The sequence below is a fragment of the Patagioenas fasciata genome, chromosome 7 (genome assembly GCF_037038585.1).
Source record: "Patagioenas fasciata isolate bPatFas1 chromosome 7, bPatFas1.hap1, whole genome shotgun sequence".
NCBI classification, from domain to species: Eukaryota; Metazoa; Chordata; class Aves; order Columbiformes; family Columbidae; genus Patagioenas; species Patagioenas fasciata.
In genome coordinates this window covers 24,434,968-24,573,086 of record NC_092526.1, presented here as the reverse complement: position 1 = coordinate 24,573,086, position 138,119 = coordinate 24,434,968, and the positions used below count along the sequence as shown (strand labels likewise).

The following is a 138,119-nucleotide window of genomic DNA, read 5'->3' as shown; positions in this document are numbered from 1 at the left end:
GTACAGATGAAAGCGAAGTTTTGTTACAAACCTGTTTTCAACATACAGTGAGAAATGTCCATTGTACAAAACTTAGTGACTGACCTACAGTTCATCTAAGTTTATCCCAGCAATGCAAATACAACTCAGAACAGCTCAATTGTATAAGATTTTCCAACAGTACTATGGTGAGAGACTGAGTTTTTAAGAAGTAGTTTGACTTACATTGTCTCTTGATCAAGCCTACATTTGTACTTAAGTATTTGCTGGTTACGAGTCTGTTACGCACTGGATCCTTCAGCACAGTGAAGTACTGCCGATGTCCTCTCAACTGCCTCCCACAGCTTTCCTTCGACAAGAGCTTGGGCTGAGCAGCTGCTGCGGGAAACACTGTTGTCAGCCTTTGTTCTCCTTGCAGGGGGTGCTGTAGAAAGAAACATCCAACAGTACCCAACACTGAAGACACTGTCAGCTGTGTTACCTTGGAAAAGCAAACCTGGAAAAGCAAATTTGCATTTCCTGGTTGGTAACCCAGTGGGCACAAAGTATGTTGTTTAAGAGAATTGTAAGTGAAAAATCCATAAACATTAACAGTGCTGTTTACACTTTATTGGGGGAAGGAGTAAGGGGGTGGCAAAAAACAATACGAGTAGTTTCTCAAGTTTAGTCTATGTTATATTTGATTACTGGGATATCAATACAATGAAAGTGGAGGAATTTCACCAGTAATTTTGAAGGAGTTTTAGTACATCACATTGTGTGGGGCTTTATAAAAGATTTTTGTTTCCAAAGATGTTATTGGGGTCCAGATATTCTTTAACAGATCTCAGCATTCCCAGGCCAACATCAGAGATGCTCTCCTTCATCCACCGCTTCCGCAATTTGCCTACTGGAAAAACAAAAACAAAGTGTTTCAATATACGGCAGGATTCTAGGAGCCAATCAATCTTGTGACCATGAATGAATAAACACTGTGTGATAAATGCTTTTATTCAAAAATGAGAAATGTTTTGCTTTATTTGATTTATTGAGCCCACCAGACTATCAAGCTCATTAAGCTCAGCATACTCCCAGAGGAAGATTGTGTTCCACACTGTCTACTTTCTTCAGAAATGATGAAATTCAGATTAAGCTTAGGTTGAAATTACATGTTCTATTAAAATAAGGAATCGGTAGTAGGTTTTAAAAAGGCCAAGCTCATTTTAAGTAGGAAACTGAAAGGGAGATTACTAAAAACCAGAACTCCACACATCTTGATTGCTTTAAGGTGAAGACATAATAATCAAGCAAACTTAAAGCAGTATTGGTTTAAATAGCAGAAAACAAAAAAATTAAGGGAAAGGCTTAAATCCTAGTTTTAAATCAACAAAACACCTTGTTCCATTCAAAAACTTTAACATGGGCTGGTAATTGCTCATACCATTACCCAAGAGTTTAGTTTCCCATGTAAAACAGAGCAAAGCTGAAACACCAACCAGTTAAGAACTCATTTCACTAAAGTCTCACAATAGTCCTGTTAAATGGCCAAGTGCTCACATGCTAATTAACCAAGTCATCAACCCTGATTTAACAGATCATTCAAAATAAAGGACATTTTTTCATTAAACACACTATAGCATTTAACTTGTCAGCCTGACACACAATCCATTTGTCAGTAAGATGTGATATAATAAAGGTTTGGGAGACAGATGCTTTAAGAGTATCTGAAGCTAAATTCAAGCCATCTTTTGTACTCTGTTCTCAGAGTAACCATCAAACTGTCATCAGAATAATAAATTACAGGGATACCTCTAGAGAACAGAGTATATTTGTTTATACCTTGAGGAATATGAGCTAGTCACAATGCCAACTAAAAAAGCAAATATTGTGAGAAAGGATGAAATTTGCAGTTTGCTAGAAAACAACTATTAGTAGCACGCATGTCAAAAGCAAAACTCAACTGAAGGACAAAAGAATTTTTTACATGGTAATAACTGTGGTTGTATTTTCCAGTCCAACTCAATGAAAAAAATTCCAATCTGTAAATATACCATCACTACAATTTGACTGTCCAAGCAAGTTGATGTAGTTGAATTTTATCTGAGGATACTTTAATACTGCCTACCTAAAAAAAAAAATAAAAATCATGGATGTGGTTTGACCGTCACCTCAAGTGACTCCCACTGGCTCTTCCCCAAGCAGCTGAAGAACAGTCATTACCATTCTCAACTGTTATCTGTAATATAGTTTCAGTGAATGTGTCCTGTGGTTATGGATGTAATTGTCCTGAAAAGACTGCAAACAACTGCTCCAACAAGATGGAGCACATTAGAATCACAGCAGGATGCCCAACAGCTAGCATGCCTGCCTCTTTTACACCTCCAGTAATAATGCAATTCCACAAGGAACTGAACTACTGTCTGAGCAGCACCAAACAGTCGTTGCATATTTAATGAAGTCGCTCACCAAGTGCTGGAAAACAGAAGGTGCTGGGAGTGCATCATTAGTTCTGTCAAAGTGATAATTTACACATCTATCTTGTCAAATTTTCTATGGTTTATACTTTTGCAATAATAAATCTAACATACATTTGATTAGTGAACTGGAAAGAAAAAAAAGCTGTACTACAGTTACCAGTAGTCCTTCACAAACACATTCAATGAAAAGATTTTAACCCCTTGTTAACAGTAGGTTGAGCCCCTGCTCCTGTTTTGTTTGCATCTACCACTTACAGGCTCTCAGGTCCACTATACTTTTCTCAATTAAAAACTGAGCTCAAATTCATCTGATTCTATACACTACACCATAACATTATTAAGGTTCTCAAATCAGTGTAACCTTGTACAGTCAATTTGTAGTAGCTTAACAAGTTGCTACTTGTTAATTCAGCTATACACACCATTACACACATGATCTTTGTTGCTGCAACTGGAAACAAATACAGCCCTTCCCTCTTGCATCTTCCTCCTCTGAATACACCTAATCTTGCATCTTAGATAATTAAGATGAAATCCAGCAGAATTATTTTTCAAGTTTTACAAACAGCAAGTGCACTGTTCCCAAGATGTGCTGAGCAGTCTAATGCCTTAAAACACTCGCTGCCTGGAAGTCAGGAGTCTTCAGTCTGAAGCCCAGCCTATTACACAGTGTTCAAACAACCCAGTGTGACACAGCATCTACTTCACATGAAGTCCTTCAGACCAGACAGCCCAGAAGCTTCTTGACTAGCAACTCTCAAATTCAGTCCAACATTAATTTTTGCTGCATTTTCAAGTTTTATCATTATAGTCCATGTACAGAAGAAAAACATGTGAGCTGGATAAGTAGTTTTTGTTCCTAGTTCTGATACATGGTGGTTCCAGTGTCCTTTTAATCTGCTAGGCAATAAAATACTCTGTATTGCTCACATAGAATACACCCTTTGAAAAAAATATAAAGCACCAAGCAAACATGAGCTAACATATTCACTGCCAAAAGTGACAATAGTTTCCCATGTGCACGGTTTTTCAAAGAGAAGTGCCATTAGATGGACAGCCCATACCTGCTGACCACAAAGAATATAAAGTGGGAGTATAGCTCCCCTGGCTCATAAAGGCTACACTTGTTCATCTTTGAAAATGCATTTGGATGGCAGCAAACAGGTTCTCTCATTTCCAGAATATGAAGTAATTGGGCACATGTGAACAGCCTTGTAGGAACGTTTTAGTGTAGCTGACAGATTCCAGGAATAACTCTACACCCATGCAGAACAGATTCATAGCAGCACGTGGTAGCAGTGGAAACAGGCTCTAGTGGTACTGCACATGGCCAGAGGCTTCCTCTGCTCCAGCCCTTTCAACTTGAAGATGCAGTTATTGCAGAACGGTAGCTCTGCAAAAGGAGAAGCAGTGAGGGGTCATAAGGACTGCGCTCTTCCAGCTGTTGCATGCTTTTCCTGAAGCTGGTTGTTTCTACAGAAAGCATCTCTTTGCTCTTCAGAATTGCTTAACAGGTTATTACTCTTCCAGAGAGAACTCTGCAATACTGAAAAAGATCAGTGCATTAATCTAATGCTGTGGCAGTGCTGGAGTATATTGGACCAGTGTACCTGAAGTCCACTACATAACTAACACCTACCATCACCGTAACATCTTGCACATTTTCACTTGATATCTGAATAACTTAAGTACTTTCAGGCTCTGTGTTGATGAATCAGAAAGTCCTTCCCATTTATTTAGTAGAAGAGGCACTGAAGGTAACTTTCTGTTAAGACATTCAACTGACCAAGGAAGAAAATACAAATGCATTATTACTTAATGTTACCCCTATGTCTGACAAACACCATGGTTTAAACTCATTCTAACCAGCATAGCAAGCTCTAGTGTTAAGATTAAAGTATGATCAAGTCTCCAGCGCTTAAATGTAAGAAGATACATTTCCTGTGTAAAGGAAAAAAATAATATGTTAAACTCTTCCCACAAGGGAATTTTATAATTCCAGATTTTGTAGTTTGTGGGGGTCAATTACTGCAGTGCATAGCTTAAGCCACAGCCTCTTAATGATGCCAAAGTCTTGCAATGAATTGCAATGTCAAACATGCAAGTGAACAGTTGAATGCATATAAGGTGTTTTGTGGGTATTTTTTAGAGTTTTCCTACATAAACTGCCAGGGAATCGATACTATACCCAAACCTGAGAATCCTAGGCTACATTAACCTTTACTCCGGTCAATCTGTCTAGAAAGTTGAAGAAAATTAGTTCTATTATGGTAAATGGCTAAATGGGGATATTTTCCTCAAACCCCCAAGCTGATAATTGCTTCCTTAAGTAAGGAGTTTTAGTTAGAACATTCCCTGTAAAAGAAACAGTCATTTTTACACTGTTCCTTAGTTTTACATGGGTATTTATACACTAATTGTACCTATTGATACTTTTTCAGCACACAGTATTTTATATATACAAAAAAGCTTATATTTGATGAAACAGGAATTCAAGAATGCAAGGTATGACATCGTATGTGTGGTTTTAGGGTTTGCCCTAAATGACTAGCAGAATTATTTAACTAAAACTTATCTACATGAAATTGTCACTCCCAATGCTGCTTTTTAAGTGCTAAGTTTCTAGAAGATAACTGTGGCTCTAGCAACCCTCACTATAACTCTCAAATCTAAAGATACTGAGTGGCCAGAAGAGCAGAGGGATCAAAGCTACTCCTTGCTTAGTGTGGGACACAGTCAAAGCAAAGTGAAAACTACAATCAAAACTGTAAAATCTCAATGTAGGAAATGAAGACAAGGAATGCTACGAATAGAATATGTAATTACTGAATACCTTTCCAAAACTTTTACTAATCCACAAATTATATCATAGCATTAGTTAAAAGGGACAAAGAAGGCATGAGAAAGCACTTCAAAGTCACACATTGAAAACTACTTTAAAACAGCTAAGCAGCTTTGCAGTAGTTTGTTTGCAACAAATTTAGGGAGAAACAGACTTACCACATTTAGACAAAAGTGTCAGGATCATAAAAAAATCTGATTGATCCTTATAGAGGAGGTTATTTTGGACACACTGGAGAATGGTTGAATTCCCCTGCATAAGAAGTGCCTATCTGATCAGCTATGTATTTTGGGTGTATATTTTTACGGCAACTTACATGCCTCAGATTCTTCCTAAATGTAAATTCTGTTTGTTACATAATCCAGAAACGTTATCAAGCATTAAAAACTGACATTAAAGTAGGAAAACCATTCCTGACACTTGCCAATTAGACCTACATGTTTGAAAGTCAAGCATAAGACTTCAAAGAAAAGGACAATTTGATTAAAAGGACAAAATAATTTAAGTTGCAGTATCACAGAAATTATATCCAGATTTACAAAAACACAAATCCATATTCTGCCACAAAATACAAGTAATTGTTACACTGAAACGTTAAATTAGTTACAGAGATGTGCATGTCTGGTTTTGGTACAGCTTCTTGTATCCATGAGATGTGTGCTGCACAAAGCTAGTGTTGATACACGTATGCAATTTCTTTACAGGAATGTTGTTTTTCTTACATCTTGCCAGATCTTTAATGTAATGCACTAACAAATAAAACATATGCTTCTTACAAGTTTTAAATCTCAAAAGTCATCAGGGGTGATCTTCTCACAGTACTGCTACCTGTAGTGAGTCTTGCCTATAAATTACAATATTTTCCATTAGCCTGGTAGGAGGGCAAGAGAAAGATACCGAGATTAAAATACAATCCAAAGTAAAGTCTTTCTGAATTTACTCTTCATAAAACTGAAAGTATCATGATTTCAGTTCTCACTGTAGCTATATGTCTACCTGCAGTTAATACTTCACTACATGTAAAGTAATTTAGAGCTTTACATATCTCAAACTGTCATATATGACCACTCAATGACTGTATGAAGATTGACTTAAGCAGGCTTTGTATTTCCTATAGCCTCAAGTCCCAGACTACATCTGTTTTCTTTGATACACAAAACCAGAGTTAAAATAGCTCCATTTATCACAGTGTGATTGTAGGCAGACAAACCAGCCTGTCTGTTTCCAGATAGTGAAAACAACTGTTATTAATCACAATTACAAGACAAATATTAGAAGAAACTGCACCAGTATTTTCTTTTACCCCACACAATAGAGCAGTATTAGCAGTGCTAAGAGTAACAAGGCCTGAAGATCAGTAAATAAAACTGACACTATCGAGTTAATTCTCAGCAGCACATCTACTAAGCACTTGAGAAATGGATCTTGAATGTCACACACAATGAACTGCCAGACAAAAAAAACACTCAAAGCAGAAAATGTTTATCAGTGTAAGAGGCAATCATGCATGCAACAAGCACATAAGCAGTCTAACAGAAAGCAAGTTTTCCATATCTGTGAAGTCAGAAAGTTCAAGTGTGCAAAGGTTTGAAAACGCTACAAAGTTTTTCTTGTTCAACATATGCTGTAAGCAAGGTTTCATATGGTGAGGGCAAATACATCCAAGTATGTGACAAGCTCCAGCTGCACACGAATTAATGGATGAAACGCTAGTCACAGTAAAATACAGCTGCCACAGCAGGGGAGAGCACACTGGTATATCGAGGGGGTAATTCCACATCCCATGTGTGAGAACTGACCAGCCCACTCTACTGGCACATTAAAGATTTAATCAGAGAATGATAAGACCATATTAAACAAAAAAACACTGAAACTTTTCATATATTAGCTACACATCCTTCAATATCCTGATACAGCTAAAGCAGAGTCCATTCCAGTTTCTATCACAAAGCTAGAGGCCTGAAAAACACCCATAGCTGATCTATAACAATGATGAGGGGTTTCAAGTCCAAGAAGTCACCAACATGTTTTAAAGTGTAGCTTCTGCCCTTCAGTCTTCCCCACACAGAGTTTTCTTAGAAAGACAAAGTTTTAATCTGGTTTTAAACTACGAGACTTCTTCCTCTTTTCCCTTATTTCTGTGGCCAGACAATACCCCAAAAGAGAAGAGAAGAGAAGAAATGCATTAAATTCACCAGTTTAAAGATGGCCAGCTACACAAATCAAACTGAGTTCACAGCAAGTCTTCCTGACATCTGAGTCTACAACTTTATATAGGACACATGCAATCAAATTAGCCTGAATATCTGGGAAAATCATATGTAAAGTATCAGGTATGTGAAGGATCACTCACATGTGACATTGGCCCTTAACAAAAAGCATGAACTAGCTTGCAAAGAGGCTAGTAACTTAGGACAAGTAATTCCCAAACTCCAAGAAAGGAAACTGAATAATCAGAAGTTAGCAGACAGCAAGCCAGTAATATTGACATTTACCTAACACCAATTATGCAACAAATGGTAGATTGCAACACAGCCCAGTTGAAAGTCACTAGCTCTCTTACACAGATACTTTCACTAAGTGCTCTGGAACTGGGGCTAATAGCCCACCAGGGACACTAAACTGCCTTTCAACTGTGAAACTCCCATTTGAGGTCTTTGTAACTGAATATACCCCTGCACAAAGTTCAGTAGTAGTTGCTTAAGACAAACTTACCAACTACACTCTCGGATTCTCAGACAGCTTGTAGACTTCCTGTCAAAGGTTTTAAGCTGGTGGTGCTCATAAACACACCACATTGTGTGACTTGATGTCAAGCAAACCAGGTCTAGGGACACTTCCCCTGAAAGCCTGGCAAAGATGTGAGAAGTTTCTGGAAAGAATGCCAGGAGATCATACCCCCAGCCCCCAGTAATTTCAGTGAATGCCTGGGAAATATTTTTCAAAGTTCTATTACAAACTATTTTATATGCTCATTAATATTTAGCAATATCAAATAGATTAATATTAGACTGAAAACATTACCTCCGTGGTGATGTGACAGACTTCCTCCATTGGCAAGTATTTCTTCTCTAGCAGCCCTCTAAATGGGAAAGATCAGATATTTATTCAACAGCAAATGCACAAGAGGTTTGTTTGCAGTAAAATGCCTGCCATTGTACTCATTTACACAGATGCATGAAAATTTCAGAAGTAATTAGGGTACACAATACAGGTGAACATTTTCCTTTGAGTCTGCAAATAAATTTAAGTGGGGATTTTCCAAACATACATTATCAAAGCCAAGACATTTAAAATGTCATCTGTTACAACAGATACATTATACCAGATTGGAATATTCTGGATTACTTCACCTTACCAAAACTAAAATAGTGTAATGGCTGTGATGCTCATCTGGAAGATGGTTAAGTGCCTACTGAAAAGGAAATTGCAACAAAGTAGTTTAAAAACAGGCTCCCCAGAGTGATTTGAGATCCTTATTCAGACCATAATTTAGACTCAGATCTCCAAGACCCTAGTTGATGAAACAAGGTATTTTACAACTGACAACTCTGTCATGGGTAACATTTGTGGCAGAAAACAAAATTTATATTTTTATGTTAAGAAATATTTGAACACTTTCAACTCCAGAATCTTCTCTCTCATCCAGGTCTGATTATTAATAGTTAAGACAGTTTAGAAGGTTGTAACAAAGAAAGCTCTCCTAAGCACAAGCCCTATTTTTTCCTTTTTAAATAGTGTACTTTTTCAGAATAATGTATACAACCATACCTATACAGTTCAAGATTTTTTTCAGTTTGCCAAGAGTACATATACTTGGTTGGCAAACTCACTCTGTTAGGTTTGATTTAGTCACCTACAGTGAAACACATGCATCCAGGTGACCAAACTGCTAACTCATTTCAATAAACGGTAATGTTTAAGTATTAAAAAAGCTTCATTAAATAAGCACTCAAGTGTTACATTCTCTAATAGCCTAGATTCAACAGCACAGAAGCCTCAGAACATGTAAATAAAATTTCACATCTGCTTGCCAAGTTCAATACAAATTTCTAAAGAATAAGCATGAGAAGAATGATATCCCAGTTCCAAATATACTATTTCTCCACAGTCCTATTAGCAATTTTCTGGTGCTGAAGCTTTAGCATGCGAAGCAAAAGGTGGGATGAAATGAAATTGGGCTAAAGTTCTTCTGTGCCTAAGTATAACATCTTCAAGGTAACAAGGATATTGGTTTCCTCTAACTAGGAAAGTACAGTGTTTTACCAGCCAAAGTGTTAAAGCAGAGAGTTATTCTGGAGGTTTTTGGTAAATGTTGAAGCAGTTTACAACTGTTCTAATACAGCAGATCTAAACCAGTACTTACATAGGCCTACACAGAAACAACCACAGCAGTTAATTTTCTGAAACAGCATGAGAGACACCCTCACATTCATTATTGTCTACATGCAGCACTATTAATAATGTATGGTCTTGACAGTTTTACCATGTATTTTAAAGACTAATTGAGTATTAAGTGAAAGAAGTAGCTTTGTAAATAATGGAACTACAGAAGTCTTCCCATAGATTTGGTTCTTGTGGTTGACCAGTTTCTATGATCCAAGAACAAACTCCAGCTCAAGCTTTCCTGGAGTGTAGTCATAACCGGTAATTTATTGATGTCTAAAATAGTCACCTTGTGGTCTTTCCTCCACTTGGTGCACTATTAGTGTGAACTTCTTTCCCAAGCTACTAGTGGTCAAAGCTTTACAAACAGACTTCTGAGATCTTTCCTGCAGAATTCAGTTAGCTTGGCCGACGGGTTCACTATATATTATCACAGGACTTGAGCCTCTCCCTCTTCCCCTCCCCCTTAACCATTGCTCTTATAGACATTACCTCAATTTGTTCATAGACATGAACAGGATCACTAATTCCTCTGTAGTTAAAAGCAAAGTAGAAGTAGACACATGCACCTGCATCATAAGTCTGTGTCACCCTGTTGAAGAGAACTGCATTACAAACAAAGCTCTACAGTATTAAGTCAGTCACTATGTGACATTACTCAATTCATAAGGTTACTTATATTATTTAAAGGGGTAGCATCTTTTTTCAATAACTTTGTATGCTTTTTGCTCATACTTCATGAGCAACTCAATGTTATGACTGAGTTGAAGTTGTTACACTCAACTCTTGTGCATATAAGCAAAAGTGTCAAGACTAGTCAAGTGCTACTAATCCCTTGAATTACTCACTCCTAATTCACTTGCAGGTTAAGAGGAAGATCAACATCACTAGTGTTTGAAATATCATTAATAGATAAACTTTACCTACTAGCTAGCAAGCTCAATGACCTCTTCCTTAGTTCTCTTACTAATCAAAGATTGAAGAAAAATGACTAAGTTGTTGCATGGCTTACCTGCAGGTGCAAAGAGGAGCAAACTGAACACCCTTTTCTTTGCATTCTCTTAGTATCCTTTCCTTTACATTCCTACACAGGTCCAAAACCCTGTAACAGAAAACACATGAAAATGTAAAATCTTAACATATGTTTTTATATACATTCTTAAACATAACTTCAGCTTCAGTAACCTTTTTCAAAAAAGCATAATCTAATAAAACATCATCAAGACGTCATTAGTATTGCTTTTTCTTACTGCTCCTGAATAGAAAGTTTACTCTGAAGCAGAGTACATAATTAAAGTTCTTTTCTATAACGAGTAGGAATAAAGAGTGTTCAACAGAAAATGGAGGCTACCCAGTTCTATATGTCTTCATTTTGTCAGCAGAACAGCCTCAGATTTTTTCCAGAGTAGCTAACAAATACAGCTCACAGTAGAAAGCCTGAGAACTCTAAGGTCTTGTATACTCTGCTAACACCATACCCTGGGTACGCTGCAAGGCCAAAACTGGAAATACTCCAGCCATGTACTAGTTTGCCAGCTTGAAATATTGTATCGATAGTTCTAATATGGCAACGAGTTATTAAAATTTCTCATAAGCCACATGTTCCACTTCACATTCAATACTGTAAAGCTGTGATTCAAATTACTTTAGATCCCACATAAGAGGCTTCTGGCTTATCAAATGGACAGAAGCATCCAAAATTATTTCATATTTTAAACAAGTGTTTCTCAACTATAGTTAACATACGATAAGCTTAGGAAGAAGATTTATCTTGGGCAAAAGTTATCTTTTCTGTTCTTTCATTTCCCTGCATTACTGGGGAAAGAAAAGAAAGATATTTCCTTTATGTTTCTGTTGAAATACACTGTTAATCCCACACACATGGCTGCTGATCCCACAATACAGTTATCGTCACCATTGTCCAGCTTCCTAAACTGGGCAATTTCAAGTCCTGAATTTGTTGCTGTAAGCTAACATAAGTAGAAACTTTACTGAATGCTTGCCTATATTGCATCTACAAAATCCTGATATGTAATTTACTAGCAACTTGAGCAACAGGTGCAACACTTGAGGCACATCAGGGAGCCTCCAATACACATAAGGCCTAAATTAAATTAAGTTTCCCCATGAGCAAGCATGAGTTAGGAATAATTTGAATGAAATCAAGCACAAGTTTTAAGCAATTCTAAAGAATAATCACTGTTTACCTATCCCAAGGAACAGATGTCTCAAATGATTCTCCTATTACATAGTAATCGAGGCCCAGGTCCTAATAAAGAGGAAGGAAATTATCAGTAACATTCAGCATCAACATCTGGGATTCCAGTGTATGCTACACAGCTAACAGTCAAGCAACTTTAGTTTGGATGAGAAAAACAGAAAGCAAAAATACCCACCTGTCTCAGTGATGTTAGTTTGTAATAATGGAAATAGGGTAAATCTTCAAAGACACAGATGACAAACATTTTGATGTCACAGCTACAGTTAGGTAACTTCTCAGAGTAATCAAATATTTGTACCACTATGGCATCAAGCCATGAGCTCCACTGTGCTAACCAATATAATACCTAGTAGAAATATTTATGCAGAATGTAATTCCTACCTAGGTAGAATGAAGACAAACATTTTTCCCATTTTACATATAGCCTGCTGAAATAAAGTGAAATTCAGTGATTTATCTCTGGCTATAAAAGCCAAATAAAATCTAGCACTCCAGATGTACTCTTAAACAGTCAGACTAAAATTTGCAAGAACAGCTGCAGCAGTACAGACTAAAGGTCAATTTGTCCTGTATTTCTGACTCAAACCACAACCATAAGCAGGTGTCCAAAGAAGAGTAAGAGCTGAGTGAGCACATGAGTATTTCAAGTACTCTCCCAGCCTCTGTTACAAACTGTAGATTTATTAGTCTGGTCTGGTTTATTTAGCCACTACTTGTGGATACTTCAATCTAATTTTTTCTACCCTTTATTAGCAGCTATTTTCTTTAAAAGAGAATAATGTTTTTATGGTGTTTTGCAGATGAAGTTCCCTGACTGAATGTTAAGTCAGAAATGGAAGAGACACCATCTCTGGGAGAAGTCTGAGATATCAACCGAGGCAACCTGTATTTAGATTTCAGATAAAGCATCTTCAAAAAGTCACATGTTTCATTACATTAATAAAAAGAAGTTTCAGCAGGCAGACAAACAGTGACCTACCCGAAGGTAAGCGATGACAAATGTCAGCATATATCCCCTCTGTCCATTATCTTCTCCTGCTGCCAAGCCACTGCAATTAACAAGAATTTATTTAACTTTCCAGAACAGTAGTCACCAGTTTCCAAAATATTTTTAAAAATACTTTGATTATATACATGTGCAAGTATAGCTATCTCTAAGCTGTGTTACAATAGCAGCAAAAAAAGAAATTACTTCAGACCAGACCTCTAATTTTTTGTATTTCTCTTTTCATTTCATAATCTGAATAGACAAACAACAACAAAATATTTGATGTGATCTTAAAGTATCACCCTTCAAACATCACAAAAGAATAGGGGCAACAGAACTAGATACAGTATATCTTTGCTGTACATTTACAGAAATATGTTTAACTACATTTAAGCATGTTAGATTTGTGCACTTGTGTGCCCATAGGTGATGAGAACAAGACTGACTTGACATCCTGGTGTGAATGGATAAGACAACACAGCACTAAAGGAAGCCTTGCCTTCACTAAACTATCAAGTTAGGTCAAAGACCTCATGCTCCTATTGGTTTCTGAGAACAAGAAAGTGCTATTTATCTGTAACCTGTCTCCCTAGAAGCTCCCCTAAGTCTGAGGGTGGGGGGAAAGCATCAGACATCCTGAAGAAAGACAGAATTAAAGCATTTTAGACCATTAAACAGTTTAGAGTTTCAGACCAGGTAATAGCCTTAACTGAGCAGCACAGACAGCACCATCTTCTAACAGGGAAGTCTCCCCCTTATCAATAAACCATCTTGAAATACCAAAACCCAAAGGTTTCACAGTTGAAGCCTCTTCATGCATATACCATTAAAATAACTAAAATACTCTAAGATCAAGAGCAATGTTATTCTTATCACCAAATGCTAGCAAGCTGCTCAAGTGAAATTTCACTTTTAGAAGCTATGTTAAGTGCTAAAATGAAAGCACAATCAAAACACAAATTTCAGGAAGGACAGCCTTGAAATGGATAAAACAATACTTACATATATTTGAATAGTTGAGACTAATACTAGCAATAACTTTATTAAAAAGAAAAAAGTATATTCTTGACAAATCACACTTTTAATGACGATTTTCCTCAATCATGCTTAATCAAAGCAGGAGGACAAACTACCTAAGCATTACTTAGTATGCCACTCCAAGGAATGTTTTCTGTTCCTTTGTAAGAATAGAACACAGTCTGGGACAGAAATGCACTGAATTCCTTTAACTGAACACAAACTCCTGTTTTAAACAAGCTTCTTGTATTCATATGCTCACATCAATTCTGTCAAGATTTAATACTACCCTTATGATTTTGTCTTCCCCTTCTGTAGTTAAAATGTAGACCACAGTATCTCAAAATAGGCAGCCTCCATGCCCATAAGCAACTACAAGGACTGATTCCATTTTAGTAACATCAATTCTATATTTAGTCATACACTTATTTTTCTGCAATACACAGACAGGTGACATTTTTTACTAAGGTTACCAATTAAGAGATAGCACAAGCCATATTTATCAAAGGGAACATTCAGTAGCTAATTGATTCTTGCCACTAGTAAATTGAGAACATATCCATACAGTAATCACTATAGAAATACAGTAACCCTATTTTTTTCCCAGCTTCATATGGAAAAAGTTCTTTCAAAAGCATATTAAAAGCATACCCAAACTTGGTGGCAATATCATAGACTTGCTTTTCATGCTGAAGAACCTTCTCTCTGTCACCCTCAAAGAGCAAGGTAGCTACACATAGTACGTTGGGATCAAATCCTTTAAACTGCAGAGAGAAAACTTTGTATTATGTCATAGCCTGTGTGGCAGAATACAAGCAACAACTTTTTACTTTTCAAATATACAGCATGTGCTCTGGTTCCTAAGTGTTGTTGCAACTAAGATGAAAGACTATGAAAACAATCTTCCAAAAACTTACTCCCAGAACAATCAAGTTTTTCCTTGACAGGGCGAGCATTTATAAACCCACTCAAATAACAGATTCTCTGTCATTTTTTCCCCTGTTAAAAAGCAGGATAGACATAACAGCTGTCCACCTATGCTGAAGAAAGAACAGATCTTAAATGCTTTGAGCAAGACGTACACATATTCTATCAGCTATTCCACATTACAGCAGGAAGATGACTGATGACCATACACATCACTGCTCAAAATTGTGGGCACACTGCTGATACAACTAAAGTCTCTATGCTGTGAAAATCACTATAAAAGGAAAATAGCTTCTAGATTTGTGGCAGGGAGCATATCCCAGTGGAAATGTGGAGAAAACTATTAAAGGTTTAATAGTAATGCAGTCAGGCTGTCTGTATGGCTTTGTTTCAGGAGTAAGTCAAGAGTTACATTTTCACAACTGGTCCAAAAAGGAAGAGTGACTTATTTTCTACATTACCTTTATTTTTTTTCATTAATTAGCTCCAGTGAAGTACCACTACTAAGCAAGATTCAGAAGGAATGGAGATTAAAGTTGCAACAAAGTTTAATGACTTTTTCCAGGTAAAAAGAGTAAAAATTTAGAACAATGTATTCTTAATATGTATATTGACCAGCAATTTTTTTTTAAAACCTTTCCCCTTCCAGTGGCAATCATTTCTTCCAGTCTCTACTCTGCTTGTGGTAACTTGTTACTTATGCACCAAGTAAGATTATATGAAGTTACATTAATAGTCAAGAGATTGAAATTCATCCTTTATGCAAAAGAGCTATGCTACAAAAATCCCAGTTAGTTGCTATTCCTTTTATTATTCTCTTAAGCAAACAGAATAACTCTACTGGAAATTAACTCAAGGTACCAGGAAGATTAAAAAAAAGCAGCAAGGAGTCAAAATATTTTGTGGTGGCTCAGTGCTCTAACTAATGAGCTCAAATCTGTACGGTAAGCCACTGTCAGACATCCAAATTCTTATTTCTGAAAAGGTTATTGCATCCTGCCACCCCTACAAGACACCACCATGAAAACCACAGTGAAACAGAATATACCTCCCCAGAGAAAGGATCTGTCTTATCAGTTAGTCCTACAAGAACAGCATAGCTAACAAAAGAAAGAAGTGTTGTTAGCATAGTGATAAACATTTAGGAAATTAAACCCATTTACAGACATGACCAGTAAGAACAGTTCTCATGGAGTAACTCCTCAAACTGATAGTATCACTTTGGACTAAACCACCTTGAGAATCTCAAGTTAATTGACACGACAATGTAGGATCTGTTACACCCAAACTCCATTGCATTAGAGACAGTATACGAAAAAGACTGTTGAATTTCGAGTAGCATGCAAAGCTCCAAACAGTATTAAACCCCAAAAGTTACCTTTGTGATGTAGAATTTTTTCAGTCCATCCAAAAATGACGTAAAAATAGATGCAACTTGTGGTTTGAGAGCATGACCTTTGGCAAAAAGTGGAAAAAGGTGTGTTAAGGCAAACAGTGCTCTTAAAATTCCTACCTTCAATGTGCAAATACAAAAAATAGCTTGATAGTCAAAGTTGCAAGAATCACTTAGAGCACTTCGATTATCATAATTAAAGAGACTTCTCTCTACCCATTTAGAATATGATTTAGGAATTTTTAAAGCATACAACTGTGCACAAATATTTCATTTGACACTTTAAGGCTACACTAGTTTAGATCTTCACAAGTATATGATTATGGCACATGGAAAATTTTAAAAGAGCACTTCATTAGTTTTTTACACCTAGACTAAACAAAATCTGTGACCTTTTTTAAAGTTATGCCAAACCCACTGAAACCAATAGCCAAAAGTGGTGCAATTTAGGAGTCACGCAGTTTTTTCCTTAACGGTTATGTCACTTGTGCAAAATTTTCTACATAAACCCAGTAATTGCTTCCTTAATCACATACAGGGAACTAAAATTACCAGGATATATAAATGGTGTCTTGGAGTCTGTTAAATTAACATCTCTGCCTCAGGACTGGGTTTAATTGAGATGAAAGTCTTTTACTGTTTGTTCCATTGTTTGCAGTCACAAGCAACTTCTGAACTCCCATTACTGCTTCACTTTAACAGTCTTGCATCTGGCCTACATGCTGTGAGCCCAATTCATAAAAAAAGTTATGCACCATTTCCATAATACTTTCTTCTAAAATACTTCAGAGTATTTCCTCCTGGAAAAAAAAAGCGTGAGCTTCAGCAATTGATCTGTCTCCTTCACTCTTCAGTAAAAAGGGACTCTCCCTGGAGATATAAAAGAACCTCAAGACATACACCTCAAGTGCACAGAAAAGCACCAGATAACAGAAGAACATGAACCTATTTAATCACAATTCGTAAAAGTTATTGGATTTAAGCATACTTAATGACTGCAAGAAAAAAAAAAATCCATGTTGCCACACCTGAAATTATGTTTTGCAGGTGACCATACATGTTGCAACCTCAGATCAAAGCTTAAAGAGTAGAAGAATTATTTATTCTATAAAGCTTGTAATTGGTCAAACTTCTTAGCAATCAAAAAGAAAGAAAAATGCATCTAGCTTCTGTTACAGTGTTTTTTTCAGACACATACAACTCAAAGGAGTGACCAAAGCAACCAGCAAAGTTTGCTGGGCTCTCAGGTCTTAAAGATCCTGATTGCCTTGGTTTGAAAAACCAAGTTCAACTTTTTCAACATCATCGTGTTAATGCCATTTGAAGTCAAGATTAATCACTGAGGCTTCTATGCAAAAGATGTTTCAGAAATTCTGACTTATTCGAGTGGTATTAAAATGAGGTTTTCAAGGTCAATCACACCTCACATTTTTGTCTTTGGGATTCAATCAAAATAGCACCATCTCAGCAAGACCTTCAAATTCTGTAAACTATTAGCTTTTCAGTAGTGGAACTTCAGGTTCTCCTCAAGACTGTCTTGAGCCAGAACACATCTTTTGCCAAATCTCCTACAGCTTTCCCTATGAAGTGCTAAACATGATTGCTCTGTATGTCTGACACTGTGCTATTTAGGTATTTGAGGCAGTTGAAATCTCAAATGACTTTCTACACTTAAAGCCTATAGCTTAGTTCTGTTAGCATACAGTTATGCATTCACTACATCTGAGCTGCTTTTAATAATAAAACAGCTTGCTTTCAACAAGTATGTCATTGCCTCTCTCCCACTCAATCACTGACACATTAGAATATTTTCAAAACCCCTGCTACTTCTGAGGAATCTGTATATCACTTGTGATGCTCTTATGAAATTTAGAGGAATCAACCAACTTACCTTCAAAGTAAGGTATATGCATCCCATTTTTTTTTTATACCCAACTTCTCACTAGTACTCTCAGCAAGAAAATCTTTCAAGTACTACATTGCAAATCTATCATTTCTGCTCTTTACAGCAAAACAGAGGAAGTACTCCCATAATTTCAAACTCTCCAGTAGACTATATGCCAAGAATGGAAAGATAGCCAAATAAAATCTTATGTATTTATATGAAGACCATGGCTCTTTAGTGACTGTTGTAGTTGATACTGTTTTCCCAGAGAAAGTCTTCTGTTTCTGAAAGTACACATTATGGCACTATCTGGAGTATGTACTTCAGGTTCATTAGTTTCTTTGTCTAGTTTTGAGCAAAGGAATTACTGCCTAAACTAGGCTTAAGCTACTAAAAATCAAAACCCCTGGAAAGAGATTTGTTCCTGAAGGTCAATATACTTACCAAACTGAAACTGTGCATTGTCAACAAGGCGAATTGATGCAGGAGCACACCTCTTGGAGGCAAAGTTATAGGAATCAGATGGAGGGAGAATAAAAAGATTATGTACATAGTTTTGCTGAAATTCATGTCATTCAAATTTTCATTTAAAAACAGCATAAAAGAAAGCACGCTTTGATATCAGAGACCTATGGCCATCACCATCACTGAAAAGGGGTGACCCTTTGTTTTCCCTTGAGTAGCAACATCTATTCAGTATATCTAGATATGATCATAGAATCATTTTGGTTGGAAGAGAGCCTCAGAATCGAGTCCAACCATAACTTAACTCTGGCACCAAGCCATGCCCCCAAGAACCTCATCTATACATCTTTTAAACACCTCCAGGGATGGTGACTCAACCACTTCCCTGGTTGCTTCACAACCCCTTCTGTGATGAAATCTTTCCTAATATCCAATCTAAACCTCCCTTGGTGCAACTTGAGGCCATTTCATCTTGTCCTAAAATACTCCCTAACAAAAAGGGCTACTCCAGCTCCTTGGTTGTCCCTTCTGAAGAGTTTATAGCCATCCAATGCAACACTCCAGTTGGTGGAGTCATCAACACATTGAGAATTTTCAGTTTAGCCTCAAGGTAGTACAGGAACAGTCCAAATATCTTGACCTTTGAGTACTAAGTGTGTTTCTAAATTGCCATATGCATGAAAGATACCATACCTGATTAGAATATCAAGCTTATGTTGCTATCTAATCAGAGACATACATGCATTACGAAACCCATTAAAGTCTAATTGTTGTGCATTAACCCTGGCAGGCAGCTAAGTACAACACGGCTGCTCGCTCACTCCCCCTGCAGTGGGACAGGGAGAAAGTCAGATGGCCAAAAGCGGGAAGGCTCATGGGTTGAGATGAAGACAGTTTAAGCAAAGTGAGGAAAAAAAACACCACCAAAAAGTGATGCAAAAGCAATCATTATCACCAGCTGACTGATATCCACCCTGTCCTCAAGCAACAGCAACCCCTGGAAAACTCTCCCCTCCAGTTTTATTTCTGACCATGATCTTATATGATACGGTATATACCTTTGGTCAATTTGGGTCAGCTGTCCCAACTGTGTTCCCTTCCAGCCTCTTGTCCACTCCCAACCTACTTGCTGGTGGGAAAAGAGTAAGAAATAGAGAACCCCTTGACACCGTCCACTCACTGGTCAGCAATGGCCAAAACACTGGTGTGTTAACGCTGTTTTGGTCACAAAACGTAGCACCACACAGGCTGCTATGAAGAAAGTTAACTCCATTCCAGCCATACCCAGTACACTAATTTTCTGCCAGACTGTAATTAAAATCCATATCTGGGTCCCATCTAGATTCTGTACTGTACAGAAATCCAAAAATCAGTAAGAATACCTGTCTTCAGTTAGGCAAGTTTCTGGTCACAGCTAAGCCTACATCATGTAATCTGTGATGGCTATGTGCAGTCACGCTAAAATTTATGGTCAGAGGAATGACAAAGCTTGAATCTTAGGTTAGTCTTCATCTAATCACATGGATATGGAAGTACACCTCCATCACCTAATTTGACATGTTCACCCTCCATCATATCATTAATATATATTTGGTCACACAGTAGGAAGAAAGAGCATAAGGAAGAACTAAGGTAGCTCACCAGGTAGGCCAACAGAACAAGGTTGGATGAGTGGTTTTAAGAGACCAACCCACTCACAACCTACAGCTTGGTTATGCTTACATTAATGTACACCAGTACAGACAAGAAACAGCTTTTTGGACAGCTGTCACTGTAATTACTACCAAGATTGATGTAAAGGGCAACAGAAGAAAGGAAGTAGTAGTTCAGGCTCAAGAAGCTGTGAAACAGTAACAGAAGCTTAGACATGGATCAACACTAAGTGGCTAATAGTGCCTTTTTTCTACTTTTAAGTGCATAGCAAGGGAAAAGAGACTAGTTCCTTTAATTGACTTAAAATCTTGACCAGCCATGTGATTCAAGCATTCCCAGTCTGCCTGGGTACCTTTAACAGCAAAAAAAAGCACTAGCAGTAGAAGCATGACAGAAGAACCAGCAAGTGCTGCTGACTCACATATACATGTCATTCACATACCAGTTTGAACATCTGGCTTGGAACATTAAGTCATTAATTTAGACCAATCACTGGAAAAAATGTAAATCTGTGTTTAGCTTGGCCTTAATTAAAACATTTCTGAAACTACTTCCCTAATTCAGGGTACATGCCACCATTCATAGAAACTATGTGATGTGTTTTGCACAATATAAGATCATGAAGAAAGAGGATAGCCAGTGTAAGATTTGATTGGAAGCATAGCCACACGAAAAACGTTACACAATTTCAATACCCATGTCTGAGTTGTACTACATGAAGCCATCTGACCACACTATTCAGAAGGCTCTACTTTAATACTACAGTGTAAGCACAATTCCACCTCAAAATACCCAGCTCAACATGTCACTTTGCCTCAAAAAGCGTTTTCTAAACACAGCCTATATCGTTCCATTGCATGAATTTTGTTCCTTTGTTACTTCAGAGCCATAAATTCAACTGCCTTTTAGTTGCATCCTGCAACTTAATTCCTCTAAATCAGGGGTGTCAAACTCATTTTCACCAGGGGCCACGTCAGCCTTGCAGTCACCTTCAAAGGGCCAAATATAACTTTAGGACTGTAGGAGTAGTTACATTTATACACACCAAAAATTACATTTGGCCCTTTGAAGACAACCGTGAGGCTGATGTGGCCACTGGAGAAATGGAGTTTGACACCCCTGCTTTAAATACTGGTTCCTTTTACACAGTCCTGAACTAATCTAAGGATAAAGCTCTCTGTTGAAGGAGATGCAAAGCCAAATTTGCATATCTCAGCACAGAAAACTCCCACTGAAAAAAATAAGCTGTCAAAGGGTGCAGCCATAATTTGACCCAGAAAAATCAAGCAAATTCAGAACATGCTCAATCCTCAATTGTATAGTTTCCAGCTGTCTCACGGACCATACATACTTATGAGGTTCACATTATTTCAAATCCTTGGTTATCAATTGCCAAAACTACTAGAGCATCAGCACACCCCTAGTGCTAAAATCTGTGTTCCTGAGTGAAGTCAGCCAGCTTTTCTTTACCTGCTTTGCCACCTCCCTTAGGCAGGCTACCCCTTGCTCAAAGTTGGGGAAGACCACAGAGCCATACTTCTGGTATTCAGGGACTGGGCGAATCTTTATTGTAACTTCAGTAACCACTCCAAGAGTTCCTTCAGGACAAAAGAAAAAAATTAGTGGGGTGTTGCAAGATGTACTTCTTACAAGTTGTCCTACTTAACAACTGGTTCCTGGGATGTTGTAAGGTAACAAATTGGAAAACCCAAAAATTCAGTATTGCAGTAGTAGGCAATTTATTCCTATTTATGTGGCAAATTCTTACAAGTTATCCTCTAAATCCTTAGAAGTTATCCTCTAAATCATGATGTTTGTTACCTTCACAGATCTGTTTTAAGCACTGCTCAGAACTGCTGAACTTCACAGTCCTAATTAAGGTATCAATGTATTACCCTAACAAAAGAAATTAATGCCCACATACTGCAATGCACAGACACAATGGAAGCCACAGCATTAAAGATGCTCATCAAGCCATTACAGAAGCTGAATTAAGATGCAGTTACATGAAATGACTGAAATACCTTCAGATCCCATAATGAAGTGATGGATATCAGGTCCTGTTGACATGCGAGGTACTTGACAGTTTTTTTCTACTATTCCTCTAGGAGTTACCATTTTTATATGAATCACCTGTTTAAATAAAAGGCAATGACTATAAATACCAGTACTAAGGACAGAGGGGTTTTTGTACGATATTTATTTTCTTCAAAATACATTTTAAGCTTGATACAGTTCAGCTTTGTAGACTTCAGACATTCTGTAGTCAGCCCCAGGAACTTTTGGGATAACCTGAGGACTGTTACCAGCCTTTATTTCTAACACAGCATGGTTTGCACACTCAGATTGTTTCTTGTTCCATGTCAAATGAAATCAAATGTTAGCTACATGCAGACAGTACCAGTTAAAATAGTTTTGTTTCTCAGCATAGATAGCACTTTATGAATACCAGGATTTTAATCCAGGATTTATACATAGTACTTCAGAGGAAGAAGTGAGGTTTTAAATTTTGCGTTAGAACTGCTGCTTGATAAACCTAGAATAACTCAGTCATCAGTTGCTATAGAAATACTTCTCTCTAGGAAGAAAGACAGAAGTAAGCTCTGTGAAATAGATTATCTATATTAAACCTGCCATAAGACTGATAGATATGCAAGGTTATAGGGTTGATTTTTTCAAAATATTTTTCAATGTTATTGCTTGCAGCTTTATTCAGCCACATGCAGTAGAGCCCAGATTTTTCTAATCCTTAATTCAATTATTTTATATCAAGGAAGGGTGGGGTTTGGGTTTTAGTGAAACCTTTAAATGAGGAAAAACTACTGAATTTCAAGTAATGACTTTAAAACTTTTAAGCACCGGTAGCTAAGTAACTTCCAACATACTCAGAGTTGTTCGTGAATTCCATTATATGCATTTTACAAACTGTTGATTCTGCAAGAAGTGGATCTTAGGTGGCTTATAACACACCATTTCTACATGTAAAGTTTCCTCAGAAGGTAAATGCTTCCCTGAAAGTTTCTCACTGTGGCATTTTGAACTGGTCCAAATCAATTTTCAACCCTACTTCCTCCTAATGAAAATTTCAGAAGCTGTTTTAACCTGAAGTTACGCTTCCATGATAGTAAAGCCTTCTGCTGCACATCTCAAAGGACACGCAAAACTATCATTCAGCACCACTGAGGCAGTAGGGGATTATTGCACTGGAGTAATAGTGCAAAATGGTGGAAGGCACCAGAGCCAGTACAAGGTAATGCTATTCCTCAACATAGCCAGTGAATACTGAAATGAAACTGACTTTTAGATCAGCAATAAAATTGTTAGTACTAATACCAAAAGCAAGCAAACAAGTATTTCAGACAAGACTTGATGCCAAAACTGTATCACTTGTTAAGAGGCCCACACTTTACTGGCCCTTTTCCCTCTCATTGCAAGCCATTATTGAAGTTAAGCCTTGAATTAGAATAATTGATTAGAGAAAATATTAGAAAGATTTACCAGATCTTCGATGTTTCCATAGATGTTTTTTTTCATGCCTGATGCTCGTGTTGCTACCCATCCTCCTAGTGAGCTGAACTCCATGGAGTCTGGTTCATGGCCTGTACAGAAGCCACTTTCAGCAAGCTAAAAAAAGGAAAAAATTCTACAGAGCCTGCATTGCTTAGTACTCTAGATCTCTATATTCTACAGTTTGTTTTTTAACACAAACATCCTGAGCACACACCCATTTATTCAGGCACAAGTTTTGTCTTTGATATGTAAAAGAAAAAAATTGATTCTGCTTCTACTGTGCATATGCTCTGCTACATATCAACCTATAATACTCTTCCCTCACATTTTAAAACTAAGGCCTCTATTGTTTCTAAGAGGCTGCAAATACAGAAAAAAATTATAAGTAACTGCCAACTTTGCACAAATGCTGTCAATAAATAAGGCACTTCATCTCTTCTTTCTATCCTAATGTGATATGCAGCAGGTCTGCAGAAAATGTGAGCAAATTGCCTGTACTTAATTCTCTCAAGGAGTGATGTGTTATAATATACAACCATCTGGTTGGGCTTCCTGTGTGCAATGCTGTCAACTATTTGTGATGCAGATCATGCATTCCTGTACATTAAGTAGTCACTTGTTTCTCATTCTTCTGCATTAGCTTGGCTTTGCCATCTGCACAGCACCTGAGGTTGATTGGATGCCTCAGAATCACAACACCAAAGCTGTTGGACAGGAAGAATTAAAGACACAGCAGTCTCACATTAAGCAATAACTGTGTTAGTACATTTGAGACGACCAATTTGCACTGACCAACTGATAACAACCCAGTTGGACATCAGTATTTAAATATACCACACAATGTGGCTCATTAACTACATTCTGTTGTATAAAGTGGTTCTAACTTAAAAAATTGGAAGTTGCTTCTATATAACATCTACAGTGACCCATCTAGGTCACAGTCCTCTCACACCACAGGAGCTTGCGACTTTAGATGCTCACTGGTCATGTATTAGGGAAGCATTAGAGCCCACACCATCTTTGTTCTCCAAGAGGACAAGAAGTTTGCTTCAGTTACAATTTACCAATTTCTACAAGTTGTATAAACACAGATACAGCAGAAGACCATGCACTTGGAAACTCGTAACTGGCTGTGCACATATATAGCACTTGGTCTAAACTCCTTGAATGCTGTTGGATGAACAGCACATGCTAAGAGTACTTACAGAACAGGATTCTGCTATGCACATTGCAGTTGCAAGAAACAGCCCCATCCAGAAAATGAGCATGTACTAGCTATTCCTACAGAATCACAGACTGATTGATAATGCTTCTTACAAAAAATGATATCAAATATTGTTCTACCTTCATTATCCATTTGTCACCCTTAGTCTTCAACTATCAGCTATTATTCCATATTCTGTTCTGACAAAAACAAGTAACTTGAGGCTCATCTATAGAACCCACTAATATCTGGGGTTCTCATCCCACAGAAAACAGTGTCACATTCACACTAGAGTCACTAGCTAAGATAGACAAATGTGTGAAGTGTACACTGATTTTGAATCCCCCATTACAACACTTACAGCCTAACTTTTGACAAGTATCAGGTTTTCCAGATCTTATTTGTGTAGAATTCAGTGCTTGATTTTAGTTACTGTTATAGGGCTCATGTCATCTGTAAATGAGATAGCCTACTAATAACTCCAGCACCCAGGAAATTAGGAACACAGTAAGAAGCAAACCTCTTCACTGCAACATAATTCCTAGATAATGCTGATAAAATCTGTTATGAAAACAGAAGTTGGATTAGTCTCCAATCCAAAGCTTAATACTAGCAAGCTGCAAATCAACCAAGAAAACCCCTTTTCAAATAGTTCCCTCTTTGCACAGTCCAAATTTATCTCTGCATTCTACCTGTACTCCAGTGGAAGTCTGCATTGGCAGTATACTAAAGTCAGTTATGCTCAGATTGTACTATACAAACAAGCACAACTTGGAGTCATAGTTTTAATCACATCTTATTTGCTAGTAATGCTGGAATTCCAGTATAAGTTTTTAAAACATATACATATATACACAAAGTAGATTATCTGATTTTGTATTCTTTGCATGTTGAAGAAATTGCATGTAAGTCCTCACATGCTCAGAGTCACTCCATGTATCAAACCCTTTGTATGAATACTAGTTTATACTCAATATTGAACAAATTGACAGCCAGTACTCTCTTCATAGTCCAATACCTGACTGAAAAAAGTTTTTTGATCAAAAATATTCAAAAATAACTACAACAGTAGTATTTCAGTTCATAAGGGCTATAAGCAGCAATGGAATTTTGGCCTTACTCTCAGTGAAAGGAAGAGTAGTGGTGTTTAAAGCATAGGATAGTAGTGAAATATCAAACTGCTACCCTAGAAAAAATGTCATTTAAGTGCAGAAAATATACTCTTTGCATGTTAATTCCAATCTTGAGACAAACAGATCTGGAAGGGTTAACATACTACATCAAATGATAAAAAGGAAAAGAAGAGGCAAGAAGGGCTCTCATCAGAAACAGCTCTGCTAATCAAGTATGACAAATTTTCTTCTAAAAAGTGGTGTAAAAAAGTTCAAAAACCCTTCAAATTTCTGTATATTTGTAAAAAGGCACTAAAAAGTTTAGACAACATTTCGCTATGAAACAAGTCCTACAATACATATTTTTAGATAAGCAGAACTGCACATCTTGAAGAATAGTAACAAACATCCACAACTTGCACTGAGAAAGACCCTAAAAAGGGTGATGCGGCTCATCCGATAAACTGCAATTAAAAGCCACTAGAGGTCACTTAGAAATGAAGGTGATCTCATCTTCCACTGGACTCTTGTTTTGGGCAACTCTCCATCCTTTCTGCTTCTCTTCTGCTCCTGGCCTTAGGAAGCAGCAACAGCAGCAAATCTGTTCTACGTTCTAACCTGAGGAAACTATCTCTGGCCAAAATGACTAAAACATGCATCACAAAATGACAATTTGCACCTTTCCTGGTAATTGGTACCAGGTGTCATGCCTTGCAATCACAAGATTTATTCTAAGGTCTGGAACAGGAAGCACAGCTTACTACTGTAATGCCATTTTGTGGCTAGAGCAAGAAAAAGGGTGTTCAAATACAGCATTTGGTTCACAGCCATGCACATAATGCTTACCACACAAGTGTGCCTGAAAACACAAAAACTAAGCTAGAATTCAACTATTTCGGCAAGACACAAGGAACAGCTAAGAGTAATATGGAGAAATACTAGTGCTTGACAAGGTAAAAATACCTGTTTTTCCAGATCTTGTCCAACAATGCCAGCTTCCACACAAGCTGTTAAATTTTTCTCATCTATCCAGAGAATCCGATTCTGTTGAAAAGCCAAAACTAAGAATCAGTGTTAAATATTTTTGTTTATTTCCTTCCCTAATGCTATAGGATCAACATCCTTGGTCACAGAGTTTATTATTAATACAACTCCAGTTATCACAGCTGTGGAAGCTGAGCCCTTAGCTCCCTCAAACAGCTACACAACACGTTACAATTTATGAAGTCATCACTGTAAGAGAGTGATATACTTATTAGTCAATTTATAGTAGGAATGTTCACAGAAATAATATAGAAAAGACAGAAAAAAATTAAGTCAAAGCTTTTACAGAAGTTAAGCAATACAAGCATTTTCCCAATTAACATGTCTGGATTCAGGCACCTTCAGTCCTCAAGTTACAGCAAGAAAAGTATTCCTAAACATACTCAATGGGTTAAATAGGCCATATTAAGTTATTCCAATTCAGCTCTTGGATTTTGACAGAGCAAGCAAAAATCACGATATTACTACAGGATATCAGAGTACATACATACTTTCAAAACTGAAGATATTTGGAAGGATTACATCATTGTCTGTTGAGACACTCACTGTCCCATTAGTATATTCTACTAAACAGGAAAAATAGTAAACACTGCAAGTTACATGGCACACTAGCCATGACTGTCAATGAGGACAATCCATCTGAAGGAGAAACTTAACGAATATGGGTTTAGCTTTGTTTATATAAGGACAACACAGAAGCTTCAGCTTCCACTCCATTTTTATTAATTACACTGCTGGTGTACTTCTATAATTTTGTGTATTAATTTTGTATAGAAGAACAGCTTGAATTTCCTTTTGCCTTGACTTTTCAAATAACGAATATGGACATCTTGTAGTCCAACTAAACTCTGCTTTTAAGCAATTGTCTCCCCTCACAACATCTGAGCTAATCAATTATTCAAAGCCAGCTATTTCAGCTCCTTTCAGACACCTTTAGTTACAACATAAATGGCTTAACTGATCTAAGATGCTTATGTAAATCAAATTTTTTGCAATATAGACCCTACACATAAGACAAAAATGCCCATTAAGTGTCTATTAAAATACTAAAGCTTAGCCAATCATCTTAATTGCTTTGAGACATCCAGGTTTTAACTCTGACAATGCTTCTTTTTCATCTTAATTTCTTTATTTCCCTCCTCATTAATGACTAAAAGAATTGGCTTGCAGAGACCATGAAAATGGTCTCTCTTCTGATTTGGTGTTTACTTACATATCCAGCTGACACAAAAGCATGACGAGTTAACCACATTCCCTTCCCACCCCCAGTCAAAGCCATGGGCTATGAATCAATGCGTTCAAATGAAGACCTGGCTCAGCATCGCACTCCTCACATTTCACACCAGACAGACACCCAAAGAGCTTCCTTCAATACACAGCTACTGCCTTTGCAGAAGAAATCGCTTTGCAGCCAGACATGCTGAGAAATAAGTAACTGAAGCACCACTGAGTAGAGAAAATGGAGCCAAACCCCAGGTCTTACCTTCAAGGTTACAGGAGTTAATAAGCTCAGCAGGTGCTCAGGCAGCAGAGCCTTACATCAAAGATAGAGCTCTTTCTGAGGCATCTCATTACCATGTAGTCGTAAAACTATCATTTTAAAAGTATGAAGCTCCTTCATAATAGAAATATGAAAACCAGCACTAAATTTTAAAGAACTCCATTTCTAGACTGCCATAAAGCTACGAACTTCACATTCTCTAGATGCTATCTACACTAAAATCTAGATTTTTGCCTTTAAAGTTGATCCTTCATGTTGATTTATAGATATTAGGTCACCTTGCCAACCTTTGCTTTAAGTATTTTTTACAGTCTGTAAAAAATAGTGAAATTTGTAATAACAAATAACTACCTCCTGGCCTTTCATTTAACCTCAGATACAAGTTCCAATATAGAACAGCAGCTTCCTCCAATTCTCTCTTAAAGCTGCCATAAGGAGGCTTAACAGTGATTTTTCTCTTACTAAATACATACAGGTCCTATGAAGTACTACAGGCTAATATCAGCAAAATATTGATACACCTTCAGTTTAACTGATTTAATCATACATGGTACAGATTAATACTTCCATCCCTACTTTATTCTTGTAAAGAAAACTCAATCACTGGTTATCACCAAAGTAAACAAAGGATAATTTTAAAGAAATGGAACATTGAGAGTGACATACCATTTGTGATGTATCCAGTGAGACAATTGTTCTTTTTTCTTCTTCAGGACATTCAAGGGCACTAGAGACACTCGTCCCTCCTGCAAATATGGGAGTGACACTGATCACAAAATTCCTAAGTAGCTTTTCTTCTCATACCATCCCTCTCCCACTCCCTCCCTTCTGATATTGAACTTAATAAAGTAAGATCACTGAAGTTAACTGTTTGAGGCTGGTGATTAGCCTTTTAAGGCTGTCCATTCTCCCAAACCAGGTTTCACAGAAATCAATGCAGCACTGGAGCTGACAGTGCTTTAACAGCACTCAACAAACAACCATGAAGTTCTGTTACCATCTCAGCTGCTTCTTTTAAGTCCAAACTAGTTTTAAAACAGGGAAGGATTAAAAAAAATAAAGCCATCTAAGAGAGCTATGATTTCTGTATATACTTTTGAGATCACTATGGAAGCCATTACACTTCCACCTAGAAAACTTGCTTAAAAGTCTGCCTAATAGAGGAATGCAATACTTATCTGAAAGCGTGAAAGAAACAAAGGGTATAATTATATATAAAAAAATATAGATAAAACCAAATGTCAGACTTCTCTGGAGCTTTCTAATGTATTTTTATAGGATGTCCCAGAACAGCCTCTAAGAAGCCTTTGGCTTCTGAAAGGCTGCAAAAGCCCTAGGAAAAGAGATTAGGAAGCTAAGAGATACACAGTGAAAACCAATGGCAAGTACAGAGACAGTGTCAACTAACACAACAGCCTCCAAGAACAGTAAAGCCTGTCAACTTTGTTTCCAATGATAGGAAATGTGGCATTTTCCTCAAATACCAACTCCTACAGTAGCAACTCCAGAAGCTAACAATAGTTCAGTACAAACAGACTTGGCAAACAATCTAAAGATCTTTCTCTATCCTGCTCAGTGAACAAAAGATAGTCAGTATTGCTGCTTTCAGCTGTACCAATTTATTGTTTCCAAAGGTGACCTGCAGCAGCCTTGCAACTCTCCAGACCTAGCAAGAGTGACAGTGTTGGAGGGAAAAACAGCTCCTTTGGTTTGGTGTTGCCTTCAAGTGCCATGCTGATCTTCTGAAATAGTAAATGTCCTTCCTGCAGGGGCTACACTCCTACAGCATAAGCAAGTACCAAGTAAAACACACAGATCTATCCCACAGAATTAAGAGTTCTTGACCAAAAAGCTTATCACAGAATGAACTCATGAAAGCCAACATCCCAAGTTCCCTGAGCTGAGTCAAAACAAAGCAGCTCATGACTCTACTTCAGCAGCCTTAGAGGAAAAAGCATCCACAACTAAAAACCTGAAGTTCTTTAGAAGTTCTTCAGGCTGAGAAAGACACAGATTATAGATGCCTTTACCTGTGCTCTGCACCTGGAACACTTCCTGAAAACCTTTTGTCATAGGAACCTCTACTCTAACTCTCAAACTGAACAATGTCTAAAAGAAAATTAGAATTATCCTTAATGCTTTTGCACTACAGCACGTGACCACAATCCTCATGGGACCTATGAGATTCAACAGTACAAAAAACCCTAATTTACATAGGTTTCTCGGAACAGAGCCTGAGTAATCCATCCAAAACCATGATCTCTCTAACACAGACATTTGAATTTCTTGACGTATTTCCTAGAAGACTTCCAAGGCACAGAGGTAGATTTCAGCTTCATTCAATCATTCCTCTTGCAATTTCAATATTCAAGATGTTGACATACTTTTAATGACCTCCACTAAATTGAATATAGCAGCTTTTAATACTGCAAGATCACAAAAAAATTAAGACCACTCTTGAGATACTATTGAACTATTATTAAAAAAATATCACTACGATCACATATTTAAATCAAATTCAAGTATATTGCACTAGCAATGTTAAACAGATTTGAGATTCCATAACACTTACCACCAAACGGTATTATGCAGAGATTGTGTTTGCAGGCTAATTCCACAATTTTAACTACATCTTCATGGCAAACTAAAAAAGTCCAAACAATCAAAAACCAGGAGTTATGCATAGTACCATTATTAGTGCTTAGTACTAAATAGGGTTTTCTGAATAAGCAGTAGCTCCTTTTCTGACACCAGCAAGGATGACATTTCAAAGGGTTAAGCAGTAAATAAGAGCTGGGCTCAGAAGTATCAGAGTTCCAGAGCAAAGTTTAAACCTGAAACAATTCTACATTTGAAGAACTAACTATAGCCTTCGTCTCCCACTCTACTCACAAATTGAAACATGCAAATTCTCAGGGCAAGGTGGGCTACCAAACAGTTAACAATTAATCTAGGTGTCTGGGAAAACAAAATTTAAAGCTTTTGTTGAAAATAAATGGTCCAATTTAAGTGAGAAAGAAGTCTCTTCTGAGAGCTGAACACCACATTTTTCCTCCTGGCTAACATTCAGTTTCAGAAGCAGAGCTGCTGGTGAAACCTACTTTTTCACAATGTATTCTGTATCTGGCCAAAGAAGGAAGCAGAAATCCTTGTGCACAGGCAAGGAAAAAGATCAAATACAGCATGTACCTGAGCTTATGCAAACAGCAGAGAATGAGCAGGACTGAATAAACATGCTTATTAACTCTGGCTACATTGCTCTTGCCACACAGAGCAGCTTTCAACAGTGGTAAGTCAATCACTTTATTGATTTTGGAGCTGCACAAAAAGCTGTGGCAAGTGCTGTTCATAGTCATCACTGCTGTCATGTCAATACCTGTACTCAAGTAATGAGATGCACTTACAGCACCTCTTTTTATGCCTCCCGTATGAGATCTTTTTTCCCCCTAAATAAAGGAAGTAAACTTGAGCTAAGACTAAGTTCTTACCAGAAACTTTGGGCTGTTTAATGCAGTGCAGCTAAAGTATCAGAAAGTTACAAAAGGTAAGGAAGGAGTTGGATTTGTACAGCTGAACAGAAATTGGCAGCTACTGAGATCAACTGACTTTTCAGTTAGCTACTGGAAGTAGTTCCTAGGGATCAGAGAATTATGACTCAAATAGAAAATTCACACAAGTGCACAAATAAAGTCATATCAGCTTTAAGTATTTGTATCCTTCTACTAGAAAGAAGCAAGCATATTTTCTGCTAGAGATTATGTACAACAGCATTAGTTATTAGTCTGTTTAAAGTAGGCCTAGCCTGCACTCAAATTGCACTGCTCTTTCTTCAAGTCAATGATCCTTTGTAAAGTGTTCCAATAGGAGTTACAGGTGCTGTACCTTTTTTTAAAGTACAACATGTTATAAACCAAAGGTCTTTAATACAAACATTTCACTACCCTTCTACTGTTATGTACTCCTTTCAAAAACAAGACTGAGACTGCAGTTTAGACAACTATTCTTGGTGAACATACAAGTTCAAATTATGCTGTGGTTACTTAAGTCACAAATTCAGCTGTCAACAGAAACTTCAGCAATATTTAATAAATTTGACTTCCCCACAAAATGATGGGATTTCACAAGCACAATCTACAATCCAGATATTAAACAATCATGGTTACCATTCATGAGAGAATTCCTTCAATTGCTATAAAGATGAGTTACATCAGTGAACCAAGAGACAGCTTCCCCCATAACAAGAAAGCACAAGAGTTTAGTAAATAACAGCCTCCAAGATCAGGAGGGAGAGTAAGACAATTAAAGCTTACCAGGCCATACAACTATATCAGGAATTCGCTTAAACATTCCTTCCCTGAGTACAAATATTTCATGTAGGCAGTGACCTGAAACACAAACAATAAGTTAACAAGTTCAAACAAGGAAGCATCAAAAGCAGCACAGTTACATAAATGAAGTTCTCTCACCATGAGCTCTGAATACCCGATCTTCTGCATCTTGTGAATATGAGATTTTAGTGGCTCTAAGATCCTGAAGAAATTCTTCATTTACAATGGATGGAGGTACATCATTAACATTTAAGGATGCCTAAAATATAAGAAAGTGGGTTCAGTAAAGGTAGGTTCACTGTTACAGCATTTCTGTACAATAGAAACAATAAAAACAGGTTAACACTAACTGATACCCAAAACACAACTATTTCAGATCAGAAATACAGGAGTTCTCTTCCTCATCTTCAATCGCTGATCCCACCTGTCCTACCTGGTACTCAGCTGACCAGATGCACACAAAGTTTTATTCCAATAACACATTCTTATCCTTTTCCCTCCCCAGAAATTTGGAGAAATGTACCACCTTATGAGTGCAGACCAAACAAAATACCTTTTTAAAGACTTCCCAAGATCCAACAAAAACAGCTGCTTGAACGGAACTACAGACTCTCTTGTTGATAAATGGGTAGAATGGAAAGTCAGAATCCCTTTTTGAATATAAATCCCTCCTCCAATACAGAGGAATACATACTAAAGCAGCTAACCACTCTGCAAATCTTCTACTTACACTTCTGTTTCTACCAACTCACTTCCCCTTCTCCTGTCATGTAGTGGAAGTTAAATCCATTTTGGACCAAAGCCTAATCATAAGTCCAAAGCCAGGCAAAACTAAGTTTGACTTGAACTAACACCACCAGTATACTTTGAGTAGACCTCACACATCAGAAAGACTTGATAAAAATCCCTGCTCAACCACTAACATGCATGTGTTTCCAGAAAGCCTCCAGCTACAAGTCCTAATCAACACCTTGGAAAAAAATTCTTTCAAAGAAGGTACACTGGACATTTTGGCTTACCAACTGGGGTTGAATCAAGGTTCTGCAGATCCAGAGGGAGAATCCCTGCTTAAGGTTTTCTAACAACCTGTTCTTCCAGGTCCTTACAACAGATGTCATATAGTATTCTAAGGGCTTCTCAGAATGCAGACCTAGACACTTAATTCCCTTTTCTAGAGTATACTTCAGATATCAGGCACATAAAAACAGTTCATGTGCTTATTTTTTAAACCCACTTAGAGAATGAGGATTCTTTACAGAATCCAGTTCCAAAAAAATAAGATCTTTGTGGACATTAAGTGTAATGTTTTTAATGTTTTTTGATGGTTCCAAAACCATGGTGGTTTTTTCTTTTCTTTCTCTTTAAAAATGGAGCCAATAAATTGATGTATACTTTTCTACAGGTAGCCTCCCTAAAGCACTATGTTTTCTACTACAAATGGCCTCAAATCAAGCAGTTTAAAATTAGATGTAAGGCTTGTCTTCTAACTAACTTCTGGACTTCAAATCCTATTGCAAAAGAAAATTATGGTCAAGAATCTTATTTCTAGTTATAAAAATCCCTCAAGTTCAAGAAGAGGAGAACTGAAAATTTTTTACTATGCCATCTTTTGTTTTAAATACACTCCTAAAAATAAGGAGTTGCACAAAAATTAGTTAGAACACAGTCCAGTGCTTTTAAATTTCTATTATGAAAACCTTACTGACAAATTCACAGAAGTCATCTTCAACTCAAATAGAAGAACATTCTTGCAATGTTGTTATAAAGCCATTAGGAAAGACTACAGGCTGCCTAATGATGCCAGAACAAGGTTGCTTACAGCAAAAAGTATTTTGTATAGTGTTTCACATAGTCAAAAAACATTTATTTGACCAGCCTAGCCTATGCTTCTTGGAAATTATAGAGAGCAAACAGCAATACTGAATTCATTTTTCTTTCACCTTCTGAAGTTTCAGTCTTCTACCAAAAAAAAAAAGTTATATACCCACCCATTCAGCTTTTCTTTCCCAGAACAGAGTTTTGCCTATCTTTGCTCTTAATAACCTCCAGAACAGTTAATACTTTTTGCCAACATGCATCTTAAGATACAAGCTTAGAGGATAGCACCAGTTACAAACTAACAGCAAGGAAAATAGAGATTAATAGTCTCCCATCTGCCACCACAGCAGCAGCCTATTCTGAATGGGTTTGATTCTCAAAGTAATAAGAGCCAAAGAAGGGAAGTTTTAACTTTCAACAGTAAGGTTTTCAGGCATTTAAAACACCCATGGGGTTGGAACAGGCCTGCCTGTCCACCCTACAAGAAATTATGTAAGGTTATATAGAAATTAAGAGTACTTACATGAATAATTCAGAAAGCAATATCTGCATGGGATGTTCATGACTGATAGCTAACAACATTTAGAGGTTCAAAAGGATAGCCAAGTGTTTGTTTTGAAGTTTTCATGTGAGAGACATGGCCTAGTAAAAATACAGTTTCAACAATGATTTGACTTCTAGAAGAGGATAAGTGCTGTTCTGACTTGCTTTAAGGATAACATAAGTGTTGCTTAGGTGAGGGGTACACTGCTGCTGAGACCATGATTGTAGGGGTCAGTCACAACAAGCACAGAGGAACTCAGGTCCTGGACTGCTGCTCTCAGCTCTTACTATTCTGCTATTAATACACATTCACACAGTCTTGTTTGCTAACCCAAATAGCAGAGCTCTGACAGAAATCGAGAAACATGAGAAACAAAGAACCAGCTACCAAATAATATCTTTAAGCCACTTTAAAAAAATCCCTGTTAGCTGTGCTTACATTTTCTATTTTAAACTTCGGTTTCCTCATGGATTTCCACAGACAGAACAACCATTTCAAGTTGAACATCAAGTGCCTGAAGATCTTTGTCCATAAGAGGTACACAAAGTACTATGACAATTCCTTCCAGGTGGCTTTAAGTATCTTGATTTTTACCTCTCTTCTATAAGCATTTTAATCCTTTTGTTTTCATCTTTGAAAACAAAAGGCTGAAGAGTTAATATTGTCCATATAAATCCTACATACAACGCCAAGCAAAAATATACCTTTATTTATTCTTACGGTATTGTAATATTTTAAGATTTGTGCACTGAAAGGCTAGACAGTAAGCCCATGTAAACTAGGTCTAGACTTATCTTTGGGGATTCTTGTCTGAAAAAGTGAAAACACACCAGGCCTTGAGCTTCACAGAAGCAGGTACATTTACTGTTGCTAATTATAGCAGGAAAAAAACCAACCACACGAAAACACATGGAACAGGGAATCCTCCAGTCTTATAGAACAGAAGCAGCAAAAGATGAAAGACACATGGTCCAGGAGATCTTTCTCCTACTGCCATTCCAATACTCAAGTTCCTTCATGCTCAGATGATAGAAGGTGAAGGACCAGTATAGCGTAACAGCCTGAAAGATAACTAGGAACCATCAGAGAGACATGAAAATGGGAGACCTACAGTAGTAGTTGAGAATAGCTACGAGAAGTTCAGATACACACTGGAGGCTGCAAAGAGTCCTATTCTGTGTCAAGGCAGTCAGCCTGTTTCAGATTGCAACAAGAATGTCAAAACCAAAGGGGCACAACACAACAGGAAAGCATTCAACATTGCTGGCAGGTATCCTTAAAACCTGTTTTGCAAGACATGTTGCGAAACCAAGACACCATTCAAGAAGCCACCCTCATCCTGACTCTTAGTTCTATTATTTCCTCTACATGTAGAAAGGGAACAATGTCTCAAGATCTCTGGTCGCAGCAAATTAAAGCAGCTGACAGTTAAGAGTAATCCTGGTCAAGGAAAACACATCAAGATCAGTTTTTTCCAAAATATCTTGGCAGATGTAGACTGTGCAACTCATAGCAGATTAAAGTATGTCTTGACTAGAAGACTGAAGAAACATTGGGCTTTGGGTATCATTAAATACACTGAAAATACAGCACAGTTTAACTTCACTGAACCTTCTGTCTTTGTTATCATGAACAGTGCTCAAGTTGCATAAACAATTCCCTCTAGGCTAACAGTTTCTGCATCTTGAAAAGCAACCTACAAACAAAGACAAAAACACCTCCTGGTATTGGAGACTTCAATTCCAACAAAAGCACTACCAGTTAACCTGGAACCACAGTCATGCTAAGTCAAACATTTCATGTGGAACAATTTTTTCAAAAACTGTATTAATATTAATACAGTATATTTCAATAACATGCAAGGTGACTTTCAGGACAACAGCTGAATCATCTTTAACAATGTGGTCTTGATTACCACCAAGACTAATGTTCAAAGGAACTGGTTCAGCTATTTACTTACTCTAGAGGTAGTTCTGTGTTCCAGACTTGCTCCAAAGGTTTTTTCTATCCATTCCTTAAAAGTTGGTAATACCATACCACCTAATCTGTACCTGAAAAGTCAATATTACACAGGGTCATTTTAAATTAACAGACTGTATGTTAGATACACTTTTGATTTTATGTATGCACAAATACTTAAATTTTAAATCAAATTCTTTACCTACAAGCCTGCAAAGATTCTGCAGATTTAGTTTTTACGCAGCTGCACATTTCATTATATTTTATTGTTATGTACTCCACACAAAATCAGTTGTCAATATCTTGGGTATTATTTACCTTCATGATCTTTGGGAATTGTGGCATAAGGCTTTTCAGATATCCCACCCCCTGAATCTTTACTTCTAAGAAAGGTCTCTCATTTTCAGTAGGACAGAAACCAGTGTCACAGTTTATATGCCAGTTACAGGTAGAGGACAAGTGTGTAAGGACACGATGCAATGTGAACAGAAACAGTCTCAGACACAGAGACTCAGCTCAATACACCTTACATGTTAAGAGGAAACACAGTGTTGAAGGTTCTGCCCTCATCAGAATCCATCAGACAACATGAATTTATTTCTATTGCACACTTTGGCAAGAGTTTAGCCATGTGACAGATGAAGACTTACAGACAAAGGAGCTGTTGGTGAATATGTGTACCACGTGTGAAAACAAATAGGGCTGAGGACACAAAGCAGGGATAATCTATTAAGTGTATACGTATACACATCTTGTGTATGTTTATGTATGCACAAGTATTCTCCAAAGAAAACAGAAAAAGGACCTTTCTTTGGTATTAAGAACTTTCAGCAGCTGAGAATCCTTACTATAGTTTGTACCTGGGTCACTGCATTAAACTTCATGGGTCTTCCTTCTGAGATTATTCAGTCACTGTTAATTCAATTATGACCCCGTCCTCAGAGCTGTTGCAACCACCTCTACAACTAAGTCACCCATTACACAGAAAGATCAATTCCTTTTGTTTCCTCACGTCAACCACCTCCCAGTTCTCCTATGGCAAACAAACCCTACACTACTGCTACAGATAAAAGGCCATAACCCTATCTCAACTCAAGCTAGACTCTTCAGCTTGAAATACAGCATTCAGTTCTTCCTTGTGACAGCTGTTATTGTTTCATCATGTCCACATGAAACAGTTAAGTGAATTCTACAAAAAGGAAAGTGCAATAAGCCATGAAAGTTTAATGCATTTGCAAAGGTACAGAGAGACTCAAGTCAGCCTGGTGTGCTCTCTTTTCTAGACTAGCAAGAATCATCCATCCCTGGTGAGATGGTAGAGTCTATAACAAAGATCACTTGATATGTGGAAAAGCATGGTCTCTTGGGAAAGTCAACATGACTTTCAAAATGGGAAATCCTGTTTAACCAACCCTTGGAATTCTATCAATGTGTAAAAACTGTCAGTGAATAAAGGAGATATAAGTAACACTAAATTTCACACTCCCTAATACCTCTGCAGCTATATGCAACTCCAAAAGCTATTTGGGATAATACATTTGTATAGTACTAAAGAAAAGGTTCTCTAAAGTACTAAAGAAAAGGCTGAAGGATAAGAAAGTCAAGAAGCAAAGGGCAAGGTTTCTTGATCACTGTCCAAGACAGACTCAGGAGTGCAACTTGCCACATACTGGTGCTGTTTGACATCAAGTTTTCATCAGTGATCTGGATGGTCTCTCCAACCAGGTGAATAATATTAAGCTCTTTTGGGTAGACAGATACTACACTGATGGGATGGAACTCAGTACCTTAAACCCAAGCAGACAAAGAAGGAAGATGTAGATAATTCCAAGAGTGAAAAAAATTACTTGCATACTTTGCAGAATCAGACTGGTAGTTAGTATAGGAAAAATCATGGCGTCTTCATTGACAACATACAACAGCAGCCAGTGTTATGCATCAACCAGGTAGGCATACAAAAGAAGACAGTTCAACTCTTCGCTGCTCTGTGGAAACCCGGGGTACCAACACTTTGAGTGTTACACACTGGTTTTGTCCCTGTATCTCCAGAAAGATGTAGTGGAGCTAGAGAGGGTTCACAGAACAGCAACTATAAAGACCAAGGGGCCTGACAGAGACTAAAGAGCCCGGGATTCCCCAGCATGGAGAGAAAGGAGAAGAGAGGACATGATTGCATCTTGTATAATCAATAAAGCAGTAGATGGGCTTAAGAACTGTCATTAACCGAACCCCGCAACACAGTAAGGTATACTTGGTTTAAAAACACAAGTACTTGACACAAGAGCAACCTGCAACTTGTGTCAGAGGATGCTATAGAGGAAGACAGACTTGAAACCTATTAGACAAATTTATCAACAGATCTTTAAGTAGATACTAAAAGGACAAGGTATTTACCATGTCTTTGCAGATGCCTATTCTCCTATTTTCACTTTACTCTCCTTTGCTACTGTGACAGAGTGTTCCATAGAAACTACACTGGTGTTGCCCAACAGGACGTTTCTAATATTATCCAGGAGTTAGAGAGAGAGAATGCCAATGGAAATGGAAAACACACCATTCTCTCCCATTCTAGAACAGCAACTGCTACTCAAACAGCAGCCTTAATATGCTTTCTCCTGAAAAAATATAATCCAAGTCCAGCCCTTAAACATCAAAGCACACTGCATATATTTTCTGTGCAGCATAACCTACCCCAGATAAACTAAAAATATCAGATGAAAGAATGAGCAAAGCGACAAGAGTCAGAATCCTAGCAGAAGGAGAGACATCAAGATCTCCCTAAATATTATACAGTGAACCCAAGGGCATAAGACCAGGCTTTGCATTTTAATCTGGGTCTGAAAATTAAGAAATCAAGGATTAAAGTGTTCAACATAAGTTAGGTTTTTGAAACTTTGACTCAAACTAGCTCGTGCTAGTTTATACAAAGACCAAGAAGGAATTTTTATTAAGGACAGTATTATTTCTAACTTACTTCTCTTCTCCATTCTTTTTCTCTACTCTTACAAGAAGTGTACTTTTTTTAAAACCAGTGAAGATACTGCAAGACTACTTTCCACTGAGGCAGAAAAAAACCCAGTAAGATGTCAAGTGACAGGCTTAAATCTCACTGGAAAAAAGTTAGAGATCCCCAAGTAGACTTAGTTTTAATGCCTTTTCCTCAAAAAAAAACATTTATCAGAAAAGCAAGCTTGCTGTACAGAGCTAGCAGCTAATAAATCAGAAGTGTTGCTACTACAGAACAAAACTGAAGAGTAGTTTTTATTTTTAAGCTCAGAGAACAAAGTATATCCATGCACAACTGTTAAGAAATCTAGAACACAAATTGGAAGTTTAATAAAGCAATTTGTTGATGCTCAAGAGATTCTCAAAACTGGCAAAACTGTGTTGGCCTGCTCAATGTTATCTAAAGCTTTAGAACATGGTGCAGATTCTCAGCCCAATTCCTTTCTCCAAGGGAAGTTTAATGCAGAGAGCATACCTGGTTACAGAAAACACTTGAATTAATTTGTCTTTGTAATACTTTTAATAAACTATCCAATAAGCCACACAGTCTGTTTTACCACATTAGATTACTGTGTATAAAATTCAGTAAACCTGTTAAACGCAGAACAACAAACAACCTATTTTATGAGATAAAGCAAGGGTTTTTGTTGTCTTTGGATTAACTCTTTAAAAAAAAAAAAAAAAACACAACACACAAACACACTTCAGGTATATAAATTTTCAACTTACCTTTTTCCTGTGAATTCTGCTTGACCCTTCTTATTGAAGATGAATTTGGAGTCATTATATCCCCAGCCATTCCACTTCAGAAGTTCTTGCCTTAAAGGGAGAAAAATATGTGAGAATGTTAGCATATTGTGAGCCTAGAATGATCTGTAGTTACATGGCTTTGGGGAAAAAAAGTCTTATCAGACAGCAATTCAAGAAATCAAGTACATATCAACAGTGCATATCTTAGAGCTAAAAGTCATTCTGCAACCAGTCATGTCTCCTTCAGATCACATCCTAAGACTTGAAAGACAAGATACTTTAGAAAAACAACCATCTTAAGTCAATGCACATTGCATGGTGATATGCTGAAATTAGCAAGGACGATGTTTGAAAGATGATGTTTTTTAAATCTACACAAATATTAATACACAAATAAGAAATAGCTAAATATTTTCAGAATGAAAGACATTTAGAATTTTTTTCCTCTGTCAAAAGGATAATTTCAAAATTTTAGTAGTTTGACATTACTACTGTAATCCCACTGCATTCTTAATAATATTCCCTTCATGAGGCACTCACAAAGACATCTGTATTGAAAATATATTTCAGAAAGTAAAAAACCCCAAGAACTGCAGGAATAACATACCAAATACAACCTGAATGTGCTCTCAAAGCATGCCATCATAAGAATAGGAATATTAAAAAAAAGAGAAACCAAACAAACCACAACCACCAAAATACCACAATAAAATTGAAATACCTTAAGCACAACCATACCAAAACATAGGATCTCTTAGTTATGATGAAGTAAGAAATCTAACAGTATAAACGTATTTAACACTGATACAGAAAGTAATTACACATTAATCTAACTTTGCTTAAAAGTTTGCTATTTATTTACATTAGAAATTCAGTACTAACCAAAAAAATCTGAATTTTAGTTCCGAAAAAGACATCTTAAAGTCTGTAAATAGATGATTTACCTCACTCCACTATATTCAGTGAATGTCGCTCTTACTCTTTGACTGTATTAGCTAAGGGTAAGATGATCGGGTGACTATTTCAGAAAGACCTTGCAACTAAGAGAAAACACTGCCTCAAGTCAGTTATAAATCCAGCGTTATATACAAGATAACTGGGTGATAACTGATTACCAAAGGCTTTCATTATGAAGATAATATTAACATAGGCTGCTAACAGACTATCAATGTTGTAATGAAATAGACTTGGCTTAATCAAAATTCATTTTCCTTCAAACTGCCTGTACACAAGGTTTTAATCAAATGGGGAAAAAAAACACAAGCACAGACATATATTTCATTACAATTGTTTGAATCGGACATTTCAACAAGCCTTTAACAAATTTAGCACTTCAAGCACACTTTCTAGAGCAGTTTGAGTACTCCAGTAATTACTACAGTTTTGTGAAACAGCCAGCCTATGTTGTTTTTCCACACTGAGGAACACTTTCTAAAATTTCAGCCAAAATTAAACTTTTTGATCAGACAGCTGTCCGGACCCAGAAGCCTCTCTGGCTGCCGCCTCACTCCATGGACTCAGCCTTCACACATGTAGTGTTCACTCAAAGTGCGAGTATGGACTCCTGTTAAACAGCATAGGAATGACTTGTGCTATTCCACTGACACGATAGATTATGAAAAAGCGTCCTCAATGCATGTTATGCACTCTTGCCTGTTTTCACATGTATTCCTATATTCTACACATGTATATTTATAAATATTGTGTGTATTTATAAGAAACTCCACAAAGACACTAAGTTACACGCAGTCAAGCTGTTCCCAGCTGAGAACAGGCTGATACAGGACTGGCCAACTCAAGTGACATTTCTCTCATTTTTTGAACTAAACGTTCCCCTCAAATCCCCACGGTTGTGTCCTCCTCAAGGTAAGACTTCTCCCTCTGCTGACTAAACATAGTATTTCTACATACCTGACCCTCTATAGTTTGTCAAATCCTGTAAAATCTGAAAAGGTTCGATATTAATAAGTGATTTTTTTCCAATCTGCTTCCCCCCTAGAGAGGTAAGTCCCCTTGCAAGGCAGTGCCGCAATGCACACGCCAAGTGTGATACATGGAATGGGCTCCAGAAACGAGCTGCAAAGCTGGAGACACTCAGACAAAGACAAAAGACCAGCTCTAAAGGAACCCATGACATGAGATTAACTGATAAAGCACAGCTTTGAAAGTATCATTAGTACATATAGATCCTTCCCACAAAATCCAGGGGTGGTGCGACTAATTAAGGCATTGAACAAAGGCCCAGATACAAGGCCTTTCTCCTAAACTGACTGCATTCCCAGTGTTTGTCTCTTCTCAGGGCCTGCTTTCCTAGGGCGGTGTTAAACTACCTGCTGATTTCGTTAGGCTTTAAGATACAGACTAGAGGTTAAGAGTTTAAATTCTTCAGGGTTTACTCTCAGATTGAAATGTTCCTGAACAAAACAAGTACACAGAGGTTTATTCTGCCAGACGACATAGTTCTTGTTATTGTTGTGATAATAAATAAAATCGAATATAACAGTTCCCACATTCGTGGAACAGCTGGTTCTAAAACATCTCAGCTACCTCATAAAAGGTGATTTCCCCCATCCTCACATAATGGGCAGTATTACATCTTGTGACAGGTAAACCCCCCAACAAAATGTAAACATTTAATTTTTAGATTCAAAACTACACTGAGGATGTGAGAGGATTCAGTTTGGAGAGAGGAAGGGCTGTTTTTGTAGAACATCATCTTACATTTATTCTTTCTTTTGTTCCACCATACCACAATTCTGACAGTTTGAGCACTGCTGTTTGATTTCCTTACTGTAGTTCCTAGCACTTCACGCCTCCACACTAAGAACAAGTCAGCGGAAATACTACACGTGGCTCCCTAAAAAAGAAGCCAAAAAAGACCAGATTTTGAAAGACTGATTAGTCAGTTCTGATCTGTATAATAGACATCGCCTGCAGTGAAGACCAAGTTGCTTAGATCTTTTCACACACTATCTGAAAAGTTTGCTCTCCTTGAACAGGAGCTGGCAAACCTCAAGACTCAAGATAATTACTTTTAGTCCAGAGGAGATCTGCAAGTTTCCTAGACTGAGGCACTGTCAGTATCATACTGATATAATTCAAAGACCGTAGCAGAACTTTTTGGAAGAGCGTTACACATTAGTTGACTTTTTTTGGAATATGTACAAGCAGCTCTGCCAGCCAGAGGCCGGGCAGCACACTGTTCATGACCAACTCTGCCTCACACAAAGGAAATACACAGCATGTGCCTGCTCTGCATTTCCTCTTCTTTCCAGCTCACGTTCAGAAATTGAATCTGTAATTTGACAGCATATTAAGAAACAAAAGGCAAACATGAAAGAGTCTTTTTCTAATTGTAAGTGTTGTCACAGTATTCCTCCATCTTCATTTTCACACCTCTCTTTTGCAGTGTTATTTATACAGTCACCATTCCTTAGAAAAAGCCCTTCAGAGCCCAGCCTAGCTCCCCCTGCAATGCCCCACTGTAGCAGGCAGAGCTGCTGCCAGAGCAGCATCACATTTTCCTTGGCCCTTCCAGAACAATACAAGCTGTGACTGAGCAACTAATGGAGCCTTCTACACTTCCCAAGGTTTTAATTCCTAAAATCTCAGTGTTAAACTCATCTTCCAGGAGAGTATAAAAATCAGAAAGAATTGCTGAGCATCCACAGATCTAAGCGCACATTAAAAGCTCCCTCCGCATGAGTACACAACATATCCGATCCTGGCTCTGAAAGCAAGGGACTCAAACTACACATTGATCTGCAACTTAATATGTACCATCATCATACCTACCTATACTTTTACAAATTATGTATCCTATAACGCTTCAGTATTTTCTACCACCTGAAACAAAACTTCCCTTGCTGTAAGTTTCTATCCTCATTCTTCAGAACTTCAAGAATATGATTGCTAAACAGTAAAACAACAACAAAAATAACCTGTATATCGCATATAATATCCGAATACCCTGAGTAGCACCCAAATATCTCAAAACATGTTAAAAAGTTTCATGCCTTATCCTGAAAAAAACATGATCCATTTGGTCTAGTCAACTGACACGTTCATGGCACAGCTGTTCTACATGTAGCAAGACATAATTTACACACATCTCTATATTTCTTACCAATCCCCTCTCCAGGTCTCTGTGTGTGTGTATATATATATATAAAAACCAGACTCATCAACATTTAATATTATTCTTGCTTTAAAGACAATGTTACTCAGCTCTGTATTGTATCTGAACTGTTTCACTTAAAGACAACACCTTTCCTATTCATTGGCTTCAACAAAGTATCAAGTCCACTACCTCTACTTTCATCTTTGGCAGAAATAATGGAATATTTTAGCCAGGAGAAGTGTGAATTGACTATATTTTTTCTTGCCTCCTAACTTAGAAGTCATAAATTCACTACTGAAATGTATGAAACACTACAAAGCAAAGATTGCTTAACTTTTTTGAATATATTTATATTTTTATATAGACACACACATTTTATTGCCTTGATGCAATAAGGATTTTTTTTCTGCAAAATATTTGTTCAATAACTCAAGCATGTTCTGCTTTTATCTAGAAAACTGGCTGTGTAATAATTGAGGAGACAGTGGTCAGGAGGCTGTTCAGGTCACAGCCCCTGAAGGACCGTTAAGGTGCCTACAAACTGGACAGAGGCTCACAAGGTGGCAGCACGCCCAGCCAGGGGGGTGGCCCCACACACCCAGCTGAACTAAAGTTCCCAAGGCATTCAGACACTCAGCTGGGCAGGGAGAGGCCTCTGGACCTGTGCTATTTCAACAAAACCCTACCTGCCAGCACTCTCCAAATCTGATGTTTCAGTGAGAAGCACGGTGACCATTGGCTGAAAAAGTTCTGGCTCTCCCTAGAAAACTGAAGAACAAGGACAGGGTCTCCCCCAGGTATCCAGGCTCAGCATCGGAAGTTCAACCCACATGGAAATTATACCATGGATAACACTTTCCAGTAGTTTCAAATTCACACCACAAGTGTGTATCAGACATCTATACACACCATACGTACAGCTGCCAGTTGAAAGTTTTATACTGCAAAACAAAACGTATCACAAACAGTTAGATCCTTTTATAATATCAACATGCTCTAGACCTTGGAGAATAACACCAGAAGTAAACACAAAGCTTCTTCATTTATGATGAAGTTACGAGATTATGTTCAGTGAAATATCAGAACCAAGTAATCAATGAACTCCAAACACTAGCATCATGTGACTTAAAGAACAGAATTGCTTCATTACACAAACATATCATCTAAGCACATAAATATCAACCTAACTTCCTCCTCCTCCAAAATAACCTGAAGATCTGGTACTTCATACACAAAACTTGACATAGGCTAATTTACCCAAAGCACAAATGACAGTTTCATGTATTCAGAGATGATGAAAGTGCACTTCAACCCAGACAGAATCAATGTGAGTCAGGTGGAGCAAAGCCAACATGCTCACATCGATTTCCTAGCAACCACCTGCATTTTCAATTCAATCACCAGCTGATGCTCAACATTGAAACAAAACATACATAAAATACTCACAGACACTCCTGTTCTACAATCCAAGAACCAGCACATTCATGGAAGTTATTTAAAATAGCAGTTTTAAGGGCTACCACATGGGCTAAAGCACCACTATTTGCCTAATGTAACAATGCAAAAAAGCCTCACAGGTTGCAAAGTTCTTGTAAAACTCAGCACATGGGTGCAGTACAACTGAGGCAGTATTATGGTGCTAAGGCATTACAAGACACTATGCAAACAGGAACTCTTCACCACCCACCTCAGCTGGATTTTTGGCTACCATCTCAGAGCACCAGCAGGAAATCCAGAACCCTTTCTGCAGGCAATACCAGAGGGTCACTCTCCCTCTCATCTGGAGCAGCCTGCTCTGCTTGGGTTTACAATCACACTTTTCTACCAAGTAAGCACAACATGCCAGAGTGTTTTTGAAGCCAGTAGTAGATTAGTTTCAGGTGCCTGGAAATTAGGAAACAGAATGTAGCCCAAGGAATCACCTCAAGACCTGTTTTGTGAAAGCATCATTTATCTGGATAAGAACACCATGCTGCAGGCAGGAAGTATCTGCTGTGTTTGTCATTCTTATAATTCTTCCCTCCAGCAGACAAATATAATCTCAAGTCTGAAGTCCCATAACATCTATTTTATAACCTTAGACACATACAGGTTCTGTAGCCCACACCTTCAGCTAAGCCCCTGCAGCTGCACATAGACCTGATTCAGTTGATATTCTGTCTGCTGAATATCTGATATGGCAACACAAACCTGGGCTCATGTTTACAGTTTAAGTCTACAGCAAGCAGCAATTGCAGAACCAAGATTTTATACATAAGACTTCAAGGGTCTAGGTACTCAAAAGCACAGTGTACCTTTTTTTTTAACATGCTATGTAATAAATACATCAGGTAACTGCCAAACAAAAGTTTATGGCCTATATCAAACCTGAAGACTTGCACACAACAGCTCTATTTTTGATATAACAACACTACAAAGGTATTATGCTTGTCCATGACATTCAGCCTACAATTGATTTTTAACACTTCACATTATTTGTTCTCTACTAAGAGGTATAGTAGCATTTAAAGAAAGTCTAGTGGGCTGCAACCTGTTACACTGCAGATGTTCTTACTTCACTCCAGCTCAAAGTAGCATCTAGAAAGCCCAAGTAATTTGTCTATTGCATCAGCAGTTTATTCAGTCTAAATAAACAAATCAAAAATAAATAAATAGTTATATATACACACATTCATTTTCCTGTACATAACAGTTCAGATCTCAAGAAGTCAATCTACAAAATTCAGTCAGTTTTCGCTGTAAGCTGCTACTTTCTTTAATATAATAATCCATATTGTACTTTACATATTAAACATATTTCACACCTCTACCTTGCATCTGGGATTTTTCCTAATAAAATTTAATCAATTAATATATCCAGTTCAGTTTACTTAGTATCAAATAATCTAACAAGACATACTCTCCCACTTAAATTCTTACATTTAATCTCCCTGACATTCAACTGTTTGGAAAGAGATGACAGATAGGAATTGCTGTTGCATATGAAGTCACATTTGCCTTCAGATGATGACATCTCCTTTTATCAAGATAATGTTTCCATATGAGAATCTTCTTACTTTATCTGTTTCTCCACTTCAAGAATTAGCCTTGATTAGTAATTAAATGCTTTGATACAATCATAAAGCCACCTGTGAACTGCCACACCTTCCTCAATACAACAGGCTCTTACTCTTCTGTTCAGACTCCCCAGTGGCACCAGCCCTTTCTTTCTTTGCCCCGTTTCCACCACCTTAAGCTCAGAAGTCAGCTATACCAGGATTCAGCTTAGTGCCAACTGTTGCTTTAGACACGGTTGTCTAAAGAGTTAAGTGTTTCTTATAAAATATTGTTCTGAGTATTGGTGGGAAGATACAAAGCCTCTTTGATATTACTTGTTAAATTCAAATAGTATCAACTCTTTAAGGAGTTAATTCATGTTGCTGCTTGTGTGCACAAGCACAGGCACGTCGCAAGAAGAGCCAGAGGCCACCAATGTAATTGCAAAGAGCAAGTTTATTTTGGTTACCTCTCTACTGGGGGATCTCCGTAGCTACACCTGAGCTCCCAGGCAGAGGCGGCATAAGCGGGGACGCAGGCGCTGGTCAGTTCAGCCCTGCTGGAAGATCGCTGGGCCTGCTGAGCTCGCCTGTATTTCACGGCTTCAGGCAGGCGCAGCCTCCTGCTCTTCCTCACAACAAAGCAGGAATCTCAGACACAGTGATAAGGTGTCCAGAGTTTCTCCCAGGCCTGTGTTATCTAACACAGGGGTTCTACTTGTCAAGCACACAAGGTCAGTAAAACAATTAGTGTGATGTATGTGTTTTCTTTATACCCCAGCTGCGGGTCACTTGAGCGTGTTTAGCTTTCTCCTCCTCGCCAATCTTCCGCAATTCCCATACACTGCTTAATAAAATCCTAATTGTTATCAGCAACCACAGCAAGAACTGCAAGAGTCTGTATGAAGTTAAGGAGATATTAACACATCACCCTGAGCAACCTGGGTGTGAACTTGACACAAAGCAGGTGGCTGCCTATACACTCATACCCTGGAGAACAGTGTGCCCACAGTAATTAAAAGATCCACAAGCCTCTCTTCATCTCACAGGAAAGAAGCTTCTCCACAAAAAAAAGGAAATCCTGTGCTGCTTTCTCTTGCTCCATGACAAAAAATTTTAAGCCTACAAGCTACTGAGTCAACATTTAGTTACACTCAATATTCCCTTTTAACAAGGACCAAACTGTTTATGGTTTGATTTAAATAAGTTATAATACAAGCTATTATGGTAAGATTAACATCAGTGCACATTCCACCTCTGAGGCACTCTCACTTCCCAGCAGACAGAACAGTTACTCTGGTACAGCTGCGTCCTGGGGAGTTGTAGAATCCTACTGTTTTCAAAGCAGTACAAGTTGAACACTTCATCCTCAAAATACCCACTCATAAGTTTTTAACTCAAATCTCACCACCAAACTGAGCTTACTAATAATAAGCAGTCAACAGCATAACTTAGAAGTTCAGGAAAAAGTAATTTCAAGGAGTTAATCTTCCTCCTAAATTTTTTAGTAAGTTTTTCAGCACACCTGTAATCTTGTTAAGGCTCCAACACACATTGTGCAACTATGATCCCCATATTCCACTGCAACACTGCATTAAAATACAAAATTCAAGCCAGGAATGTCACCAAGATATAAAATCTCTCCACTCTTATAGCACCTGAGATTTCCCTCAACAAGATACTCAGATAAGTATAGAGTTGGTTGTCTTTTTATAGACATTTTCCCATCTCCATAATACTAATTTTAAAAAAGTAGGAAGCATATTACAATCTTCAAACACATCAATTTCCAATTACATTGTTTAGCCTCCAGAGGCATTTTTATTTGGAAACAGAAACATTTAGATAAGCACCCACAGACTATGAGTCAATACCACATACTCTCCTTCCTCCCCTCACTGGTGATGGATGTCTGGATAAGATCCTTAACAGTCTGGTCTCTGAACTATCAAGAAAGCCATGTTTCTGCAGGTCACTCTCTAGTGACTTTTGGATAAACAGCAGAAAAAAAAAATCTGTGATCAAAGATATACATCTAAAGCACCACAAATGTGTTTTGGTTTGTTTGGGTTTTTTTGCCATAGGAAGTCTACTTTGCAGAAGAAATGCATCATCAGGAGAGCGCACCTAAATCTGACACAATAGCATCTGCAGCTTTGACACCATTTCAAGCACCACAGGGAAGATGCAACAGGCATGATGAATGAAAATTTTGTTTAAAGTAGTTTTGGTTGCAGCTTTGCCAGGAAAAATTAACCTTATAGTTCAAAAGAGGCAGAAAATCTGAATCATCATAAAGAAGGCTGCAAGAAAAAAGCACCTTGGTTTGAATTGTCCTAATATTGCTGATAAAAAGCCATACAGTACCAATGTACCCACCAACATGCCAGTTATTTTCTACCAGATTTTTCAATGAGCCTTCTAGGTCTCATAAATAGATCAAGCAGCTCCAGATTAACTGGAAGTCACTTGAGCAGGACTCAAAAGTTCATGAATTGCTGCCTGCAAATCAGCACAGGCAGAAGAACTGTCTTCCTCTCCCATCACTCACTCCAAGACTTGGGTATTATCATCAAACACAAACTCTACCTAGATCCTCATATCCAAGCTATATTTCAGTATCAGCACTTTCACGTGCAACATTGCAAACATGTTTCAAACACATCTAAGGTGATCAGAGGGAACCTTAAGACAGAGATACAGCTTTCTTTTTTTGTTTTTGTTGTTCCTACACAAACAAAATGGGTGGGCTCTATATACATCGAGACAGTTGTACCTGCAGTGTGCATTAAGCTTTCCAGCAGCTCCCTTACACTCCTAAAGCCAAGTATCCAGCAGTTTTACCATAAACTCTTCAAAACAATCTTCTGGATTAAGAATAAAAATTATTTGGAGCAAAAATAGAAATCCATTCTGGTCCTCTGATCCTGTAGCAAACCCCAGTGTGCTGGTTGGACTGAAAATGGGTTCATTTTCTTCATGCAGTTAGAAACCTTTCTTTGCCATGGCTAGCACGGTCATTATTTGGACTTAGTTTAAAAACAAGAGATAACACCCCAGCACAGAGCTAATGTTTTTAATTGGTCTGGTCTGAGAGCCAAGGACACTCAGAGTGCTCTGCCCACAGGCGTGAGGCATTGAGGAAGGGGGGCAGAGATAGGGCAAAGCTTGGCTGACATCCAGACTGATCAGTAAGAGTATTCCACCCCATTAGCATCATGCTAATTATTTAAGAAGAGTCTGGACCTCCCGGGTGGCTCTTCCACACTCTCTCTCTCTCTCTGGGGCACCAGTGGGGAAATTTCAGTCAGGACATTTAGTTCATCCTTTTGCCATTTTGCAGAGTCCTCTAGGCTTTTCTGCATTTTTCCTCTCTTTCGGATCAGCTGTTCAGGACTGGGGTATCACTTCCTGGGACTGGCTGCTCAGTGTGGACAGAGTTTGCAGGGAATTGCCTTAAGTATCTTTTATTTCTATCTTATACATATATTTACTAGTAGTGTGTTAGTATTTTGTTATTTTATTAATCTGTGTTGATCTCAACCCAAGTTTCTCCCTTCCCTTTTGATTCTCTTCCCCGATGTGGGGGGAGGGGGTGAGTGAGCAGCTATCGTGGTTGTATTGCTAGCTCTGGTTAAACCACAACAGAGAGCAATGTCAATAACTTGTAAAAATACAGGTGTCAAGTTTGCCATGCCTGCGTTTCCATGGAGAAGGTTATCCTTCATGTCACGTGCATCTTCACAAAAGCCTGTTTTTCCTGCTCTTCAAAGATGAAATAAGTGGCTGCAGAAATTAAGCAATAATCAATTTAAAATAAATCCCTGAAAGCTAGCTAAACTGGTATTTTTTTTTTGAGGAACAGCTATGTCTTCATATATTCAAACCAAAGAAAATCTCAATATGGAAGGCAACAACTTTTGAAAGACCCAGTTGTTTCAGTGAGCAGCACTGTTTGACAGATCTCCTGCAAGAGCATCAAATCCCTCTCACTGATAAGAACTAAAGGCTTTCAGAGTTGCTAACATTTGACTACATGCCCATGACATCCTAGTCCTCCTAAAGCAGGCAAGCTCAGCTCATGGCCTTGGGCCACAAATGTCCTGTTAGAATAATTCAGACAGTCCCTCGCTTTCTTCTTAAAAGAGTTGAGAGCAAACCATGGGCTGGAGCGATTTTCCTCAAAGGAACAACAACTCTCTTATCCACTGCCTGCCCTATCTGCCACTTTACTGCCTCCACACACAAACACACTAGTCCCTGCACACAACTTGATGGAGAGCAGCAGGTTGTCTACAACTTAAAACTGTAAATGTTCCTACAGGATATCAAGCCAATGCACATGTAGAAAATCCACACTCAAGAAAGGAGAAATCACAAAACAAATACAAGTCAACCCCGTATCATGGTATTATAACTGTGGCATTTAAAATCAACTACTGGAATAAGTCCGATAGCCAGTGAAACAACTTTGAACTAGACAACTTAACTACTTGTCTTCCCGTGGTCTCACAAGACTCGAGATTCCTTACTACTACATAAGGTAAGAAAAAGAAAAGGTAGTTGACATGGTTAAAAATATTAACTTCTCTGACACTTGAGTTAGAGCCTAATCTACACATAGATTTTTGACAGCATTCACATAAGCTGAAGGTTGTTTCTGACACGTGTAGCCTCAAAGCATTTCACAAACACTGAACCTCTGCTCCAGTTGTTAAGGTGACTGCAAGCGACTTCCCATTTTAACATAACCTCACTACAGACACAAGTAAGACGCTAAAAACCACGTTCCTTCGGTTCCATCCGGCCCCTACAGCGGCGAACCGCTTCAGCACTGTACCCGCCTTTGGGCTCTACCGCCTCCTGCCCTGCCCGCCCCGCTGCCCCCGCTGGGCCTCCCCCGGCCCCGCCAGCCCATGCTCGCACCGGGCGGCAGCGACACCGCTATCCGCGGCTCAGGCTGCCCCGCGCAGACCCGCACCGGCAGCCGGCCGCTCAGGGAGCCTGCCCAGCCTGGCACGGACCCTCCGCCACAGCCCGGGGCCCGCCGCCCCGCGGGGACCCCCGCCCGCACCCACCGCTTTTTCGGGATAGAGCCGGAAGCCGGCGCGGCGGAGCCGCCCTGCGCCTTGCAGGGGCTCGGGGAGAGCGCTTCCCGCCCCGGGGCCCGCGGCGAGCCCCGCAGGTGCCCCGAGATGATGCGCAGCCGCCGCCGGGCAGAAGACGGGGAACCGCCGCCGCTTCCCGCTGCCTCCTCCGCCGAGGCCGCCATCGCACTTCCGTGTTGTGCCGCTGATCGCCGCCGGGTGAGAGGTCGGGCAGGCGGATGGCGCCTCCCGGCGCTCCCCTCATATGGGCTGTCCCGGCGTGCACCGCCTCCCGCCCCGCCCCGGGGCAGCGGACGGGAGCGCGGCAGCGGGAGGGAGCCGGGCAGGGCAGCGCACCCAGGCCCGGCCGGTGCGGGACCCGGCCCGTGCGGGACCCGGCCCGTCCTCACCGGCAGCGGGCGGCAGTCGCCGGCGCTCCGAAGCCGTGGCCTGTTTTCCATGAGCGGTCGTGCTGCCCGCCGGAACAGCCGCCTGCCCCAGCGGTTCCGTGCTTACGTGACAAAACGGGAGACAGAAAAGGGTTTATTGGAAATTTCTCACGTCTTGTGGTGTAATTATCGCCTCTCTACATCTCGAAACAGATTTGAGAGAACACAAAGGTGCATATTCTTTACAGCTGAGGGTTGCCTAAGCGAATGATGAAATGCTAATTAATGGCAATAACGTACGCGGCTTACTTAAGACACAGATTGGTGAGGTGACAATCCTACAGGACTTACAGATTTTGTCATTGTTGACAGGGACACTGGACCCTGGTGAGTGAAGGGCCGCGGATCCAGCTGCCTCTACCTGAGAGACTTGGCTGCTTGTCCCACACCACACGTTACTGGAAGAGGCTCCAGCCTCCCCATCACCCGCACACCCCAGCAAACCCACACCATGATGTGACAACCGACTGGTGGGAATGTGTCCCCTTCTGTACCCAAGACAGCCATCACTGGGTACAGAGCTGTCAATCCTGGCTGTGTTTGAGCCCTGCAGGAACACCTGGAATTCATCCTGTAGCATCACTTTGCAGAGGGGGAAGACCTGGGATTTAAGGGGAGACACAGATGAGATGGCAACACCAGGTGCTTTCTGCGTCTAGGAATTTACCATTATGCACCAGAGTGCTTTGGTCAGCTTTGAGTTTTCACTCACAAAAATACGTGGAAACTGGAAAGATTTTAAAGGAGAAGAGATAAGGTGTTTGTTTTTTCGTCAGAGAATGAAAAAAAGGCTGAACAAACTGAGCCCAGACTGCAGTGAAGTGAAAGGGGGCAGTCAATCTGTCCTTCAAGTCTTTGCTATGCTGGTGAGAAGTAACGAGCTCAAACGGGGAGATATAACTTCAGTACTAGCATTAGGCCACTTTCTAATGACAGTGAAAATGAAAAACTGTTGTGGTCTGCCTAAGCAGAGAACGAAGTCGCTTCATTAGACAGCGTTAAGAACAGACAACACACATCTATCAGAGATGATATGGTTGTACTCACGCTGTTGAAGCCTACTCGGTTGTCACACAGGACGTACTTTCATGATCAGCTTTCGCAGTTGGATGGCACTGACCAGCCGTTTCTAAGTTTTGTAGTGGAATGTTAATGTCTATATGGTTACTAATAAACACATGAAAATTCATAGAACTCTTACCCTCTTCAGGGACCTATTTCGCCCATGATACTTCAACACAATACCTTTCCATTAGGTAAGCAACAAGCAGCAGGTTCTCCAGGGAGCAGTATGTGGTGCACAAGCAGTGAGTCTTCGGTTCGATTCCCTGCTTCACGTGCAATATTTGTTCTTCTTTGAGTCATAGCTCCCCATATATAAACCAGAGATAACAGTATCTCCCTAGAGAGACTGAGTTGAAGACAAATACACTAAGGACAGTGTGACAATCAAGGATCAAGCTCTGCAAGACCTACTGGTGAAAAGCAGTACATTAAAGCCACCTAGGTATTATTACTATTTATTTTGCTTTCACTCTCACCGTTGTTAATTGATTTTATGCCTTTCGTGTACTTTGACTATAAAATAGTCTGTAATTTTCCTGGGGCAGGAGTTGCACTAGTTGCAATGGGGTCTCCGCTTTAGGATAGTTTTCCGGTATTATTGCAACATAAACAGCTGTTCCGGCAGTTTGATGGTTTGGTTATGGAGTTAAATTTCCCCCCTGTGAACGATTTGTATACTGCTTTCTGGATTAACTCATGCATATCCTCATTTATCTGTGTGGTACTGTGGAGGCAGTCTGTGGGGAGCAAACACAGGTCTCTCAACTGAGTTTCCATTCACATTGTTTACTGAAGTTCTGGATATAACTGGGGCGGGGGGGAGGAGACTTTAAGCCACAGTTATCTAAATTTTTCCACATTGCTAAGTACTGGCAAAGAGATAACTAGATTCATTGCAGCAGGCTTCAGATTTTCCTAGAATGTTTCTTTGTCTCACAGTCACTTGTAAGGAACAACAGCAAGCCCATTGTTCATTTATTTGATCCTAATCATAGAGGTTCCCAGTAAAAAAAAAAATCAACTAATATCTGATAAGCAATATTTGTCACACCCTCAGAACATAATTCTCCAAAAAGTTCCAAATTAATTGTCATGTGTGTGTGTGTCCAGAGATTTAACTGGGGGTGGTAGAGGCATGGTGGTATGGTTTGGAAACCAGGGAGAGCCCTTGCCTTATGCAGAGCGAAGGTACAGCTAAGCAACACCTCATTTTTGTGTAAGAGGGGTAAGAAAGCTGAATTCGTGCCAGTGCTCTGCATGCAATCCCCAGCTCCCTTGGAAGGACAGCAGTCTTCATAAAAAGAAGCAGCAACATAATAACAGATCATGAGGTCACTGTTTCTTGTCATTTGCCTGAAGTGAACCACTGGCATGTTTTCAAAAAATATGTCTAATTGCTTCAAATAAAGTCTATCTGATAAGTAGAAGTGTTGAAAATAAAACTTAGGGAACACAATTAATTTTGGAAGTAATAGGGTTGTGACATCAAAGAGAACTGATTTCAGTAAAAATGCCAGCAGATCTACAGTGTGGTAGTTTTAAGGATGCTGATCGTTGCCAAGCCAAAGCAGCAGCATTTGCCATTCCGTGAGCTGTCCTTCCCACATACCGGTGTGCATCTGCAAGTGTGAGATGCCAGCTCAACGTCATCGTGTCATCAAAGACCTGCATTTCCAGAATTGTGCACATTGGCATTTCCAAGAAAAATAGTTTTAGAGAGAGTTTACAGTGTAATACAAAATAAAGTAGCCAAAATACTTCAAACTTTCAGAGAGGTCTTCATAACAAGGTGTCTTGGAGCTCTTATTTTGCAGTAGTCCTGTGGGAAGGCTCAGGGGAACATGCTGCTCAGGACAAAGGCTACACTCTTGTGCAACCCATACACAGGCTGTGAAAATAAAAGACTCCTTGATAAATTTTCTTGCTTTGAATGAAGTTCTTCAACCAACTGTTGAAAATCACCTAATGTAGCATGGGAACCCTTGAGATGTATGTATCAGATGTGGAAAATTAATTGATGGTACACACATCCAGACTTAGAAGCTTCAGCAACTTTACACACAACTAGAAGAGAAGGTAGAGTACTATATTCAACTTAAACTGTAAAAAGAATTTTGAAAAATTTCCAAGAAGTTTTACTGAAACCTGTGAAAGTTGCTGACCCCAGCCAAAACTAGCAGGAATTGCTAGTGTTGTAGTACATGCCTGTGCTGTTCCTTTACTAAGTAGTAGAAAAAGGTTGTGGGACTTTTTATTTATTTTTCACTTTTAAAGTGACACAGCTTTGAGTTATGGGATAATTCACCTCAGTGCTTCTGACAGCAACACAAGAACATTATCATAATAGTAGCTAATGAGAAAATGAACCTAAAGAATCCTTTGCTTTCTTGAAAGATGGGAAATTAGAAACTAACTTTTTCAAGAGTCTTCGTTTCAAGACGCTACTTGCAAGATTTAAACAGAAGGAAACGCCTACTTGAATAAGGTGTGTTTTAGATGTTCTTGCTTTCTCCAGTTCAACTATTGTTCAGATGTGATTGACACTAATATATAAGAACACCTTTTTAGTTGCACTCCTGTACAAAAAGCTGCCGCCTACAGAAGAGGTGGGGTTTTGGCTGCCCTAGGTAAAGGATGGGTGTGGGACATCCGCAACTGAGTCATGGGCTCAGAAGAAGCTGATGAGGCAATAAAAGGGGAAAAAGGGCATAAGCCCTTGAGATCATGTCTCAATTAGACATTTTTTCACCAAAGGAAAAAAAAAATAAAAGAAAGAAGCTTACACCCATTCATGAACATGTCATTCAACACCAAGTTATTCATGCTCTGAGAGGAGTTTTGTTGATATATTCGAATGGACCGAGAAGTTTTTCTGAAAGGAACGGATTTGACTAAGACGTACTTAGGCTTTGTGCCATTTTTGTAGAGTCAGCAAAGACCCTGGGGGAAAGGCACCTCATCCATCCATCCATCCATCCATCCATCCATCCATCCATCCATCCGTTACCAGCTTACGGCAATATGGGACTCAGCTTGCACACCTCAGTGTCACAGAACAAGAAAGGCTCAGGCCTCAGAGCTTACAACTAGGGAGAAGCCTGCAGGACCTCAAGCTGTTGCCAAGGGTCAGTCTGGATTTGGAAAGGCTACACAAGGACGGGAGGAGCTGAAACTAAGAAAAAAGTGTTAAAAGCCTGCAGAATATGGGCCATGAATGGAACCTCCTCTCTAGGAATATGACCTTTTTTATATGGAAAAGGTTAATGGGCAGCATGCTCTCTCTTTAAACATACAAAAATACAGATTTTTTGTATATGGTGGTCAACTCTCCTGTAAAGAGGGAAAGTGTCAAAGATAATCAACTATTTCAGCTTTCAGTCAACAAGATGATCTGAACAGCTTAGAAATGCTAGAGCTTAGAAGTAAGTCTGTATCTGAACAAGAGCTGATCACTGAGAAGCAAGTGCTAAATCCTTGTCCCTAATATATTAATAAAATGCATATCAACTCCTCTTTGAGCTGCTGTAACTTCAGTAAGCCTTCCACTGGTGCCCCAAGGCAGAGTTATTAGTAATACGTTATTATTATAATCTGTGTACTAGTAGTAACTCCAGGTCTGGCTTTTCTGTATATCACATTTTGCATGAAGGAAAAGTACTTGCTAAATTGTTAACTATATGCACAGATGAGTTTGTGCATCAATCAAGTCAAGGTTGACCTTTGCAAACGGAATAAGACACATTTCTATTTGTTTATTCTGTTTACTTCTGGCAGTAAAACCAGTTAAACTCTATCACTGGTAGCAATAGTGGCAGATATGTTTATCAAAGAACCTGCTGTGCAGGTTCCAAATGAACTCATTTCACCTGCATTCTACTGTAGCAACAGTCCTGCTGCATCCAGATAAGTGAAGGGAAGAAAGGCAAGCTTCCTAGGAAACTCTGTGTAGAGATGTATAGCTCTGCACAGCTGCAACTCTTCCACAATGCATGTCAAAAGCCTGTCAAGAGAAAAAGCTTTAATATTTATTTATTGAGGCAGTAAAACCAAACATAGTTACTACATGTGGCTTCCCATGGCTCTGTCAGCGAAAGCAAGCACAATTTGACATTAGAGACAATTAGTTTTGAAGTTGCTTATCCCAAGGAGCTCAAGTGTGGTTTGCAGACTCTTCTTTGCTGCCCCAAGACTTTCTCTCCTTCCCCTTTTTTTAAGAGAGTTGTCGAAGCAAAATGTAACTGCCCAGCATGACAAGGGAGCTTCTGTGGAAACTATTTGCCCACTCAACACTTCCTTGGCTGTTGCAATTCCTGTACACCTGCATCTTATCTCGGTGACTTCATCTCATAACTATTGTCTATTCTCTTTATTTACCTTTAGAAGCTCCATTTTTCATTCCAGCTTTATGCCATCCTGTGGAAGAGTCTGGCAGGAAGTGTTGCAACTCTGAAAATCTCCTTTTGAGAAGTAGCATGACCCTTCTCAACCCAGTTTATTAATTTCTCCTGAATATAGTTGGTAGTTTCCTTTTGAGAGATGTAATTCGTATAATTATGACACTCTCCTCATTTAAATAGTTATGTATGTTTGGTAAAGAAAGATTACCTTTATATTTTCTCAAAATATGTTGCTTTGATAGCCAGCAGACAGCACAGAAACATTCAATGGGGAATTGAGGCAGGAGAAGCTGGATGCAGTAAGCACTAATCATGTTCAAAAATTTGTCCCAATAATCCTGCATCCTGGCACCCCCCTGTGTTTTAATGTGTACTGAGTGCGAGATGGGCTCAGGATACTGTTGGGATCTCTGTGTACATCTGATCCTTCGGGGAGCTACTGGAACCTAAAATGTATTATAGCATTTTCTTAAATAATCTATTTTAAGTATGTAGTTTGATGCACTAAAGTTCTTGCACTAGAATTCTCTCAATCTGCCACAATTTCTGAGAATTTAGAGGAGGAAGAAGAAATTACCTACTAACGGCATTTGCTTAATTCTCCATTCCCCTTACTTATGTCCCTGGACATATTATTGCTTCTAATAACCACTGTTTTACTCCTAAGGGTATATAACGTATAAACTGTTTTGTGGAAGAGAATGTTGCTTCGGTTTTAATTTAATTCACAATCCCTGTGAATAGTTTTGAGAATACTGGAGGTATGACAAAAGCTCTACAACTTCTAGGTGACAAATAGCATCTCAGAAGGAGGAGAAATACAAGGGTATGGAGAGGGCTGATGGGGGTTGAATGCAGTTTAGGTCTGTTGGATTTTTACTTGCTTAATTAAAATATGAATAAGGTGCTGATGAAAAGCCTAGTGTATTCATGCAGTTCTTGACTGAATCTTATTACAGAATTCTTTACTGCTGGAAGATAGACTAAGCAGAAATGTTTGACATATTTCAGTTAAAGCTGTAACACTTAACTGTTGTGGCTAAAAAAATCCAGACGTTTCCTAGATCAGATAGCAAGGCAGCTTAGCAAACAAATCAGCTATTGCAAATCCTTCCTTGGAGCTTAATGGGAAGGAACAATTTCTTCTAGTGTCTATTACATTTTAAGACAATTACCTGAGTGTGCTCTAGGGAATACCAAGGTCTGCAGCATCAGACACACAATTAAGCAATGTAATTGCATAAACACTGTATTTGGGACAGGCAAAGTGTTTGAACAGACCGTGCGAAAACTATTCCCAAAGGGAGGCTAACAAATAATAATGTGATTCTTTAAAATGAACAAAACAGTCTTTAAATGTGAGTTGTGTTTGACTGAAGTGTTTGATTCTACTTTTAGGGTTCCCTTCAAGTAATGCCATTGTTGTGGTCACTTTTCATGCACAATTGACTTTTTTTTCTTTTGCTTGAAATGATACATTTTTCAATGATCTCAAGGGAATAGATGTCAAAGCAGAATGAAACATCTACAGCTTAGATTAAAGCTGTTAACGCTGTCTCAATAATACTTATATTATTCTCCTATGATCTTATATTACTCCATAATTATCTCCCACACAATAGTACAATTGCCATGTAAAGGTAGCTACTAATGGAAAGTTAAGATTTTATAACTAACAAGGGAGAATTTTATTAAACACCTAAATTTCCCAGTGCATGATAAGTGCTTTGTGGAAATGGTAGACAGAATACGACTCCGAAGCCCCTGCGTTTGTTCTGATATATGCGGGCACCCCGTATCCTTCTATAATTCAAATGCACAGTCTTTCAACACACAGCTAAGTGTGAATACCATGGCTGCCACGGAGTCTGCTGGGGATGCGGATTCAGCTGTGTCCTCATGTCCTGCACCAGACTGGCAGTTTATGTGCTGAGGGTGACAGAGCACTGGCACAGGCTGCCCAGGGAGGTTGTGGTGTGTGGTCTCCTTCCCTGGAGACATTCAAAGCCCGCCTGGACATGTTCCTGTGCTACATCACCTAGGCGTTCCTGCTCCAGCAGGGGGATTGGACTAGATGATCTTTTGAGGTCCCTTCCAATCCCAAACATACTGTGATACTGTGAGCTACATGCACTTGTATCCAAACAGCCACCATTCTCCCAATCCACTATATCGGTATCTTTGTTTAGCCCTCAGGGATATCCACTTCCCTCTGACTCTGTTCCCCCAAATTTTCCTGCAATGCAACATTATTCTTTCTAGTCTGGCCCAGCTTCCCTCTGCGTTGCCAAATCAGAGGTGCCTTCTGACAAATCAGAGATGCTTTCCTTGTCTGCGCTGACAAGATATAGGGGACTGATACAATTCACCTTCGTTTTTAGAGGCATGCTGCAGGATGGTAAGTTTAGAAAGACATTCAAGAACAAATGCAAAGATGATGAGAAGAAATGAGATAAGAGTTGGGCAGAGCGTAGACAGAAACAGGTGGTGTTATTAGGCATTGAGTGGTCTCTTTTCATGTGCTGTGCCAAGAGTGGATCAAGCACTGTAAGCAATTGTATGGCAAGATAGTGGAGGCAAACTGAGCATCCAGCAAGGGCTTTTTACGGGCTTGTGCCACAGAAAGCTTCAGCAGGAGACTGCTAATGCCATGAGCACAAGATCTTCTGTGTCCTTGACCCAGGTTTCTTTTGTATCTCTGCTGTTCCTCAAGGAATGGAGCAATGGGAAGGAGGAGTCACAGTCAGCGAAAGAGGAACCGGAGGCACAGAGCTGTGAACACGGAACTTAACCACAGGCTGGTGAGCACCATCCACCACACAGTGTTGCACTTGTGGCTAACCACAGCAGAAAGGGAGTGATTTCCTGGTTTACATCAGCTGAATTGTCATTATGCCAGTACCACCCCATTTGCGTTTTGTTTGGGGCAGAAGCCTGCATCTCCCAGAGCTCATTTTAATTCCCCGTTTCCTGGACCTGGATCGAAGCTCTTCAGTTTTGCCCCATCTGAGAAACAAAAACCAGAAGGAGGAGACAGGCTGAAGTAATAATAATGAGATCAAGTAGTAAATCAAGGAAGTTTGAACAAATGTGGCTAATTGTGTCATTTTGTGAAACAAAACAAATGTTGATTTAACTATAATTTAGGCTAGGGAGTCAAAGGCAGCTGAATAGCATATTTGTATGAGTAAAAGCAACATTTCTGCTCAGATGCAAATCTGCTGCAGTTTTTAAAATACAGATTTAACATCAGAGATGCTAGTAAAAAAATGATGTTTTTCAGGATTTTGCAAATTACAGCACAGTATATTAAGAGGAATGAATGGCAATTTATCTGAATATGCAAGGCTATAAACTGGCGCAGTTCAGCAGCTGCTCCACAGGCAGCTAAACTGTCTTTGTGATGAGAGCAAGAGGCTCTTGGAGAAGGGCAGAGTGGACAGTCATGGGTAGGTCATTACCTGTAAGTAAGCAAGCACTGCTAGAGTGGGCTGAATTGTGGGAGTCACTCGCAGGCAGCCTGGCAGGCTGTCTCCCCTTCATTTTTTTAATTATTGGTTATTTGTTGATTTTAACTTTGGAAAATTTTGTTTCCTTCCTGATGATGATGTGATTTGAATTCATCTGCATATTTGATTATTGTATTGTAGAAGCTTAAACAAGTATATAAAATGAAAGCATAGCTTCAGTCCATTCTGAGGAATCGGTGCCAGCAGGACACCTTAAATGCTCCCAGTGCTGCTGCCCTGCCAGACCTGAGGACTCCAGTCTCGGGAGCTGTCGGGGCAGTGCTGTTCACCAGGGCTTTGTTTCCACAGAGAAATGTGGTGCATACAAGGGATAACAAAGGCAGCTCCTTTTTTGAAGAACACCAAATAGATTAAGCTGGTCTCAGCTGAAAAGGATGCCATCAATTTAGACAGCAGCCTGCTCTTTCAGCTGAAAACATGGGAAATGGAGCAGCACAAATGGGTGAACTGATTGATTCTCCAAAATATTTGTGAGATAATTAATCTCTACTGCTTGCTTTGTTTGATAGGGGACCAGCTTACTGCTCCATTACATGCAATGATATTGCTGAAGAAGGTAGGCATTTTCAAATGAGAGAAAAACAGAATTTATTTTCTCTTTAACACAACATTCTTTGTGTGTTGAGAAGTAAAAAAACAAACTGTCCTTGTGTTCACAGCTCCTCAGCACTGCAACACTGGAAGTTTAGGGGCAAAGGAACAGTTGTAAACCAGAAAGTAGGGGCAAAGAAAGCAGTGCCAAACTTTGAGGGAGAAAGTACTACTGTAAATATACCAAATGACTCGCCGTAAAAAGAAGTACTGAGTGATTCCTCATGCTCTTGTGAACTGAAAGCAGCTTGGTGAGAAACCTCAGGGCAATCATTCCCAAGCTTGCTGAAACAGCAGGACTCTAGGATAATAGAGTTGGCTGCCCTGCCAGAGCACTCCCTCCTGGCCAATGTAAGGATTAGTTAAGGATAATATCCCGTTTCCTCGAAAATAAGACAGGGTCTTATTTTAATTTTTGCTCCAAAACCTATTACTTTTTTACATGTGTAGCTGCCTGGACACTATTTAAAATCACTTTTTTGATGAACTGTAACTAGGGCTTATTTTTGGAGTAGGGCTTATATTTCGAGCATCCTCAAAAAATCCCAAAAAATCGTGCTAGGGCTTATTTTTGGGGTAGGTATTATTTTCAGGAGTACAACCTTGTGACTGAAGGAAGAATAAAACCATTATAATAAATTCTGCAGAGGAAGAGTTGGAAAACTGAAATATCTATCAGGATGAATGTCTTGCTGTTACAATAGTGGTACTTAGCCTGGACATCTTGGTACAAAGCAGCTTGAGCCAAGAGCATTAAAACTGCCTTAACCCTATTTAAATACCAAATTTCAGCTGGAATGGAGAGGGTGAGGCTTCTGGTAGACAGAAAAGAACAGGCATTTCAGCTCTGTCTTCTGTGTTTCAATTTTCCCTCAAATGGCTAGAGATAATTTCTGTCTTATTCCTCCAATAAGATCTTAAAATTTCTCATTTACCGCTCAGTACATCACTCAGACTCTCCAGCTCTCAGATCAGAACGCACTGCTTTTGGGTCTTCAGTGAAGGGTTCTCTGCTTTTGGAACAGGAAATCGGAGACATAGCACATTACTTCTGCAGAGAGCTTTTTAGCAATTCTTTTGTAGTCAACTGAAGCATGTATTTGTTTCTCAGCAAAGTATTTTCTAGAAACTTTTATTGTTGTGTCTAAATAGATTGTATTTGAGCTTCTAACCAGTTTGTAAACACCATTAAGAAATTAAAAAGGAGAAATTATTTGCCTCAGATTTCTTTTCCTGGTGATACCGTGTATCCCAGAATTGCCAAATGTTTCTGCCTTCTGTAGCTCTTACTTTACTTGTACGGCATTGTTGGCTGTGTTAAAACAGACTTGATGCTTTTGCCATGTCCATCTTACTTGAGATTTCAGTCAGTTACATTTTGGCTGGATTTAACTGAAAAAGCTCGTGTTCTGGAACATAGAGGCCGAAGTTGTACCCCAAAATCTGGGGACATCTTTTCATTTGTCCTAACACATCTGGTGACAGCAAGAGTCTTACATAGACAGCAACTTTATGTGAAAGCCATTTGAAATGACACAATACTGAATTCTGATCTAATGAGGTCTGGTAAGCTGAGCAGGGTGGGTTAACAAGACATTTTCTGGTCAGACACAGCCTAAACATGTCATTGGCAAAGGACTGGGGTGTGCTTTGGCTTCCAAATGCAACATCCCAGCTTTCCTTTTACCCAGCAGATGGCCAACTGCTCTTGGAAACAGAGAATAAAACTCAGCAGAGGCTTCCTCTGTGCCATTTATAGCCCTGCAGATGGACACTCTAAAGGAAAGGCAGCTTTGGTAAAAAAAACAAAAACAAAAAACAATAACTTTAAATTCAAGGCCTGATTATTTTGTGCTCTGTGGTGGATCTCCTTTCTTTCCAGACAGCTCTCCTTGGGCAGTAAAATTCATGCAAGGCCTCTGGGAAGTGTAGCATGTGCTCCAGGAATGTGTGGTGGTTTGCTTCTACCAGGAGTGCAAAAGGCTGCAATAACAGAAATGGTAGGCTTTGTATCCCTGGAAAAGGTTAGTTACAGGAGAAAATATAAATAAATATTTTGAATTTTTGTTCAATTAATCTCCATCTGCCATTCTCTGATCTTGTTCTTTCTCTGAAAGTTCATTGCTGTTCCCAAGGGCACTGCAGGTTTAGCTGGACCCAGCTGCTCCCAGTGGTTGCAATTCTGCCTGATGCCTGTGACTTTAGGTGGTCAGAGAGCGCTTCTAGATGAGAACGTGAAAATCTAAACTTGAGCTAGTATTTCCTCCAAAGTCCACATTCAGGATTAACCCAGCAGCTCAGACATGGTTCTGCAGTGTACAGTTACTCGTCTGGAGGGGACAGGTTCAACTCACATACTTAGAATTATCCCTAACGTTTTGTCTCCCACCATTAACTTCTAAACAGTAGGTAGGCACGGGCAGGCGGATGGACAGACAAATGTTTTCTAGCATCAGTAAAGGTCTCACAATTGCAAAATGAAATGGAAAACAAACTAGAAATGGAAACAACAAACTTTCCCCCATTGCTAGGACATTATGCAGTCAACTGCAGTGTGGCAACCATTGATGGACACTCAAAAGCTGGAGCATGAGGTGCTTAAGAGCCTTAGACTGACCAACCACAGGCTTTGTCAACCCACATCTCCAGAACTGAGGACAGTAGACATCAGTTGTCCTCCCAGACATGCTGTGTTTGCAGTAGTTTTCCCCCTTCTGCTTTTCCCATAACTGTTACAGCCAGCGCTGCTCAATTGCCAGGGAGGAATATGTACACCCCGTCAGAGATTGCTGTAGCGCAGACATTACAGAAAGCTATTTCCCACTTTATTTGGTATAATTTCTAGCACAATTTGAGCTACTGTTTTATTATTCCTCATATGTAGCCAATTAGCATTTTCTGTCTGAAAATCTCTCAGATGGCAACACAGCAAAGAATATGAATTAAGAAAGTATGACTCTGTGCTAGAAAACAAAGAAAACTGGCAGGAATCTTATAGGCAGATAAAGCAAATAAAACAGCATTAACAATCTCAGCAAAGCATTCCAGATTTTGAATTGACAAAGTCCTTTTCAATAAGCTTTTTGCATTACTTAAACACTGGCTGCAATGTGCCGTGCAAACAGTTTTAATGTTCTCCTCTTACTGAAACAGGAGGTTGTGCAACCAGACCGCAATACACATGTTGCCTTTTGAAGAGAAGTTTAAAGAGCAGTAAAGTATTGTAAAAGTATTGTTATAGGAGCAAAAGCTCTTTTGAATCATTCTAACTGCTCATTTCACAAGAGAGGGAGGTTGTTTAAACTCTGTGCCATGGTATATTATGCATGTAAGCCATAAAAAGTAACCTTGGGAGACAGAAGCATTGCCTGCACCAGTCAAAGAATGGGTGCCACAGGCATGTGCCTTTCAGAGGTGGCAAATAATACTGTAAGTTCACATACAAAACCGTGTGCAAATGGGCTAAGAAATGCCAAACAGGTGGAATGGAAGGTTTCTAACATGGAAAGCAACTAACCTGAGGGGAACTTTTGAGCAAGTAAGGTGGAGCATGCTTCCCTCCCCTGCTAATGATCTCTGCCATTCTGCCCTTTACCTTGCTTCTGTTACCTTGATGTGCTTTTACTATTTCCTGCCCTGCCCCAGTTATCTCTAAGCTTAGTATTTGATTTTTGGCACCCTTTTCCCTGTCTTGCTTATGTTTGTTTCAGGCAACAGCAGCTGCCTGGAATAAATCCTTTGGGTCTTATAGAGCCATTGTTCAAAGCTGTGTTTAAGAGTCCTCCTACATGTTTGCAATAGTAAACAACTATAGAAAGAAGCTGGAATGAATTAAAATGTAATAAAAAGGCAGAGCTAAATACTCTAATACAGTGAAAGCAGTTGGAAGTATGCTTGTACAAAAAGACTTCTTTGATTAGCACATTATGAAGAATGATCATTTTTAGAGTACTTATTTCATCCACCAAGATGTGTCATTGGTTTTGTGTTTTGAATCCGGTTTTCAATAAACACAATGAGGCAGAGATGTTAGATTCACTGTCTTCATTTTGTAAGTAAATGTCACTTTAGGTCCTCTTTCTACCAAGTGACCAGTACTGCAGTGTATACTGGAACAGCCTCAGGGATGATCTAGTTATGCTTAGAGTACAGTTGTTCCAAAGGGAGATTCTAGCTAAAAATACAAGTCTTTCCTCTTTCCCATCATACCCCCTTTCTGCAGAAGAGAAGCATTTGGCACACAGCTCCTCTGGCAACTCCGCACCAGCTCAGAGGCTGCCTCGCCACAGAGCTGTTCCTTAGAGTCCATACCGGATCGTGTTGCTGGAAAAAGGGAATGGCTTGGCTATAGGACAATTTTTTCTGTAGTGGTGGTTTGTTTTTTTTTTAACTGGGTTATCCACAAATCACTAATTAAAAGGAATGGATACTTAGAACAGATGAATTCAGAGTTACCAGTGAGACTTACTATTTTGATTATTTTACATTTTACAAGAAAGAAAACAAAATGACAGTAAACAACTTTTGCTAACCCTGTGTATGCCATTCATGTAGCCAACTCCTATTTTGAAAACCTGTATGTACAGTGTGCATTTTTGTATTATCTAGTACTTCAGAACACAAGATGGCAGTGTACGTTGTAGTGATTTCAGGCTTCAAGCTGCTCCTGCTACTCAAACAGAGCATATAACATTTTATTCTGTCCTATATTAATCCGATCATGTACTTGCAATATTAGAAATAAAGCTAAAAGTATTTGTCAACAGCAGAAACATGCAATTTGCCAATAAATGAATATTGCATGAACAAGCGTTAGGTAAAGCTTAATTCAAGATTTTATCGTACATAACAACACTCTGGAGACATTAAAAGCCTTTTATGGAACTCCTCAATTGCAATAACAAGAGGGTATCCCTTTATGAAGGAGTGGTAGTTGGCTCAGTCATAAGAGCTTCAGAGCAAAATTGGCTGCTGGGGAACAGCACAGAAGAGCTGGCGGGCTGAAATACGTGCTTAGCTCAGGGCTCTCAGAGGAGCAGCGCAGACCGCTGAAGTGGAACAGGCTGAACAGTATCTAAAATTGAACAGGTGCCTTTCTGTAAAAAAAAAAAAAAACAACAAAGTGGACAACTGTTTGGCATGACAATTCAGAGAATAAAAAAATCCACCGAGAGGCATCAAATTAGAGGATAGATCTCTGGCTGAGGACAAAATTGTTTAAAGGGCTATAAAGAGTCAGGCATTTCTGTGTGTAACTTCAGAGTCTCTCTGGGTACCAGTGGGCAAAGAGAAATGCAGTAACAAATTTTCTAGGCAACTACCCCCTAGTCTCTTTTCTTGGGTTGAACTGAATATCGGAATTAGTAGGTGTAACTAAAAAGTTGTCTTGGCTGCCTTTCTGAGCTGAACTCCTAGTATTTGGTTATGCAAACATGGCCTCATTAGAAAGGCGTGCTACAGAGTAAAAAAGCCCTAAGAAAAATAGTAATATTTCAGAGTATAAAATAATCCTGGAAACTGTTATCCCTGTGGGATGTGTAACACTGATAAAATTCTGGGCAGCCCTGCTTTCTCCTCAGGGGATGCTCAGGGGACATTGCCTCCCTGCACCTGAACTCGTGGCACTGACAGGAAAGTCAGGCTGACCCAGAAGATCAACACTCAACAGCAAGGTTCATCTTTTCTGGATACAGCTTTTAATTGAACATAGACTTTGATCATCAAAATATATATCTTTCTCTCTGACGGGGGTGATATAACTATTTTCTGTTTCCATCGTCCGTTGTGCTGAGCAATGGAGAACCTCACGGCAGTGCGTGTGGAGCATGGCATACAGAGCCAGACCAGCGTTTTCGATAGAAGGTGGAACTGGGAATGCTGGTCCCCAAGTCTACTTTTCTTGTGGTCATTATCCATGTGTGAAAATACCGCCCTGTTCCCAGTCATTCAGTCACAGCAGCTCCAGTGAAACGTTTTCAGATTTTTCATGGTAGTCCACTCCTGTCATTACAATTGAATCAATTGCTGCTTGTTATTGCCTTATGTTCCCATGCATAAATCACTGGGTTTATTCCAAGATTTCCCTCCCTCCCCCCTACTTTCTGAGTTTGCATAAGGTTGAATTAGGCATTGATTCAAATCAAATAATTCAAATGTCATTTTTTCCTGGTATTTAAACTAATGCTGGATGTGTGTTTGTGACTAAAATAAAGTGTCTGCCTAGCAGTTTTGGTCATTTGCTCTGTTAGTTACAGTAGATTACAGAAAGTGTGGCATGTACAGAATTATGCATGCACTTTTCAGCCATCTAAAATGGAGGATAAATTGAACATGTCATAGTTCTAGGGCAGTAATTTATATTGAGTACAAGCTGGGGAGGGACCAGAGCCAAAACCTCAGATCTAAATTACCTTGAGTTCCAGGGAAATTTTAATCCAAATAAAAACTTCACAGCAGTTCATTATATGATTAAGTGAAGCAACAAGAGACCATGTATCAGCACTCCCAAACTAAAGAATTTACACCAAAATTGAGCCTCTGTAGCTAAGTCCACAGATGCCCTGATCACCAAAGTTCTCTATATGCAGTTATTGACTCTTGACTTCTGCTGTCTGTTGTAACCACTCCATGTGTCTCTGTTAGGTTTACATATATCCCCATTTGCTGTAAATGAAATTTTTCAGCCCAATAATATTTCTTCACTGAAAGTGTGTTATGAGGATTCACAATCTCAAGATTTTTTCATATATGGACTATTAAAGTCAGTCTCGTGGTCTTCTTTTCATTACAGGTGCTTATTCAAGGTTTGATTTGCCAGGGTGCCTCTTCCCTTTGGCAGCCCTGGGAATTGCCTGCCTTTCAAATTTCTGTGAATGCAGATACCGCCAGTAATGTCCAGGTTTGAGAGGAGAAAGGGAAACACCATCTTTTCTTACTTCTTCTGCACGGTCTTCCTTACAGTGTGTCCCATCTTCTTTTGCTTCCAGTCAAAACCTGACTAGTTTTTTTATGACAGTAGTCAGCCCACATTGCCATACAATGAAATTCCTTCTTTAGGTAAAATAGTTCTTACTTTTCTGTTCCGAATCATTCCTAATCCAATCTTTTTTTACCAGGTATAACCAATGTCCTCATAATCATGAATAATCTACCCTCCTCCCAAAATAAAATGCAGCTATAATAGCCTACCCCAAGATTAATCCCCCCCTCACCAGTATGTCACAAAAGCACCTCTTTGACCCAACGCAACCCAAATCAAAATTAACTTATTTCCCATAGTCCAAAACAACCTCTCCCCCAAATAAACTCTTCCCTTGACATTAAATTGGAATGACACTTGCAAATTCAGGAAGTCACACAGAATCGCAGAATGTCAGGGATTAGAAGGGACCTCGAAAGATCATCCAGTCCAATCCCCCTGCCGGAGCAGGAACACCCAGATGAGGTTACACAGGAAGATGTCCAGGTGGGTCATGGTGCAGCAGAATGATAATAGCCCTAGAAACCTTTCATTTCCTGCAAGCATCATCCCTCTGCCTTTCACCCACCTGTCATGTAAAAGGCAAAATCTGGGCTAGGAGGAGATGGAGCAGAGAATGTCAGCAGGTCAGGGGTGCTCCAGCCGGGGCTTCGAACACGTTCAGGGCAGGGAGTGACTGGGGAAATAGGTACTGGGGTTATTGCTACCACTGATCTAAACACTGATTGTAATAATGAAAGTAAAAGGCAATATATTTAAAATTGGCAAAAGTAATATGCCTGTGAAACATGCTGGCAAATGGTATCGAGGCCAAGTGCTTAGCAGGATTCAGTAAAAGGTTATACATACATATTCATACATTTATGTAGGGAATTAGATTGGACCTGATAAAAATTCATAATGGATATAAATGTTCACAGTTCAGGGCATAAATCAGCCACCAGCCTGAGGTTAGAAAATAACTTCCCTGTTAGTCAGGTTCTTACATAATTATCCATTATACTTGCGGAGGGGGGAAAAGAGGTTGAAGAATAGGGCAATTTCCTCAGAGACATCTGGGAATTACTATTGGCAGACAACTAATTTAGATTTGATCTGGTATGCAAGTTCTTATTACATCAAATAATGTAATTTAGAATTAAAGCATATGATTTATTTTGTATTGCTTACTCTTCGTGTAATCAAGTTCATGCCTGAGGGGAACCGCAATCTTTCCCTTATAAGCTGGCCAAAGGTAGTGAAATCCACTGTGCTGCGTTTTCTCACAGAGCGTCCTTAAAAACGGTTTCAAATTTTCCAAGGAAGTCAGGCAGAGTCCCAGGAATTTAGTTTGTTGAAAACCTAGCCAACTAATATAGCCAACTTACTGTCTGTATTACCAGAGAAAAAATTGTGTGCGTGAACTGCATATTCTGAAAAGTTCTCATTCTTGTTTAGTTTGCATAAAACCCTGAAAAGACTCGCAGAGCTCCTGAACATCACAAATTATAGCACATGAGCTGCTCCAGGCCTGCTTTTCTGGCTTGGCATTGTCAGCTCATCTAAGCAAAGCATAGGTGTTCGGCAGATGTTTTTCATCAAGCAACATACCTCCAGGGTGTTTGTTGTACTTGCAAACACTCTGCAAGCAAACGTGACACACACTGCATGCTAATAAAAACTGCCTTGGTGACCCTGCAAACAGATAGCGTGATTGAAAATGAAATTCTTAATTGATGAAGAAACTCTAAGTGAATACAGGAAATTACTTACGTTCACTGCAGGGATCAAGAGATACTAGCTGCATTCTGCTATAGTTCCTGGAATGCGTGGGATACGCTCATTGTAGTTACAGCATAAATTATCATCAAAATAGATGTAGGAAACTGAGGAGCATTTATTACCAAACATCTCACTAATTTTCACAAGAAAAAAAGATTGCTACTTGGCAACAATCTCTCTTAAGCATAATCTCTGTTACTAGTGAGTAGTACTAGAAATATTGGACAACATCTGGAAGGTTCTGTGGCCACAATCAACAAACATTATGGCCTTATTAAAAAAAAAATCTTGTTGTGCAAACCTGAGTGATGCATTCAGACAGATTTATAAAAGCAATAGCTGAAGAGAAGGCAGCATGTGTAATGCAGTCGATTTTTTTTAAAAGATATCAAATCATAGTCCATAAAAATCTTACTGGAGAAGTGAATTCGAGCTGGCTTTGCTGGGAAAGGGGTGAGAGGGCTCCCCCAGCCCCATGGCAAGGGTGGCAGAGCCTTTGCAGCTCCCATTGCCCACTAGGCCTCCTCTAACAGCCAGGCTCTGCAGAAGAAACAACACTGCTTCTTGGCTTTCTCAGAACAAACAAGGCAACTCCCTTCAGCACAATTAACTCTTAACAGTGGCAACATTATCAGCCCTGCAGCTGAACCTAACGAGCATTATGATCATATGGGGTGGGCCTTGTTGGGGCCATTTCACACCAGTCTTCTGCCAGTCACAGAGGCAGTTTTGTTGTATCTCCCGCATCCTCATGGCCTCCTGCTGCTCCAGATGCTGCCCTGCCAGCAGCGGGCTGTTTCCTTGGGAAGCCCTGAGGCTGCTCATAGCCCAGCTGCCTCCCTCTGCCAGGCTCTGCTCAGTCCTGGGTACACTTCTCCCTCTCCAGCACCGCTTACAGCGTGCTGGAAAACCCAGTATATACTGGGAGCCTCAATACAGCATTGTGAAGACACATGTGACATATTGAACTGTGAGGAGAAGTTTGGGGTATGATACATGGAGGTGTGAGGGCTGATTTTTTTTTACATATATATTCTTCAGGAAAATGAAGTAAACATCAGCCTGCTGCTGACATTTACAGTTGTACATCGCAGAAAGCTGCAAATACCAATGAAGAGAAAATTATAGATGGGATGTAAAGAAATGATGCACTCAAAAAGCAATAGTTTCAATGTGGAATAAGGTTAAGTTGATAGTGTACAAATAATTTTTCAGTGGAAGAAATAGTTTGAAATGCATGACTTGGAAAATAAAATGATAGGAAATTATCCTTCTTCCCCTGTGGAAACCAGATGCAAGTTTACACAGAACATGGCAAGGCAAAACAGCAATGTCACTTTGGACTCCACATGAAGAGCTGTAACAACATCAGGTTAAGTCATTTTCTCTATGATTTTGGCCTAAAATGTTCAGTTCTATTCACAGTGCTATCAAAACGACGAAAGATAAATGAGAAAGAGTTCTGAAAAAAGCCAGAAAAAAAATAAACAGCCAGAGGCCAGATTTATTTGGAAATACGTGTATATGTTTAACTTGTCCAAACCTTAAAGGTTGATTAAGAGAAACCCATAATGGACGCCTTCTTCTGGAACAGGGTACTTAGAAATACAAAGTAGGAAAGAAGGGTCAGCAGGTCATGGGCTGCCAGAGATCCCAACATTGCTTTGTTTGCTGCTGCTAAGCAGCTGCCAAATTATTTTAGTAGCAGATCCCAAATGAGTGCATAAAAATGAGGGCTACATTTATATTCTGAGAATCAAGCTTAGCTTTTCTTTCCTCAGAAACACACTTCCAGAGACAAGCCTCCCTGTTTCTACCACATATTTAAATAAAAAGTAGGCACACAGTGCAATATAGTGCTGAGGATCACACCAATTGCTTGATATTGCTTCCTATGGAAATCCAGCCTTCGTTCATCCCCCAGAGTGTGTGCTGTCCTCTCCCCATGGCGCACTAATGGGGATGAGATTAGGAGTGAGGCTAATAGGTGGCAGCACCATGTATATAATGGCATATTTAGGAGAGGAGAAAGAAGTACAAGAAGAAAGAAAGGAAAGAAAGGAAAGAAAGGAAAGGAAGGAAGGGAAGGAAGGGAGGAAGGAAGGGAGGAAGGAAGGGAGGAAGGAAGAAAAAGAAAGAAAGAAAGAAAGAAAGAAAGAAAGAAAGAAAGAAAGAAAGAAAGAAAGAAAGAAAGAAAGAAAGAAAGAAAGAAAGAAAGAAAGAAAGAAAGAAAGAAAGAAAGAAAGAAAGAAAGAAAGAAAGAAAGAAAGAGAAAGAAAGAAAGAAAGGAAGGAGGCAAAATACCAGCAGAAACCCTGCGACTCCAGGGTTTCTGCATTTCTGACTGTTGCCTTCATACTGAGGCACAGAGGACACACCGACACTGGAAGCCGGTCTGTGTGGCTCGTTCAGGGTGTCGCCTCTGCTGCCCAGCAGCGCTGGGGCTGCACAAACACGGCTTGGCAGTGCTGGCCTCTGCCCTCCTGCCCTTGCCCACCTTCCCAGCCCTGCGCGCATCTGGGAAGTCGGAACCCACCAGATGCACCAGGACTGAGGCTGCTGACAGCTGAGGGGCTGCCCGCATTACACCCCGTGCGTGCTGCTGCTCCAGGAGCTGCTCCAGCACAACAGCCTGAATAGAGTCAGCAGGCTGCTTGTGTTTTAAACGTGGTGAGTAAGGACTGCTTGCTGGGTTAGCAGAATATACAGGCATGACAAGAGGCCGAAGGAGTAAACAACATATTGTATTCCCATGTCATATGAGTATCAGGAGGGAGATCTCAAAAAAAGATAAAAGGGAAGGGGAAAATAGTGACAATAAAGCAGCCAGCTTCTCCCTTTCTCTTTGAAAATCAGAACAGGAAATAACTTGGGGTTTCCCCTGTTTAGCAAATTATTTTGTTATAAGAGGATGTATAGAACGATTAATTAGAGGTTAAGAAAGGTATTTCCTAGAGGAGATTATGAAGATGAGATTATCTCTTGCATCAGAAAATGAAAGTCAAAGAGACCTCAGTAGTATTCTTGCTTTCATACTTTCTGGATTTTTTTGTTGGTGGAAGGGGCAACAAAAAAACTTATGAACTATAGTATACATTTGGGAAACGCCTAGGCTCTCTGAGCTCCAGGGAACATTTGAGAATTTAAAGGGAAAGGCGGGCAGGTGCTGGGTCAGCTCACCTATGGCATAAATGTATTCCAACACTTGGAGGATGGTGAGGAGTTCAACAGCATGTCAGGCGTGGGGTTCCAACTTCAAACCACATGATGCACTTTAGACTCTTTTAAAATGTTTGTTTATAGTTAGTCTGGCTTCAACAGTTGAAGTCACAGAGCTAAGTTTTTTAAAACTATTCCCAGTGTATTCAGTGGAATGCAGTTAGCAAACATTTCTATTCACAGAACTGAACCTGGATTTTAAATTGCAAATCATTAATTCTGGAATAAGTTCCTTCATCAATTTTAGGTTATTTCAATATTTAATTCTAAAGCAGTTATTCTATTCTAGAATTATTCCAGAATTTTCTTGGCTCCAGAAGGTCATAGCGGTATCTTTCATCACACATACTGATACTGTAGTCTGCCTTGAGTAAAACAAGAATAAGGAGTTAGGACCATAGATCACATCATTTATTATCTGCAGATGCCAGAACATTAAAACTTTCAATTGTTTTCCCACCAAACTGAATGAGGCAGTTCGTTAATACAATTACCTCTGTATAATTGGAAGCTAAATCAACAATGACTGCGAGATCTGAATATTACTTCAAATAATTTCATTTTTATGATGCTATTTTGTTGTACATGGTATTACCAAATAGCTTATTCATTTTCCTGCTGACCTGAGTTTGCGCCTTTCTTTGAGAAGAAGCACATTTTCAACCTTTTTAGTTTTCTTGGATACAGCATGCATTGCTTTTAATAATTTAGGCTGACACACATTGACACTAAAAGTCCATAGTCTACAGCGAGTGAAAGAAGAGGGAAGGATCGAGTGGATTATAACTGCCCCAGGAAGAGGAGAAGGCACCAGGGGCCTCTGGGAAGGCAGGAATTTGGGGTAGACAACTAATATAGAACTTGAGCATTGTGAAGGATTTCCCCTGCTGCAGTCAGAGCAGCGTCCCCAGTCACTGCTTGTTTGTTCTTCTGGAAAGAAGCAGTTTTAAGGTACTCGGAGGAGGTAGCAGGGAGAAGGGCCACAGACTGCTCGCTCTGTGTCACAGTTCATTTGGATCTCTCAAATTTACAGGACAAAATTCAACTTTATTTTATGAGCTCATTAGAAAAGAAAACAAATATGACAAGCAAGGGCTCAGTCCCCTTTGTACCAGCTAGTCTAGCACGTGAATTCACTAATTTGTCACTTAAGTCATGAGGTTTCTATTTCACAAGTTTTCTAATTCATAACTCACAATTCATTAACTTGTAACTTGTGCACCTATGAGCAAAATAATTGCCTAGCCAACAGTTCGAGTGCTCATCCTTCCTCCTTCACGGTGCAGGGTCCCCTGTATCACACTGGAAGCACAAACATCAGTGTTTTATCAACACTCTTTTCATCACAAAATCAAAAACATAGCATTATACAAGCTTCTATGAAGAAAATTAATTCTATCCCAGCCAATCTCCAACCCTCATTCCATACCATTGACATAATGCTCAAGTTCCACCACTGTTCAGTAGATCCTTAGCTACTTTCCCCCTTCTCATCCTTTGATATATACACAGATATTGTTCCCTTAATCTATGGACCACCCCTGTAAAATATCCATAAAATACCCACAAAATGTCCACTGAGTTCATTAGTCCATGACTTGGATTCTGTCTGTTATGGTGGTCACTCAGGATGGGAGAGGTGGTGTGTTGTGTGGAGTTTTTGGGCACTAAAACCAGCTCAGGTCAGGTCACTGCTGCACTTGCTGTGCTTCTTGTGAGGCCCATCCTCCACTGGTGGTGGTTCCCGCTATAGTACTTCTTATCATATGCAATTTCAGTCGTAGGTTACATCAATGTAAAGGTATCTCCATTACAATCTCTGCCTGTGGTCTGTTTGGACACCGCAGTATACTCCTCCCCTTGCCTCTGCTCCAGTGTGGACTTATGAGCCACAGCCTCTTCAGGGGTGTAACCTGCTGCAGCCTGGACTTATCCATGGCCACAGATGCTTTGAGGTGTACCTGCTCCAGCATGGACTTATCCACAGCCACAGGCACTTCAGGATGTCCTCCTCCCACATGGACTTATCCACAGGTCACAGTCCTTTCAAGTCAAGTTGGCACTGGAGCTCCAGCCTGTCCAGCACAGCAGCACAGGCACAGCAGCAATGCCCTGGCCACCAGCCAGCCCAGGCACATGGCCACTGCTGTTATCAAAATGCTCCCAGGCACAGCCGGGTGAGATGATAAACACTACAGCAAACAGCAAGAGCAAACAGCAGCCACCAACAAGCTCTGGACTCTTAACGTACAGTAAGGCAAGCATAGGAGCCTGACAATAATAGCTAAAAAGCCGTAACAGCTATAATTTGGTCTAGCAAACTCCAGGCAAATTTGTCATCACCTTGAACCCTTCAGGCTCCACGCTGGACACCACAAAGTACTGTCGTGGTTTAATCCCAGTGAGCAGCTCAGCCCCATGCAGCCATGTGCTCAGTTTCCCCTGGTGGGATGAGAGATGTAATTGGAAGGGTAAAAGTGAGAAAACTTGTGGGTTGAGATAAAGACAGTTTAGTGAGTAACGTAAAAGCTGCATGTGCAAGTCAGGCAAAATAAGGAAATCATTCTGTACTTCTCATGGGCAGGCAGGTGTTCAGCCGTCCCCAGGAAAGCAGGGCTCCATCACGCACAATGGTTATTTGGGAAGAGAAACGCCATAACTCTGAACATCCTCCCTACCTCCTTCTTCCCTGCAGCATTTATTGCTGAGCAGTGTCGTATGGTGTGGAAGATCTCTATGGTCAGTTGGGGTCAGCTGTCCCAGCTGTGTCCCCTCCCAGCTCCTTGTGCATCCCCAGACTGGTGGGGCAGCCTGAGACGCAGAGGCCTTGATGCTGTGTGAGCACTGCTCAGCGACAGCTGAAACATCCCTGTGTTATCAATAGTTTTCTTCACAAATCCGAAACATAGCACTGTACAAGCTACTATGAAGAAAATTAACTCTCTCCCAACCAATACCAATTTAGTAAGTAAAAAAATAATTGTTTAATTGACCAAAAAGTCATAATGAGTTTTCATTGCGTGAAAGACACAGTAAGCTCAACAACTAAGAAATGTCCTTTATCTTGTTTTTTATCAAGCTAACTTAACAGGAAGTGAATTCTTAATGTGTAGGGTTGGTAAAATGTGCACCTAGGCTTGCATGTACATTACAAAAAGCTCTTATGAAAATTGTTATCTGTTGAATAGATCAGGCTGCTGTTGCAAAATGAACTACTGCAGACTGATACTGTCATGACAGTTCTTCTCTGGGAATGAAAAGGGGGGTCACGCAGAGTTCCTCCAAAGGCTTCTAAAATACTGCCACAAAGTGACTAAATTGACCTTACAAGCTCTTTTGTCTGTTTGAAATGCATTGCTCTCAAGAATTTTTCAACTTGAGAAGAAATTAATTTCTAAGTTTAAGTCGTCAAGCCATAACCAGACATAAACTCCGACAGTCACGCATTCAAAGCATTTCAATGTCAGTTTATTCTACAGGATGAGACAAGTACCAGCAGAAGATAAACAATTCCTGATTCCGCAGAGCCAAATTTAAAGTTGAACTTTCCTCGGGAAGAATAAAGGTCTATATTCTGCTTGTTCATACTCATGTACAAAGTCCTACCACTTTTTGTATTTGCGTGTTTCCTGGGAATGAGATAATAACAAATACTTAACCTTTGGGACATGGGAAACGGTTGTAGGCACACTGTTACTATTTCACTAGTAGTAGAGACAGGATCTTCTCCCCAAAGTGAGGAAGGAACCAGCTACTGTACTTTAGACTGTACATTAACCTCATCTAACTTTCAGATGGTAAGGGTTAGGGAAGATGAATTCCAAACATCGTGGCTGAGGATGTACCGTCTTGTGCCAACAGCCAAGCGGGGATCCATGGTCCATCTCATGACTTTGCAATGTAAGAAGGGAACAAATTTCTGCCACATGTGATCCTGATTCCAAGGTCCTTGATTTACATCTCGTGCAGAACTCTCTGTAAAACAGAGGATGTCTCCTTATCACTGACTGAAAAATACTTTAACTGAATCCTTTCATCGATGTTTTTCTAGTGATGTCACAGGGACTAATTTTAAAACGAAAGTTCTTGCTAAAAAAGTAACATCAAAAAAACTTCTAGTCAAAATCCCAGATTCTCAGTTCTCTTCCCGTTACAGTATCAGTCAAAAATAGTCACTGGTTCAAAGTTCAGAAATTCACTGTGACTGAAATTCACTCAACAAGCCAAGACTTGTCTCCAGTGTTTTCCAGAGGTTTGAAAGATGTTATTCCAACAGATATTTACCACCATTGCTCTTTTATGTGAAAGTATCCAATCTAGCAAGGTTTTTATTATAAAATGTGTACTTTCAGCAGTAGGTGGCACTATGAAGTTTCCATCTTCATGCTGGTTCTAATACAAAATAATATTAAATGTTATGCAGATATATATTAGAAAGAACTTCATTAGAATGTTGTTAATAGTCGGTTATCTGAAAATATGTCCACATCTTTCAATTTTCCTATCATTTTAAAAAGAGCATGAAAATATATAATAAAAATAATGATAAAAATAATATAAAATAATGAAAATATATAAATCGTGATAATAAAATAAATGTTTTTCTAAATATTGCAACTGACAAAAGGTCAGTTGCCCCTATAAAGGGAAACTAACAAAAAAGTCTGTGTTTCCAGATATTTCAGGCTGTCTAATCAAGTGAAAATAACAATATTGCAAAAGTATTGCTCACACTTTTGTTTCAGAAAGCTCCTAATGCCATACACCTTGTTCATCAGTGGCATACAGTGGGAATAGTGCAGTCAGATAAAGGATTTTCATTAAGCCGATTTTTGGATGGCTGCCTTACTCATCAGAAATGAAGCACTGGGCTGCCTGAGCTCAAGGTGTGAAGATAAGGAAAGGAGAAAAGAAATTAAGCAAGGAGCACAAATGAAATATATAGTCAATGCTCTTTTATCTGGCCTGGCCAGAAAGTGTCCTTGCCTGTTTTTTTCACCCCGGGCTCCAAGCGAGCTGCTTAGCTTTGCATATTGTTTCTGCACTATGATATAATCTATGCCAGTGCCTGAGATTCACATTTGCTTTTATTTTGTATTCTATTAAATAAAGCATGTAGAAAATACACCTTTATAGCTTCAGGGTAATTTTTCACAAACTGACATTGTGTATTACTCATTTTGTGCTAATGTGGTCTGCTTGCTGCTTCTCTTACAATACTGAAAAAGTCAAGCTGGTACTTAATAAAAACATCATTTGCAAGGAGCTGGCAGCAGCTGAACTCAAAGGTTTTTTAATTTGTGACAGCCCATTTCTGTTTCTCCAGAGTCTCCAACAGAGTCCTTTCAGCTGGATTTAGTTGGGTTCACTTTTAGACCACTGAATGAAGTGGTATTACAAAAATAATATATAGGACTATACTTAAAATTTTCCTGCTGGTTCTCTATTACAAATGATGTATTGTTGTCATACATTCTCCCTCCAAGGAATCAAAGCCATAGTATCAGAAGAGCTCCTTCAGTACACCCAGCTCATTCAGTGATGCAGCATGTTCTGCTTAGACCTCCATCATACGTTCAGTGGCTCTATGGATGTGTTTCAACTGAACTTTGATTTTAAGGCGAGTGCTCTATCTAATACAGTTGTCAAACATTCATATAATAAATCTACATGAATTACAGGTTCTTCTTCCTTCAAAGGAATATATCAATTTCATGTAATTACAGCAAGCAATATATTTGGGTAGACACCCACCTGCAACATGGTGGTGCAAAGAATTTTTTAAATTGTTACAGGTTTATCAAATGTGCTATTTTTTAATTTTTAAAGTCACACTCCTGTACCTTGTAAGGCAAATGTGAAAACGAGATCTTGACCCTAGCACTGTTTAGAGGTGCAAGGTGCGCTAACACAGCTCAGCCGCTGTGACTATCCAGAGCAGGCTCAGTGCCAGTCTGAGAGGGGCTACAGCAGCCACAGGGGCTAAATAAGCATCTGCAAAAGAATAGTTAGACCTTCTGTTGTGGCTAGTAATCGTCCTAACCCCATGCTATTTGGTTATATTCGATCATTGAAAGTAACCTCAAAAATGGTCCCAAATGATCATTTGAAAGGTATATATTGTCATATACTGTCAGCCAGGCTACAAACACAATGGCAGCGGTCACACCCTGTTCAAAGCCATATTCAGTGCACTAAATTGATTAACTATTTGACTGCTACTTGTATTTCTAAATGGAATTCAGCTTGCTTTGTGGTTGATACCATTTATGAAATAATGAGAAGTGATTTAAGACAGGGCATCCCGACAATTTGGTAGCTGTGACACTGGTGTAGGGATCCAGGCCCGGGCTCCCCTGCTCTAAAGAATTCCCTCCTACTTTTTGGGTGTGCTGGGGCACCTGCTCGTTCTCACAGCCGAGGAATATGATGTGTTGTTGGATGCATATTAAATACATGGAGGAGTCAAAAGGCTGGCAAAAAGTTACTAGCAGTGACAATACTGCTCTGTGGGGGTCCCGTCTGAAGATGTAAAGTCGAAACAATTTCGTGTACCGAACTCCAAATCTCCATGTCTCCGAACTGGCTGGTTCGCGTCTTGGTCATTCGTTCGGGGATCCTCTGCCGGGCAGGAGGCAGCCGGGGGCAGCCGCTCCGCCTGTCCATTCCCGCACAACCCCGCGGGGATCCCCGCGCGCTCCGCCGGGTTTCGCCGTCACTTCCATCGCCCCTTCATAGTGGTTGAGCCCGCAGTGCGACCGCAAGGAGCTGACAAGCGCTGTGCGAATGTGAAACACGCAAATCCGTGAGCAGATGGGGAGCTGCGCTAAGGCACAAGACCCTACACAGCGAGCCGGCTCGAAGGGCTGGCGCGGGGAACCCCGGCGCCTGCCCGGTGCGGCCGAGAGTGCCGCTGGCCGTTACCGCGGGCAGGGCCGGGCTGGCCCTGTGGGGGTGCCGGCCCCTCAAGGACTGAGGCTCCGTGCAGCGGGTCTGGGGCGGGGGGGCTGTGGAAGCGCCAGAGGCGGGCGAAGTTCCCGGTTCGGCCGCCGCCGCTGCCGGGAAAGGAGCCGCCTCCGCGAGTTCCCGCAGCCGCTGAGTGGCTGGATGGCGGCGGCGGGGCGGAGCGCGGGGGCGGCTGCTGGCCCGGGCCCGGCCGGGCCGCCTCCGTTTCCAAACAGCACCGGAGCGAGCGGACAGGCGGTGCCAGCTCAGCCGCCACCGCGTCGTACCGGCCTCTCTCTGCCCCCCGGCCCCGCGCGATGGAGATCGAACTTCCCCCCGATGCCCAGGTGAGAACACGGCCGGCAGGCGCGATCACCGGCGCCCCCTCCTCTCCCCCCAGGGCGCGGCCCGGCCCGGCCCGGCCCGGTGTCCGGGCGAGGGGTGGGGCGGGCGGTCACGAGGCTGGCGGAGCACGTGGCGCTGCCCCGCCCCTGCGAACACGCTGAGTCACGGCGGGGCCGGGGCGGGGCCACACAGCCCCCCCGCCCGCTCCAGGAGGGGGGAAGGTCGGGTCGGGTCTCTTCCCGCCCATGCCGGTCACGGAAGGTCAGTCAGGGCCTCCAGGAGCCACCTCCGCAGGAGCTGCCCGTTGCGGGCAGCCTGGGGTGGGGGCAGCAGCTCCGAGGAGCCGGAGAAGGCGAGAGGGCCGGCGCCGGCCCCTGAGGGAGCGGCCGGGGAGATGCCCGCCTGCTTGCCGGAGGGGCTGCCCGCTTGAGGCGCAACCCGCTTGAGGTGTCAGCCGCCCGCTTGAGGCGCAGCCCCGCGTCGCTGCCCCCGGCGTGGCCGCGCGCCCCTCGCTCCGCACTCGGGTGAGTGACCGCAGAGTTCCTTCTGTCGTAGCGCGGCGGCCCCGCCGGGGCCTTGTCCCCTCAGCGTGGCCCGGGCCGGCAGAAGCTGTTGCACAATCATGCACTTCCCTGGGGTGGTGTTGGGCTTGGTCCAGCCTCTCACACGCAGCCTGAGGAGCCTGAACCGGGGTGACACCGGCCAGGGCCGCAGGTGAGGGGCTGTGGCCGGGGGATCTCCTCGAACCTCGGCTGCTGGGTACGCCGCTCGCGGGGGCTGAGCCAGGGCACTTCTCGGGGGCTCCGCACAGGACGAGTTTGAGGCTTGGTGGTCTCTTCCGAGGCAGAGCTCTTGGAGGCATGAGGGTGTTTGCATGTGTTTGTGTTTCGTGCTCTTGTGCTATGAAACCTGTTCTCTATAAGGCTGGGGAAGATCAGTACTTTTGGATTGCAAACTAGTTGCACAGGAGTGGGGTGAATAACTGAAAACATAATTGAACTCTATTTTAAATTTATATCATTACATTTATAATTTATATCATTACATGTTTTTCTTGGGCTTTTAAGTGGAAAACATATCCTTATCAGCTACATATTAGGTTTAAAAAAGTAATGTTTGAAACTGCATCTAAAGCTCTTTTAAGACTCAAGATTTTTGAGGGTCCTTCAGTGTATGTCAGTACAAGTAACACCTCGTGAAGTTTCTCTGTTCATCGAATGCTGTTGCTTTTCTGTCTTAGGCCACTCATGCTCAATCTGTTTTTCTAGCCCCATGTAGCATGTCCATGACCTCCACCTTGCCTCTTCACTTTCTTGGAAGATACTGCAATGAAAACCGAGCTCTTGGCCTGTGCTACATAAATGTAATAAGTTAATTTATTTTTGCCTATAGTATCCATTTATGGCATTGTTTTTTCTCTCATTTCTGAGAGAATCTTTACAGACTGATTCCTGGGTATCTGCTTTTGCACCTTCTTGTCCAATCCACTGTATCTTTTCTGCCAGCAAACTTAGCTTTTGCTCCTCATTTGCCTGTCAATTTGTCAAACCCTTCCTACCAAGCCACCTGCTGCAATATTCCTATCTAAGCTCAGCAGCTGCTGGTGTCTTCCCTTGCAGACCTAGCCTGAAAAGGTGCTGCTTTTTTTAGATAGGAAATGATTACCATCTTTGACATACAGTTTTAGATGTATTTATTAAATGGAAAATTCAAATACCCTTTCCCATAAAGTGTTTGCTCAGAAGGAGAGACAAGGAACACAGTCTTCATTTAGCCCCTCAGGTTTCGCAAGGCAGTGGCTGGGAAGGGTGTGCATTTGTGCAAATGCAGTACGAGCTCTTAGTTCTTTATGTGCCTGGTAGCAATTAGTGTAGCAGTAAAGGTGAATGTGAAAGACAGGGGTTGGTCTAGCTCCTCAACTAGGATGTAAAATCGCCACGTTCTGCTACATACTTCTGAGGGAGTTAGCTGTGCCATTGCCTGTGGTATTCTTGGAAAAAAAGGACTTCTCTGCCTGGAAATAGGATGTATCTCTGTATGCAGAGTTGAAATGGGATGTTGCCTATTACAAACTAGTAACACGGACTTCAAAACACCTAAGAGAAAAGAGTGCAATGGAACAAGGGTCAAGATGTTTCAAATCACACTTGTGAAGGCATGATATTCTCATAGTAGCTGTTCCTTTCTTCAGGAAATTTGAAGTTGTTGAAAGTTGCTTGTAACCTTCTAAAACAGCTCTACAAGTTTTGAGCCGTATGACAAGAAGAGAGCAAAAAGAATTTGCTTTCCAGCACAAAGAATGAAGACATGGGTTGTATTTAGACTGAAGTAAGACCAACTGTAACAACTGGCAAAGCCAAGTAAGCAAATAACTGAGTGCCTGTGTATCTGTTAGGGGGTTTTATACCTGGGGAATGGTGCTGAAGAATCTCCAGCTCAATTAGTATGATCTCTTCAGTCTAAAGGGCTTTAGTGAGGAATTACACATACTTTATTGTTTGTGTGTTGTTTTTTTTTTTTTTTCTTATGACATTCTGCATTAAATTGTCAAGTGAATGGGTTTATATTTTTATTTCCTAATGGCCTATAATTTCCACATGAGGAAGATTCTGGACACAAAGGCAAACAAGTGCTCAGGCTTGTCAACAAGTCTCTGTTTTTTGGCTTGGTGGTTTTTTGTTTTTTGTTTCTTGATAATGAGGTTTAATATCACTGTTGAATAGGAATATCTGATCAAGATGTCTGTAGAAATATCTATTTATGTATGTAGATACATTTCAATATAAGAAAACATCCAAATTTCTGAATATAATGTTATCTATTAAAATTATGGACAAGTTTGGAGGAAGCAAACGAATACCACAAGCTTTATCTTAAACGAAAATGCATTTATTTTGAACCTCTCGGTTCTCTGTGCTTGCCTTGATATCAAGTTGAACTGAGGGGGTTTTCTTTCCTTCAAAACTCATGAGAAAGTATCTTCAGTTAAGCCAGTGCTAGATGCAATGCAATGTTGTATGTTTACCTGAAATGTATGGAGACTCATAGGAGCTGACTGCGTCAATCCCTTCAGGAGGACAGCTAACTGGATATCACTGTTATTGTAGTAAATATCCTGTCTGTGGTAGGAACACTCTTCTGTAGTTTGTCTTCAAAATGTGCTAAGCATTCACAATTATATTGGAAATTGATAGAAGTGCAAGAAGCTAATTGCCTCAGAAAATTCAGCTTGAAGTGTGGTTAGGACTCAAAGCTAGAGAAGAGTTTGGCTTTGAAAATTTGTTGGATAATATTTGAAAGGGACCAAACTGGGACAAAAAAGAACAGAGAGTGCAAGCAGAGGGCAGCTGGATGATCTCGTGTGCTTTAAAGAACTTGAGACGTTTTTATAGCACTGTGTGGGTGGTTAGGAAGGCTTGTGTACACTTCTCACTAATGGTCATGGCCAAGAATGAATTTTGGCTCTCTGTACCTTCTTTATTTTTAGTTGAAGAAATAGAGTATAATACTAATCCTGAATGCAGCAGGTTTTGTATAATCCTGAAGGACAAGGATATTGTTAAAAATGTGTCAGGTTATTACATTTAGTGTTGCACCTAAATGCCTTTTTGATTTCTTGTGGTTTCTATTCCTCAAGTTCTATATCTTAAATTTTAACATGGAAAAATATCTGTTTGATAGGTATTGCTACTTTTGTGATCCTGACTGAAATGAATGTAACAATAGCATATTGAATATACTTATTTTGTTAAAGAAATCTTGGACACCTTTGTGGAATATGCTGGGCTTTGTGAGATGATGACAAGGAACACTAGAAATGAAAGGAACTGGGTGAAATACTTGTTTATTTACTTTCTCAGTAAAATTGATTCATACTGTTTTTAAATATAATTTTTCCTACATTGTGGTAAAATTTTCGTGTTTCAATAGAACCAACAAATTCTAAACCAGCAAAAGTTTTTGGAGTCTGTCATTGAAAAATTTTTGAATGTGTTAGATTTCTAAAGGAGAGTGAAAAAGAGTCAATTGCAGGCTCAGAAAAGGGTGGTCTTAGAGACAATATAGAAGGTTCAGATGATGACATCAAATGACACCAGCTTTGCTTGTAACACTGGATGTGTGCTTAATTGCAAAGAAGGATTTGGGTTGATGTTTGTATCTAGAACACTGCTTCTTTCTTTCCCCCCCCTTTGAAATCATAAAGATAAGCTTTAAAATGACTAAACCATTCACTAAAATTAGGCCAATTTGTGTAAGTGTGATGTATTTGAAATGATTGTGTTGGCTGAGGCTAGTCTGGACAAGTCCAGACAGTAACCTCTCGGCATAAATTAAATATTAATCCCTTGCTGCTGTGTTTGGATTGCAGCCAGCAAAAAGTCTGCCAAAGGCTCCAGGTTAATCACCCTGTTAAAGTTTGTTGTGGCCTGCATCTCATTCCAACTCCAAGTGACCTATTATTTTAATATAGCACATTCCTAAAGAACTCGAAAGGCTTTGAAGTCTATTCAGTTTTCTGATGCCGTGTATTACACCAAAGCTGGACTTTGTGCCCCAGACTGCTGCTTGAGGTGAAGGCAAAAGAATACAATACATTGGCCAGATCAGTTATTTTTCAGTAACAATCTGGTTTAACTGGTTTGGAGAACACGTCACCTGTGCAGGTCTTTCTATGCAGATTAATGAAAAGTCAGGTAGGAGGAGCTGGAAGTTGTGACTTTGAATTCATGTTATCCAAAGATGACTGATATACAGTGAACTCCAATCCTGCTCAGGGTTGCTCAACAGTAATACTTTTATGGCATATTTGTTTTATTAAGGTAAACAGTTAAACCAGCCAGTAAGAAATGAAGCCAGCAACACTATCTGCGTTGTATAAAACTGTATTAAACTGTAGAAGACCTATCTGAAACCGATACTGGCAGATACATTTCAAGTAAAGATAGGAATTGTGCAGTATTATCTTTCCTACCCACTAACTGATATCTGTACAGAAAAAGCAAAGCTAGTGACAGGCACATATTAATCGGCAGTAGTGAGAAGTTAATTGATCACGTAGTGCTCAGGTTCTTCCGAAGTATAAGAAGAGTATTTCTGCTCTGTGCAGCACAGTACTGAAGCAAGTACAGGGACAGCTCTGCCTCAGGATTTCTTTGTTTCAGTGAGTTTTTTACATAACTATTTATTCATTTTTATTTCCTACCTTTTAAAATAAGGAAATTAAAAAGAAAAATACATTGCCCAGCGGAGTATCTTGTTCTACTATTAGTTGAGTTTTACCTTAACATGCTTAGTTCAGCAGTACCTGTTTCAAATAGAAGCAAAGTCTCTCAGAGCCATGCATTTAAATTAAATATTCATTTGGGTAACTGAGTGGTCTGTAACAACATCTAGTATGGATAAAAATGTTTAGTTATTTGACTGCTTTGGAGAAGAGGATTTGTCTTATGAAGCATCTTCTGTTTTCGGTCTTTAGCCATTTTGAATTCTTGGTGAAATATTTGCTCATTTTTCTTTAACTGACACATTGTTTTGAATACTATGTGTTATACATGTGCTTGGTGTTTGGCTCTTGTTTTCTACTTTAATATTCACTTTCAAAGAATTAATTTAAGTGTTTTGATATGATTGTGGAGCTGTTAGAAAGCTAATAGGAGCTACTAAGAGTGTTAATAACTCAGTAATAGTAGTGGATATTAGCATTGTTTTACCAGCGGAGTGTAACTGCTGCTCAGTGGTGTATTAATAATTCTAGCACAAGTACTAAGTGGCAAGGCTGTAGTAGAATGGGTATAGTTTGGAAGTAATATTAATACTATGTCAGTGCAACTTACATACTACAGATCTGGTTTAAGTTTTTCATTATGTCAGTTTAGATTTCTGCTTTTGGCCTGATTAGCTGCAGTTTTTGTACTGGGAAGAAGGAATTATAAAGTAATGGGGTTTTTTTAGCTATGCTATTTTGAGGGTGCTGTAAATGACTACTAATGTTTCCTATCTTCACAATTAAATTAAACCATTTCAAGAAGTATGGTCTCTGATGCTATTGCAGCACTGGGGGAGTTGAGACCACCCAACCTCGTACTTGTCTCGCAGAGTCTTAAGACTTTTACTCCGACTTCTGCAGTATTTTTATGAGCAATGCAATTAAAAAAGAGAAGAGAAAGGAAAATAAAGTTCCTTAAAGTTTGATGTTGCAGCAACAAGTTACGTAAGACCAGTTTGAAGCCATCTCTTTGAAACCTTTTAAGGAAGTATCTTCTGTATAACTCTGAAATGTAAAGATAACTTCTCCCCCCTTGGACCCACCTCTGTCTCACAGTTCCAAGTCTTATTGCTGTTTGCTGTATTGCTTTTACATGCTGTTTAAAGTATGAAAAAATCCACTCCTGGAGACTGCTTGCAAAACCAAGTTAGCATACTTGAGAAATTGGCTCAGGAGGAGCTTGAGTGATAGCCTGCCTTTCAGAAGAGGTTTGTTTTATGATTAAGGGTGTGTCTATTTGCTGGGTTTGAAATTAATACCCACTAAATGTTGAAGCGTTGACTTTTCTACTGCTGAGTTACATGAAAAGCTGCTGTGACTTTGATTTGCTTCCTGCTCAGATCATCACTGCCGTCTAGCTATAAAGAGCTATGACAGAAAGATCCTGGGGAGTTCTGTTTGTTTGAATCCTTGTGGTAAAATCATAAAATCATTTTGGTTGGAAGAGGCTCTCAAGATCAGAGTCCAGCCGTCAAGCCAACGCTGTCGCTAAACCATGTCCCTAAGAACCTCATCTATGTGCCTTTTAAATACCTCCACCGCTTCCCTGGGCAGCCTGTTCCAATGCCTGACAACCCTTTCCATGAAGAATTTTTTCCTAATATCCACTCAAAACCTCCCCTGGCTCAACTTGAGGTCATTTCCACTTATCCTATCACTTGTTTCTTGGGAGAAGAGACCAACACCCTCCATGCTACAACCTCCTTTCAGGTAGTTGTAGGCAGTGATAAGGTCTCCCCTCAGCCTTCTTTTCTACAGGCTAAATAGCCCCAGTTCTCTCAACCACTCCTCATAAAACTTGTGCTCCAGAATTGGTATCTCCCTACCAATTGCTATAGTTAGAGTGGAGCAGTGTGCGTGCTGCTTGGGCTGCTGGAAGATCCTCATTCAGAATTCCCAGCAGCAGGCGGTTGATGCAAGTCTGCTGCCCTGGGTGCCACCTGCTCCTCTGTGAGGTGGCCGGTCCTGTCTGCTGTGCAGCTGGGGCTTGTGTTTTTTGCTGCCTGGGCCTGGAAGCTCAGTCAGTCCTTCTTTTTGTCTTCAGGAACTGTTTGGTTATGTGCTGTTGTGTAAGAAAGCTGAATTTTGTCCTAAAACAGGGTATTTCCAGTTATGTTGCATGCGGTTATGTGACCAGATGACATGTTCCACAATCAGCTGAATAATAAAAAGATGGGTAAAAGTGGTAGGGTGGGTGGGTGGGCAGATCTGAAGGTTGGTGCAGCTCAGCTCAGATGTGTAACAGTTCTTCAGAAGCTTCACAGGTGGGAGAAGAACGTGGAGAATTTAGTGGCAAAGGTTATCTGAGACTAATCAGTGGTAGGATACCAGCCCAGCTTGTTATACTACCACTCGCCTTCACTGGTACCACAGTGACTGATCTGTGTGCACCTGTGCACTTAATATATTTGTTAAGTGTCCTTGGAACAAGTGTACTGTAGACCCTAATGTGGCCTTCTGTTAATTATTTGACATGAGTCACAGAGACATATTTTGTGTTTTATAACATTGAATTATATTTGCAATTTGTTTTTCTGCTGTAGATGGGTATTGAGCAGATCTGTGTCAACTGAGGAGTTTCTGGAAGATTATCCCACTGGTATTTGTAAAATAAACTTGAGTAAGCTTTTTAAACAAGTAGGATTTATGATACCTAAGGATGAAAATGGAAGTATTTCAGTAACAAAAATGGTACTATTAAAATAGCGTAATATGATAAAACAGAACTTATATTTGAAACTAGGACATAACTTCTGACAGCTGGTCTTCCAAATTGTTTAGATTTAATTATTTCGCTATGGAAATGCATGTCATGTTTAGGTGCCTCATAGCTGTATAAGCTGTAACAGAATTACAGCATCTCTTATCTCTCAGGTTTTTTGCTGGCAAAATGAAGAATGGAAGCCATTTAAATAATGAAACTTTTAATAGAGTGCTTTAAATTATTCTGAAAATCTCTGTTACTAAGGTCAGAACCATGGAGTTATTTTAAATTCAAAATGGAGCTTGGGATGAGAGCTTTTAATAAATAGTGTATATGTGGCCAAGATGATGAACAAGGTCTTACAAAATGCAAGTAGTAATTACAGAATTAACAGTTTGTAGCTGACTCTGTGAGCAGTGACTTACCATAACAAGATCTTTATCTCTCATTGTCTGAATTAACTATGCTATAGACAAATTTTAGAATCTTGACATTTTTACTCTTAATTTGCTGTAATCTGTTTTTTTCCCCAAGTATTTGCTGAGGCATAAGGAAGTCAAGTGTTTTGACCAAAAGGCAGAAAACTGTTTAAGATCCAAACCTGACATTTTATTTGCATTCCATATTTTCTTATTTTACAAGTGATCTTCTTAAATATTTTGCTCAACAAACTGATTCTAATTACATCTGGGAAGCAGTCAAATCTTCTGTAACGTCTACTACTAGAAACATCAGCTGTAAATGCAGGTTGTAGAAACAGTCTATAGTGTAGTACGCTTGCAAACTGGATAAGCCTCCCCCTTCGTATTTAAGGTTTGTTAAGCATATTAACATGCCTGGAGTATGTTTGCTGCTTATGCGTGGAAGAGGTATATTGACATGTTTATTCATTACAAACAGTATTGTTTTGGCTGTCGTAAGTGCTGGTGGAGTGCAGGACTTGAAAAAGTGAGGGTTGGATTGCACCACGCAGAAACAAAGCTTTAGTTTTGTACACAGTCTTGTTCAGTTCTGGAGTGGGTTTACCATTTTTAAGCAAAAGTTGTCACTGTGTGCAAAAACGACAAACTGGCATGTAGATGTCTATATTGTTGGCCCTTCTTGAGCTTTCTGGTTTTGTGTTTTAACTTTGCAGGACCTTCAAGTGGAAGAGGTTCCTGGAACCTTTGTGGGGGTTGATGGCTTCTAGAGGTTTTCTTTTTGCTGAGAAAAATGTGAATTACAAGTGCTGAAGAAAATGACTAAAATCTGTCCTTACCTCATACTATGGAAAAACAACTCTCATGATGTATCTTGGTGTGGCTGCAGGAAGGGGAAAAGCTATACAAATTCCTTTCATGCAAATTAAATAATTTCTATGATGTTTTGTGTAAATTTAGGGAGGCCATTTTTGGTAATCAGTACACAGTTGAATAGTATTGTTATTTACTGAAGCTCTTCTGTAGTATGTCACTAATAAAGGCTGTGCAGTGTCAAACCATTTAACTGTGAATTAGTTGTGTGGAAAGATAGTGTCACCACAGCAAAAATTTGCCACACTGGGCCTCCCTTCCTCGATTCTGTTACAATCCTGTGCTGTCCAGTGGTGAGCAGTTGAATAGCAATGTATTTTTGGTGTTTTTTCTGTCTACGTGTGGGTTTTTTCTTATTGTAGAAACGAAATAACCTTTCCAAGTGTATTTTAAGTTGAACACTCAAAAATGAGCGCTGCTTATTTGTTCAAAACTGTGCACTGACACTAAATTCTTAGCGTAATCTATATAAATTATGTATGTGAAAAGTGCATAATACTTGCAAGACTCTGACCCACAAAGGTATTAAACACCTGTGCCTCACAGGAGGAGGTGGGCACTTATGTACTTTGCCAGATGTGGGCTGACAGGCAGAACATGTCACAGCTGACAAGCTCTGGAGCAGGCTGTATTCCCCCTCAGTGGAACTGAATGCTTAACCTTCCAGTCTTGCTTTCTAACCCACACAGGTATTCCGGTTGCTTGCATTTGTCCTTTGGCCCATGAACAACAACATCAAAGTAAGATACTTGTGAGATCAGTGAAATGGAACTTGTTGTGACATGTTTCTTCTAATACCAGAGCACACGGTTTCCACATCCAGGCTGCGGGGCAGCTATGTTGTCCCATCTGCTACCTGTCCCTGTAACTTGCCCAGCCATTGGCAAAATTACAGCTAAAAATTGGGGCTTTACAGGAAGATCCCAGTGCAGTGAGAATGTTTAGTAGAAGAGAGTTTCTAAATACACCCAGATGATATTTTGCCTCACAAACACACTGTTTTCATGCATGGTTTGAAACACTTTTCCAAAAGGTATGTCATCCTGATGAAATTGTAGTGGCCAATAGGTTATAAACCAAGGTTAATAACAACCTCATATATGTTACCTGGGTTTTGTTAGGCTCTTTTATCTGTTTTTCTGTTAATTTTTTTTTTCTTACTGGTTTGTTTCACTGGACATAAGAATGTGCTATGATTTGGCTGGATTGTGTTTCCCAGATGACTGAGCCATTATTATAAACAAATCCTCTTGTAGATAAACTGTGTAGCCTGTGGCAATGTCCACACACAGCACATGCCTGGGTGGGTACAGCAGGGTAGCTTGAAGATAATCATTTAACAGGTAATTGTTTTCCAAGTACTGTAGGTTCAGTATATAAAATGAATTGGGACACAAAGGCTTTTGTATTCCTATCGTTAAAAGATCAGCAATATCTTCAGATGCTGTATGTGATTTTTTTGTTTGTTTGCTTTTGTTTATTTTGTTGTATAAATGACAAAATCCAATAAATGTCACGGGTTCTTTATGATGCAGTTTTTACTTGGGAGGAAAAAAAAAAACAGACACAAATAAAGCCATTAAGTTCAGCTTTTCCTGAAATGAAGTAGACTTCTGTCTGAGATGGCTGCTATTTAATGCCTTTCAAAATGGAGTTAAATAGTATGCTACATGGTGATGAGACAAAAACTAGAAAGTTCTCCACAGCAGAATCACTCACTTTACTTGCTGAGGCAACATGGCGGAGTTTTGTTCATGTATCAAGCATGTAAAAACAAACAGCCTAACCCACTCATTTATAAAACAATCCCATATTCTTGCCAGCCTCCCAATTTCATTATGCAACTTGTGTAATAGATTGTAACTTGAATACACATTAACTTTGTGTGCTTATTGACTTCATCATTTTGTAATGCTGCTGATGCAAGATAAAGAAGGGGCAAGGAAATGGCTCTGTTAAGTTGAAAGCAGGATTCAGAATTTGAGTAGAAGGGATCAAAACACTTTTATACTAGCCAAATATACTGTGGAAAAGTGAAATTTAGATTAACACAATATAATTAAGACCTGAAAACGGAAGAATAGAACTCATCTAACTGAAGCAGCAAAGCTCTGAAAACATGCAAGATTCACTACTTCAGATACTGATATTCCAGAAAGCGTTCTGGGATGTCAGGAGATTTAGAGACTAAGTTTGAAGAAGTTGGATGATACCTATGGCCATTTTTGGCTTTTGCTTAGCAGCCAGGGCAGTGCTTGTAAATATGGGCATAGTTACATTTATTCAGGAGAATTTTATCATCATCAGCTCACAATATTAGACCTCACTCTGACTTTTCCTTTAGGCTAAGGCAGAAATAGGGGAATTTGGAGCTAATACAATGTGTGACAGGTTTGGCCATGAATATTAGAAAATGTTGAAAAAACTTGAAAAATCAGGTATTACACAAAGAAGTACCAATGTCAAATGTAAGACTGCTTTCTGTAAGCCATGCGAATGAAATGGGGTTTGGTGCCTTCCCTGCCCTGCTTTAAAAAGAAAAAAAAAAGTTGAGGCATGATCTGTCTTGGGACCATTCAGCCCCTGGAAAACTGCGTACTCTATAATAAACTCTATTATTTCAAAGCTACATTCTAAAATATATATTGATTAAACAATTCAGAAAAATACAACTACTTGTGGAGTGTCTGAGACAGAGCACCAAACAATCTTCTGCAAAGAGATGTGCGGTGCTGAGCAAGAATCTGTTGTACAAGAAATGGTCACCTCAAGGCAGACCAAATGTGGTGGGAAAAGGATAAATATGTGTATTTCTGTCTCCAGAGATTAATGAGCTGGAGAGGAGAATGTCACTCCTGCTGCCATGCCCCAGGCTGGACTGGGGGCTCTGAGGCTCTTGCACACTTTCAGTATTTTAAGGAGTGTCGTGGAGGTGAGGATTGATTGGATTTTACAGAAAAAGAAGACTGTTGTCAAAGTGTGGAAGTAAACTGCTCTTTGGGTCCCCTCTTGCCCTTCTCTTTGCTGTCTTTCTGATGAGGGTGTTTTTCTTTACCTGCTGTGGTCTTGTTCTACTGTTAGCATTAGGATTTTGCAGCTTTTGGGGCTGGAATGATGTTAGTACATTAATGACCATGAGCAGCCTGTTGGAAGCTGTACAGACCTTACAGTCATAGCCTTTATGAATGTCATTCCCGGAAGATGATGCTTCAGGTGAAATACGTAAATCGTCCCCCTCTCAGAGGAGTTATTTCTGGAGTGAGGGTTGGGAGAGCGGGGTGGGTGGTGTCCAGAATTGCATTTGCAGGGGAGGATTGTCCTTCCAGCCAGGCAGAGCCTTCCCCTTCTCTGTCAGAATAATACCCTGACAAGGCTTGTAGTGAAACTGTCTTAAGAATGCTGGACAATCCAGCCAAGGAGTTTTTCAACTAATCTAATTTGTAAGAGTAGATCCTGAACAATTTAACATTTATTGGTAGACTGCTGAAATACAGTGGGAGGTACAGTCTGAAATATGAGATGTTAGGATGAAACAGAGGCCAAATGGCTTTTGGCTAATGAAATATCAAGACGACTTCTGTTCCTGGCGTGGCAAAGCATTCTAGAGGTTTCTTACTTCAGTAAGAAAATGAAATTTGCCTACAAACACTAACATTTCAGGGACTGCTCTTATCTCATATGTCTGTCTGGGGAGAAAAATGTCCCAAGACACATGGTCAGTGTTTTTCAGCAGGCTTATTTATATATACATGGAGTGGAAGTTCCCTTACAATGTCAGTTCTCTAAAGCTATGGCTCCACAACACTTTTAGAGTCCTTTTTCAGGCAAGTTAGCCCGCCTGGGCTTAAATGCTGACCAAGAAATCAGGCATCCAAAGACTTTTTATGGCTGGGAAGAACAAATGGGCATCACGAAGCAGAAGCAGGCTGGTTTGTGGTCATGGCGTACTGGTTTAGTGTCAGTCCAGTCACACCAGTAGTAACTGGCACAGGTATGAAAGTTGGGAAAAAAGACATGTTCTCACACCCACCCATGTACCATTTCCTTCTGGATGTCCTGGGAGCTCCTGGGGAAGAATGTGGGACAGCAGGGCAGTCGGGGATGTGACCTTGTGCGTTCACAAATCACAGGTTGCTGTCACATGGCTTAGTTTGACAGCTGTCTGTGCTGTCACACTTCCAAATCCTAAATCCAGACAGCTAAAATTGCTGTTGTACCCCTCTGCCCTCCAGCCTAAATAGCTTCTGCCATTCCCTTTCCCCTGTTCTTCCCATGAGGGCAGCTGCTCGTTCGAAGGTTTTTATGTCCTCGCTGTCCCTTCCTCATTCTTGAGTTAACTTTTGTTCTTCAATTTCCAGTTGTGTGGGATTGAAAATCATGGGTCAGCTTCAAAACTCAGGTTTTTTAAAAAAATTATGGTGTTGGACTAATTTTATTTGCTTTCAGTGCTTTCTCTGAAGCACGAGGCTTATGTGTCCAGGATTTTTTTTTTTTTGTAGTTATGAGTTGTAATTAAATAAGTAACTTACCTTGAAAAGTATTTAGAAAACCACTACTTATGGTGATTTCAGAGATCTTCTGAAGACATCAAATGTTTTATAAATCTTTCTTAAAACCTACTTGAATAAAATCAATTTCTCCTGAGGATAAAGAGGGATAGACATTCAGCTGTTGCTTCTGCAGCCTGTGCTTTTCTGAAGTGTTAAGATGCTTCCAGCTCCTTCTCTTGCTTTATTGCTTCATCCCCTTCCTTTCAGTCTTGCCTTGGAGCATCTCAGGTCCTTGATCCTCACTTCCCACATGTTGGGTTTTTTTTATTAAAGCAAAAATGTAAGGTGCTTTTTCATTCCTTTCACTTTCTGGAAAACAAATAGGAAGTGGGGGATACTTTGTCATCTCTCATTCTGTGAGTGAGCTGTAAGAGTGTTTTTTCTGCTTTTTGTGTGGTCCTGGTCTGAGCTCCCTGCTGGCTGCAATAGCCATTGATTCGATGGCTCTTTAGCTCTGAAGTTTATTTGTGCTGGCATGTGAAATCTTTTCTCTTCTTGGAGTGAGGTGCTAATGGATTGTGGGCAAGCAAAACAAAACCTTGCCTGGTGAAGAGATTCTGCTGGTGTTATCCCAGTTTATGTTGCAAAAGGCATGACTTTAAGAAGTAAATGTGCTCTGCATTTAGGGGATAGCTAATAACTGGTTGAAAGTGCTGTCTGAGATACAGTGGATTGTTTCTCTGCTGGTACTTGGGCTGCTGGTACCTGTGAAAGGCTTATTTTCCAAACAAAAACAAAACCAGTCAGATAAATTAAACAGGGATGAAATGAAAGATTGGCATTTTGTTTAAAGCACAAAAGTCAGTCTATGAAAGTAAAATTAAAACAGGGTCTCTTGCCTTTGTTCACCCTCCTGCAAACATGTTCGCTTAGGAGCAATAAGAGTTAATTGTCAAACTTTACAATGTAGTCAGAGATTTTCTCATAAAATGTGTAACAGACTCTGCCCAGATGGCAAATGCTGATATGTAAATCTAAAACATGAAAATTTCCATTGGGGGCCAGATGGTGGCTTAATGTGAATTGTTTAACATTTATGTTTATCTTATTAGAAGTGCCTTTATATGTCCAAACTAAGCTATCAATGTGGTGGAAGAGCATATCAGTAAATGAATAAAAAAAAATCAAACCATGAGTGCAAGGCACCTCCTGCTTACATGGGTCACGGGAAAGCAAAGCATGTCCTCTGTCCCGAGAAGTTCTCTCTGTTTGCAAACTTGTGAAGAAGATATTATAAGCAAAATAAAATCGTGGTTTGCCTGCTTGGGAAATGTATTAAAACCATGTTACTGTAATACATTAAATCAAGGCGTTGGTGCTCAGAGTGCAAGAGCTGAGCTCTGGCTGGGTCCTTCCCCCGCCCCTCGTGCTGCCAGACCCAGCGTTTCCTCTGATGCAATTCCAGGAATTGCACAACAGGGGAAAGAACAAACGGGCACTTGTGGACTCTGTCACATGAGGGGCGGCTGGCGCCTTTACAGTAAATAGGTCTGACACGGAGGGAAGTGGTCAGGAGCGGTCAGAAGCGGCTCAGAGGGGCAGCAGCAGCCCCTGGGGCAGGTGAATCGTTCACGGGGCTCTTGGTCCTCGTGCTCCATTTCAGACGTGAATCCGTGCTTGCTCGTCCCTACAAGTGAATCTTTCTGAGACCAGCACGTCACGTTGAGGCGTCTACAAATCAGAGGGTAGCTGTTGCACAGGCAAGAAGTAAAATACCTTTTAATAGCTTTACTGAAACACTCCAGGCATCAAATACACAGTTATTTTTGCTTTCACAGTGGAGGGGGAAAAATGCTTCAGCGATAAACCTAAAATAGAGCGCTTGCCTATATCTGTGGTTGTGTGTGTGTGTGATGGTGTTCAACAAGGCAGAGAAATAATTTAAAGAGGATGGATGTGGGAGGCTGAAGGAACAAAATTGCAAAATATTTGCTTTAGACTGCAGTTTTAAAAATTTTTCTTTTTTGGTTCTCTGCCGTCACCTCGTGCTGGGGATTGTGATTCACTGCTTAGTGAATCACTGGTCAATGTTGACTCCATTAACTTTGACCTGAGGCTTTGGACTAGATTTTTTTTTTCAATGGCAATATTACTAAAAGCATTGGTTGAGCTTATAGATAAGTGTTAAATGACAGGTTAATATTTAAATCAGTGTGCTGTTTTATGATATTACATATTAGCATATTGAACAGAAGAACACTTCCTCCATGCAGCCCATTCATGTGAAGAGTAATTCCTCGAACTGTTATTCGAAAGCTAATATTGCTGTATTTATACAGAACTTTTCTAATTGAAAGTAGGCGGGCTCTTTTCCAATTATTTAGTAATTAAAAAAAACCCTACCCTTTTGGTTTTATGTGCCACAAACGCAACAACTAAATAATATTCTAAAAAGGTGCTGCTGACAAGCATCTCCCCAGGGCAGAGCACCCCACGAGTCAGCAAAGCTCAGCTCCTTCCCAGAGATAAGACACAGGGCTGAATGTGGTCCCTGGAAACATGGTGACAGGAGCCGATCAGTGCTGCTGTGTTTCTCAGACAACAGCCCAGGTCTCGACTATCCTGGAAAGCAGGCAAGCATGTTCATTCCAAATGTGATTCTGCTTGCTGGGCTGGTTGCTGCCGGCACGCAGTGGTGGTGCTGGAGGTGCTGGCGTTCAGCCACCCCCTTGTCCCTGGTCAGCTGGTGGCTCTGGAGGCCTCTCATCCCACAAACCAGGCAGCACCCAAAGCTACTTGTTTTGGTAAGGAATACGGCCAGTAGTGTGGCTGAAAGATTTAATAGCTGTGCCTTCAGTTTGTGTGCTAAAGCTAAGTGTTTTTTCTTCTGAAGGAAAACATGTTAAGGCTTCTGTGCCTTTTTTCCATCACTTTTGTTTTTCACGGTTTAAACTGAAACTGAGCACCAGTTCTGCTGTTTCTGTGCTCTAGGCTTTTGCAACTCGGGGAGGAAAACAGCTCTGTTAATTCACAGCCTCATGCATGATACACACAGAAAATCTTTTGAGTCACATTTTAAATGGTGCCTTGTAAATGAATAATTCAGAAGTGAGCCTTAAAATCCAGATCCTGCAGTTTTATCTAGAACATATTGCAAATGCTTCGAGACTGGGAAACAGTTTTGAATCTGCTGCAGAAGGAGACAGTGAGCAGCTGGTAAACTACAGGCCTTTAATGAAACTATACCATATTGCAATATCTCCAATTACTGCAGAACTTAATTAGTTCGTTTTACCCTGCCAGTTTGGAGAGACCAAACATTGTGTTGGGCAGCTACTGTAATTATTTCAGCTTCTTCATTGCTGGCCATTAAAGCCGAGTGTGGTCTCCCCCAGCAAGGTATGTTGAATATGTCTTAGATTTTGGAATGGTTGCATTGTGTTACACACAGATATTTGATGTAACTGCTTGATTTTAAAGAAAAGTAATTTTTTTAGAAACTGGTAGAGGTAGTTTGTGCAGTGATTAAATAGGAGTGTTAATACAGAATTGGTTTGTTGAGATGTGGACTTGCCCTAAAGCTTTTTGCTGTAATGGCTGTACAAAAGGGATCGTTTTGAATGGCAGTGTGACTTGACATTGAGGTTACTTTGCTTCTGTATTCAAAAATAGTCTTTAGAGATAATGGAATGGTTTAATTTTATATGGTGGCCAAATGAATGTATCTTGGGTGTAGAGCTGTTCACTAAATTAGTAAGGTTCTGTTGAAATGACATGTGGCATCTGGTATGTTATTTGTAGTGTGCAGCCTGGTGAGAGTGCCCTACACTGAACATTATTTTTGTGTGCTGCCTCTAAAGGGTCATTTTAAGAATAATGAAACGTGCCATAAAATCCAAACTCCTGGACACCAGTTAGAAATCGTTGGCATTTATCCGTTTGACAAATTTGGCTACCAAGTATTCAGCTGACATCAAAACCAATGATTTTTTGAGTGCTAGATTTTCTTCACAGAAGTAATCCAAATTTAGCCCTGAAAAATATTGACTATTTGAACAGTAAAAAACCCAAAGCAATCCACCAACCCACCTCTCACTAAAAAAGCCCATGTGCAAAAAATTAAAAGAATTTTTAGCCAAATAAAATAATATTAAGGGGGTGGATTTCTCTAAATAGCAGAGTTAAATTTGTCTTCTGAAACACTACAGGCACAAGGGATTGCTGATCTCCAATAAATACAGGTCATCGTTAGCTGTCTGGCAATGATTGAGTCTGTGATGAGCCAGAGGCCAAGTGGTTTACCAAAATTTGACACCTGTTGACCTCTAGTTTATACTCTGCTGCTCCAAACCAACTGCACTAGGCCATCAACTTAGACTAAATTATTATTTCTTAGTAATTGTTATTAAATCATTATTTTTTAGTAACAGTCTCAATAATTGTGTTTAGTTCTACAGTGATGTTATGTCACTTGGTGACTTTCAAACCGGGTTATCGTCTGACTCTGGTTATCCTCTGGCTCTGAAGCCCTGTTCTCATGTCCTTTAATACTTAATAGCAGGATGGAACATAAATATTTTAAAACACATTGTGCAGTATGGCTATTAGACCCACTTCAGACAGCCCCTGTTATGTTTTTAATCAGCTTTTACAGTATTATAAGATCATAGCGAAAAAAATTTCCATGGGCAAACTTTTAAATTTCTGTTATTTTCTTCTAAAAATTACTTTCTTAAGGTGACATAATTCATTTTATAGCTTCATGCGTTCTGTGAGCTAACTTAGGAAGAAATATATTTATTCTCTGTTCAGTTCACGTATTACCTTACCAGTTGTAACGAATTGCTTCGTGTCTCTGAGCCTGCGTTCAGCCCACAGCGACCAAACCATCAGTTCGCACACTTCAGAAAGGTTGTACAGAGCCATATTTCACTTAGATAGTTTTGTAGGATTAAGAGAAGAAGCCTTGGTTACATGAGCATACCTGTTTAATAGAGAATTTAAAAGCTTTGCTGTTGTTCTAAACCAGTTTTGCTGGGGAGGACGCTTGCTTAAAAAAAGCATTTCTATTACAGGACATGAACTTGATTGACATCCTTTGGAGGCAAGATATAGACCTTGGGGCAAGGCGTGAAGTTTTTGATTTTAGTCAACGACAGAAGGAGTATGAACTCGAGAAACAGAAGAAACTTGAAAAGGAAAGACAAGAGCAGCTCCAAAAAGAGCAGGAGAAAGCCTTGCTGGCTCAGTTTGAGTTAGACGAAGAGACGGGGGAATTTGTTCCAGTTCAGCCGGCTCAGCACGTTCAGGCAGAAAATACTGAGCAACCGATCGATTTTTCTCAGGTAAACTCTAATGTGTGTTTGTGAACATGTTTAAACCTTTTTCCATTCACAGGAAGCCATAATGCAAGTGGTTGGCTAAAATGGATTTGCATTTGTTGCTGTAATGGAAGATTCTTCAGTTATGCAAAGATACAGTAACATTTTTTCATCGCTTTCCTATTTAGACCGCACAGACTTCAAAACCAGAAGCAGAGGCCTTGTCCTTTGATGACTGCATGCAGCTCTTGGCAGAAGCTTTCCCATTTCTGGAGGACGATGAGGTAAAAAACACTCAATGCAGTGGTTTTGCGGGTGGTGTTCTAGGGGATCAGTCTCATGTCTTCCCTTAGTAAGATTTGTCTTCACGAAAACATTGGGTTTTGATATGATTTTTGTCCCCAAGCTGACTCCATCTGGAATAAAGCACCGCCCTAGGCTTAAACTCGGGCTGCATCTGGAGCACCGCTTTTGTCTTCTGCTGCCTGCACCCGCAGCTGGGGCTTGCTGTGGATCCAGCTGTTGGCAGCTGTTCCAGCTGCTGCAAACAGCATGGCTGGACCAGGCTGGTTTGTCACAGTGGCCGTCGTGCAGCTCTCTGGAGCTGGTGCGTTTGAGCTGCTTTGTTCCCAGGTGCTGACCCTTGCTATGGGATGTGTAAAGAGAAGCCCCTCACCAACCAGTTTCAGTTTCTAGCTTTTTTTCCACCCCCCCCATTTCTTCCCTTAATATGAAATCTCCTTTCATAGGCGTATTTTTGTATTCCCATTATTTACAATTTTTTTGTTGTTGTTGTTAAGAAATACCTGTCTGTTCTGAAGAAATTGTAGAATACCCAAAACCAGATTTTGGCCTTGGAAAATTCAAAGTGTTGTGTTGTTTTGGTTGGTTTGGTTTGGTTGATGTTACTGTTTTGTTTGGGGCAGGGTTGATTTTTTTGTTTGTTTGTTTGAACACTCCAGGCTTCTTCAGCTGTATTTGAGTCACTGGATCCTGCTCAGGTGGATAGCAACCCAGTCTTCATCTCCTCTGATCAAACTCAGCCACCTGAATCACCTGTTCTAGTTCCACTTACTGATGCGGAGAATATGCAGAACATAGAGCAAGTTTGGGAAGAATTATTGTCCCTTACAGAGTTACAGGTAAAGGTTTAGTATGATAAAGACCTTAAAAAAATAGCATCATATTTTGGAAGAGTATGGACTGCAGTACAAGATCATCTTAACAGATGGTGATCATGACTGTCATGTTGGATCCTACACCCATAGGTTGTCTATAACTCAATATGAGCTTTAATTTTCATAAAAATAATATATTGAAAAAATGTAGGAGGAAGGAAATCAGTTGCTTAGCAGAAGGCCTTAGTGAAACACAATGTATCTTCCCAATCAGAACTTCCTCAGGTTTAGCAAATCATTGTTTGCCTCTGTATGCACCTTGTGACAGCCTGATCATGGTTGAAATTTCAGCTGCTTAAAAATGGAGCTTCTGAATTATAGATCTAAACCAGGAATTGTTTCCACAAGCATTACTGTAAATGTTGTTTTGTTTGTTTGGTTTTGCTGTGTCTGTGTGAATCTTTTACGGTTACTTTTGCATTCAATTTTTTATCTAAGGAACAGGGCCTGTAAAGATGATAATAGAACATATATTTAGACACATAGAAGAGTCAGGTATAGTTATATAACTACTGTTCATATATGTGCAGTAAGAACTAATAATGTCATGTACATGAGTTGAATATTTCAAAGGAACAAAAAAATCATTTTGCTATATTTATAAATTGTGCATTACAGGAGACATCTAGGGGTTCTTTTTCTCCTATCCATATGTTGTTGTTTTTTTTTTCCTTAGATTTGATTATAAAATTGAGTGAATTTATTTTCAAGTATGTTGTAGAACGTGATAATGCTTCAGCATGATGCTGCTCTACTTTTTGTTGTTAACACAAGAGATGACTGCTCAGTGGAATATCTGTAAAACCAACTCATAGTAAGAAAACCAAAAAAGGTGTTTGCAGGAACTGCATTTTTTCTGCCACTTCACTTTTTCTCTTTGTCTCTTTGTATTTTTGAAAATTTTCCTGTTTTCCTAATCTTTACTGTCACGGTTGGCTTAAAAGCCCCACGTAAGTTACAAGGGCAAGTGGCTGTGAAGAGGCAGCAGTGATGCTGAAAATACACTACCAAACCAAAATTACCCATTGCAGTCATTCATAATAATAATTGAATAATTTCCTGAAGAAGTGAGATAATTAAATTGAGGGCATTGCAGTTTACAGATTATGTTTGAAGAAAATTTAAAAAAAACAGCCCTCATGTTCAAAACCTCAGTTTAAGCCTTGAACAATCTCTGGTTAAATAATCAGTGTGTGGTCCCTTCTTAAGAGAAACAGAATCATTCTGGTAATTGCCTGATTCTTTGGGGACAGCAGGCACACTTCTTTCAGCTTCAGTTAAGCAAATGCTACCCTGCTGGAAAGAATGTGGGGCTGGTAGCCACTGGAAGCCCATCAGCCTGATGGTCTTCGTGGCTCACACTGATGTCAGCCGGATTAACTAAAAGTATGTGGGGTGAGTTAATGTTTGCGAGGCTTTATGTTCGTATTCTTTATTTCACTGAGAATTACATTTCTCTGCACTGAACAGCTGTTTCATTTTGTAAATCCTGAAGCAGTCTTGTCCTTTGAGGAAATCCATCACATAGCATGAAATTAAGCGTGCAACAAGTAATTGTGTGCAAGTAATGTGCATTAAGTCTCATGCAGTAATTTCACATGTCCTGTACTCCTGCCGTTTCTAGCGGTGCTGCTTGTGAGACATTCAGACCTGGCAGCTCCAGGATCCACACCAGCAATTTAGCAGAACAGGAGGGCATTGGAATGGGTCTCCAGCATCCTGCTCTGAGTTTGAGAGGCTCTGATGTCTTAATCTAAATAGCTTCATCCAGAACAAGTTGTTTCCTACTGTTGCTTTAGGTATCGAGTCTTCTTCCTAGATTGTGTCTCTGTGCCAAAAGCGTGTTGTAGTCAGCCAGGTTACAGCGATGTTGTAATACCCATTTTATGTGCATGTTGATGGCTAAAATATGTAATGTTGGTGGGTTATATGAAGAGGTTTTATCACCGGTTGGTGATGTGTTACTCAACTTGTCTCTTGCATTTCCCATGTAGTGTCTTAACATTGAAAACGACAACCTGGCTGAGGTAAGCACAATCACAGGCCCCGAAACCAAGCCAACAGAGATGCACAGCGGCTATAATTACTACAGCTCATTACCCATCATGAGAAAAGATGTTAACTGCGGTCCAGATTTCCTGGATAGCATTGAGGACCCCTTTTCCAGCATTTTGCCGCCAGAAGACACCAGCCAGCTGAGTGTGAACTCTTTAAATGACACATCCCCTTCAAACTCCGATTTCTGTGATGATTTCTACAGCACCTTTACTGATTCAAAGTGTTTGCTGCTGTCTCACCGTTTGCCTATCAGTCAACCACTCGCGGAAATTCTGAGTGAACCTGTCGATCTTTCCGATTTCTCGCTGTGTAAAGCTTTTAATGGCAACCACTCAGGAACCGTACCAGAATGTAACGATTCAGACTCTGGCATTTCAGTGAATGCAAGTTCTGGCGTGGCATCGCCTGAACACTCTCTGGAGTCCTCTGCCCATGGAGATAAGACTTTTGGTTGTAGCGATTCTGAGATGGAAGACATTGACGGCGCTCCAGGGAGCGTGCTGCAGAGCAACGCCAGCGCGTACTCATTGCAGCTCCAGAATCAGGTGTTTTCTTCTGTGGGGCCAAGCACTCAAACGCCTGGTTTGCAGTGTACAAACACGCCAAAGAAAGAGCCCCCGGGCAATCCAGGCCAGCCCAAAGCTCTGTTCACAAAAGATAAACCTTCAAACCGCCTTGAAGCTCATCTCACAAGAGATGAGCAAAGAGCAAAAGCTCTGCAGATCCCTTTTCCTGTCGAAAAAATCATCAATCTCCCTGTTGATGACTTCAATGCAATGATGTCTAAGGAGCAGTTCAACGAAGCCCAGCTTGCGCTTATTCGAGATATACGCAGGAGAGGCAAGAACAAAGTGGCTGCTCAAAATTGCCGTAAAAGAAAACTGGAAAATATAGTGGAACTGGAGCAAGACTTGAGTAACCTAAAAGACGAGAAAGAGAAATTGCTGAAGGAAAAAGGAGAGCATGACAAAAGCCTCCGTCAGATGAAAAAGCAGCTAACCACTTTGTACCTGGAGGTGTTCAGCATGCTACGTGATGAAGACGGGAAGTCCTACTCTCCTAGCGAATATTCCCTGCAGCAAACTAGGGATGGCAACGTCTTCCTCGTTCCTAAAAGCAAGAAGTCAGAGACTAAACTTTGAAGGGCAGCACAGCTGGCTACTGTTGTTTTCCGAGTTAGTATTTTTGTATCATTATCCTGATAGTTTGTACTGTGAGGTGGAATGCAGAATTAGGTAATATTTTTTAAGTAATTCTATGCAATGATAATTTTGAAGTTAATAATTAGTTTATGGAAGAGGCAAGTTTAAAATGAATAGTGTAATGCAGATGGATGTATGCAAAATTTGTAATCTCACTTTTATAACAGATGTTTCCTTCTTATAGCACCACTTTGCCTAATTTCCATATACATGTAAATATTTAAAGATACCGTATTTATATACTGTTCCTATCTCTTGTTATATTCATAGATTTATTTGATATATATATAAATGATTCTAGCCTTCTAAATATAATTTCTTGCAAGACAACCAGTATGGCTTCTGATACTTTTTTTATAAATATGCGTTTGTTTCCCATTTTTCTTACACATTTATACTTGTTTTATATTTAATATATGATTTTAATTTAGTATAAAAGTTGATAGTGCTTGAGTTTGATTTATCAGTTCATTAAACCTTTTTTTTTTTTTTTAACTCTACTTCATACACGTTTATTTCCCCAAAGCAGGGAAATCCTCACTAGTTTTCCAAAGCTAAGTCTTTGTGTAACAAATATGCTTAATAACCAGTGAGGTATCACACAGTGTTGTCGGTATCACTGACGCTTTGTTCAGCCTAATTTTAACTGCCATTTGGTGGAAGGATTGTGGAACAGAAAGTTGTTTCCAGTTGATGTAGGTTTACATAATTTGTTTTGCTCTTCAAACACTACTTAAATTCATGATGAGATCTCTCCTCCAAAGGCATTTAAAATGTGTTAATTAAGACATTGTCAGCATTACACATTTTTCAACTAGAAGTTCTGTACACTTTGGAGTAGTTGTTCTGTACCCGCACTGTGTCTCTGAGCAGCGATTGTCACTGCGATTACTTTGGAGCTTACGGGAAGAGGCTGATGAGCTGCCAGCCCACTGCACTGTTGGGAACCTGTGCTCGCTTAACTGAGAAGCATTGTGGAGTTTAAAGTACGATTTATAAGAGAATAAAAATTGGACAAATCAAGAGCATTGTTTTGTTTACTCTTCAAACGGACTCATTGTACCTGGTAATTGTGGATTTTCTGAATACAGAAAGTGCATAATTTGTAATACATACTGATCTGAACATTAAAAACCATATCATCTTCCTTTACCTTCCCTATGGCACTTCTAATAGAGCAATAGAGCACCAGTGGAAAAAAAAAAAACACATTTCAGATCAGATGTGCCTTTATCTTTTTAGGAATAGTTTGTCTATTACAATATTTATACATTACCATATTTAGTATAATAAATAACTATTTGTTTTGCAAGAGCTTACAGTACATTTTGTGAAAAAGAAGGAACTGGAGAAGGTCAGGATAGGACCCACAAAGATTGTTTAATAATTTTGTAGGAGAATGGGTTTGAAGTGGGACATCCGATTAGGAAACCAGCCTTCCATCAGCTCATTATTCACAAAGTCAGAGTAATGCTAAAAAAAAATATGTTGCTCATGAATTCAGCCTTCAGGTTTGTATTTCCCAAACCCTTTAACCGTGGTGCAGCTGTATATCCAGCAGAAAGCATCTCCTTACATGGTTGGCCACGAAAGCCAAAAGAATGATTTTTTGTTATCATCATCCCCATTCCACCTTCCATCACACTCCACATCTTTATGGACGTTCTGAGTGTCGCCAAGAACGACGACACAAAGAAAAAGGGCAGGGGCTGGTACAGGCAGCCATGGTTCTGATGAACATTACTCTGCCACGGGACGCTGCGCACGTTCTCCTGGTTGTGACGGTTCTGTGGTGTTTGCCACTTTCATACAACACTCTCATGCCTCCCAGCCCTCTCAGCTGAATGGCATTAACTACTTTGGAGCCTGTGGTTATGTAGGCATCAGTTTTGGTTTTCCCTGTATGTACAGAATTTCAGATGCTATTTTATTGTCCAGGTGGTCACAGTAGTATCAGTGTAACTCTTCACAGTCAGCTTTTGGTTTTATAACCCCAAATGATTTTGTATTTCCAGTCTTGGCCACCTTGTAATTCATCTTCCTGCTAACTTGTTCACTGATTCTGAATAGTGGAGGCCTCTAGTAGCTGGTGCAAACACACACTCAAACATCACCTGCAGTGTGACCTTGCTAACCCGGGAAGAGCAGAACAGTAACAGCTTCACCGACTGGGCAGCTGTGCTGCAGGGCAATGAAACACCAGGAACTGTGATCCTATTGGCCATGTCCTCTTTAAAAGGCAGGCCTGAGGGCCAAGTGCCAGCACCGGGAGAGTCTTGTACCTAAACCTGGGGCTGTTAGATGCTCCAGCCCTGTCTGCCTTAAGATAAAAGTAAGTTTCACACTTCCCATACTGTGTTAACTTGCTGCAAACTTTGAAGTGAGGCCCTGCCACATAAATGTTTGTATCTGAGATACAGCAAAGTCATGAAAAAAAACGTATCCTCACGTTTCCAGCATCCCTGGAAGCACTAGGAATCCCACACCTGAGATCAAGTAGTAACATCTGTTTTTGCAGAAGATGCTGGGAAATGTAAATCCAGGTGACACAATTTGCAGTTGGAGGCCGCTTACCTTGTTTGTGCTGCTCTTCCTCTTGTTAGCGGCGTGTCAGTCCCTGTCTGCACAGCTCTTGCCAGGCGCCGAGCGCAAGGGACTCCTTTTGGAGCAATGGGTCAGTAGCAGTGGTTGAAAACCTGGAGGCTGGATTAGATGGATGAAGCAGATTTATTTGCTCTAGACAGGGCAGCCATGCACCAGCTAAACTCAATCAAAGATACTGCAGAGGCAAGAGATTTTTCTTGCTGCTGTTGTTCAAATGTGCCTCTGTTGACTTTGCCACCAGCTGCCTGGGCAGAAAAACATCCCTCACAGTCACCAAGCCTGGGCAAGACATGAGGAACGCCATACTTTGCTGCCATTGAAAGCAAGAGGATCTCATCCACGGTTAAAGATGGCTGTTTCAGAGCAAAAGCATTAAGGGGGAAGCACAACCAGCTGTGGCCCAGGGTGGTCTTTTCAGCACTGACCCACCATAAGTCTAATGCACAGGTAGGTCTGATGGCAAAGCACGGAGAACCTAAAAAGAGTGAGGGCTCCTGGGTACCCCCCACCACTAACAAAGCAATAAAATGTCTCCAACTTAGAGCAGAAGTGTTCTCTCTCACTGTAATATAAATACTTTCATTACAAATTTGCTATAAAAAAGAGACTTTGTAACCACCTGCCCTCCAGTTTGTTCCCTATTTTAGCACTAATGCAAAAGCCGAAGGCAAACAGCATCCTTAGGGCCTTTGCAGGAGCTGCGGGATTTGTACTACCCATGTCTAAACCCCTACACAGGGAGACTTACTCCACTGCCAAAATGAAGAGAGCAACAACAAAGCTGCAGTTAACACAGAAGCCATGTTTGAATTCCACCAGGCAAAGAATCAGGCTGAAGTAACTCGGACCACAACAACTTGTGTTGTTTAAACCAGTATTTTTCTTCTCATGAACACTGTGAACGTACTCGCACTGCAACCCCCAAAATCGGTAAGGAAAAAAAATTCAATGTTATTTTGGTGTATGTGAAAACATCAGATTGCAAGTTATATCCTTCAATTTATTATTACTGAGATACAGAGCATGTTCCCAAACCTGAGAGGGATGAGTGACATTGCCAAGTCTAATGTATCAGTGTTGACTCCATACACTGACAAGTCTCCACCTGGAGATCATTTATTTCCTGATCAAAACATTCAGTTTTAAAACTGTTAAAAGCTGAGGAGCTGGGCTGAACCAAGGCTTTCTGACCTGCAGAACCGAGTTGGAAAGATGATCCTGTAACTCTTAATGCATTACAATAATTTAAGACCACATTGTGTTCCTCGCAGCACTAAAAAAAAAAAAGTGATGGCAACACATTTTAGATTGTAAGTCATTTGACAATGTACACTTTATTCTGATACAAAATAGAAATATTTTAACAAATTTCAATCCATTATGGACTATACTGAAATATTTCATTTTTCCATGCTATTTTTAAACTTCTTTAACCTCAAGTTCTAAGATTGCAGCACACTAGCACCATTGCTCGTGATGTCTTTGCCAGTTACTTTAACATATTATTGTGGCTCCAGTCTTGCGATATTATCTTCTACATGAAGGCCATTTTTCTTCTACGGAGATACTTGGATTACTTTAGTTCAGGAAAAAGCTAATCTTAGACAGAGATGTCAACCTGTAGCACCCACAGCAGAAAAAGAATCATCCATCAGATAACCTGAATTTTAGTGATACTCAAGATCTTTCATGCTCCACACAATTTAAGACACAAACACTTGTCAGAGACCACAGACTGATACGTGAGTGAATATTCCACTGCAGTGCAGACAGCATATGAGAACATGTTAACGTCTTTAACACAGGAACCAAAGACAGCAAGTCAGTACATCACACAATCAATGTCTGAAAGGCTAGGAGCATTCCCCTGCCCACCTTAAATATTTAAAGGATATCAACGTTAAGACACAGCGTCACATCTCACTGTTCTGTAACAGCAAAACACCCATCACATCTGCATCAACCAGGGCCCCTTTTGGGGAAATACATTTTAAAGTACCATTTACTTTTATTATAGATTAACACACAGGTTTAGGTATCAAATAAACTTCTGCAGAACTGCAGCTTCAGGGCCAATTCTTTGTAAACTTCCCATCTTTACCTCTCCAGTTCCAGCTGCTGTTTTCAATGGCAGCCACCACAGAAAAACTTAGCCATGAAACCACATTCTTAACTCTTGGACAAAGATATACTTGACAAAGTACTACCTCAGGATGTGTTTGACAGTGTTTCTTTCTGAATAAATTGGGATATGAATAATTGAAATTAAGCAAATCAATCTAACAAGGATGTTATGGATGCAAGTGTGAAAATAATTTTAACAGTGTATCTAGTTCTATGTGTGGTGCAAAAAGACCTCTCCAGAGCACAGACTGGTCTGCAGCAATGTAGAAACCTCTCCTGTTAGGGCAGAGCTTTGTTCTAAACACAGGCCTACTAATGGGATACAAACTAGAGTTTTTGTTAAAACATTTTCAAGATTTTAATGTTAAAAAATTGTAACGCTCCTCCTCCCCCAGGTACACAAGCATTTGCCCTCAACTGAGTAATCCTGGTGCAAGTGATGCTGCTCCCTGTCACCTGCTGCCATGCACAGACACCTGGGTGAGCTCCCAAGAGAACTGTGCCCAGCAGAGGAAAGCAAAGGTTTCCACCTTCAGCTGCAAGGACACTTGTCACCTCTGCACCAACCTGCCTAGCATGCTGCACTAAGGACACAGTCACCTCACTGCAACTTTAAAAATTCTGGTTCAACCTTGGCTAAACAAAAATACTTGTCAATGTTTTTTTTAAAAATCTATCAACTCTTTGTGAGATTTCCACTAAGCAGCTCCTGATTACAAGAAAATCTCAATGTTACCATTGTAAACTTCATCCAAGTTAACTTGTAATTGTACATTACAATGTCAACAGCTTGCTTTCTGGATGTTTACAGACAGCAGGTAATGAGGTTAAATACTTGAATCAGTCTGTGAACATGCATAAGCCCCAGGTTAAACTGAAATGCACAGGTCCCATTTGACTTCGTTTTCTGAGTAACTGGAGCATAACCAACACTAAAATAGAAACTGACTTCACAAAAGTAAGTCACAGACTCAAAAATACATTCATCAGTATAAATAGGTAATAGACTATATAAAAGCAGTTAAAAATATTCCAGATCTGTAACAATCAAAGATGCAGAAAAGGAAATACATGTTCCAAGAGTGTGCATAAAAGCAGATTCCATGGTAAGTTCTCTCATTGCCATTCATCTCTATAAACGTAGTTGTGCTTTCAGCCGGGTATTGGGTACCCAACAGCACTGGCCTCCACTAAACTGCCCTGCCTGAAAGCACCAATAACCTGAAAGGGAACTCTGAAGTGTACAGAGAAATCCAAACCCACCTGGTACACCAAGACTCATTAATTAGGAGGGAAATCACTGCTCTAACCAGTGCCAAGAGCCTTTACAGAACTGCAGCAGCAGCACATCACACTGCTGAGAACTGTGATGAATGAACCGCTTCAGCGTCTTCACCTCTCCAGGCTTCTGTAAGGCGGCTCTTTCTAGCACAAGGTACCAAACAATTTCTCAAACCCCTTTGAGCACACTCCCCATGGTAACTAGTGCTCATATTTCATAGCATTTATCATTTCGGTCTTGTTGGTCTCGGACACACGGCAATTTTGTACCTGCCAGGGACAGAAGATTCTTGAATAGCACTGTGGCAGCAAGCAGCCCTCACCCAGCACAGGCAGCACTGGGTGACAGGCTGGAGTACTTGCTCCTCAGTATTTAAGGCTTTCCTTGATATTAAAAGGCTGGCAAAGGAAAGCCTAGAAGGAAATAAGGGTTAAACAAGTGTTTTACTATACACTACAAATCTTACCCAGTCAGAAACCTTCAATTGAAGAGGATGTGCAAGACATTGCCCATTTTGTCAAGCAGCAGCTTCATTCAACCTGAAAATTAAAGAAATTACTCTTACCTTGTTTAACAATCTCCCACTACTCTTTATAATTCATGAAAAATTTTAAAGGCAAACCTTACCTATGCTCATTGCCCTTCCTTTCAGGTCTAACCGCTAGACCTATTGATTTTGAGTCAACTCAAGTAGCTATCACTCAAGGAGGTTCCAAAACGTGAAGAACTCTTGCTAGACTTTCTTCGATATTTCAGCTGTGATTAGCAGATTTAACTAGCCTCGGGACAGCTGCTCACTATCAGCACAGTATCTTATGCCTTCACTTGTCTGGAAGTTGAAGCTGTCGCTCCTGCTGCCTTGTCATTCTTTAATTATGCTGACTTCTCCATACTCAATAGGCTGCTGAAGTCCTGTCTTACGAGTCTCCTTAGCAAAGTATGGATCACAGAAGTACATCCTAGGTTCTTTAAAGCTGGTTAATCACTGTCCTCGCACCTTCCCACAACACAAACAACAGCTATGCTACCCCACCCACCTACAAAGCCATCACTTACATCCATCTCTTTTAACAGGTTGCATACAGATCTTGTTCATAAAGTTTATTATGACACTATTTTTCAAAGTTAACATTGTTGTCACAGTACAGCTACTGTTAAAAACAGTACAGGCCCTGTTAACAAGAACACTGTCAATACATTCTAAAATAATTTAGAAATACCAGATCAATTGTCAGAAGGGACACCAACCCCATCCTCCAGTTGTCCCTGCAATCAGATGCAGGCCCCAGGTACAAGTCTACACATCTTCTAAGTATAGTGACGCACAAAGCAAGTCAGTAGTTGGGTGGCTCACTCCCTAGTGAGTTGTGTCTTAGTTTCCAATGTTTTCAAACTCCAAATGGGTTGTTTAAAAAAATGCCTTTATTGAAATACAACCTCCCCCCCACCCCAAGCCCAAATTAATATGTACAACAAAAGCGTTCACTAGATCACCAATTCTTGCTTTAACTTTAGAGATATTTTAAAACTCCACAGAAAAGAATAAGCAAACTTTGAAATCCAGTTTGGAGACTATCGTCTTGACACCAGTTCCTTGGTTAAGTGTACTGCAGTCTAAATACACGCCAATAACAGTGTTTAAATAACATCGTTTAATTGTTTTTTTCAAACAACACACTCATTTTTCTACTACTTCTTAAAATTATAATTCATTATTAATATGACTGATTATGCCTTTGAGCCATTTCACACATCTTTGCAGATTCATTCCTACACTGGAATTGCATTTACCTTATACTGCACATTGACCCAGAAGTGAAACAGGTGTGAATAATTCCAATACCATATTGTCAAGTGTTTGAGCATTTCTTCTATTGACTGGGTCCCTACTTTCTGAATCTGAATTGACAGAATCACTGTCCTGGCAATACTTGAGAGAATTCACATCAGCTGAGAAAAGGACAGATGCAGTGCCTTAATTTGGAGGTCAGAAGTGAGAATGAAGTACAATTTCTAGCCATATGTGCTGATAAGATTTGCTACTCCAGTGCATCAAATCAAATTGTAACACACTATCATTCTACCTGTGGAAACTGAAGACTGTACCATTCTAGACTGTGGCAAGTGTTTCTAGTCAGTAAAATACAACTAGATCGTGTTTTGTTTTATCTTTGAGCTCTTACTTGAGCGCAGACATTTGCAAGGGAAGAAGCTTGAAAACTATACTACTTAGAGCCCACTGTGGATGGGCTTTTGGAACGCGTTACCTGGGACTGTCAGTGATTACACCTGCGCTACCCTTGGCTCCCAGTCAGAAGAATGTGTCCAGAAAATTGCCTAGGGTGCATGCAAGAAAGTATATAGCCATTAAGTTATTGAGGAACACACCTATAACTCACTATGACGCCTCATTTAATTGAAACAGCACAGTCTGGTGTGAGGGAGGGGGAAATGGGGACGAAGGAAGGGGATGAAAATTCCAAGCCACCCTCCCCAAAGTATAGTTTTATTGAAACAGAATCATTGTATATCCCAAGGAAACAGGCACTTGATTCCCCCCACCTCAACTTCTTGGGAATTACAATAAATATAAAAGTAAAAAGCAAGTTTCTTTTTCTCTTCACCCAAGACTTAAGCAACTGCAGTTATCCCTTATACATCTCAAATGAGACGGGAGACAGCTTTAATGTGTCTGAAGTTGGTCTTGTTAAAATATTTATCATGCCTTATTTTCTTGAAGCGCTAGTACTAATACAGAACTACAAATTAAAAAAATATGCACAAACCAAAAAGTAATTTGAAATTTTCATTAAGGTAAAGCTTAGTTCTATAATTCACAAACACTAATTTGAGTAACTCAATCCTAGTTATACATCTAAACAAACTATAATGCAACATACAGATGTTTTCCCTCTGTATGCCTATGTAACTCATGTCAATGACAGTTACATATATACACTGAGACTAGACCCCTTAAGACTGCAAATCAATAGGTGTTTCTATTGTTAACTTTAAATTAATACAAAATAGTAATTGAGAAATGCATTAATCCTCTCTATTAACTAACAAGGAAACACCCTAAACTACATTTTATTTCTGTTATAGAGTTCTCTGTACTAAATGTGGAAAAACTGAACTACACAAATATTGAAAAGTTAAAAATTCCTTAATTTCTTTATTCCTGGTACCACTACCACAATTTACAGGGCAATATACCTGATGTAATGGGAAAATAAAAAGAAAAAAGAAAGACAAAGCTACAACAGATAAAGACCTCAGGAATGTACATCTAATCGACACTACATTGCATTAATCAATAGCTGCACTTTTTGCAAACTGTGGCTATGACAGTCCTGAACAAGAAGGGTTTCCTGTTTAAGCTGCAGTAACTTTTCTGACTATGGATCATCGTTCCTTCTGTGGCAGATTTTACAGTTCCTCTAATGCATTTGGGACGACTGTCTCAAAGTAACCTGCAGCTTTCCTGACAACTCCTCGCTCTCTCTCCTGCTAAGAACTGTAGCCTGTTGAATACAGGATAAGAAAATTATTACTCTCAGTGAACAGTTGTACATCATTAATCATCATTAAAAATATGCATTGCACCTACCCTTTTCCTGGTAGCATTTTTAGAATCTTCTACCACCATAGCCCCCACTTCCACTTCCAGATCCATAACCACCTACAAAACACAAAGTATACATTGAAATAATTAATAACAAGAAATTTTGCCCACAAAAGTATTTTCTGTACAAAATCGTATTTACCACCATAGGGACTGCCTGAACTTCTGCCACCAAAGCTGCCACCACCTTTCATGGGACCATAGTTAGACTGCTGTTGTCCACTGTAATTGCCAAAATCATTGTAGTTTCCACTTCCACCATAATTACCTGAAAGAAATGCAGATTTATAAAGCCACTTTCATTGAACACTTAGGACATGAAGCTTGCCAAATTATGACATCCAATGTAGATGTAAATTTTAATTGTTTAAAACAATTTAAAACAGAATTGCAAGCCTCTTGCATGCTACTTCTACCCACAATGCACAAATGACAGAAGACCCTTAGCATTTTGAAGATTAGAAAGGTATCTCATTGAAGATGAAAAACATCACGCAATAATAGCAAACATATACAGATTTGAGTAGGTAATTTGATGTTAATGCAACAGGTCAAATTTGAGGCCTCCGAACTCAGAAAAGCATGAGCTTCACTGTCATTCTTCCACTGCTCAACACTCTGCACATATGACAACAGTGTTAACTACATACTATTCATTTGCTCTAGAAAGAGAACTGTAACACACATGCTGTACATAGACACCCAGAGGGCACAATGAAGTATGTAGCAGACTTTGTAGTTTGACTCCCCAAACTTGGCATAAACACTTAAGAGCTTTGTATAAACTTAAGATTTCTAGTCCTCACAAGGGAGGATGTGGGGTACATGCTATGAACTGATATCTGCCAGTAACAGCGTACTTCTAATGGTCAAAAGCTTCAAAATTCTCCTATTTTACCTCCACACATTGATTTATAGCGGCTGCATTTTGAAAAATAAGTTCCAGGCAAAACAATATTGTATAGTAAGTACATCAAAGCTGACCCAGAGGGAAAAAACCTTTCCTTAAGTAATATGGCATTCTACATTAAGACCTAATTGTATAATTCCTTTTATGCAGTATCATACTTCAGGCATTGTACAACTCAGATCTGCCTTAAAAAAAAAAAAATAAATAAATAAAAAAAAGATGTCTAATTAAAGCTGGCATCTTACCACCTCCAAAATTTCCTCCCTCGTTGTAGCCATCATATCCTCCTCCTCCACCTCCATATCCACCACCTGGGTTTCCATACCCTGGTCCTCCTCCACCACCATACCCTCCTCTGCTGCCATAGCCAGGACCACCTCCATAGTTGCCACCTTTGAACAGGAAAAGTCAAACAAAACACACCAAAGCTAAATACTGGTAAGAAAAGAAACATTTAACAAAAAACACCCCCAAGAAACACACCAACACAAACATACAATAAAAACGTCCCACAATGTTTTCCCTGTATTATATTAATTGTGATTGCATAATTTATCTAAACTATTTAATCCAGACAAAAAAAAGCCCATTAGTTTATGTATACCCTTGAAGTACAATACTTAAAAGTTCATCACATGGACATGCTGCTACCACCACAATCATGCATTGCGTGTAATAACTGCCTCTTTACACAAATGGCTCCATCAGTACTGTGTATCATTCTTTTATTGCTCTGAACCGAAATAACTCAACAGGCAAAGCCCTCAAAAGAATTCTGGTTTATAGTTTTTATCTAGATATACAGCTTTATTTGAATGTCCAGTAGCTTTGACACACATGTATTCTTTTATAATCTCATAAAGCATATCTGAAATTCTTAGTATTCTAGACGGTGATCTGGCCTGCAACATTTTGATTGAGTAGATCCAAACTGGGAAATGGTTCAAAAAAACACCCCAGCACCACTACAATGCTTACAGAATCAGGACAAATAACCACATACTACTTCCCTCATTTTTCCCTCCATAGCCATTTGTTAATTTCCACAGTTCTCTTCACATGCATTTGACACCCATCCAAACTTGACAATGAAAAAGATAATACCGAACCATGGAAAGCCTAACAGTTGACAGAGAAGATTCTTGGTGTGTTAGCCAGTGGTCACTGCTTTATTCATTTTTAGTCATCTTAACTGACACCACAATCTTTGTTTAGTTCTAAATAATCAAACAGCTGCTGTATGACCTCATGCCATAAGGTTATTTAAAAGGTAAATATAGGAGTATTTTTTTTCCATCCATCACTTTGTAGGGAAAACAAAAAAACTTAACTCTTCACAGCTCTACAATGTAGAAAACATTATCACCAAAGTAGACTTAGTTTCCAAGGTGAAGTCAAGACTTACAGTTGCTTATAACATTGGGGGGAGAGGAAAAAAAAAGTGAACAATACACTTACCATCACCAAATCCATTGTATCCGTCACCACCCCCAAAGCTTCCTCTGCTCCCACCACCGCCACCACCACCCCCATAGCCTCCTGGAACACAAAACAGATGAGAATGTTTCCCTGAACACACGTGTTTGGTGTTTAAGCCAAGTGACATAAGAAATAATAAAATAGAAATCGCATTCTATATAAACATTCCAGTCATTTACCTCTTCCACCAAAGTTTCCTCCTCGGCCAAAGTTCCCTCCACCACCTCCGAAGTTTCCACGACCCATGAAATTGCCTGAGCCACCCCCACGACCTACAAAATATTTGGCTTAAATTACATTAAATGAAAATCAGTTACCTCAAATAACCATGCGCAACTCAAAACTCACCTCTCTGAGAGCTAGCAGTCTGCATCTCTTGTTTTGAGAGTGCTTTTTTCACTTCACAGTTATGTCCATTTATAGTATGATATTTCTGAACTGGAGAAAATTGTGAAACAGCAGAGAGTTAGAAAATCAAATCACTGAAAACAATATGCTGTAGAACTCTCACAGAAAGCTACTGTAAGGCATGACCACACTTTTAAAAGGAAGTTTAAATCTACCCCATCTCTTAGAATAGTCAAGCAGTTAATTACGCCAACATCTTACATTTCACATTGCTGTTCCGAAATCTAACGTTACACTTTTACGCTGTAAGTCATTTTTTACTGCAGAGTTACATACCAACAATTTTATCAACTGTATCATGATCATCGAAAGTTACAAAAGCGAAGCCTCTTTTCTTTCCACTTTGTCTGTCCTCCATGACTTCTATGGTTTCGATCTTGCCGTATTTCTCAAAGTACTCCCTTAAATTGTATTCTTCTGTATCTTCTTTAATTCCACCAACAAATATTTTCTTTACTGTGAGATGTGCCCCAGGCTTTACAGAATCCTACAATACCAAAAGTGACATTGAGCATTTTAAATTATTAGGTAAAGATCAGAAAATAAGGTTGACCAAAACACTAACTTACCTCCCTCGAAACTGCTCTCTTTGGTTCAACCACACGTCCATCAACCTTATGTGGTCGAGCACTCATGGCAGCATCCACCTCCTCCACACAAGAGTAAGTCACAAAGCCAAAGCCTCTGGAACGTTTTGTTTGTGGGTCTCTCATCACCTGCAAAAACATAGGGAGAACTCTGCATTTCTGTACTTTATTAAGTACCTATATCTTTTCAAAAGCACAAATATTTGACACTTTACCACACAGTCCGTGAGTGTGCCCCATTTTTCAAAGTGCTCTCTCAAGCTGTCATCTGTTGTTTCAAAGCTCAGACCTCCAATGAACAGCTTTCTCAACTGCTCTGGCTCCTTCGGCTCATGGCCCTACAAAATAAAAAATCAAAACCGTATTTTGAATACAAAACCAGAGTTAATTACTAAAAATTATCTGTGTACATGGTAACTACAAATAAATGGAATACACTTACATAAAAATAGTGACTTCTAACGGGTTTAGACAGCAGCATAATTAACACTTAATGAGGCATGATTTTAATTAAAACCCTAACTAACTAACAACTTAAGACTGCTCAAACGCAAACAACAGTAAAGAGATTTCAATACGCTAAATAATTCGGTTGGTTCCCAGCCCCTCGGAAGCGCATCCATTTTATGCCTATCTTACTTTCGAGTTGCACATTGCTCCGTAGGGAATAACAACGAAGCACTGCTAGATAAAGGGAAGTTCTAACACTTTATGAAGCATAATCATGAGGAACTATAAAAAATTAAAGAACACGGTGTACAAGAAAAAAAGGTTATTGTCCAAACTGTCTAATCTTTCGGGATATAAATTTTGAAAGGTTAGTTTTACGCATTTTGAAGAAATTTATCAATGCTTAATTCCTTTAAATGGTAAATTTTGTACTCTGATCCTTTTGTAAGTTGAGTGCATGTGAGCAAGGAAGTACAAGTACATACGCGGTTTTCAGTGTTACAGGAGATACCTCTTAAATGGGAACCAACATGGACTTATGTCTTACAGGTTAAAGTCTTCAATAATGACTAATCAATGACCAGTAGTGGGTACAACCACTGGAATTACAACTGGTACCTTGGCAAGCATCGTACAACAATTTTAACTGAAGCTCCTGACAATATGACCTACATGTGAGCAAACACATTTTAAAATGTTCTAATTTTCAGAGTCTGGTTTTCTACAGCACAATTAAAGTGGGCCTACAAGTGCATTAGTGTTTCTGCTCTCTTTCAGTGCTGCATGCTTTTTTTCAGTTAGGCAGGGAACATCCCTGCACATTTGACAGCAGTTTATGAAAAATGATTTTACAACTTTCTTCCATCCCCAAGACAGTTAACTCACATAAAAAGCAACCAGAATAAAATCTTATTTAACAAGCTGGTACTTTTATGCTTGTAAAATACTCTGCAACAAGGTGCTGGCCAGTTATGCTGCTGGGTAGCAATACTATGTATGACTTCAGTTCTGCAGCATGAATATGTAACAGGCTTCACTGTTTCCGCTGCAGTGGGTTAATCTAGACTAGATGCAGCATTAGCTTGAGAGGTGAATGACATAAACCCAGCCACAGACTTATACATGTAGATGTCTTGCTTCAAACCTGAAGGTAAAGTGCTTTCACCTCTGCCACAGTTCAAATAAAGGGGGTGGCAGCACTAGGTTTTGTCAGAAAAGTACACATCCCTTTGAGTGTAACACAACCACCCAAAAGAACAATGAATATAGTAAAGCAATACATGATACAAGAGAGAATTTCTGAATTATATACTGCTTTCAGGAAACCACTGGCTTATGGTGTTCAGGTTGTACTAGAGGAAACAACACTCTTAAAGACTATGAAAAGCTGTCTGGGAAGTAAATCCCTGCTCTTACACCTGCTAAACTTGGTGAGAAAGAGCCCTACCATTTTCAGTAACAACTACCTCTTTAAGGCACTTTGTTACTACAGGCATTATATAAATGATTAACAATCAATCGTTCTGTGACTACAAAGTAAAGCTGCTTTTCTGTGGTCTTCCAAGTGGTCTGCACTATGGAATAAAAAAAGAATTCTCCCTTCTAACTATACATAAGCTTAAAATCTTACTGGGTGACACATCTACCATATATAGAAAGTATTCTAGGTTGTGAAATGTTGTTTTCTGTTGCTAATTGCATGTTTTTTTAAATCAACTGACACTAGTGGATTTTTAGCAGGGTTATGTTAAAGCTGGGAACATTAAGTGTTTCACACTCTCCTATGCATATTAAAGGAAATCTATGACACGAAATTGTAGAGCTCCGACTCATACAAATACAAAAAACCTATATAAGTAAACACTGGACAGATTTTTTACAGCTCTCTGACACCCCTCAAGGCTATGGCGTTTTCAGTTGGCAACTTAGACTGCTTTTACCTTAAAAGAATGACCACAGAACTCCTCAGGTCACTCCTGAAAGGAAAAGTGAAGCTCTTTCCTGCTCATTTTTATTATATGCACGTGAACTGCCATTCTCATATGGGAGGAAAAATACCTGCTGTTACAGCTTCCCTCGTCTGTCAGAGAGAAATTATTCTCAGGACACACCTATGGTATAGGAGCTCTCCACAGAAATAAAAGGCATCACTGTCTTCGGGAATTATTTGTTTTGTTGGTTTTTTTTTTCCACGCATTTTGTTCTTAGTGAGGATGAGCATCTCTACAGTTTTCAAAGTGCTGCCCTCTGTCATACAAGATGATGTTTGTCAGTCCTTCTGCTGCAAGCCAGTTATAAAAGCCATCTCTCCTGGGCAGCAAACTTTCAACAAAACATCTCTCCCTCCCTAGTGTAACTACCACACTGCTTCAGCAAGATCAGCAGGCTCCCTCCCACTCAAGCTGACGCTGTGGGCCAACACGCCATCTTGCAGCACTCCTTCACTCGGGGTGTGGGGGGGGTAGCAGTTAGAATGCCCGGCCTGCCTGCAGCTGGCAAGACACTTTGTTTCTCCCTCATAAGCAGTCTAAGGGACTTCCCAAACACATTCACAGGCTCCGCGGGGGTGGGGGACTTTCTCTGCAGCCTTGACTAGGGACTCCCTCCCCTGATCCCGAGTCTTTCGTAACACTGCCCGCCGCCATTTTGTGAGCGGTCTCATGTCCTCCACCGTCAATATGGAGCCGGAGGGGCGGGGCCACGGGCCGCACGCGCGCCGCAGTGGCGCCACGGGAGTGTCCGGAGTGGGAGGGGGGCATTACGGGAGCAGCTGGTTCCTCTGCTCGCCCTTCCTGGCCAGCAAAACCCAATTACCGGTTCCTGCGTCCTATCTAGAGCCCCGCACGCTCAGTGCAGTCTAACTGTACCTCTCTCATACGAGAGGAATTTAAAAAGGCAATCAGCAGCCTCCCCGCCAGGCTTCTTGTAAAAATCTGAATCTTTCCAGAAATCCCAGGACCTTCTTTCTGACAATGCTGTTGCAGACATGCACTGCCTTTATTCAGAGTTTGCTATAAACCTAACTTCTCCATAGCAGGGGTTTTGAATAATCAGCCCTTTGGAGCTGCAGTGTTTCTCTCTAAAGGGACTTTTCAGGAGAGTGCTCCAATGCACCGTAGGCTCTATGAACTCCTACAAGTGCCCACAAAATACGTGGCACTGCACCTACACTCACCTGCAGTTAAACCTGCGCAGTGAGACTGCTCTGTGCCCCGGCAGCTCAATCCTGCATTGCCTTCTGCAACCAGAAAGCTTGCAAACATCTGGGGCCTCCTCAGATTTTTCTGTGAAGCGTTTTCTGTAGTAACTTAACTTTAAAGTACACTCCAGCCCAAGCTACTTTTGTAAACTACAAGAGCTCATTTTGCAGGCAGCAAAGTGACCCCAGTTACATTCTGTCCAAAGTCCAAGAGCAGTGAGACAGTTACAACACTCCTTCCAGAAGCTGTACTTCAATACAAAATAACCCTAACACAACCAGATACATGCAATTCCGACAAGGTTTGCTCTTAATTCAAGTGCACAGCCCCCCACACACTGCAGTAGTGTATCATTCCAGAAAAAGTTGAACTAGCTAAAATATTCAGGCACGCTGGAAAAGTAATGTTAGAAAGCAAACAATCAGAAAATGTCTCAGTTATAAGCTGCATAAACATATTTAATACCCTCTTTGCTGATCTTAAAACTGAGCTTATTTTCTGAAGGGTATCAAGATTTTTTATTCCCCCCCTCCCATTTCCACACCCTGCCCCACAGTAACTAGCTCCCATCCTCCCAAAACAGCCCCAACATCTTCTCTATACTACGCACCTTATTCAGTCTACGGTATTTCTGCTAGAAGCAAAAGAAAACAGTTATTTTTACTTAGTACAGCCTCGCTTTCATTTGCAGTGACTATTAGGCAACCATTTTTATTAAAAAAAAAAAAAAAAAAAAAAGAAATAAAAAAGGAACCTGTCTTCATTCCCACTAAAAACAGGATTTTGAAGATAGGAAGGAATCAAGTTCCTGCAGATACTGAGGATGCATTAATTTCTTAAAAAAAAAAAATAAACCTTGCTTTAATCAGAAACATACATTTCATTAGTTTTGTTATAACAGAAAACTAGGAAAGCAACATATCCCCACTATGCTCAACACCCCACCCCTTAAAATTGTAAGTAACATACTGCAATTTAAAGTTACTCCACTAATATGGGGATGAAGAAGGTAGGAAGCAAGCTATGAATTAATACATCAGATAAAAATGGTTAAGGTGTGGTTTTTTTTAATCTTTACCCCTTATAGCTACTTTTTAATTTAAAAAAACAAGCAATCCTCTCACCTGTGAGGATCGTCTTCCTTTCCTCTTGTAGTCTTCCACTTCTCTCTCTTCCTTAATAGCAGCCATTTTGGAAGGGTACTCTACCTCAGCCTTTCTTTTAGATCTAGGAAACCTAGAAAACAGGTTGGATAAGTCAGTACTCACCCCAAATGCTGTGGAGCGAGGCCTTCTCGGGCTGCAACGCACGGGTGTGGCTTTATGGGAGGAAATGGGAGAGGGGTAAAAGCAGGAAAAAAAAAGTATTTAAAGGAGTAAAGTTAAAATCCTCAAGCTCTTTTGCTCACAATTAAGAAGAGTTGCAGAAGGAACACCTGCTGTCCTAGCAAAGGTCTTTTTACAGCTGTTGGAATAACTAGGTACAACCTAAAGCTAAAATCCGTAGCAAACAACTTATGTCCATTACTGTCTTCCCTAACTATCATGAATACCACTGGCCCAGAGCAAGCAAGTTCCACCTTTGACACCCAAGCCCACAACATAAATCAAATTCTACTTCTCCATATTTAAATCCAGAATTTTTTTACATTTCACAAATACTGCTTATTAGAATTATCTTCCGTGTAACCTATTTTAATCAATTACCCAGTCTACAAAACTGGAACACTAGAGGATGTGTTACTTGTTTTCTCTATTGAAAAATATTTTCCACTAACACCAGTGCAAGAATCCTTTACTGATTCTATTCTTGCAGCATCAGAAGTTTTACCACTTGATCCTCAGTAATGTGTAGTACTAACCATCTGCAATACTTTTCCTTCCAAGTAATATATTCCATTACTACCCTGTACTCTATTCACATGCCCAACTATTCACAATAAATGTTATGTATCACTACAAAAATCAGGTATTGCCCAAGATAAGCTCAATGAATCCGAATCTAAGCACTCAAATTAAAAAAAAAAAAAAAACCCACACCCAAAAAACCCACCACCTTTCCTTTAGTTTTTATTATTTCAAGTTTCCTGAGATCATTAAGTTACCTAATTTGTCTTACTATACTATATTACTATCTTTGGCTACAGTCCATCACTACTTTGGATGTTTCTTGAAACTTTATTACAGTAGCCAAAATAGAATACTGTCAATCAAATAAGATGCTACTGAAAAACTATATTTGTGCTGCATTAAAATAATTGAAATTCAGCAGGGTTTTTGTTTAAGTTGTGCTTTGTTGTTGGCTTTTTTCCATTATTATTCCTGCAAATACTGCATAGAGAAGGCAGAAAGGTCTCTACTAATGACCAATATGTATCATTACTCAGAGTAAAAATTGTTATTTAATGTAATTTCATGTTAAAATCCATCTTCAAAATAGAGTCAACTGTGAAATCATGAGTATCATGATTTAGTGTATTGACAGTTTTAATGGTTTGAAGAAATAACACCAAAGCGTTTGTATTATCTTCAGTTCCTTTCTACACAATGTTAAGCCTGCTCTTGAAATCCTTTAAGTGAAACATCAGTTTGACTCAGCAGGCATTAGGATATAAAATGTTTCAAATGAGCTGTTCACTTCTTCAAGTCATACAGGGGAGGTATGAAACAACATTAACAACTCAAGGGCTCCCAAAAAAGTAGCTGTATGGCAAAATGAAAGTTGGGGAATTGTTAGGAAGGAAAGGTATAAGCCTAAGTTTTAAGTAAGAGCATGCAATCGCTTCCTGATTTTGTCACCTGCTGCTTTCCCCAGTGAGGCTCCATGCTGGCCAGCATGAAGCTCTCAGGGAAGGTTTCTGCCACAATGGCCCACAAGAGTTGCCTCCTTGCTGATGGATACCATTAGCTGAAGTGGAACACAGCCCTGTTCAGCCCTATTGCTACTTTGTCTGATACAAAATTGTTTAAAAAAAGCTGTCAATATTAGCTTTATTATACTTAGCATCAAGAAAATACTATATTGAACTCTAAATAAAAATATTCAGAACATTTTTATCAGCCAAGTCAAACTAGCATTGAAACAGTCATATACTGCAAGCTAGCTACAGAACTGAAAGTAGTCTGAGAACAAATCTGTTCTTTTAAGGAGCAGAAAGTCACTAGGAGATGCCTCATTACTCAGAAGAACTTATAATGCTACTGTATCTCTTACAGAGACAAGCAAAGAGGCAAAACAGACATTTTCAAGATGGAAGTTCACCTGTCCACCCAGAGAATACTATGGAGATGTGTTGATCTTTTGGTAAAAAGCTACATTGGACCTAATGTGCATACAATGTATCATGCCAAACCTAAGAGTCAAAGAAGCAAAATACATTTTCAGCTCTGTGTTGGCAGGTTATTCCCAACGCCAATAGGAACATCTGCTGAGAAAAAAACAAAAATATTTTAGCTTAATAACTTTTGTGGTGGGTTTCCAAGCATGTTCAAATGATCATCATCCCTCCCAGTTGTCGAACAGTCCAACAACCCTGAAGAAACTAAAACAATTGTTTACATGTAAAAGTTATTTTTAGCTGTTTTCCTAAGGGATCCAATTTCTTTTCTGTTTTTAACGTAAGAACAGAAATTAGCGTGACCTGTTGGTTTCTCTGTTCTCAATTCTCTTACATTTCAGCTTGCAATGAACGGGGTCAAGAGAAAAACAAAACAAAAACCTGCAGCATTTTTGCTTGCCATATCTTGAAATACTTTAACAAAAAGATCTCATGACAGTATTTTCCTCTGTATGTTGATGTGCATTTGAACACAACTTCATTAGAGTTGAGGAAAATTTGAAGCAAGGTTTGTGAAGGACTACGTCGTGTTGCCCACCAGGATCACGGCAGGACACGGTCAAATCTCGTGGCTCTTGTGCATGTGTGGCTGAGGGAGCTGATAAAGGAAAATGGGAAGCTATTTGCAAGCCCTCCTGCCTCCCCGGGCAGCAAGAGCTCCCTACACGTGCGAGCAACCCCGGGAAGGGGGTGAAGGATTTTAGGGAGGTGCTGCAACGTGTACCAGTATCCCTTAGCGAGAAGCAGGGAACTTCGCTAAACGACCTTAATGCTTTAAAAGTCTGTTCCCAGTGAAGTGAGCGGGAAAGCCATCTCCTTGGCGCACCACTCTGGGTAGCTTACGTAGGGAGGGTAGAACAACGACACACGCATGTGTGGGCCCCAGTTCTCGCCAGACTCTCCCGAATACGCGCCCGGGTGTTTCTGTGTTCCCCAGGAAAGCTGAGCAGGCCGCTGCTATCCACAGCCCCGTCCCCCGTCGAGGGCCAGGCCCACCCCCACGCCAGCAGCGAAATGGCGGCCGGAGCCGCGGTGCCCGCGGGGCCGCAGGGCGGAAGCGCAGCCTCTCCCGCACCCTCCCTCTTCCTGCCAGCAGCCGCCATTGCGGGCTAATGCGCCATCTCGCAGAGAAAAAAACGCGTCTGGAGCGCGGCAAAAACGCTACAAAGAGGCGACGGCCGCTCCGAGGCCGAGGGGGCAGCGGGAACTGCGAGGGACACCATTACGTGATCCCTTTCCCCCGCCGCGCCCAGCACCCCCCCTTCCCGCCTGGGAGCTTTGCCGGAAAGCTCAAGCAACACTGCCGCCGAGATGGGGGGAAGGAAGGGGGAGGGGACGGACGGGACGGGGAGAAGGCCGCTTCACGTCCCTTCCACCTGCGCCTCGGCCGGGCCCGGCGGGCCGTTACCTCCATTTTGTGACCAGCCTCACCTCCTACAGCGCCAACATGGAGCCGAGAGGAGAAGGAGGGGGGTCACGTGGCGGGAAGGCGGGCTCCAGGCACCGCGCGACGGGGCGCGAGGGGAAAGCCAGCAGCTGCGCTCGCGCGGCGGCCGTTAACCGCTTTCTTCTCCGCGTCCGCCGCCCCTCCCCCCGCGTGCCGCGAGCGCTGGGCCGCCCTCAGTGCAAAGGCCCCTTCCTCACCCAAACAGAGGGAAAGAACGGGGACAGCCGGAGACGGGGAAGGGGTGCGAGAGGAGAGAAAAGAGACGATATAACCGTGCCAGCGTTCGGATAAGCGCCTTCCCGCCCTCGTCGGTCCCACGCCAGCCGCCGGCCTCGCGCACTAACCGCCGCCCGCTGAGGGGGTGGTGACGCCGGCGCGCAGCCGTGACTGGTGCGCACAGGCCGGCCCCGCCTCTCCCCGCCACGTCAGGCCGCCCGCCGGCCCCGCGGCCTCCCCCCGCCACTGTCGCCCGCCCCCGCGCCTGCCCAGAGTCCCGAGCGCAGCCTGCGGCCCGCAGGGCGTGTTGTGTGTGAATGCGGCCATGGGGGTGCTGAGCGGGAGGGAAGCCCGTGAGGGACAATGTTCATTAGACACGTTAAAATACTTTGTGGAAAAGAAACGAGAAGAAGGGGATGTGATACATAGAGAGGACTTGTGCAGGAGGATATATCAGGTTATGCCTAATGAGCCCAGAACTTTCTAAAGTTAACTTCTCTCTGCACGCATTTTTATTCTGGATGTGCTGGAAAGAGGAAATAAGAAAAATATTTGTTCTCCGGAGACTGTTTAGCACTCACCCTTTGAAAGTGAGGACAGGTTAGTCTATTTCTGCTTGAATACCAAAACACATCAAAGCAATAAGTTTTATAAACTTTCCTATGGTTTCTTAAACAGAGGCAGTGCCCATATCTTTAAATGGTGTTTGTCATCATGAACTAGCATAGAGAGTTCAAAAGAAAGGGGTGTTCTGCAACAATTTTGTATAGAACAAAGCAGAGTTAAGCACATACATAACAATTTTTTTCTTTATCTGTAAAACGACATCAGGAAAAACAGCGTTGCAAAAACTTACCCTTAAAGTCAGAGTTCCTTCAGTCTTGATTCTCTCACAGTACCAGTAGCTATTTCAGTAGAATGACCTAACCCTAGGCAGGAGGTGTTGGCACTCTCTTTAAAGATATCTTTTTGCTATATAAAGGAGTAAACCAGTTGATGTAGTTTTACTGAAAGATTTGTAGGTGGGTACCCCTCCTCTGAAATACTTGCATAAAAGGGTTATGAATCACTAGAAGTTCAGTATTAACTGCTAATTTAATTTCTTTATACCCTTACCCTGCAGTTCTCTCAAAAAAGGAAGAAAATATAATCTTTGAGTTTCATACAGGTATGTTTCATTTTTGCAAGTGTCAGAACCTGTTTCATTTCTCTAACTAAAGAGAATTTTCTTAATATGTAGAGAAATTCCCAATAGGTTTAGAAACGTCCTGCCTACTATTGTGTATAGAAGCTGATAGAAGTTTTTAGACTATTATTTCTAGATTTTTATCTCTGTGAGAAGGTGACTTCCTAGAAAGCAAAACCCACTGGAAATCTCAACAGCTTACAGATATTCTTTGCATCAAAGCCAAACCAAACAATTTCTCATCTTCTTTCTCTCAACCAAGGAAACCACACAACTTTTTATTTCAAATAAAATTCTTCATGTATGTGTCTTTTATGTTGCTGTTCTCTTATGCCTCTTCCCCCAAGATGAGAATACTGTGAGACAGACAATAGTACTGGCTTAATGTATCTCCTAGTTTAAAAAGTTGTTCTGTTTTACACAGGAGCTGCCTCCCCAAATTTGAAGCACAGCATACCTTTATTAGTTTAATTCTCATTCATTTCACAGCTACATGTCACTCATGAATCCTGATTGTCTTGCAGTCTCATTTGGTTGCACATGCATAGGCAGATCACGTTTGAATTCTATAGTTTCAATTCACAGTTGTCCTCTCCTATGAGTAATCAGTTTTACAGAATGTGATAATTTTATAATATTATGCTTACTGCACTGACATAAAAGACAAGGCAGTAAATGAGGGAGACGCACATTCTACAAAGATACACAGTTGCTGATGAAAATTACCCACAAGTTTGAGGTCTTAGATGAAAAATAATAATTTTGATTTGAGGCAAACAACTTTCTGCTAGTAAAGTGTTTTCAGGTTGGTTGTTATCTAGTAGAGTATTGCTGATGTATTTTCATAGTAAGACGTAGTTTTATATTACGTAGCAGATGCAGTATTGGTGATCTATGCAGATGCCTAACATGCTTTTCTTTTTTGCTAGCAGTGTTTGTAAACGTGTACTCTCCTCTTTGTAAGCCAATGGAACAGTTTGTACCTTGTTAAAAAAAAACAAGAAAACATTTGAAAGGCTTTTAACTTTTATGTATTTATGTGGCTGAAATGTTGGTTTATTTTCATTGTCCTTTTTTGCTGCTTAATTCTTACATGGCGTTTCTTTGTAAAGTGAATCTTTGGAATGTAAATATTGTTGGTGAAATTGGCCAAAGTTTGGTTTTAGTGTTACACAGAGATTAGAATGGGGATATGAAATTGATTTTGAATTCTAGCCTCCAGAATAGTGATGTTAATAGAGCTAATTCATTGAACTCGATATATTGAATAGTTTCCTAAACATTTTTCCCATTTGTTCTGATCTTCTTTAGATGCCGATTAAATCTGAACATACTATACTAGACTTCTGCTTTCTCTGTCTTTTATCTGAGTTTTCTTCTTAACATTTTATTTGCTTGAAGCCTCCTGACACAATTAAAGGGAGAAGTGTGCATTTGGATGATATTAGGAGTAACCAAACAGTAAAACCTCTAGCAGTGAAGGAAAGACAGCTTACTGAGATGCCATAATATTATAGTTTGCCTCTGTGACTTTATGCACAAGAATTTCATGTTTATTGTCTAGATCGTAGAATAGGGCAAATTCTGCCTCTAGCAAAATTATGCACTAGACAAAGTATAAAGCTTCATGTAAAGTGTCAACAATAATATTTAAGGAGCTTACCTGAGATAAGTATGGCTAACATTCTATGCTGCTTGATTTACACAAAGGTCTGGGGTGAATTAGGGATTTCTTAAAAGCAATACTTTTTTTGTGCTATATATTTCGTTAGCAAACATACATTTTCTTTAAATGTAGATCAAATAGAAAGGGGTATATGTATTGTTAGGGGGAAAGAGAATTTGATAGCCACTTACACTTGAAAAGTCTAGGTAAAATGTAATTCAGTATGTTGTATTTGAGATGTCAGTGCCTCAGGAGCCAGCTGTGCTAAAAATTGTGTAATAAAATCATAACAGCTGGGAAAAATGGAAGAAATACACGATTTGTAGTATAATCCTTAATTGGGATTCATGTTGTTTACACAGGAAGAAAAAAGAAACAAACTCGAGATGTAGAAGAAAGAAGAAACACGGAGGATGTAGCAGATATCTGCTGTTCTTGACATCAAAACTGTAAAAAGTAATATATTATTATACTTGATCTTAGTGTTCATTCTTTGTTACTAAGTTTTGGAAAACACTAGGTAGCATTAATTGTACAACTAAATAAATAGTGTTATTTGGCACATTTTATTAAGATGAGGAACTGCAGGTGTATTTCCTGCTTGCCTACATATCTGTACAAGAGAGTGGGGCAGGGGAAATAAATCTTGTTCTTTCCTTGACTGCAATGCAGATCTGGCTCTGGGAGGGGTTTTCATATCCGCACGGCTCAAACACATGGTCAGTGTTCAGCCAATAGTTAGCCTTACATCTGGCACTGAATTTGTGCGGCTCATAATGCCTTTTCTGACTGCTAAATGTGAAAACCTCACCCTTTTTTTTTCTAAATTAAATTTACATATATTCTTTAGACAGTGATTTATATCAAACATAATTTTAACTGTTCATCTGGTATACACTGTAGCGACCCTAACAACTGCTTTGGCAAGGATTGTCACAGACAAGATTTTTTTGGGAACACAGCTATGTAGATGATTCCTTTCCTGTATTTAGTCTCCCAACTATGCTTAAGATGCTAGGATTATACTTTCTGGTGGCATGCCATGCTTTAATCTGTTTGTAAATTGTACTCCACTTTTAAGTATTACACCCCCATGGCAAGTCAGATATTTCAAAATGCATTGTGTTGATTTTTTACATATCTATCTTCTGGTTGTTGCTGCTGAGAAACATTCATTTTATAACATGTATTTGAGATTTTTAGATCACTATGATACAAGGACATATGTGCAGTTCTTTTTATATAGCATTAAATGTATATGAATAAGTTTATGTCTTTCAAAAGCTGCCAAAATAAATTTAAATTCCAGAGGCTAATACCACATGTGCTGATGTTTGCATTTGGAACATTAAGGGATATCTGTTTAAAAAAAAAACTCATTGAGTCTTCATAATGAATTCCATACAAGTTTTCTATTTCTTCCTAACATACAAATTTTGTATGTACTCTGAAATAGATATTGCCAAATGCAAAATATTATGCTCTAAAATATAATACAAGTGATTGTAATTTGAACCAGTATAATATGCATTATTGTAGCTTCTGCTAAGTATCTTTTAATTCTTTCTCAGTACATTTAAAATGATCGTATGGACCAATACCAGGAGTTCAGTGGAGATGCTGGGTAAGTAGAATAAAACTCTAGAGATTGTCAAGAGCCAATCTACTCATTGTGGCTGATTAGATTGCTTAATTAAGAGAAATATATTGAAAATGCTGGGATCATATAGCCAAAGGTGAGGAAACTGCAGCTAGTAGTTATTTGTACATTCAGAGATATCAAGTGTATGAACTGATGTATTCCATGGAAAATTGTTTTATGAGTTAAATAAAAATGCCCTGTAATGCTAGAATATTTGCCATGGAAATGGCTGCACATACTTGTTTACCAAATATTTTAGGCCATGTGCAATAAACGGTTGGAAAATGCTGAGTGGTGGATATATTTGTGGCAGTATATAATCTGATGACGTATCTGCCTTCAGGACACACATGGTTTGAATTTATTTGCCATATAATTAATCATTTTCTGTGTGTTAATAAGAGGATGGTAATATAAACAGATAGAGAGAAATCTAACTGTCTAATTCATAAAAATGTATTAATGTTAAAGGCTGTAACTTTCAAACAAGTTATGTTGTGTAAATGGGAACAATTCAGATTTAAAATGTTGATATTTTGCTTTTGGAAAAATGACAGACAAGTATTTTTTGTGGAGTTTCCCCTGAAACCTGTTCTTCTTGGTGAAAGATATAATAACTAGTATCTTTTGAATGCTTGCAACCATTACACTATTGTAGTTGTGTCATCTGCATTTAACATATGTTTCATCAGTCTACATTATCCAGATGTCAGAGGACTTGGTTACAATATCTTGTACCAGATATAGTTAAAGCATAGTTGGAATCTGTGGTGTTTCAGGGGTTTAATAAACTGCCTGACAGTGTCCCCAAAATGTACAAAAAGTCTGGATACAGGCTTTAGAGTTATGAAATCAGATTAATGTCTGATGTACATTCCTTGCACTTACTGTTGGCTGAGGATGAGGCCTACAACCGAATCAGACCTAAGTAATTTGCAGGTATTATCAATTTTCATATTCTGAGTGCCATTTCAGGGACTTGTTACTCAAAACATGCAGATAAATGTGTCTGATTGCTTTGCTTTAGTGGATCCATCTCAAAGAAGTATCACCTGGGACTCTGTGATTTTGGGTTCTAAGTTTAGTCAACCAAGAAGGCTGTACCATTTTGAATACTAGCTGTAGTTGTACCACAGAATTTCCAATGATAAAAATGATTTCTTATATTTTTCTGTCTACCAGTGTACGATGTTTTATTTAAAAATCAAGAAAGATGCGTGTAACATGTAAATAGACAATGCATGTAGCTTGCTATTTCTGTAATTTAAAGTTGCCATTTTATCTAAGCAAGAATTAACTGCTGTTGATGTTCTCATATGGACATGTTCTAACCTTCCACCACACCTGTTGCTTTTATTCCCTCCCTCTCATGCAGTTAGCTATGGGATTAACTGAATTAGTTATTATTTTCTTCTGTTCTGTAGTCCTGTGCCCAAACAAAGCCTCTGTCTTGCCAATTTTTTTTAGCTTAACACCCTCTCAAGAGTTTCAGAAAGCAGATTGATGCAATTACACAGCATATCCCAGTGGAAAAGTAGGACTACTGTGATCAGACCAAGAGCAGTAAGGCAATATTCCAAGCTGACGGGTGGAATCTTGACCATTATTACAAAATTTGTGATAGGAACACAGAGAAGAGTATTATTAGCCAGTCATGGAGTATTAAATTATGCATGACTGCAGCACTGCTGAAACATCAGCCACCCGCCTAAAGATCTTCCTCTTCTTTGTTTTGTTCACATCGATGACAAGAGGCGGATTTTCCTGTTTTGACCTTTGAGTTAAATCTGTCAATATTGATCTTAAAATCTGCCAACAGTCCATCTTTTGAACCTGGTGTATGTTATTTTGGTTTTGTGGGGTTTTTTTTTTGGTTTTTTGGTGGTGGTGGTGGTGGTTTTTTTTGTTTGGTTTGTTTTGGTTTTGTGTGTGTGTGTGAGTGAAATCCATATCTGAGATCCAATTTAAACTAAAACACAAGCATGTGTGTTTCCAAGTGGTTTACACACACTTTGGCCGTAGGATGCTGAGGGAATTGGCAGTATGTAAGCTGAAAAATGTCTGTAGATGTTTCACCTCGTTATTAGGATTTTACTTTACTGATATTCCAGTAAGAATGGAACACAAACTTTAGTCCATTCTCATATGACTTCTATATGTCTGCAGCAGCAAGGTTCTTTACTGTAACCAAAGCTAATTACTGAACCAAAATAGCTGTTGCTTAATTACTTCTCTGTGAAGGGTAGTGAGGAGAAGGGAATATTTTGGTATTAAATACAGTTTCTTTTGGAATGTGCATGTCCATACTACATGCTGCTAGATATTATCTTAGCTTGGTAACTGTCTCACAAACCTTCAGTTCCTCACAGCAGGGGCCGTGTTCCTTTGTTATCTGCATAAATGATATTAGTATGCAAGAACCCACATTTTTTACCACTGTATGAATGCCACCAGTGCAGGAAGTCTCCTCAAACATTGCCAAAACTGTCTCAGGCCTTCCTTAGACTTTCCTGGACACTGTTGGTCTTCCTAGTGCTCTGTGAGTGTTCCTGCTTCTGCTGAGGACTGTATAGGAAATTTGCTATGTAACACTGTAGGACTGCCACCTTCTTACTTCTTAATTACAATTCAGTCTTGTAAGGTCACAGTCTAGGTAGGATGATTTGAAGAGTAAACCAGAATTCTATCTTGGCTGTCACAATTGGCTGTGCTTTAACCATTCTGGAAAGAACTGCATTATAAGAAAAATTGAAATACATAATTGCTCATTGTTACTTCCGGGGTGGGGCAGAATGAAACCCTATGTGTTTATGTGTTTCATACTGCAGAATTTGAATACCTTTTTTTTTTTTTTGTAACTACTGGCAGGTTGGTTATGACTTCAGCTATGGTAATTTGGTAATTGAGGATGTTTTCCAACATCCCATGATTTAACATGTTGGATTGTGAATTGAAGCAGCTGAAGGATAGGCCCACTTTCCCCCTCTATTATCTGAAGATGGTAACCTCCAGCAGGGGAGGTACCAGACAACAGGCAGTGTGCAAATGACTTTAATCTCTGCAGCTGTTGGCTCATTTCTATTCTGGTGCCACATGTTGTTATCAGTAATTTGTGACATTCATCAGAAGTGAAAAGCAATGTTTTTTTATTTGAAAAAAACCCTGTGTGTGTGTTTTTTCCTGGTTTTGTAATATGTGTGCTACCATTGCAGTTAAACTGAATGTTACAGTATTAATTCAGTTTGTTTAATTACTTGGGCAATACTGCCCTAGCAGTTACTGCTCAACAGACAGAGTCAAGGTGAGGCACAGCAAGGAAAAAAAGGGTCATTAGCTCCTAGCTAATCAGAAAGAAAACCTTAAAAAAAAATCTCATTCTTAATATATAGCAGAGGAAAATTATATAAGAAAGAAAGGGCTTGATTAATTTAGTAGTGGGATGGTACAGAAAGAAATAAACCCCTTTGTTTTCTTTCTGTTTACATGCTTGGTGAATTTCAGACTGTGGACTTTTCTGTGATTGTATTTACAGATAAGGTAATTGATAGTAGTTCAGCTGGAATTAGTATCAAATTAGAACACACAACAACAGAATAAACATTTGACTCCATATAGAGTTTGCTTAAATATATTTATGTAATAGTACTACCACCAAAGCTTACATCTATTTTTCTAGTGATATGTCCTAGCTTATAAAATTTGAATTCCAAGCTGCATTTTCCCACAATCTGGAGTTGTTTTGTTTGCAGGTTTGCTTTCTGATCTCTCAATAGACATTGCCTTTTACTTTATTTTTACTCATAAGTGAATTGAAGCTTTGCTGTTTTTGTAGCTTCCTTTTATTTTCAGTTTTTGATTGGCTCTTCCATTTTATTATCTGTTTTAAAAATATGTTGTAAACTTTTTAATTTAATCGTAATTTTATTTTTATATATATGATTAGTATTTTTCTTTAGTCTTTACTTCTTATTTAAAATGAGATGGCTGATATAGCACAAAGTAAATGTAATTAAATGTTAATAAGTAATGATTATAATAAATACATTTTACTTGCAATGCCACATTAGTATTTTACTCTGAGGTCTGAATCTTGGACTTAGATTATTGTACACAGACTTCTAATCCTCACACAGCCTTCCACTTCAGTCAGGCCTTGGTGAAGATGGAGTCCTTCTTTACAAAACCGATTGGTTGCCGAGGTTCCAGATTATTCCTGAATGATGGAGCTAAATTTTTTTATTTAAGAATAATGATGATACTGATTTAATGTATCAGTTCTCTTGCAAAGTAAAATATTTTGAGCCACAAATTCAATTCTGTTTGTTGAAATAATCTATTAATCCAAGATATGAACAAAAATCAAAGTTTACTGTGTTTGTTTCTTTTGATATGTCATTCCTAAACCATGTAACATTTTTCTTCATTTTGACCGTGTCCAAGTGGACTGGCAAACCAAAAGGCTAGTTCTAAGAGTACGATTTGTATTTTACTAATAAATGTGGTGGTTTATGTGTGACATAATATTTGAAATATCTCCTCATACGTAGATTAACTAATTAAATAGATTAAGCAGGGTCAGATTTAAATTCTTGTATATTTTGGCAAACACCACAAGTAAGGTACATATGTGCTATACTACAGCATTTCTTTGTTTCTTTGGGAAGAATCAGAATTAGGGATATCAAACCTGAATCTCTTTTGCAAAGGAAGACATGAAATACTTTTGCCGCTACTACAATAGTATTATCTGAAAGAATATTGATTTCCTGAGTATGAACTATTTGGGTTTGTAGTACTAAGGCTCTCATTCAACCAACTTTGGGGTTGGTTAGATACGAAGTTGTAATATAGGTCTCTTACTAGACTTAATACGTACTAGCTTTGAAGAAAGTGTTGCTATATTCCTAAAAAGAGGATGAACCTTTCTTGAAAGTATTGCTAAAAACAATACATTTGTCAAATAAACCTCAGATGGTGACACATACATTTGTTTTAATCCCCAAACAGATTTGTATACAATTTAAAGCAGTGAAAATTACTGGTCTAGCTTTGTGAGTGACTGATTTTTTTTTCTTTTCCACCATTCCACATATAAATACTGAGAAGCTTGGCATAAAGAACGCAGCCTGAGGCATACCCCATAAAACTTACAATGCAATTAAATGAGCAATTTCTACTGGAAATAAAATGGGTATGTTGAGTAGAATATGAATTAAACCAAGCAAGAACAGAGTCAGACAACCTTTCATAGTACTCCAGGCTCTTCAAAAGAACCCCAGGGTCAGCAGTACCAAATGCAGCTGACAGGTCAAGGCCAATCAGTAAAGAAAGATAACTGCAGTTTGCAATGAAAAGCAGGTCATTCCAAATTTTGATTAATGTAGTCTCAATGCTGTAGTATCCACTCGAGTGGGTTAGCAAAATAAAGACAGATAGCAGTGGATTAACTCTAACACTTCTTTATTATACTGCAGCTGTTAGAAGCTCCTCTGCTGCATTCACTAAAAAGAGGTTTTCTCCAATTTACGATCCTTCGTCTCACACTGCTGTCTGTCCTGAATTCTGTGGAATTGACTTAGTTACAAGAGGCTGCCCTGTTGACTATCTACAGGACTACCAAAATGACCTCAAAATAACTTTGGAACAAGGCAAACCCACTGTGTTCCTAACATTATGATTAGTTCATGTTGGCAGTGTGTTTATTCTGTGGAGCATATATGGCAAAAAGGTGTCTGCTCCCATGACTTTGTTAAAATGCTATGGGTGACTAATTTTTTGTTTATGGTCAGTTTTCTGTTGTACAAAACAAGGACTCTTTGGCTATAGAGTGAACTTCACAAGTGTAACTTGCCAGTGGCAAGAATCTGAGGAGCTCGTATACCATGAAGAAATGTTGCCATGTAAGCTTTCCTCTTAAGGAAAGAACAAATGTGA

General features: G+C 39.7%; 3 protein-coding genes and 1 long non-coding RNA gene across 28 annotated transcripts; 2 read left to right on the top strand and 2 right to left on the bottom strand.

Annotated features, from left to right (window-relative positions):
• Positions 1-573: 573 nt before the first annotated feature.
• AGPS (alkylglycerone phosphate synthase) lies at positions 574-53,473 on the bottom strand. The gene is made up of 20 exons (XM_065840770.2): positions 53,222-53,473; positions 40,968-41,057; positions 37,234-37,324; positions 33,050-33,170; positions 32,894-32,968; positions 31,156-31,227; positions 29,250-29,329; positions 27,002-27,082; positions 23,711-23,836; positions 22,237-22,345; positions 21,683-21,810; positions 18,539-18,590; positions 16,195-16,271; positions 14,541-14,653; positions 12,864-12,933; positions 11,871-11,932; positions 10,676-10,765; positions 10,156-10,255; positions 8,302-8,359; positions 574-868 (listed from the first exon to the last, which is right to left on the bottom strand). Exons 1-20 carry the CDS (start codon positions 53,413-53,415, stop codon positions 747-749), a joined length of 1,911 nt encoding a protein of 636 aa, XP_065696842.1. The 5' UTR covers positions 53,416-53,473; the 3' UTR covers positions 574-746.
• Positions 53,474-82,364: 28,891 nt separating this feature from the next.
• NFE2L2 (NFE2 like bZIP transcription factor 2) lies at positions 82,365-107,045 on the top strand. 8 transcript variants are annotated; one of them, XM_065841126.2, is made up of 5 exons: positions 82,365-82,513; positions 101,339-101,608; positions 101,773-101,868; positions 102,547-102,726; positions 104,757-107,045. In XM_065841126.2, exons 1-5 carry the CDS (start codon positions 82,484-82,486, stop codon positions 105,960-105,962), a joined length of 1,782 nt encoding a protein of 593 aa, XP_065697198.1. In that variant the 5' UTR covers positions 82,365-82,483; the 3' UTR covers positions 105,963-107,045. The 8 variants fall into 8 exon arrangements, with proteins under 8 accessions (XP_065697198.1, XP_065697200.1, XP_065697199.1 ...); XM_065841128.2 differs by lacking the exon at positions 82,365-82,513 and adding an exon at positions 82,692-82,772; XM_065841127.2 differs by lacking the exon at positions 82,365-82,513 and adding an exon at positions 82,792-83,035.
• Positions 107,046-109,612: 2,567 nt separating this feature from the next.
• HNRNPA3 (heterogeneous nuclear ribonucleoprotein A3) lies at positions 109,613-127,907 on the bottom strand. Of its 18 annotated transcripts, none has more exons than XR_011740006.1 (14): positions 127,748-127,902; positions 123,816-123,927; positions 123,302-123,325; positions 119,257-119,379; positions 119,024-119,170; positions 118,731-118,941; positions 118,395-118,484; positions 118,226-118,333; positions 118,026-118,106; positions 116,813-116,959; positions 115,800-115,925; positions 115,643-115,714; positions 112,499-112,571; positions 109,613-109,899 (listed from the first exon to the last, which is right to left on the bottom strand). XR_011740006.1 is itself a non-coding variant. In XM_065840754.2 (13 exons), the coding sequence occupies exons 2-12, from the start codon at positions 123,879-123,881 to the stop codon at positions 115,662-115,664; spliced, it is 1,176 nt and encodes a 391-aa protein (XP_065696826.1). In that variant the 5' UTR covers positions 123,882-123,927; positions 127,748-127,902; the 3' UTR covers positions 109,928-112,571; positions 115,643-115,661. The 18 variants fall into 18 exon arrangements, 15 of the variants coding, with proteins under 15 accessions (XP_065696826.1, XP_065696838.1, XP_065696827.1 ...); XR_010651546.2 differs by lacking the exon at positions 109,613-109,899 and adding an exon at positions 109,928-112,301; XR_010651547.2 differs by lacking the exon at positions 109,613-109,899 and adding an exon at positions 109,928-110,244.
• On the top strand, positions 127,886-132,255 carry LOC139828434 (uncharacterized). Its single transcript, XR_011740007.1, has 3 exons — positions 127,886-128,291; positions 130,906-130,999; positions 132,115-132,255. It is a non-coding gene; the product is annotated as an uncharacterized lncRNA (long non-coding RNA).
• The last annotated feature ends 5,864 nt before the right edge of the window (positions 132,256-138,119 follow it).

What these genes read in the sequence shown, in the direction of transcription:
- AGPS (XM_065840770.2), bottom strand. Translation starts at nt 53,415, where the DNA reads ATGGCGGCCTCGGCGGAGGAGGCAGCGGGAAGCGGCGGCGGTTCCCCG. An exon ending in GCAGAATTCACAGGAAAAAG is followed by an intron (nt 37,325 to 40,967) that starts GTAAGTTGAAAA and finishes TTGACTTTTCAG; the next exon opens with GTACAGATTAGGTGGTATGG. An exon ending in ACATCTGTTCCTTGGGATAG is followed by an intron (nt 10,766 to 11,870) that starts GTAAACAGTGAT and finishes TTTCTGTTACAG; the next exon opens with GGTTTTGGACCTGTGTAGGA.
- NFE2L2 (XM_065841126.2), top strand. Translation starts at nt 82,484, where the DNA reads ATGGAGATCGAACTTCCCCCCGATGCCCAG. An exon ending in CATTTCTGGAGGACGATGAG is followed by an intron (nt 101,869 to 102,546) that starts GTAAAAAACACT and finishes TGAACACTCCAG; the next exon opens with GCTTCTTCAGCTGTATTTGA. An exon ending in TGTCCCTTACAGAGTTACAG is followed by an intron (nt 102,727 to 104,756) that starts GTAAAGGTTTAG and finishes TTTCCCATGTAG; the next exon opens with TGTCTTAACATTGAAAACGA.
- HNRNPA3 (XM_065840754.2), bottom strand. Translation starts at nt 123,881, where the DNA reads ATGGCTGCTATTAAGGAAGAGAGAGAAGTGGAAGACTACAAGAGGAAA. An exon ending in AAGGAAGACGATCCTCACAG is followed by an intron (nt 123,326 to 123,815) that starts GTGAGAGGATTG and finishes TTTTGCTTCTAG; the next exon opens with CAGAAATACCGTAGACTGAA. An exon ending in GGGAGGAAATTTTGGAGGTG is followed by an intron (nt 115,926 to 116,812) that starts GTAAGATGCCAG and finishes CATTTCTTTCAG; the next exon opens with GTAATTATGGTGGAAGTGGA.